Genomic DNA, 105,225 nt, shown 5'->3' on the forward strand with positions numbered 1-105,225 from the left:
ACTGGGGTTACCAGGTCATCGATGGATAATGCTCTGAAACTTGATCAGGTTTGTTTGTGTCTGTGTGTTCCGCTCTCGATCAGACTTTGGTAGTGTGTTTACTTGGTGTCAGCATGTGCTGCAAGGGCACATCCCTTGCCTGGTGTAAAATAAAGGACACAGTGTGGCGGTTTGCCAACATTGGTGCTGGTGGTGTGCTGCACAATTGGCAGGAACCTCGAGGGCCTCTGCTCTGACTGGCAGCATGGCACAAGAGGTTTAGACTGGAGGTATGACAAGACCTTTAGCTCATTTCCTTTGTGGAAAATACCTGCTCCAATGTTATTTTTATGACTGTCACATACTCCTATGGTCTACTTATATGGAACATTTATAAAACAAACATTTATTGATATAATGGACTCCATACTATATATTTGACCAGAAATGCCAATATATAGTAACTTACATGATGAAATAGAGGCACCTGTTCTCTCGGGTTCAGATACTGTATTTGACATCGAACATGAAATATGGGATTGCCTTGTAATTCTTTTTTTTTGGTAGATTTCCTTACAACCTAATTAGACTGTGGGAATCTAAACTGCTGCCCTCACAATTTTAACAGTAGTTAAACACAAGTATAAAACTCAAGTTTTAGTCAGACAATCAGTCAGCTGTTTCCTCAGACAACACGTGACATAGAATATACAAAGAAGAGTGTGAAGTCTGTTTCCTTCTTTACCACTCATACTTTTCAAACCAACAATTACATTTGAATAAATGTTACCATGAATGGTAAATCATACTAAGTCTGTTTGTAAACTCTTTGAATTGTTTATCCAGTGGCAATGATGTACAAGCCCAGTAAATCAGCGTGTGTGTACTGTTACAGTACTGTGTAATGCAATTGTCTAGACAGCTAGACAGTCCAGTGTTATTACTGGCAAAAACGTGAGTCTGCATGAATCTAAAAGGGAATATGATCAAAGGCAATGTGGATAAGACAGAGTTTACACTGAACACATTACAGGACAAGAATAAATCCAGGTTTCAGTTCTAGTTTGCACATGTTTTTGGCAAAAAAAAAAAATCTGTCAGTGGACTATGTGTTAGGGAAAAAAACGGAATCCAAAAAGAAGAAGACAAGATAATGATGCAGATTATCTACCAGGCCTTAAAGGGGGTAATGAAAACAATAGTGTGACAACTGCTGAAAGGAGCTGATGAGATAGGATCAGACAAGGGATGAATGAGGCCTCCTGCTTGACCTCAGCTGACCCCGAGACGGGTCAAAGGTGCACCAAAGAACTGAGGTCAATTCATCCAGGGGAACATATCTAGGTAGCCTGCCATGTGTCTAAATGTTGCCTGGCTGCTCCCTTCCACACTTCTAATCTGTAACTGATTGAGGTCTGCTCAAGCGAGGTTTAACTGAAGGTCCTGGAACACATCACCTAGTGGAGGGCTTAGCTCCGTGTCATTCCAGGTGGAAACCAGGCGCGCTTAGTGAATATTACAAAGATAAAAAGATCACTGACGCAGCATCTGAAAGCAACACAGCCTGAAAGAAATTTATTAGAAAGGTCTGTGTCTCTGTTATGTGTGTAAATTTTTCGCAGCCACATTTTTCAAATTGCCAAAACTTTGCTTGTATTTGGAAGAATACACAAATAAATCCTCCTCTTCTCCTTCGTTTCAGTAACCTGTCGCTAGGTTACACACATTCACACGTGCATGTAAAAAATGTATTTATGATCAATTAGACACATATTAGCATAAACACAAATTTGAATCTTGTCAACAATAAATTTCAGCCATATGTTAGAAAATCTGTGCATGTAAGTATTAATCATTTATGTGACAATTTATGTTTATGCTCAGTGTAAATGTGATCAAAACCTTTAACGGCAAAAAATATATTTGTTGATACATTTGAAATCAGTACTTTATTTGTTTACAAAGCTGCACTAACTAGTGAATATAAGACATACACATTCATGATTATTTTTTCTATGATTACACCTATGCGCTGTTGATAGCCAAGGCTGGAGGCATTATGTTTTTGTGCTGGACGTCTGTCCGTCCATCCTCTGATGTAAACGTAATATTTTAGGACTGCCTTGATGGAATTTTCTTCAACTTTGACAGAAACATTCACTTGATCCTGAGGATGAACTGGCTGGGATTTAGTCGTCAAAGGCCAAGGCTACCGAGGCCTGACAGTCACCTGTGAACGCAAGAATCCATATCGTCTCTTATCACGGCTAGAGCTTTGTGTCCCACCAGATTGAACTAATGCCGCATGTGAACACATAAGGATTTCTTTGAAGTCTTCACTACATATTTTATGAATCTGGACAGATATGGATATAAACTGCAACTTGACTGTTTAGAAAAGTCATAACAACCACAAGGCATAATTCTAGTCTCTTCTGGCTTCAGTTTTCTTTTAAGATAGAAAATGAAGAAAAAACAATGTACACGAGTCCATACAAAACTGTGTCATTCCTTATTCCTGAGAAAATATTTCCCTTTATTTCATGCAAAGCGCTTTGCATGAAATAAAGGGAAATATTTTCGCAGGACACAAAATACACAGTACACAGTACTGTAACAGTACACACAAAATATTTCCCTTTATTTCGTGCAAAGTGCTTTGCATGAAATAAAGGGAAATATTTTCTCAGGAATAAAGGAGTGAAACAGTTTTGTCTGGACTCGTGTACATTGTTTGTGTTCTTGTTCTTGTACAGCCTAGTTGTTACTGATATGTTCACCAGTAAAAAAAAAATATCCATCATAGTCACAAAGCTTTTCAATCTTGCGTAACAAAAAACAGAAACAAACGTGCACATCCCCTACTTACACAGTGGTACCAGTGGAGACTTGTACACATGCTATTTACAGGAAATAAAATGATGTGGTTTTTTTTATAAATCCCAATGGGAAATTATGTTATTACAGCAGTCAAACTTATGTAAGGCACAAAGTACAGTAAAATAAAAATTAGGCTGATAGTTAAATTGCAGGTGTGAACGGCTTGAACAACAATCCAGAAACTGGGTTGTTCTTCTGATTCGTTTAATGTTTTTATTGCTGTCAGGATTTGAAGGCAAATTTGCTTTAAAGGTGGAGCTTTAATTGCAGGTGTGAGCTCTGAGGTGTTGTCCTGTCTAAATTTAACCATTAGCTAACCTTTTTAATGTCGTGAACACGGGAAAATAGCACATCTGTTTTGTGCTGTTGCCACATTATCCAATTAGTGGTCGAGGAACGAAATTCTTTCGGCCACCACATACTTGTCAGAGTTCAAACTGGTTGTGTGAGACTGTGCTGATGAGTATACTCTGGTGTCTTAAACTATGAGGCCCAAAACAAGTGTGTTTTGTTCCAGGAAAAAAGTCTGTCAGTTGACATGAAGTGTTGATTTTATTGACTTTGAAAACCCCGGTGTTTACGTCCTCTTCTCGTCACAGGGTCAAAGCGGATCTTCGCTGGTTTTTGTGGAATTGTAAGTCCAGTAATTATGGACACATAAAGTGACAAAGTTAAATGGGGTATGAAACAGACAGCCAGGCAAACACAACTCTTACTGGCATGACACTGGCGTCAGTCTGAAACTGTAAGTTATTAATGGATTTATAGCATAGAGGAATTCGTTTTTTTATTCGTAAGACTTCCTTGATGCGTAACTTTATTGGACTACTAAAACTACACACTTTAGTTAGAAAGGTGTGTATTGGATTTTAAAGGAACAGTGTAACGTTTTTTTAAACTATACATCACAAAATCCCTGTAAAAATGTGTTATGTTCACGCTTCAGTTTTTGTACGGATGAAACAAACAACATGTAATGTGTATTGGTGAGCTTTAGGAGAAGATTTTGTTAGATGTGGACAGAGCTAAGATAGCGCTTCCCACTGTTTTCTGTATCTGTGCTAAGCTAAGATAACCAGCTGTTAGTGGCACTGTGTATTTTCTCTTCAGATCTTCCCATCTAACTCGAGAAGAAAGCCAATAAGCTTATTTCCCAGTTATATTTGTCCCAGCAGGTGAAAAAGGGATATGTTAATTCTTCTTTTACAAGGTTATAAAACTGCCGATGCCATTCTTGTGTATATGTGCATGAAGGTAAACGTGCATACGATATCAGCTTGCTTGTGTTTACAAATCTCTGGAACGTGTCTCATCCTGAGGTAAATGAGGTTATTAATCAGCATTGAGGAGAAATGTAAACTTAGTGACATCTACAAATGGATTAACAGGAGACTTTGACACAAGTCACTGATAGTGTAATTTAAAGCAGTCACAGTGATGTAGTGTAGGTGAACAGGTTAACTGATGAACAACACATCTGGAAAAAAAACACGCTAGTCCAATACTGTTCACCAAACTTTCATCTTCATACTCACATTCTTACTGATGTTTGATGATGACAAACACATACTGCTTGTCAGTGTGTGCACAATAACTGAAGCAAAGAGAAACTTGTTAGTATTTAGGGGTCGCCTAACATCTCTGCCCCTCTGATAAGCAAGGCCTGGATTAAGACAAGGACGAGGTGTTGATTTGAAGAGTGTCTGGTATTTGAAGGTGGCAAAAACGCAGGAAACAAAGTAGACAGTAATTTACTATGACAGAAATGCCATCTTAAATATACACCCACAGTATGACTCATACTCTTAATTCACAAATGTGGATGAACTGTTTTTTTCAAGCATTTGGTCTCAATTAAACTCATTTGATTTTCAGTTTCTGTCTTTCTACATCAAATAGTGGTCTGTTTTTAATATGGCTAGATGTTTACTTATCAGATTAGTTGAGCAATCAGTGCCAGGGTTTAAACATGGCAGCGGCCCTTTATTGGTCGCAGATGAGCCCTCCGTATGGGATATTAAGGAACTCTTTCTAAGCCATTTCAAAGAGGACTGTCAAATGGAAACAGATAGTAAGTGCCACATCATTTTCCTTGCAGCAGCAGCGCATGGTGGTCCTGCCCGGGAGCAGGAAGGAAGCACTGATTCAATTTATGTGCTTCTATTCATATTTTGTAAACACAGGGGTGCATCAACATATGCACAGTGTCTTGCGCACACAGACATCATGCTCTCACACATACACAAAGGGGAACTGTGCACCTACAGAGGTTTTCCTTCATCATAAACTAAAATATTGTCTGTTTTGGTGCAATGCACGACACTGTGTTGGAGCTTTGTGATTCAACCTGTGCTGCTTTTTCATGTATCCACCCTGGTGTTTAAGTTTTGGTGCTGAATGAAATGCGTCTTACATTTCTGTGTGATCATAAATTAGTAACCAGTAAGGTAGGAAAAACAGCCATAAGTATGTTGAAGGCAGATGTTTAGTCTATACTTCTCAACATTATTTATCTATCTCAATGTTGTCTGCCAACAGTAATCATAGCTAAGCGTGTTTAGGACAAATGGTCAAGGCAGTGACAAGACTGTATTACAGAAATCTTTTTAAGTGGCCTGTTTTTTCCATCTTAAACTGTTTGACATAAATACAGTCATGTCACAGTGCAAAGCATGAAAGATGACAATGCAAAGGAGGATAAATGGGTAGTTCAGTATGTGTTGTCTGACATCTTCAAACACTCGCCAACACTCACCTGTAAGCACATAAACACAGTCACACAATACACGAGCATTCACAAACATACACCCTCAACCACTAACCTGTGGATTATGTGACGTTACCATGATGATGGATGAGAATACACGAGGCTAGATGGCCACTTCCACATAGCACTCCAGAGGTGTAACCCATTCCTCCTCTTCACCATCTGTGACTGCAAAGCTCTGGCCAGGGCTGGGTTTCCCGTTACTAAACCTATAACTAAGAAATATGTCCTCAAAGCTGAATCACAGGAAGCAAGGAAAGCAAAAGCAGTGGCCACATAGCTTCTTTGATCGCTGCTCTGTGCCCAACTGAACTTGGATGACACATTGTGGTCTCTGGCATGATATTTAGCAGAGAGAGAAAGTATCCACCACGCTTTAGTGCTGTAGACACTCATGCGAGACGTGCACCTACTTATGGCCTCACCTGAGGGTGAGCAGCACTCAGTTGGAGACATGTTAGAAAATAATGGTCTGTAACCGAATGCATACAGAGCTATTCCCACTTATCTACAGACATATGTTAAAAGTGGTTACAAGCATAAATTCATATGTGTGAAGGTGTGCACTCAGCAGACAGCTAAACCAACCATAACACACCTGGATTCCTATTTAGAATAGACCGCCGCCGCCTTCTTTCTCAGCACACGACTCCCAGTGAATCCCTCTCTCGGCGCGATATCACACACATTGAAACATAAGCTCTCTGACAGAATCCCCAAACTACTGAAATATGATAAACATTTGTGTGTCTTGGTGAGTTTTTTTTTTTTTTTTTTTTTTTTTTTAACCTGCCCTTTCAAGTTATATAGTGTAATCACTGATGTATCACAGGTACTGCTACTGCCTGTCTGCAGATTCTGACTGATGTCTCTGCAGTGCGTGTGCGCACTTACTGGCCATATGATAGCCACCTGTGTAAACGGTTGGAGAATATCATGTCTCCGAAACACTGGATCCTCTGACTGCTGCTTCTGTTGCTGCGGGAGACCAGAGACATGACCTCTCTTTAGCAGAGGGGAGCCCTGCAGGCGGTCAGCAGCAGACATACACTAACATAAACACAGTTTCATGCATAAATGCACGTATGCATACTCACTCGGTTAAGTCTATCTCGCTTTTAATCTCTTCATTTCCTTTTTCCTATCACACTCTTGCAATGTACCACTTTGCAATTCAATGCACATTGCTGCAGAACACTTGCATGGACATGAAAACAGAGGGCGTGTGTGTGAGTGTGTGGAGGAGGGTGCATGTCTGTCTGTGCAGGCCAAGCAGGAGGTGAGAGAGGCTTCTGTTGAACAGGGTGAATATTGACAGAGCATTACCATGAATGAAAATATTTTCTGTGTTCACTGAGCATGAAAGGAACACCGCCAGACATTTGGACATGGCTTATTCAAACAAACGCCAGACATCAGCACTCAATCAAACACACATTCACTCACTCACGCTTCCTGAAACAGCAAATACAGGAAGAAATCATTTAGTGATGTGACAAGATGCCGGTGAAGATTTTGTGAATGTTACCGTCTTCGATGCTTTCAAAGAGGGCAGTATTGCAAAGCAAATATCTCTGCAGTGCACTACACACTGAATAAAAATCCCAGGTATTGGTGGAATCCCAGGGACGCGTGTAAGAGCACAGAATTTCAGTGGAGGCGGGAAGAAAGTGGGTGTGTAGCGGCTGTGGTTACTATGTGTAGGAGTGCTGCCTGGGAGTGCACTTGGTACAAGCTACTAGTACAAGCGGATTCCTACTAATGGAAACATCAAGGGTGGAAATTACATGCACAAATCAAGAAAAGGGGAAGGAAGCAGAGACATATTAAAGGTGGATTGTAAAAAAGGAGGGGAGAGATGGGCAATTGAGCTGTTATTGTTTCTGGACTAAGGCATATTTCTGACTGATTACTGCTGTTAGACAGGGTGAAGGAGTCGGAGACCCATTCAGTCACTGAGGGGCCAATGTGAACAGGAGAATGCAGTGCTCACTGGTCTGTGCATTAGCCTGTTTAAATGGCTATTCATCAGAGACAGTGGCTTAAGACATCGGAAATGAAAGTCTTCCGCAGGAGCTTTTATCAGGTTGCACAGCTAAAATATGTCCGGACATTAACGCCCGGGTTAAAACTGATGAAATTGTGTCACAGTCAGTCTGAGAGTGCCAGCTCCAGGGAGGATGAAGTTGAACAGTTGTCTCACTCGCAACAACAGATGAGAGTCTATAATTGCACCAGGCAATGGAATAACAGAGATAGTGTATGTTACGAGACCTCCACACACACAAAGTCCTTCTGTTCTGGCAGGGAACAGGTGCAACGTGGGAGTTGCAGCCATCAAATCCCAGGGTGGTGGAGGGGTGTTGGGGTGCGGGTACAGCTGCTACAGCCTATTGCAATCATTTCCAATTCCGTCTTACAGTACGTGTCTTAATTTAAATGCCTGCTATTTATTGACATGAACACATTCATACTATGTGTGTATCTCTCTTTTGTTCACTCTTACTATCGCCCCTTTAACTATTCATTCTGTTTATTCAGATACATTTGCTGGCTTTGTCTTTGGTGCAGTCTTTATTTGTGCTGTTAATGCAGAGATGTCAATTATGAATGAAGATTTCCACTGGGAAATGTAGTCATTAAATCCTTGTTTTGCAAATTAAAACACTAATTATCCCGCAATGTGAACCACACGCAGATTTTGGAAAAACAAAATATGACTTTTTTTCTCTTTTCAGGCTGATTGAATGCTTCCATGTTCAACATGAATCAGGATGAGTCAGTGTTGGTGACAACACACTGCCATGAAAAGGACACACAGACAGAGAAAAACAGATGTTCAGAGAGCTTTACGGGAGAAAGATGTCGCTCGGCTCCAGTAAATGGACATCTGTGGGGCTTTCTTGTGGAGTACGCACAAATTCCATTATAACTTGTCAATCTTGTTAATCTTTTTTTGTGTTTGAGTGAGTGTGTGTGTGTGTGTGTGTGTGTGTGTGTGTGTGTGTGTGTGTGTGTGTGTGTGTGTGTGTGTGTGTGTGTGCGTTTGCTAATCAGATTCAGAAAACTGGGGACCTTGAGACCAAACAAAAGACTGCAAGGGCACAATACAGAACTGCATGTCAATGAGTTTAACATTAATATTTTATGCAATGCTGACAATACTTGAATACTTGTACTTAGACACCAGTACATACAAAGATACTAACTCATTTAGACAGAATGTAACAGCAGACAAACTGAGAGGAAAAAAAGGAAAAGGGAAATGGCATGGTGTGATAAATCAAAGGAGAACACGTAAAACACACTGACAAACTAATAACTAGGTTTTCGAGAACTGATGTGTGTGAGAGATGGCTAGAAAAATAAACAGAAGGAGAGATTAAATGGGCGGTGAGAAGGCAAAATATCAATGAAAGAAACCTTGTACATGAAATTCCATGGTAACGGTAACAATGACTATCCACATGGAAACAAGCACAGAGAAGGAAATGATTGAAAATGAAAGAAATGCCAGTTAACCTTGGCTGAGGTCTATTTAATGCAGCAGGGGCAGGAGCAAAAAAGAAGGTATAGTGAAGGAGGAGAGTAAGGGTACAGGAGAAGCAGGGGGTGATCTGTAGAGTGACAAGAGAGGCAGTATTTCTAAGAGAGGAGGGGAAAGTCTTGCAGCGTGTGCCTGGGAGACGCAGCACACTTAATCCAGCTGCCTGGGAGGAGGGACGAGATCTCAAGACAGTCTAGAGGAAGAAGCAGGCAATTTTCAGCCCTCCAATAACTGACACACACTCCACACATTTTCAACTACACACACACACACACACACACACACACACACACACACACACACACACACACACACACACACACACAGAGCCTTTTCACGCTCTCATAACACACCATGGCAGGTGGCCCATGCCCAGATCAGTAGCTGTGGTAGGAACCATCTAAACTGGCTGACAGAGGTTTGAGCTGAGTTTTAGATCCTCCCTGACTGGTCAAGCGTGAGCAGAGTTAGTGCTTCACTTTCTTCCCCAGTGCAGAGAGACTGCACGCCAGACACGAGGCTCCCTACTCCTCCCCTCTTCCACACTGCCTTTTCCTGGGCTCTTGTCCAGAGAATGACTGGCTCCAGTGGACCCAAGAGGAGGAACACACACTGAAGCTGAAGATACAGTACAGCAGCTCCAGATCTGCCTGCCTGCCTGCCTGCCTGCCTGCTGGGACAGACTAATGCATTCAGGTTTTACAAATTAGCAGCAACACCACCTTTGTGGGATTCCTAGATCGGATTTTTTTTCATTTTTTTTTTCACTTTTTGCTTTCAACAGATCAGAAAGAGTGGATCTAAGCTGTGCATACAGACAGACAAACAAACAGACGGACTGACATATGGACACAGAGCAGTGAGCACTGCGGCGTGAATGTAGCAACTGGACTTCTCTTCTCCCTGGTTACTAAGACCAAACAAGGATAATAGCCAAAGCACTATCCTGTCCACCAAGGTGGTGGGTGGATGCAGCTTTCAGCAGACTGCTATAGGAGAAAGCAAGGACTGTATAGAGGCTGCAGAGATACATTTAGTTGATACACATTGTGGTGATCATTGGAAAATGGACTGTTACCTCCAAGTTGACTCTTGTTGGATATCAAAGACTTTCTCTGATTGAACACTGTTTGCAGGAAGTTACCGAGCAAAGACCTGCAGACTTTTTGTTTTTCATAGACTTTGCTGCTAACGCTGAGTGGACTTAAACACAGAATGGTGATGGCAGAGAGCGTAAGGACTGTGTTTCTGTCACTGATGGTGCTGTGTCTTGCTCTTCTGGGCATGGCTCACACAGCCCACAGCATTTACCCAAGGATACGGCTCTCCCACAAAGGTGAGAAAATACCTGTTATCTTTTTCTTTTAATGTACTTTGGCAGCAAATATTGACGTCGCACAAATTCAAATATACTGTTGTGCTGAATGAATAGAGTAGAACGCAGCCTTGTGATTAAATTGTCAAAAACAGTAAGTGCAGCTCCAATTGAAACTAGCTTCCTCTGCTCAGAGCATTTATTGCAGATTGAGAATGAGACAGGTGTAACAGACAATCATTTTCCACATTTGAATGGACCTCTCTTCTCAGTTAATATCAGTAGTCATTGCAGCATTGTTGTTGGCACCCCTAAAATGATCTCATTGAATAGTTAAAAATAGTTACTGTCACCAAACAACAATGATATGAGATTTTCTAGTTTATGACATATTACTCTTCAATAGATATGGAAGTGTGCAAATGAATACATCCCGCTTTAAAATGAAGTCAAATAGGCGGTATCATTACCATGTAATGAGTTGGTCATTGAAGATTCATGTTTTAGCCTGGGAGAAAAAGTCAAGGTTGGATCTAATAGGGATGACTTCTGCTCCGACTTTGTCAAGTGCACACTTTTTTCACCCACTGTTGACACTCAAGGGGCCTCCTTGGAGTTTGTTTTGGTCCCTCGGCCATGGTGGTTGAGATTCCACAATGTGGCTTTCTCTCATGCCATACTGATGGAATATTGTTTTTGTTTTTTTCTTTAGCATGGGAATGTGCCTAACAGAGAGCGAGAAACATGTTTGTATGTGTGTGCCTGTTTACGTGTGCGTGGGAGTGTGTGATATGGATGCGCATGCACTGGTATGTGGAGCGATTGTTGTGTATCTTTAGGACAATAATGAGGGTTTTATCTTTGTAGATAAAAGTCTTGAGTAAACATTGCCTTTTTCTCACAGTTTCTTTGATCTCTATAGCAACAGAAGGTGATGATTCCACATAAGCGTGTTAGTCATGGTTGAAAATAGGTGTGGAATTTGGATGGTCAATAACTCATGAATATGTGCTTGGAGTCTGTTATGAGGGTTGTTACATCTATTTCATAGGAGGGTTTGCGTTTTTTTATTATTTGTACTGTATGCCTTATTTCTCCCCTTTTTTGCATAGGGGAACTTGTCAATAACGCAATAATTAAATAAATACAGTAAAGCACAATTTTTCCCCAAAAAAGGGAGAAAACTTTTGAAAAACAAGAAATTGTGACTTTTGGCTACAGCGTACAAAATTCATACAGTACATTAACAAAAGTGAGCAGATCCCTGCTGATATGATTAGTCATAAGCATCAGTTTTGATTGTAACTTTCGTGTATCACCCAAATTCATTAACCGCCTGAGGTGAGAGCTGCTTCAGTGATTGACACCCCACCTCTCTCTCCCTCTCTCTCTGGCTCCTGATACATGTTCTGGCTAGCACAGAGCAGTGTGGGCTGAAGTTGGATCCTATCATTATGGAATGAAAAACATATAAGCCCTAATATATGCCTCATGGGCTTTGCCACGCACAACCTTAAGTTCACACAAACTCATACATACGGACACATGCACAGGCAGAATAGTGTGAATTCTTCACACGCCGATGACTTGGATGCAGTTCAGGGAGATGGAGGTGGTTTTAACTTATCACCCTCAGGACTCTGAACATATTACCATAACATCTGGAATCAAAACAGGGTGGAAAAACTTTATTCTTCTCTTTGAGAGAAGGTTGACAGTGGGAAGCAAAAGTTTATCATAACAATACTGCAATATTTTTAATCTACTTCTGGTCAAATGGGCAAATATAGAGTGAGATCAATAAGAAGCTCAATAATATATCAGATCAGCTTTCTCGTGGTTTCTGGCAGTGAATTCCTTTGGGTACATTATCATGTGTTCCAAGGGTGGCTCTCCTATACTGCACAATAAGGATGTATGCATGCTTTGATGTTAGCCAGACTTCTCCACATCGTGAAATTCTAATTCACTTTTTCTTTTTAATTTATTCCTCATGTTCTTGTCTACTCTTCTGGGCCAGTGAAGGTTTATTCACATGCATTTAACTTGCTTTCATTGCAGTCATCCTTTCAGTTGCTTACACACCCAGTTAACTCAGGGCTGTTACCTAAATCGCATGGAGTATTGAGTTACAAACACTGACTCTGTGCTGTCTTTAGAAAGAATTTACCCTAATCTTTGACTGTATAACATCTAAAGACTTTAAATATAGGCTAAATATGTTAATAAATGTCAATTGCTTGGACTTTTGGCCAATAAAACTCCCTAAATATGGGGTTATTACACATAGCAATGCCCCTGGAGGAAGATATGCTTCCTATAGAACAGGAATAAAAACGTACCATTTGCTTTGTAATATTTTTGTGCTTTTGGACACAGATCCATACAATTAGGATTTACATCATTCAAGGCTCTTGGTAGCAGCCTATTTCAGATCTCTCGGCCTGTGGAGTAAAATAAGCGATTCCTTTAGGACAACCATCAATTTTGCTGCTAATGAAGCTGTTGCACAGCGAGTATGCCGGCAGGTTGCAGGTAGGTGGCTAGGCTTAGATTTATTTTGCTGCCTCCACAAAACTGTCATCATGCTTGGCTGAAGCAGCAGACAGTGTGATACAGCAGTTTTCGTAACAGTGATGACCCAATCAGAACAAAGTCACTTACAAAAACTCCTTACTTCTACATAGTTTACTATGATTTAGTTAGCAGAAGTACTTTGTGTTTGAAGGTGAATTTATGCCTCACATTCATTTCCTGTTGATTTGGTCATGGCAGGTTTTTTTGGACAAATCGAGATCAGGCCTTCCTGGTTAAGTGAAGCATAAAAAAAAAAAAAAAAAAAAAAAAAAAAAAAAAAAAAAATCCCATCAGCCACATTATGGAAACCTGTCCAGAACTGCCTCATCAGTATGTACTGTCAGAAAGCATTATCTACAAAGACAAAAAGGATCAAACTAAACCAAAACTAAATTCCTTACATATCTGAAAATCTGGATGCTGGTGCAGTGAAAAAAAGACCACAAAATAAAATTAAAATAAAAATCTCGAAATTGAGATTTTTGTATTATTAAAACTGTTTGAGTTGAGTGAAAGTGTTCATGAGAACAGCTATGAAAAACACGTCTAAACACGACTAAAAACTCTAAAATAATTAAACTGACCAGGCATTCCCTCAGTAGTCTGCCAAGGAAATTTTTCCCCAAAAGCTGTCATCATTTAGTAACATAAATATTTATCTTCAGCAGGTCTGTGAAGGTGAATAAAGTCATCCGGTGATGTGAAGCTGTTCTGGCAGGGTTAACATCATACTGTATATGTTCTCTTATATAAATAAACACATGCTTTCACTATTTTAGCCCAGCATTTACCTCATGGAAAATTTAAACAAAAGTGTGTTGAAGCATTTGAGGGCTAAATTTACTCATGCTAAGAGTTTATATGTGTGAGGGAGTCATATATGCCTCTAAAACTGGATAAAAAAAAAAAAAAAAAAGAGTATGGGTACAGACTAGAAAATACGTTTATCGAGAAATGTTTAAACTTCATTTCTTGTCTTCAGCACTTAAAACTGTGGGATTTAAGCAGAAAGAGCTGATGTGCATGCATGTGTGAACACAGGGATTACTCAGGTAGCAATTACTGTATGAAACCCCCCCTTTGAACTGCAATTTTAGAACTTCCTCTCCAGACAAGAAAAAGCTCCCTCTATGTATTTTACAACCTCGAAATGAGGAGGCTGTAGGTGACTTTCTTCTGAGGGTAAGATGGGAAATACCAGTATACCAGTAAAAGTATATTACCTCGAGTTGTGTCTGACTGAAAAAAAAAATGAAGGGGGCAATTTTTATTTCTAATTTTTCATACTTAAAGCTAATATGTTAAGTGAGGAGTCCAATTCATTTTCTTCCGCCTACATGTGAAGAGACCGATAATTAAGATTTTACCTGTGTGTCCATAGGGCAGTCAGACCTTAAATCAAGCCATTGGCAAATGGAGGGCATGGCGGCACTTAGATAAATCACACCTTTTAGGTCAGCAAAGGAAAAATGGATCATTTTTCAACCTCCTGGCCTCCACACGCACCTTTCTCGCGTTCTCGTTTTGCCTGTGTACATCTCAGTGTCATATTCTCTCCCATTGTGTTATGTGTGTGCTCTCCAGTTCATTAATGAGATGTCCAGAGGGGAAGACAGCTGGTGAAACTCTAATATCTTTTCTGACCTTTTCCCAGAGACGGAACCAGGGAGTGGAGATGAGTTAAGTTTTTAACATGGGAAAAGAGAGGGGACAAAGATTGTTTGAGTCTTCAGAGACTAAGCTGCAATGATATTACAGGAGAAAAAAAAGAGGATGAAGGATGACAAGAGTGAGCATTTCAAGACAAAGAAGTGGATTTTTGTTCTTATTGTAGTTTGGTGTATAAAAGAGAGCCAATAAAGGAGGGAGTCTTCCTTCATATGTCTGCATATTATTGGGGACAGAGAAGAACCAGTGAGAAGAACTATTCTGTGTAATATGGCTGCACAAGTTGTTAGTTCAAGTTTGTTCAAGTTTGTTTACTTAAGCATGCATTTCCTATGCTGAAAAATTATGAAATATTTAATGCAAATAAAATTTCATAGGAAACCATACTTTGTGGGACTTTTACATAGCATAAGTGATTTTGGCTCCAAGGCCATATACATATATAGCTGAGGCAGTATCGTTTGCAACAGATGGGGATAGACTTTAATTAAATGTCAGTCAAATACAGTGGACTCATATATTCAGAAAGTATATTAGCAGATGTCACATGAACTGTATGTGAATAGCTGCATTGTTGGATAAATAACTGTCACTTTTCAGGTATTATCTTGATTTAATAAAGGTACACACTTACACCCCCGTCGTTATTACAGTGAAGAACAGTTTTTCTCTCTCATCCTCCTCGGACACTCCATGTGGCTTTCATTTTGCTGTGTGACATCACCCCCCCCTCCCCTCACACACACACACACACACACACACACACACACACACACACGCACACACACACACACACGCACACACACACAAGGGGATACGGTAACACAAGGCCATATACCGATAATGGCATGACACCACAGATCTCCAGCTCCTGACCCCACCCCCAGGAGCCCCACAGTCTCACTCAGACATCAGGGGAAAAGGAGAACAGACTCCCCTCTTATTTTTGTACCTTTTAAATCCAGCTCACCCTAATAATTCTCTCTTTTGTAATGTCTCTGTTTCTGCATGAGTCCCATTACTCAATGAGAAGCTTATTTCGCTGGAAATATGAGACTGCCTGCCACAAATTAAATTTCTCACATAAAAAGTGTGCTTAGTGCTGGCAATAGATCAAATGGTGATAGCAAAGTAAATTTGTGTTTTTAAGTTTCCTGTGTGTGTTTTATGATATTATGTGTGCATTTACTTTTTTATTTGACTAAACATCAAAGGCTTCCAAAGGACCTATAAAACCAAAATAGGCTGCTACTGTAGACACAAAGACACACACACACCACACACATTTTACTCCCTCGCGTAGCAAAACAGTGTGTCCATACATGGATAAAGAGGAGATCGCCAAGTTTATTTTGATTTCAATTCACCAAATCTTCTCAGGCATCTCTCAGCACTCCCCAGACAGCTGATGAAAGTGTCTGTCTTGAGGGAGTCCTTTTTCTCTGTGTTTTCCATTTGAAGTGGGATCACAGTCTGGCCATGTGTCTCCCTGGCTCAGTTGCTGAAGGAGAAACACCATCCTCCTCTTTCTAGCTCTGTAGCTGTTGGCTAAGGAGCCCTCACTGGATGCAGATGGTGAGAGAGAAAGAAAGGTATGGGGAAATGTGGAAATCCCCTCTTTGTCTTATTCAGCCTGGGCAGAGGTTGGCATATTTAATGACAGAGGATAAAACCTTTAAAATACTGCTCTGAAGCGTCTCTCGGTGTGTCAGTGTAATCAGGAGATCGACTGTAGTGCTTTCGTACCTTTAATTACCTATGATCATTATAATCAACTCTTCTTTCTTTTTTTTTTTTACATAAATGTGACTGGAGTTTATCACTTGTATGTGGGGGGCCTACATTTTTCTTTCCTTCTTTTTTTGACAGCGTTTCCTCCGTTTGTCTAACCCTCGTGTTGTCCTCGGGTCAAAATGACCCGCAGCTGTGTTCAACCAAGTTCTATTTTATTTCTATATTTTTTTTATATTTTTTGGGATCATTGGTCATCATTCTTTAAAGAAACCCTCACAGCCTTCTTGTCACCAATGATCCCAAAAAAATATGAAAATAAAATAGAACTTGGTTGAACACAGCTGCGGGTCATTTTGACCCGAGGACAACACGAGGGTTAATCCAATGAGCATTACATGGAAATATCCCAATTCAGAGTTGACCGCCACATTTAAAATATTATATTTACAAATCTACTTTTGTAAATAAAATGTATCTGTATTTGTGTTTGTCTGTGAGAGTGAGAAAGCTCCTGGAGGTCTATGTGTCTTGTTATGTGCATGTGTCCATATGAATCAGCTGCCACTCATCTTTATTGACAAAGACAAGTGAAAAGTAGAAGGAAAAATGGGTTTGACTTACGCAGTGTTTACTCCATCACTTTAAATAGCAATCTAAGTCTGTCATCTCAGTAAGGGGTTGCAAATTTGACTTCACATGAAGAAGGAGCTGATTGTTTGAGAGCCAGTGTTAAAGGACTGTCCTTGAAGGTCAGCTCGACTCAGAAAGAACTAGAATATAGAGAAATCTGTGTGTGAGAGACACAGAACTCAAAAGCGCTAAAAGTATGTGCGTGTGCGTGTGTGCTGGTGCCTGTGCGTGTGTGGATTAGATAATTACAGGAAGCATGTCTGAGCCCTGACAGAACACCACTGCCACATCCCCTCCGTCTCTGCCACCTCACCAGCCGAGATATAATGCTACTCAAACAAATAGTCGCTTGTCTCCAATGCAGACATCTTAATAGCAACAAAATATATACACTGATACCCACTCCTCTGTGGATACCTAATCCCATTTTAAACAAATAAAACTTTGCACAGAGTGGAGTGCGGTTGCTATGAGTGATCTACAAAAACAGGATAAATACTCTCTCCTTCTTGATCTTGGAGATCAAGTAACACTGAAAATACACAGATGCTAGAAAAACAAATTGTGCTATTACCCCCTGCAGCCCTAACATGTAGAGACACCTCAGCGTTATTTGGGGTAGTTGAAAGGTCGGGATAGTAAAATAGACGTGTGTGTAGTTAATGGCTCAAAAGAAGTATGTCCTACTATGCTTATGAAAGTAAGACAAATTTAAGCTGTGCAATACTATGCTATGGATTTGATCAGAAACACTCGCTTGTCTGCCTGAATCTGCCCGAGCTTGGTCTCAAAATCACTTCTAACACACACCAGACCCCCCTTCCTTCCATGACAAGGACACCCAGTCCAACCCGATCATGTGTTAATGAAAGGATTTTCAGGCCAGTGCAACCCAGAGGAAGTGCACTCCTCTGGAGGTTTGGGACTTTGCTCAAATCCTTCACCCTCAACCTCTAAAGAGGCTTACAGAGAGCAGGTACTGAGGAATGGCCTGTCAAGTTCTATCAGGCACATAAAACTATGTGCGTGTGCATGGGTGGTACAGTATGTGTCCATGCAAACTGTCTGTGTGTCTACTTGATCTGTGGTTATTCTGATGAGTTTGTGTTTACACTTAATGACATATCTGTCATGGCCCGCTGCTTCCTTTTTAAAGAGAGATTTCAAATCACATAAAGCAAGACTGACGGGGAGTGGCAGCTGATAAAGAGGCTGGTTCCGTTTCCTGTCTGATAAAACTGCTTCCTCTTGGTAAGAGAGACCACAAGCTGAAGACTGTGCACATCTAATGCTCCTCCCGTTAATCACAACATCTTTCCCAGAACCATCTCTGGTTTTGTGGGGTGTCCTTTCATGGTCGAGCTGTGACAAGGGTTTGTAGTCAGCCTTTCAGCAGTTTATTAATGCCTGTGTGGTTTGCCTTGAGCTCACTGTGTCCCTATTTATTTCATGTGGACTTTTACAATGATAAGCATAGTTGAATTGAGGCTTAGGTGCATGGAAGAGAGAGATGAGGTGGATAGATAACCCTGGTGTTGCTCTGACATTCTCTTGGGGAAGTTATGGATCAGAAACACATGTTGTGTTGTGCCCTTGGCCACTGGAGCAGTTGGAACTCATAGGTTACCAGAGCTGGTAGAAATCTCTTGAGGGAGGCGTTTTTTCAAATTAGATTTTTAGTACAGACAAGAAGCAAGATTGAATCCACATGTAAAATAGATTTATCTATCTACAGGTTTCTATAATTCTCTTTGTCTTATTCTGTCTGTATGTTGTCATCAATGCAGAGCTCTGGCAGCTGAACAGGACCTGGGTGTTCCAGGGACATGGAGCATCTCTTCAACCCCAGACCATGCTACTGGATGAAGGCCACGCAAGACTTTATGTTGGAGCCAAGAATAGCCTGTTCTCCCTTAGCCTGGACCAGGTTAACACACACCACAGAGAGGTAGGCCTGGTTTCATTGCTGCCTGCCTGTCAGGAAGCGAGACATTTGAACTCTGAGACCCATGGGACTCAGGGTTAGCCAAACTAAATGTGCATATGCGTGTCTTTATAGGTCGGCGTTTGTATAAAACAAAAGTTACTTAAAGAGGAATATTAGAGCAATGTAGCCAGTTCCATCAGATTTCAGACAATGATACCGCAGCGATACGTTTTTGGCCAAATGTTCTACTATGTTCAAATTATTTTACAATTTCTTTTCTATATGCAATAACGTTTTGTGAATAAAATGGCAACTGTGCTGTCTTTCAGATCCAGTGGGCCAGTACAGAATCTCAGCTAGAGGAGTGTATGATGAAGGGGAGGGAAAAGGTAAGCCCTCTGCTGTAAAATATTATTGAACATGTGGTTGTATACATTCTTACCTGGGATTTGGTAGCATGACTGAGGTTGAATATTAATGGTGAGGACAAATGCGGCTGATAACGTGTATTAACCTAAAATCTATATATAGTGTAATTAATTTATTCCATAGGTAGATGAATCTGTTAAAGTGCTATACACTGTCAGCATGTATGAATGGATTTACATATCTAACTGTGTTCCTTAACCTTTGTTTAACCTGAAGTATTGATGTTATTAACAATGTAATAAAAACCCTGGCATTTTTCCATTACACCGTTTTCACTGTGTGGCCTCAATCTAACCGTCTGAACCCTATGACGCTCCCACCCCACTTCACCCACTTTATCCCCGTATCTCTTCCAACAGCCGGAGTGTGCAAACTACATTAAGGTCTTGCAGCAGTACAACGAGACCCATTTGCTGGTCTGTGGAACCGGAGCCTTTAACCCCGTCTGTGTCCTGGTCGGAGTGGGACACACAGGGCAGGTGAGTCTCGAGGACGGAAATAGAGTTTGGTTTAACAATTCAAAGGGTTCATTTCAAAAGTGTGAGCTTTTGGTCCATTAAGCTGTTCTGGATTTTTCTAATTATGCCATTTTTGCTGGACTTAAGACAAAGGACTGACAGAAAATCAGACAGTGAGTCTGTTGAAAGTGTTGCAGGTCGGCCAAATTTCACATGGTATTCTACTCTTCTCTGCCCTTCTCTCTTAAGATGGACATAGCCAGAACCTTCCTCACTCTGTTTTGACAATGTTTAAGTGAGGAGTACTGTTAGTACAGCTTGGACCAACAGCTGTTAAACTCTGCACATGCGGCTTGTAGATGGATTTATTCGCCTAACAACAATGAGTGATGTGAAGTGGATATGGAAAAGGCATTGAGTAAGAGAAGGCGGAGTTTGGTTTTGTTCTGACAGAGAGTACTATTTGACACAAGGTTCTAATTTACATCATAAAGAAATTGGCACCACGAGTGTCCAGGTAAACATGGAGTTGCTGCTTTTTGTAAGAGGAAGGAGGCTTGAGGCCAAGAAAAACTAATGTGCTGTCTCACTGAGGGGTCAATTCAAACCAGTGTGTGTGAGAGTGTACGTGCTTGTTTGGGTGTGTGTGTGTGTGTGTGTCTGTGTGTGTGTGTGTGTGTGTGTGTGTGTATCAGCTGTGGGATTTGGGTGCACAGGAGTATCTTCCATGTAAAACGGTACGCAAGCAAAATTGCCTGCATATATCAGTGAGCATGTTTGGATACAGTATGACGCATATCTCCCATATGTCAAACATAGGGCAGTAGGTGTGTGTGTGTGTGTGTGTGTGTGTGTGTGTGTGTCTGTCTCTGAAGTGTATTTAGAGAGAGAGGAGGGTAGAAAGGTTTCCACCATGCATTCCAACACCGGCCGAGCAGGTCAACCAGGCCAGTCACAGCTTCCAAACAGGAGCAACCCGCAGCCATCCCTCATGAGGTGTTCATAGCAGAGCAATACTGGATCAGATATGGTTCATGTATGGAAGAGTAGGCAGCCTCTCTACCAAATTGCCTCACACAAATCATAAACGTGATCTATGAGATTACACTTAGCCAACAGTTACCAGTAAGTCTGAGCTGAATAGTATTTACATTAAGATAAATTATGATACAAGATACTATTGACATTCATCAGACCAGCCACTGACTAATGAATCAAGTATTAATGCACGAGTGGCCCAGATGTTGCAATAAAAAACATCCCATATTTCAGAGTACTGCTAGTAAACTAATATTGATTCTGGCTGTTTTACCTCTTTTCCATTTGGTTTTGATTGATCTTTGTACATGATAAATGAGTTTAACCCAGAAACTGACTTCTATTACAGTCATACGTAGAGCGGTAGTCACAGAGCAGCAGGGTTCTGTGGCTCCTCATAAATCAATACAGTGCCTGACATCCTTTCTGAACTGCCAGGGACTATCTTGAGTGCTGCGGTGGCACACAACATGTGAGCTCTTATGGGAGGTCAGGTCTGTGTATTTAAGTGTGCGTGGGTCTGTGTGTTTGTGTATGGGTGCGTGTGTTTCAGCCTCCTGCTCTGCAGGGCAGCAACATCTGAGGAGTGGAAGTGGTGATCTTACTACGATATAAGAGCAGAACAAAGCTGGTTATACACATCCAGACAGGAGTCCTTCATTTGGTCATCCATCACTTCTTGTCTCATGTATCTTCTCTCTCACTGTCTCATCCATCACTTTCTGATTCTTCCTCTCTCTAATTCATCTCCATCCCTTTCTCTACACATCACCTCCTGGGGTTTGTCTGGATGTTGTTAAAGGCCTTTGCACGTGCTGTGTTTGTGGCATTTATGTTCATGTGTATCTGGGTGTGAATAACTATGCCCGTACCTGTGTGTTTCAGGACAGACTGTTTCATCTTGAAGGAGACAGCGTTATGAGTGGCAGAGGACGTTGTCCATACGACCCCAACAGTCCCTGCACGTCTACACTGTCTAGTAAGGCACTGCTCAGTCTACCACTCATCACCTCACCATCAGCTGGTTAAAAGCACAGTTGTCAGACTGCTACGTATGTTTTCATTTTAGTAAGATGACATACTATGCAATTATACACTTTACATTTGGAGGTTTGCTCATTCTGAAGACCTCTAAGCAGTCAATACTGCCATCTTGTGGCCTTTTTCTTATGCCATTTGTTTTCACAGTAAAAGAGGGTGCTGTTTTGATAATATTGTGTTTCTATTAATCTGTTTGTGTGTTCATGTGTATATTAGGAGGAGAGCTCTATATTGGCCTCTACACTGACTACTGGGAAAACGATGGCGCTTTGTGTCGGCTCAACAACCAGACCTACACACGCACTGAAAGGAACGACAGGCAGCAGCTCAATGGTTGGTGTACATGACATCAAAATTATAACATCTCCATATAAAAACAAGGAAGTGCTTACGGATACATGTCCAAATAGTGACAGTTCAGAAAATGTGATGCTACTCACATGAGACGTAATGATGTATTGGGTAAAATTTGATCAAATGTAGAACGTGACCAAATATGTTTATTAGACGTTAAATTAAATGTGACACTGGCTGAGATTTAAATAACGTAGGCCCTCCACATGATATCAATATACCTGTTTTCATCAGAAATGGCTTTATTTAAAGATTAATAAGCTTGTTGTTCTTCGCTAAACAATATCTTTACATGGGTATTTTACTCTGAAACGGTTTGACAAATATTTGAAGGACAGACATTTAAAGGAGCAGTGTGTAGGATTTAGTTGCATCCAGCAGAGATTGAAGATTAAAACCAACGTAATACCCTTCGCTTCACCCTCCCCGTCAGAGAATTTATGGCAGCTAAACTTATAGCATGCAACACAGCACACATAAACATAGCATTGCAACATGGCACGCTCTGTGGAAGAGGACCCGCTTCCTATGTAAATATGAAGGGCTCATTCTAAGGTGATAAAAACAACAATTCTGCAGGTGATTGCACACAATTAAAAACATAATTATGAATTTTCTGCTCAGATCTTCCTAAATCCTACAAAGTAGGCCTTTACGAGATTCCTCCCATAAAGCACATGAAATAAGTATAAGTACATCCTACCACGATCTAACTTTTTGCTTTGTATTTCAAAGCAAAAAGTTTAACATGAGGCAGGGAGCCTCATGTTAAAAAAAAAATCTTCTTCCTACAGAGCCGAAATTTGTGGGGTCAGCAGTTATTCCTGACAACGATGACAAAGATGATGATAAAGTTTACTTCTTCTTCACCGAGCGAGAGATGGATGCTGAGGGAGTGAACAAGGCGGTCTACACCCGCGTTGGCCGAGTTTGTGCGGTGAGAATACTCGTGCTACAGAAACTTTTCTGGGCATATTCCAGCCAGAATGAAAGTATGGACAGGGTAGTCACAATCAATATCTGCCTTCATCTCTCAGAATGACCAAGGAGGACAGAGAATGCTGGTGAATAGATGGAGCTCCTTCCTGAAAACCCGTCTCATCTGCTCTGTGGCTGGACCAAATGGCATTGATACACATTTTGATGACCTCGGTAGGACGGCAGCGACACTCATCGCATACTATCTTAATGATTGTTAACTTTCAGTATGCCTGTCAATAATTCACACATCTGCATCTGCATTACTTAAGATTTGCAAAGCTATGATGGTGTTTGGATGTTTGTTATATTGTATCAGACCTGCAGTAATAGATGTTTACCGACAAAAACGTGTGTCTCTCATGTATTACCATTACATTTGAGTCACAAAGCAATCAAATTCCCCAAAAATTAAGTAAGTGTGATCTTTGAAAAAAACATGAAAGTTGTAGCAACTCATACTACTGTTCTGACAAATCCTCAGAGATCCTTCTGAGATTTTTTTACATTTACAAAAATGTTAAAAAGTGTTTAATGTGAATGTTAACGTCAGCGTGCTAACATGCTGATTCTTAGCAGATGATATATACCATTGTTACAATGTCTAAGTTGAGAAAAAAACTAAAATTACAATCTCGGTTGTGGTTAAAAACTGATTTCTGCATTTTGTGTTTCAGAGGACGTGTTTGTGCTCAACAACAAGGGTGAGAAAAACCCTGAAATCTTTGGCCTCTTTAGCACAACAAGGTGAGTGAAGAACAACGTTAGTATTTCATTACAGAACTTTGACATCCACCAAATCACTAATGAAGCCTTGTCTTGCAGCGCGGTGTTTAAAGGCTATGCAGTGTGTGTTTATCACATGGATGACATCAGAGCGGCCTTTAACGGTCCGTTTGCCTACCGGGAGAGACCTGAGCATCACTGGACACCTTATGAGGACAGAGTCCCCTACCCTCGACCTGGATCTGTAAGTCTTAAATTCTGAATAAATCACGTTTATGGGATTTTATTACCAGACTGCCCGACATTATTCATTCACAGCACTCTCCATTCCATCCCGTCTGTGTACACGACAGATGCCCTTTGAAAGGGACAGTGTTGAGAGAATGTAGGGCAGCTAGGTGAATGTCAGCACTGTTGTAACTACCTCGGCAGGTCATACAGAGGCAGTCGAAGCCTGACTAATGCATGTCAGCTTTTTTTCTACACTGCGCACAGAGCTGACGCAATTAATAGTCCTCCTTTGTCTTTGTCCCACACTCTCCTTTTACTCTCTTTATGTCTGTCACACTACAGTGCTCCAGTAAAGTGAACGGCGGTGGCTTCTCCAGCTCCAAGGATTTTCCTGATGAGGTTCTACGGTTTGTGCGTTCTCATCCTGTGATGTATCGCCCGGTCCTCCCACAGCGACATAGACCTGTCCTGCTGCAGACGGAGCCAGGCAGAAGAAAGCTGACTCAAATCGCAGTAGACAGAGTCCAAGCCCAGGATGGACACTACCATGTTCTCTACATCGGCACTGGTATACACACTGTATTGTTGCACAATTGTTGCCTACACAGTTTTAAACCTAAAATTTTGGTTGTAAATTTTTTTTAAAAAGTGATGCCGTTAGCCTGTTATATTAACATTAACATTTAAAATCTGTTCTCATTAGATGACTCAGTGGTGTTGAAAGTTATCACCATCTACAACAAAGACACAGACACTATGGAGGAGGTGCTGCTGGAAGAGCTGCAAGTATTCAAGGTACTCTATTTTTAGCTAAAAAATGTGAGGAAAGAAGACTTTGTGTTCAAGTGAATTTGGCTTTTTTTATTGCAAACATATCAGACGATAGATATCAGACTTCATTATTGCTTCAGTCACACCATAAGAAGGATTCTTTCAGAAACACAAACTGCTGATTTGCTTCCTCTCCATCATCAGAGGGCCACAAGAATGAATGTGCAGCCAGCCCGCTGAGAGATCTTCACAATGATTTGATATATCGGTTTCACTTAGATTGGCTGCATTTGAAAATTAGACTGCAAGCAGTGGTTGCTGTCATTTTAATTAAGACCTGATTTGGAATGGGTGAAAGCATGGCAGGAGGCCTGAAGTGACAAAGAAATCAATGTCACATCTTTTTTTTTTTTTGAAAAGCATGTGATGAGCCACTGACTCAGCTTCATTTTTGAATAACAGAAACGTTTCCCATTTGCAGGTGCCAGCACCAGTGAGAGAGATGATAATATCACCTAAAAGGGTAAGAGAACAGTGAATCATTAAACTGCTTTTTCATTCCTGCAGTTCTGTTGTTTAGCCACAAGATGATAACATTGTGACACTTTGCATTACACTGCACCAACATGATTTAGATGCACTGTAGCCTACTTGTGGTTAAGTAGCCCAGCTGGACGAGGAAAAGACAGACTGCATATGAAAAATCTGATTCCAATTAAACTGTCCTGATACCCATGTTCCACATTTTTGGGGTCCACAGCAACAGCTGTATGTGGGGTCAGAAGTGGGAGTGGCCCAAGTCAGACTGCATCAGTGTGACCTATACGGTTCAGAATGTGCTGATTGTTGTCTGGCTAGAGACCCCTACTGCGCCTGGGATGGTCTCACCTGCTCCAGATTCTACCCTGCTGGAGTCTACACCAAGAGGTAACAGCACACACACACACACCTCAGGAGACCCTGCAGATGTTTGTGTGTGATATCAGCTGTTCACACCTTTATCAGTCCTTGCCCTGAAAGTCACAACGCTCTGAGGCTGGCTTGCCAAGTCATTATCACGGGCAGTGAGAGACATGACAGCCAGGTGTTATGTAATGTCTATCAGTGTGCACTTGATCAACCCCCGTTCCTCCATCTATCTTTCTCCCACTTTCTTTTTCTCTTTCCTTTTACCCATCTCTCACACTTTCATCACATGTTGAAAATGACTCCTCTTTGCTTCCCTGTCACCCTTCTTAGCAGGCGATTCAGGCGGCAGGATGTTCGCCATGGCAACGCCGTCCAGCTGTGCAATGGGCTGCAAATTGATGGTTAGTGAATGCAATGAATGTGCGATGTGCGTGTGGATGGGTGCTTGTATGTATTTACTGGTATCTGAAAATGTTGTCAGACAAAAAATGTTTAGCTACGAGAAATACAGTATCGTGAACAAAAATATGAACTCTGAATGTCTCATTGCAGTTGGTGGTTAGAGGGATTATTGTGCTGGTATACTGTGACAAAACAACAATCCAAACTGTGCATTTGTCAAATAATGAAAGGTCACTGCAGTTCATTGCCATCTATCTTGCCTCACTATGTTTTATGATGTGTGTGTGTGTGTTTGTGTGTGTGTATAGATGAACAATGGCAGAGAGCTGAGGAGAGGCTGGTGTACGGTGTGGAGAGCAACAGCACTTTACTGGAATGTGTCCCTCGATCACTTCAAGCTAAGGTCCTCTGGTTCTTACAGAAAGGAGGAGAGAAACACGAGGTGAGTTTGATGCATCTAACATAATATAAATGGTAATATACTTAACATTTACAGTATTACACAACATGAAAAGATACAGAATGGTGAAGTACTGAAACTTTAAGGTTCAGTTTTTATATTGTCCCACTTGCTCCCATCTCCAACAACACATTTTTCCTCTGACTCCGATAGATCTGTCCAGCCATGCAGATAAATGTAATTTGATTTACAGCTTAGATTTCCGCTGCCACCTCAGTGCTGTCGTAACATTTCATCTCAAGCAACAAGTATTTATATTTACACAAACAGAAAGGTTTGTAGATTGTCCTGAGGAACTGAGGCATTCTTTTTGGAAATGTGTTGGGTATTTAAATGTATTGTTCAATGCACTGAGACCGACAAACAAAATGATAGCCTGGCTAACCAATTCAAATATATCAAAACCGATTTAAATGTTTATATCTTAAACATTATTCAAACATGCACTAGAGCAAAGAGAAACTTATATACCTCACATAACCGTGTATTGAGAAAACTATTGAGATGCTACTCTTCCTCAACCTTTACTTCTGCTGTAAGTTTTTTAATTAAAATTGCTCCAGGGAGAAAAGCAAATTCGGCAGCAGTGCCACGGATGCCTGAATTTCTAGACTTCAATAATGACTACATCAATGGCTTGATAAAAAAATAATAATTTTGCCTTTTCAGGTTCGAGGTGATGAGCGGGTTATCATGACCTCCCACGGGCTGCTGTTTCTACATGTGAGAAGCTCAGATGCTGGCGTGTATGTGTGCCAGACTGTGGAACACGGATACGTGCACACGTTATTACGTATCAGTCTACACGTGCTCAGAGGAGAGAGGGTGGAATCAGCGATCACCCTGGCAAATAACAGGGAGGGAGAAAGAGCTGCAGCTCCATGCCACTCCTCCATGGGCCCCCCACCGGGCCCCAGCATCAGCCCCAGATCTCTGGTGCCATCCTTGGTGTTAGGCCCCGACTCCAGGCTGTGGTACAAGGAGTTCCTCCAGCTGATTGGCTATGGGGATGCTCAGAGGGTTGAAGAGTATTGCGAGCGAGTCTGGTGCTCTGATAAGAAACGTAAAAAGGCCAAAAGGAGGTATGTTCCTCTGGGTGGCGAGAAGAGAGGAAAAGGGAGGGGAGAGGAGAACTCCCACAGAGCTCCCAGGCACACCTTAGACACCTGAAGAGAACAGAGACTGGCCACACACACATACACGCGCACACACACACACACACACACACACACACACACACACTGTCTAAAGGTCACACTCACTCAGTGTTTGCACCAGGTAAAAGGTTTTCACTTTGCTTTCAACAAGCGCAGTAACAGAAAAACAACAGGACCAGGCTTCCTCGCTGTTGTAGCTACATTTATCACTCAGTAGTTTCGTCTGACTGTGTTGTTTCTACTAATTTTACAGACCACATTTTTGCCTTTTTGTGTGTGGTGTAAACCTATTATTTGGTGCAGACCCTGTATAAACACGACAAACGCCTGTGTCAGTACAGAGCAGAGACCCTGCAGGCAGACGGACAAGAGATTAAGCAAAGTTGCCCCTGATCTGAAGAGACAGACCAAAATATATCAGCTCCCGTGGACTGCCCGAGCCCAAACCAGCTGTCAATCAAAACGCACACAGAGACTTCTTCACTAAGCTCCACCTCTCATTCCGTGACAAAATACAACAAACTCTAAACTGCATCTATTATGAGAGAAAACAACAAAGCTATTTACCTTCCAATCTTTTTTTTTTTTTTTTTTTAGTACTATGGTAACTTATTTTCTTGGTTTCTGCTTTAAGTTCTCTAACTGTTTAGATGTCATAAACTGGAAAATATTGTGTTGTTGTTTATGTGCAGTGAAAAATGCTTTGAGCATTCTGATACTCCTAATATGATTAGACTGCATTCACGGCTCCGGGGTTGTGTGGTTACAATGGCCACAATGCAAGATGTTGCAATGCCACTATTATGGATATTTGAGGCATTTTTCAATTACAATTATGCCCTAGATGAAAATAACTACTATTTAAGCACTTGTAAAACCTATTACAGTAGATGAAAAGTGGATATTATTGTTACTATAAGTGTCTACATTTACATCTACAGTTGTGATCAAATGTACCAACAGTATTGTGTGTATTGTATATTGTATTTATCTAAAATTCAGGATGGTCTTTGTGTGCACATCGGGTAATTATAACTGTGTATTCAAAAAGTCATCACTCTGCTGGTTGTCCTCCCTCTTTCGCTCATTATTTCCTCATCACCCCCCCCCTTTTTTTTTTTACTTGTCTGCAATGATGTTGCAAATGGGATTTCTAATCACAACCACAAAAAGCAGTGTACAACACCAGATTTCCTTCAGAAGAAAAAATGTCAGGGTGACCATCCAAGCATGTCACCAGCAAAACAGATGAGTCGGTCAGAAACAAAAAATCTGATGTTACAGTGAAATGCACTGTAGTGGTTGGGTTTGTTTCTCTGGAGGATCACGTCTTTTTTTTTTCCATGTTTTGAATTATTTATTTCATAAATTTGCCACTTTATTGTTTTGATCCTGTTGTTTATTCATAATGTTGTAAAAACAGCCACTTAGTCGCTGTCAAGGCCTCAGCCTGTCACTCACGATTGCTCTTGAATATTCATCAGCTACGGCATATATTGAAAATGTTGTGTCTGCTATACCCCTTATAAATACCTGCCATTAAAAAAAGATGGACCATCCTTCCCTGGTGTCACCTCTATGGTTTGGCCATCAATAATGATATATACAGTACACTGAGCACGCACACGCACGCACATGCACACACACACACACACACACACACACACACACACACACACACACACACACACACATGTGGCTTATGGTAAATGTGCAATATGTCGGTAGAATTCATTTTTAGACTACATTTACCTCCCCCTTCCAAATTTGTAAGCACTATATGTAATCATATAATACTATAACATACATGTTACAAAGTAATGACATAATAGACTTAAGTATTTATTAATCCACAGTATTTGTCAACAATCATAACATCTTTTTTGAAAGCATTTTTGATCATGTTTCAACAGCATTTTATTATATCATATTATTATATACAATACATTAGATAACTCGTCATGCACCAGCTTCCACTCATGTACACCTGCAGAAGGCGCTATAGCTGTTGGCAAATGTATTAATAAACACTGAAAACCTCTTCTACTACTATAAAGCATGTTATAATTAATGTAAAAAAATAATATAATAAGAAAATAATGCTAATTACAATTTGCTCACTCGTAATACATGTAAAGCAAAGCATTGCATAGAGGCATAGTACAATAAAGTATAGTATAGTATTTATACTGATATGCTATTATGAAGACTTAATATGGGACTTCAGTAAAATGTTACTGAAATAAAATAAAAATTCTAAAACAACCAGAACCACCTGGTTAGGATTTTTTTTTTCTCACTGGGTCACCAGACTCATTCAAATTCTGTGTAGGTCTACCTGAATCAGTGGGGAGCTGAAGGCATTTCAGAATGGAATTCATGCTGCTGATTTATTCCACATGGCTACCATAGCAACAGGCTCTGAACCAGTTCAGCTCCCCTCCTCATCAAAGCTCCCTCTTCCCTCTCTGACAAGTTTAACACTGTGACTCTGGTTCCTGGGCCCCTCGAGCCAACGGTCCATGTAGTCATTGATACTCTAATGTATGGCACTGGATCTCCTAGTTAAGCATAAGGGTGGCTTTTATTCATCTGGGATTGAAGCTGGCATTTGCCTCCTGCATGGAGCCTCTGACCGCACACATACATTGGAGAAGCTTAGGGAACACATGCAAAAGAAGAGCTTGAATCTGAAACTGCACATATCGTACATACATTTCAAGGTTCAAGAGACCACTTTAATATAATGAAATGCTATAAATCGTTCATTGATCTACAAGGAGATCAACAGGCCAAAGGCCACTGCTATAAACAGGCTTTTGAACAGTTTCTGTTACATTGTGTCAATGGTAGAGCTTATTCTCTTCCTCTGTGTTCACCCTGTCCCTTTTTTACTGCCGTCTTTGTTGTTCCCGCACGACACTATTTCCATCAGGAAGCAGTGCACCAGAACACTTTATTACAAGTGAAAATGTCACAGAGGGAAGAAGGAGTGATGAAGCCGTGGAAAATGAACAAACAGAAAATGATCCTCTACAGCTAGTAACACTCTACATGTTGTCAGTGTGCAGTATACTGTATGTGTCTATGTGCACGTATTTTTGTAACTTTTGATTGGATTTGCTTTTATGGCTATTCCTGTGCAAATAAGGATGAAAGCCCATAAGAAATGAACAGATAGATCTCTCTTTCTCTCTCTGTCTCTCACACACACTGTTTAGATTAGTGTTATAAGTAAAATGCAAGGCTAAATGCACCCCAAAAATGTCTTCATAAACCATATCTTTATAAATTGTTGTTTATATTCTGGATCCAGCTCCTCAGCTTCATTACAAATACTCTGCTGCACTGCTGTGCTTTTAACATTGACATAAAATTCACCTTTTTTGGTTTGCTCAAATATATGAGCATTTTATAATAATGTTTAGCATTTTGTTTACGTGCTCAGACAGAGTAAGGCTTCATTTTTGTCTCTCGATGTTCTCTGCACATATGTGTGACAACTGACGGTTAATCATCAAACACCACTCGCCACATCTATAAGTGACATGTAGAGAAAAGAGAAAGTGCTATCAGCCAAGGCACAGACAGTGGCTCATTCTGGGTATCTAGACAGAACAAAGGGGACGTCCTACACAAAGAGACAGAAATAGTATTTACATTAAAACACTGTACACACACACAGTAGCGTGTCAACATGTATTGCGTGTTATCTCACCGACCCAGCTGTCACAAAGGTATAGTATTTTCCCTTAGCAGTCAGTACAATAAATAACCAGCACCAGGAGAGGTTGGACTGACCCCTGCAAAATATTATGCACTTGTCTGTTTACTCATCTGTTCTCTGTGATCTTTGTTTCTGTCCCACATGGGGCTTACAAAAGCAAATGCGACACCCATACAAGATAATAAAAGTTCAATCCTTTCATTCAACATGATTCACTGGGAGGCACGTGCGAGTGCCTCTCCAGGACTTTGTGCATCCGGCTATGTTTCCCAAAGCTCCCATAGCTCACAGGAAAACAGGGGTGAGAAAGATGGGAGGCGTGGATCATCTGGCTTTTTCCTAATACTGCTGGCCAAGGGAAAGCAGAGAAGGCAGAATGAGTCAGTGAGAGAGAGAAAGTGTGAAGTGAATGAAGCTCTGAAAAAGAAAAGGAGAGAGGGAGAACAGAAGAGCGTCACACACCAGGGAGGCGTGTGATGAGAAGCTCTGTGCTCTCCTTACCTTGGGGGTTTGCCTCTTCTGGGAATCACAAACTTTGAATTATATTTTTGTCTAAACTTTCAACCTGAACTCAAAGTCTGCCAAGAGAAGTACCTGATTGAAAACAGCGATGCATTTTCAGCCACATATAAATCAGCAATGTTGTTTAGCACAGCTGAAGAATAATTCGTTGTCATGTGTTTTTATCTTTGGAGCATATCCGTAGCAGAATGTCTAAATACAAATGCATTACAGTACATTATGCTCACAGAGAGAAAAGCACATGTCATGAATGTGTGTGGATGTCTGTGACGCAGTCAGTGCTGTGTCATTAATCTGGATATAATCACTACATTTGTGTCCCTGTGGGGGTTGCTCTCTCTCCCCTAATCCCTCTCTTTATCCCTGCATCTTTCTCATTACAGCACTCTAACCTTTGCACCCTGGCAGCCCCAGCAGCTGGCCAAGCCTGTTAAACAACAAACAGCACACACTGTCAAGCAACACATACCGCATTGGTTCTACATGCAGGGGAAATCAGAGAATCAGGGGGTCTAGAATTATACACAAAAGCACACTTAATACTGAGGTTTCAACCGAGGATCACTTACAAAAGCTTGAGTATATACTGTAGCTCTACTCTCAAGCATGCAGTCAGCAAGAATTCTTCTCTGCTTACAGCTGGAGATCCCCAAAGATTTTTATAGTTGAAAAAACGAATGTATTCGAGACGTTGTATTTGAGTCAGTAAGAATATAGTGCAGGCAACCAGCTTATCTGTCTGTTCCACTGGAGTGAGTTGTGTGTTAACTGAGCTGCTCTATTCATCTAATCAATATGACCACATCAGATAGTTTCTCACACTCTCTTTGTCTGTCTTTATGTATGTGCAAGAATAAGCTAGACTGTTCCTAATGTTTTCATACGTTTATACTAGCACTTTATCAAATTAAATTAACATAAATGTAAAAGCAGTAATAAGAAAACTGAAGATGTTTGGACTTGCTTATATACTGTGTATTACTGTCTGTCTTCAGTAAAGCAAATTCTTTATAAAAATAAACTGAGAATATCCAAACTCAAACTAGAATACACAGTAAGAAGTGCATTAAAACATATTTATCTGCTTTAATAATATAAACTCTGAGTTCTATTTTCAAATGACAAATAGCTTAGTCATAGGAAATCACACCACCTCTTATGTTTTAATGAAGATGAAACATATAGTCGTCTCCCACAGCAGAGAGGTGGCAAGAGATAAGGTAGACAAAGCAGAAGAAAATATTCAACCTAATGCTGACTCAGCCATAAGCGCCAGACTAAAAACTGAGACACTGATTTAGGCTGTGCGGCACAGACAGATGCTGCAACTGCAGACAAAATTCCATCCACAGAAAAGTAAGGATTTATATGAGTGAACTAATTAAAAGTCTTAAGCAGATTGTTCACCCTTTATGACATTTTCGGAGACATTCTTCAAAGCGTCGTGTAGCACGCTAAGACTTTGTAAGTGAATGAATTAGATTTGTCTCAAATGTAATACATCACTGATTAACTCTCAGCTTTATTTTTGCCAGCTTGCACTTGCTGCCATATAGACCCAAAGTAAAGACAAATGCAAATTTGCCCCAACAGTTTATAAAAATACTTAATCAACTATACACATTTATATATAATGTCCTCGCGAGCTGGTTATTCTTTTATGTATTAAAGTGTATTGGAAATGTGCTTGAGTCAATTTCTCCAACTGTCCTTCAACCAAAGCAGTAGCACCAGTCTGGTCTGACATACAGTATGTCAGTTATGAAAGTCATTCCACCACACTACCTTTGCAGTGGTAAGGTTACGCAGCTACTTTATTCTCACCCAAGTAGAGATACTGCAATCAGCACTGACATGGCAAACTGGTAAATGGTAATGCTGTCAGTAAACAAGACAGAAGCATGGTAAATGCATACATTGCATTAACACTGACTTTATGAGAATAACAAGTATTATAATAGTATACACCTGTACTCTTTGAGAGACTTATTGATTAATCTTCAAGCTTGAAGTTTTCCAATCACATTTGTGAGCATTGGGTATAAATTATTGTAGCTGTTGGCATTAAATATGCATGAAATGTCTTTAAAGCATACATGAATAGTGCTTTAAAACGGCATGAGCACTGCACATGTTGTACAAGCTGCTGACTGTGAATTTTTTGTAATTTTGTTTTACTTAATTTACACTTACACTTGAAGGAGGGCTTTGTAAAACTGAAAAATGATTCTGAAAATGGACTGTTCAAACATTTTATGGGGCACTTTTTTTTTGTCAGTGAATACCTCAGGCAACGATAACACACCAATGTGTGTGCATTATAGCAGCAGGCAGCTGGGAGCCTGTGGTTGCTGGTGAATATTTGATGAGAGAATGGATCCTCTCCCTGGGCAGGTTGAGTACAGTGTGCATACTCAATCGCACACACAAACACTCACAGACACACACTCATGTGCACACACATACACCAGGTGGTACAGTTTCTCTGCTGTTCAACAGTCTGACGCCCAAGCAGGTGCTAGTGAAGGTGATATTAGAGTGTACTGCAGAACTCCCTGATGAAAAGCACACCAGAAAGTGATGCCTTTTAATCTCCATGGTCTCCATCTTTGAAATCATCGGGGCACACACTCATGCACACATGCAAGGTCATCTTCTCTTTTTCACTGGTAGCTTTCAAGTGGCAGGAGAGGAATACTAAGAGAGCCAACAACAAAGACACCTGCAAACTTAGCAATTACAAGTACACTTTAAGTTCATTCATATTCAACTTTTCCACAATTGGTAGCGTTTCACACTAAAAGGACAATACCAGTCATTTCTGTTTTATACCTTTTATTAAAATCCCTTTGAGAGGCTCGTTTGGATTTATTTTCTAAGTGGAACTGCAGTGCAGACTTTTTAAATTATTGTACACTCATAACTGCATCATTATAGTTTAGCATAGAAAAACATCTTCAACACGAAAACAATCAGACATGATGTTCATTTTGAAACATGCTGTTTTTATATCGTGCTGAAATGAATTTAAATCAGTCTCAAGGTGATTCCACAATTCGAAAATCAAAAATAGAATAGTGTACATAAGTAAAGAATACATTGAAAATGGTTAAAAGTAAAGTACATGTGATTTGTAAATGCTAATATTTGAAAGGTTCTCTCCTGTAAGCCTTTAGTAACAATACTATTGGATTTAGTTTGGATGTCTTTTAAAGGAAAATATACATTATGGTTATAGTGCCTGCATTTAAATTAAACAAAGGTTAACTCGGCACACTGGGAAGGCAGGAGTCATCAGTCTAAAACCCCATCTTCGTTTACACCTCTTCAATTATATACAGCCTGCTGTCTAGACCTTATCACAGAACCTCTACAAACATTCTGATGTTCATGAACCAGCAGCGTTTGGTCTGTTCTCTGGTGATGTGAACGCATTTTACATGTCTCACTTTTATTGTCAAATGGTCAACATTTTTATTTCAGAGGCTCGTCTACTTTGCAGTTATAAAGGAGGGGGTTTGCAAAAACCACAATGCAGATATGTAGACTTTCCTTTGCCTTTTAATTTTAGAGATACTAATGACAACACAATGTCTGAAGCAAGGACAGCAAGAACTTCTTATTAAAGGCATTTGCCAGTTCTAATAAGGGCTAACATTAGCATTAAAGCAGATGCAGTTCTGTTGTGTCTAACTTTAGTTCCTAGAACAAGCATAACTGAGACAGCTCCTCTGTTCTGGTCCTGTCTTCACATCTGTCAGTGACTTATTTCTCTTATCTTAATGATATTTATCAATTCAATATCCATATTTCCAATCAGATTAGATGGATTTTTACCCCACACACACTCTCATTTTGATGCTCTCTCATCCGTTTCACCTTTGCCAGTCTGACTGATCAGCAATGATTTCCTGTTCACTGATTTGGAGGATTTGGAGGCGTGAACTGTGTTATCTTCAGAATTCTCCCGTAACATTGCAGCAAAGGGAGGGGCTGGTGGGAAAAGGGAGATAAGAACAGAGGGAGCGGTGATAAGGCTGCACTGATGTCTTGTCGACGCTGTTTCTTTAAGAGTATTTTTAGTATGGGAGATAGCAGTGGTCACTCATCAGGAAAAAGAACTGGGTGGCTTTAGAGACATGTGCAGCAGTCTAACATGCTGAGTGAGGAAGGAAGAAAGCACAAACCACTCTCCCAAGTGAGACAGAGCACACTGCCAATGCTTGGTAACTCTACCTGCGTATCATGCACATTTGAACACAGTCGAGTTATCAGTCGGTCAGGTACATTGTTGGAACGTTTGTAATGTGTGACACGGTACTGGCTTGAATCCATCTGCGAATAATCAAGTGTTCAAGAGAAAAAAGAACCCATGACAAATGATGTGTAATGTCATTTTTCTTGCCCACATTCTGAGCCAGGCAATATATCCTGCCGATTAATATGATACTAATGATAATGGGTCACATGAGATCCCATTACTCAAATTATACAGCATCTTAAATGCCACACCGCAAAACTAATTACTCTACGGTTGGTTTTCTGTAAGTCATTTTTATGCATTCCTCTTCTGTTTTGGTAACATCAAGAGAGGTCCATATTTTCCCCTCCTCGGGGCAGATATGTAAATTTAATGACGCTGGCAAAGTGTGTGTGATCAAGTTACTGTATAGATTACATTGTGACCCTGCCAAATACTCAGGCACAGAGACCTAGAGACCTAGAGAGGACAGCAATACACCTCCATGCAGGTTACCACTCCACATTGTTCCGGCACCGCTCCAGAGAAAAACATGCCGGGGAAAAACTGCTTTGGCTTCCTCAAGGGTCAACGTCAGAGGTGTGTCTTTTTGCAAACTAGCTCCTGAACCACAATATTTGACAAGACAGGCAACTGTGAGTGACTGTTTGGCTGTTGTTGTTGTTGTTGTTGTTGTTGTTGTTGTGTAAATTGCAGTCTCATCCACGAGAATTACAGCTGAGGGAGCCAGAAACTGCTAGGCAGCATTATACAGTGTGTCAGCTTAATTAAAATGAGAGAGAGATAAGTACTGCTTCTCAGCTCTGTTTGTTTGAGTTTGTTTGTGAATGAGAGTGCCACATAGAGAAACAGGGAGAGAAAGAGAGAGAGATGGGTGTGTGGGTGCTGGGATCAAGCTCAACTGTGGAGAGAATATAAATTTCGAATAAATGTGATGTCTTTCTAGTTTTGTATACGAGTGAGCAGAAAGAAATGTTTTAAAAAAAAATGGAAATTGGGTGTAAGAAAAATAATAGTTTGCTTTATTTAACTTTTGCTTTGTTCCAGGGCAGCAGGTGGTTTGATGTTTTGCAACTGCTGTCTCCTTAGCAAGCTGTTTGTTTTGGTTCAAACCGGTTTGGGTTACCTCATGGCCAAAAGACTTTCAGGTTAGCTGCACTGCAGACTCAACTACTGAAAGGCCTGTCGGTGTGAATGTATGTATGTTCCCTGCTAGGATAGCGACCAGTCTAACCTCCATCTCTCTCTATGGGAATCAAGCCCCAAAAGCTTGATCGGGATAGCTTTCGCTGCAGATCAACTTTCAGTGCGAGCTGCATGGTATGAACTCATTTAAACGTAAACCAGAGCCACTCAAGTAAATTTATAGACAATCCTTAAGGCCTGTCATTTAACTATATTTGCATTAATCATTAAATTAATTAATTATATCAAATGTTAGTCCTACTTTTGCTTGATATTGATACTCAATGCACGACTTCATACAACTAAAAAAAAAATCATGCGACTTGAAGGGCTGAATGTGGAACTACAAGCTCCCAATAAAATAATTTAGTATTTGTGCCTCCATCAGGACAGAGAAAGAAGCTGAATGACTGATCTAATTCATCTTTTGAAATTCCTGTCATTTTTTTTTCTGTCTGTGTTTTGCTTGAATGGAATCAAAAAAAGGTCTTTGGAAGGAATTTCAACTCAGTCCCTCATGTGAATTTAATCTACACACGTGTTGAAGCCCAACAAAAGAACCCAGAGGCAAAACATGTTTTAAGATGCAAACTTTTCACACTGTTTCCCATGAGCAGTTTGAAATCGTTTCATTCTTCAATTCACACGAGAGCTTTTGGGTCTGGTTTTATACCAACGACTGATGTATTTTAAGTCTGTGATGCTTCAGCTGAGTGATTGCAGAATTTAAGTCTAGTCTGCTATTATCAGCAAGTATGTGGGAACAAAAAAGGATGGTGATAGTGGAGATTGTAGTTATTATATTTAAACTGACAAGCAGAGAGATCAAAATGGTACCACATCTGGTGATTGCCCACTGTCTTTAAGTCTTACATAATGTTGTTGACTGACAAACACAACTCGCTTGTGGAGTTTAACAACAGAAAAATATTGATGATAAACTCACAGATTTTTAGAGACTTTGTTTGCTGTCATGTGCTTTACAAAATCAAGCCAAACAATCACAGTAATGCAGTCCTTGGACTGGACAACACATATTGTTTCCAATACCTCCCATCAGAACTTAGTGAGGCAGTAAGGAGAGCAGTCTGCACTGACACAAGTTCCTTTCTGATCGTCAACAAAAACAGGAAGAGGATCACCACTTATTACGCACACCAAAAAGATATTTTGTGTACCAGATGGTGAGGATGAAGTAGATATAAGCAGTCAGAGATTACTTAATGGATTTCCGGCCCATGTACGGGCTCACAGCAAAGTTATAGCCTATATCCACAGATGGATATTGTGCTGATGAATGTTTCCTGTGTGTGTGTGTGTGTGCGTGTGCGTGTGTGTCTGCACTGAAGCCAAATCTGGCGCTTTCCAAAGAGAGATCATGTCGATTCTGCTGCTCACACATCATCACATGACGTAACTCTTCCACACGCCCACACAACACTTGCTCTCCATCCTTCCCACACATCTCACTCATGCTTACTGAATAGGAACATATCTACTGTATGGTGTGTGTAAATTTTCATGTGAATGCAGGGACATGTTGCTATTCAAAAATTACCGAGAAATCCTCTCCTCTGGTGACAAGTCTGGTGAATTTCCTTTTTTGGTTTTTTATTCTGGGATGAGGATGAGAATTTTTTTTTTTCCCAAGTTGTGGTGCATCCTCCTCTTGCTAAAGTTTGCGAAGCCAACTGTAAGAAAATTATATGTTTTAATACCCCAAATACATACATAGATAGATACATGCCATGATGTTTTGAATATATTTTTTTAATTCTACAGAGCTGTCTAAGGATGCTAGTACCTTTCATGAATCATGGTATACTTCTCACCCGAAGTGTAAGGACGAAAAAACAAAACAAGCTATCACTCTGACAGCAGCACAGGATAAGATTCCCCACATTGTCTCTTCACATCACATCTGCTCTGTAAAGTAAACTCTTGCGGGAGAAATGTCAGAAAAAGAAGTAAGTGGAGTGAGGTTACAAAGAGTGAAGAGATGCTCTGTGCCTGTGGGTGTTCACTTCCTATCTCCGAGTATTCTATAAAATGAAATGCAACTGATTTAATTCAGGTCCATAAGGAAACTGCTAGTTGTATAGGTGTATACATGGTGGAAGAACTGTTGAAGGCATCTGGTCCAAAACAAACAAACTGATAAAGTATCTCACCTGCAGACAGTGTATGGGGCCCACACATCTTGCTTATAAATTAATATGAATTGACTTTAATATATATTGACGGATGTTCCAACTGGAGGCCATGTCGGTTATATCTTGCATATTAATGAGAAGCAGGTCTGGAAGAAATTCTATACAGATGGAGCAATTATGTTTGCTAAATTGACAAAGAGAGAGAAATATGAACAGGCAATTTTGAGATCATTTTGAGATGTATTGATTTCTGCTTAAATTTTTTTTTTTTTTTTTTTTTTTTTCCATGTGCTAGTACTCAGACAGGGCTGTACGCTGGATGATGTTAAAGATATGTAAGATGGAGAAAGATGATCTATCAGTGTGCCGATGTGATTTCTAGTTTCAGATAGACAAATGTCTTTATAAAGACAAGGGGGATACATCGCCAGCGATCTTTCTCTGTGGTGTCCTGGCATACCACTGTACACACACACACACATGTGAATACATATGAATATCTAAACAGAAAACGACATTAAAACACAGGACATTCGTGTCTGCAATCAATACTCAGATGAAATATGCGTCTGGAGCTCTACAATATGTTAATTATATCTACTCTACATTATAAAACACAGAAGAAGCAAGTGAACATTATAATAGACTATTATTTGCATATATAAATAATCACGCAGGATCCAAAGTGGCTTGAGTATCCGCTACCTGATGTTGTTCTCATGGCTCAGCACACTCCGGAGCTAAAATCATATTATGCCTCCATATTTCTCATGATCACCACAGTGACATTTCAAATATGTCAATGGCCACTGAGAAAATATACAGCATATCACGCATGAGGGCAAGTCGACTAGTCTTCGCCGCTGATCACACGTGACTCCGGGGGAAATAAATCGCTTGTCCCCTTTAATTTCAATTTCCGTGCGTGATATATATTGTGATCACCTGTCAGATGCGGCGCCTGCGCACCAGGGTGGGAGGCGGAGTGGATGCTGATCGCTCTCTATCTGCTGCCCTGTGCCCTCCATCCCTCGGCGATCAGACAGACACGGACGGGGGATATCCGAGGAGGTTTGGGGAGGATGGGGAGACAGATCAGCTGTTGATGAAGGTACAGTTTCCGTCGGTTTCACCGGAATATCGCGCTTCAGTGTTTGACATTGTGACCGTGGAGGGTGAAGGATGCTCGGCTGCAGGATGGGAGGAGATGAGCGGGGGGACACGGAGCGGATAATAGATGGTATTTCGGGAAATGACAACGATGACGGGGCTTTTGCTGGGTTTCTTCACTGTTGTAGGCTGGTTTAAAATAATTTAGAATAGTACAAAATATATATTCCAAAAATCTGAACAGGCGCCAGGTCAAGGGCACTCAAATAGGTGATAATGTGTGTTTGTATTTCCTCGCGCAACAGTGGGCTCGGAGCTGTCATCACCTCGTACCCTCTGCGGACTAACATGTTGACCGGTTTGGAGTGGTCGGCCGTTATGCATGCTGCTTTTTTCGTCACGATGAAACGCATCAGATCCACCGCCTACATATGAGTGAAGCAATGCTGCTCGTGGGCAGTGCGTAGTGAACGTGAGGTCCAGCTGTAATCGCCCGTTTAGACAGATAATTACTCATCACAGACGTGGGTTCCCCTTGATGTGGCTTTTTTTAAATTTAATTTTTTTTTTTTTTTTTTTTTTTTTTTTTTAAAGAAAGTATAAGTATTTACTTCTCATGCATTATTTGACGGGCCCCTACCCGGATGTGCCTGCAGCTTCTCCAGAGAGAGCGCTAGATTTCCTGTGTTTACTCGTCCTGCTGCTGTAAAACATGTCCGGCATTAGATTCCTGACTCCTCGACAAGAGGTGCCATTTGAGTGATGAAAAGTCAAATTCTTTCATGGGGAAGAAAAATAGTGCTCTGGACCTGTGAGTCCACCTTGAATGGTTATTTGAGTCGGGTTTGTAGTAACCCCTATTTGGAGTGGTACCCACCTCCTGTGTTGCACATTGTTCTACGTTGTTATTGTATTGCTGGCTGAAAGGGATCTCTGAGATTTGTATATCCTGTGATCAACAGAGCTGACCCTGTCCATGGTCCTGAAAGCAACAGCGCATGGTGGAGTAAATCAAAGTGAAGTTGCTACATTAATGGCTTCCTCTGAATAGAGGCAACGATTGGTATGCAAATGATAATCGTTTCAGTCTGGATGGAAGTACATTTTATTTACCAAGTACTGGTGTGTCAAATAGCGACGCAGCTTCTTCACATTTACAGTGTATTCAAATGTAAATGTGTCTATTGTAAAATGTGCCGTTCATGGATTAAGATAAAGATGCACCTCTCTAAACGGGAGAGTTAACCACATATTATGTAACACACTGATGGTATTCTCAGATGAGTTATTAGAGACAACTTCAATATGATAGAGGTTTAAAATCCCACCTTAGATAATCAATGGATGTGTGATATAGAATTTTCCCCCTACATCCCTCTTTCCTGTATGCTTTTTAATTCAGTAAGCAGTTTTCTGTTGTTGTTTATCAAGCAGTATATTAGCTCAGACAGCTTGTATGTGGATGTGATTTACAAATGTTCACGCTCTCTTTCATCATCCCTCTCTCTCGTCTTGTTCCCTGTCATCTCACACTTTCTCTCTCTCTGTTTGTCATCTATTTAGGAAGTCTGATGTAGATGCTGAGCCAGACGAGAGCCCAGGGAGCAGCAGCACCAGCAGCAGCAGTAGCAACAGCAGTGGGGCTGTAGATGCCCTCGCCACAGGTCCAGCCCCAGCCCCTCCTCAGGCCTCTGCGGGAGAGCCTGGACAAAGAGGAGACAGCTCCTGCTCTGACTCTGACAGTCCGGTAGATTACATCTCCAGCGAGGAGGAGGGCGAGGAGGAGGAGGACGAGGAAGAGGAGGAAGAAGACCCAACCATGTTCTCCTCCAAATTCCTTAGTGGGGCCAACCCCCTGAATGCTGTGTCCTCTGCTGTAAATAAGTTTGGTTTATTTGGAGATGATGGGGAAGGGGGTAAAAAACCACCTCCCCAGCAGGGGGTGAAGCCATCTGGAGAACAGCAGCCAGGAACAGGCCCGGGTAAAGCCCCTCAACAGCAGCAGGGCCCCCCAAAATCAGGCCAGGGCCCCCCTATGCAAAAGACCCAGCCTCCACCTAAGCAAGGATCACCGCAACTGCAGGGGAATGGACAGACTGGACTGTCAAACAAGCCTGCTGGGCAACAACCTACTCCGAAGACAGGGACACAGCCTGAAGTTCAGTCTAAAGGGGAGCCCACAAAAAAACAACCTAAGGGCCCATCGCAGCAAAGTTCACCCAAGCCTGGAGCTCAACAACCAATTCTGACAAAGAGTGGAGCACAGCCAGAATCTCCAAAGGCATCATCACAACAACAGGTTACACCTAAGACAAGGATGCAACAACAAGGCCCTGCTAAGACTGTGGTACAAGGGTCAATAAAGGTTGGGCCTCAGTCGGGCCAGCAACAGCAGGGGTCACCAAAAGTTGGACAGCAACAACAAGACACATCTAAATTGGGACAACAGCAGAAAGGCATCAGGACTCCACCCCAGCAGCAGCCCTCTGATAAGCAAAGGCCTCAACAACAAGCCGTGAAGGGACCTGGTGTATCTGGCCAGATGCCGCCAGGGTCTTCATCACTGGGAGCTACGAAAGCTAGATCTCAGTCAAAGTCTCTTTGCCCAGTGTGTAACACAACAGAACTTAATGTGCATACCAAGGAACCACCGAACCATAAAACCTGTACACAGTGTAAAACTGAAGTGTGCAGCTTGTGTGGCTTCAGCCCTCCAGACTCTGATGTAAGTAGTGGCTCAGTATTTTCTTTTGTATTATATCTTTCATATTTTCTCACGATTTTGGTGTGTTAAAACTAAATGTGCACTTATTTTATGTTTTTCACACTCTTACACATACCTATTGATCCTAATTGTACAAAGTTCTCTTTGATTTAACCTTTTTTGCTGTTCATTGCAGACAATACAGTACAGTACATATATATACTAATGAAGTCTTAAGTGATGAAAGCTTTTTCAACATGACACTTTACTGGGTATATGATTTGAGATTAATGCACCACAAACTGCAATTATTTTGTAAAATGTTGATAACTTTTGCAGGTGGTCTTTATTAACATAAAATTAACAAATAATTCAACTACATTTGTATGGCTAAATTAGTGTGATGCCCTCGGTGGACTAGTTGCATTCAAAATATTCGTCTCTTGACTATTTAGGAACACTATACATGTATATATATATATATATTAAATATTGGTGTATTATGTGAACATTTAACCTATGTGCATCATCTTTGCCAAATGTGTGTGTCTTTATTTTTTGTCCAGGGGCGTGAGTGGCTTTGTCTTACCTGCCAAATACAGAGAGCTCAAGGAACTTCTGAACCACCAGGACCTCCCAAGAAAACACCCAGCAAAATTTCTGCTTCTCAAAACCAGACGCCATCTCCCGCTGAACCTGTCAAAAAAGAAATGTCAGCATCAGGTTCACCTAAAAAAATGCAGTCCACATCAACAAAAGTGCCAGCCAGGGGTGAAGCTGCTAAAGGACCAGAGAGTCAAAAACAAGCCAGTCCAGCATCTGTTCAGAAAATGACACCTGAGAGCCAGAGAACATCTTTGTCACAAAAACCAACCCAGACTAGTCAAACTGGACGCAAGCAAAGCAGTGCCACCCCAGCTCCCCAGCAGGAGTCTGGAGGTTTATTTGGCTTTGGTGGTGGTAAAACTGAAGCTGCAAAGCCAGAAGAGTCAGTGACTGGGAAGATGTTTGGTTTTGGTTCCTCCATTTTCAGTTCTGCATCTACTTTGATAGCTTCAGCTGTTCAGGATGAGCCTAAAACCACACCTCCGGCCTCTCCTAAAATGCAGTCAACAAAGGAGACCAAACCACCTTCAGTCCCGAAGTCGGAGCAAGACAAGAAACAAGATCAACCTCAGCAGGCAGAGGCTCATCCAGCAGGGCAGGCCAAAGTGGAAAAAGCCCCATCAGAGAATTCAAAGGCAGCAACGACCATCCCCAATGCATCTAAAGCAGGCCAATCCACTTGTCCAATCTGTAAGGTCGGGCTCAACGTGGGCTCAAAGGATCCTCCCAACTACAACACCTGCACTGACTGCAAAGGCATAGTCTGTAATCAATGTGGATTTAACCCCATGCCAAATGTTAAAGAGGTAAGACGTCTGTATTTACAGAATGAATTTAGGAACGATTGAATTAAGATTCAAAGAAAGGGAGGACATTTTTTTATTTGTTGTCAAGCGAATTAGGACATTTGTTAATTTGTTGTCAAGTGTTTAAATACATGCATGTATAATAGTGGAAGCAAACTGCTTTTGTTTCCTGCATGATTTTAAAGAGACTGTTCAGTCTGAGTTGTTACCTTATTGCCTCAGTGTTTCAAAAGTGTTCATTACTTAGATACAGCCCTGCAGCATGCTCGTGATACTTGTGAATTATGTTCTTTGAAGGTGTTAAGTTCCTTTTTGATGTTCAGAGTGGTTGCTTAAGTAGTTTTAAATTCATTGTTTGCAGAACTATTCCCAAATGGTACAACTCATTACATGAATAGATGGAAACATGTTCAAGTTAGGGTTTATGCCAGTCCAGCTTATGACCGAGGCATGTTTAAAGAATATTTTTGCACAAAATTGCATGAACAGGAAATTAAACAGATATGAATTGCATTCAAATTAGAGTGACATTTGTTTTTGTTTCCATGTGAAATTCTGTCATAATCTCCAATTCTTTGACTGCAAGTCACAGCGAGAAGGCAATGTTTCAGACCCAGTCGTCTGGGTTTACTTTCATACAAAGAAATGCCTGTGGAGTTACTCGCTTTTTTAAAAGGAGTGCTATATCTATTTATTTATTTTTTACAAAATTGTTACCACTGCTGCATAGTAACAGAGAGAATTTGAAAATAATTGCTCCACAATGCTTGAAAAACTGTTTATTAGCTTATTTGTTTAGACTGTTCACACTGTCCTTAACACTATTGCTGTGTATTCAAAGACATTTACTCTAAAGGCTCTATGCAAAAACACATACACATCACATACACCTCATGGGTATTGTCTTGTCGGGAATACCACATGGACAGAGGATCTTCCAGGCTAACTGAAGCACAAAGGACTTGACACTTGACTCTGTAATTCAATGCACAATTAGTATCTGCCATGTCAAGGACAGTCCAATGCTACTTGATCTCTTGATGGTGCTTAAACTCATGGCTAAAGCTGCGCTGAACCAAAATCTGAAACGGAAGTATCCTTCTGTGCATTTTGTAAGCACATCGGGAAGTGGGTGTTATAAAATGTCTAAACCACTGAAATATTGTCATTACTCTCAATTGGCTTCATAATTCAAAACATTTTCTCTTTTGCAAGATATAATTAGTTGGTTTAAAAAACAACAACATTTGAAACAAATGTAATTAAATACAAACGTGATAGGATTTTTTTTCATAAATAAATGGTATAGGGGGTGTTATCAAGAGCACAAACAATAACTATGTTTGGCGGTGTGTTTCTCACATCAAGATTGCATATGCCTCATCAGTCTCAATATTTGGAGCAACCCAATCCTGTCTTCCTCTAATTCACCGTAGCCCTCTACAGTCTGATCATTGCACTCCATTTGTCTGTGTATGTGTGTGTGTGTGTTTTGCTGTTCAGAATAGGACACCTCTACTCCTGGCTTCACTATTTTGGCATCTTTTCTTTAAGGCTTTCATCATTATTTGTCATGTAGATAAATAATACATGTATATTTTTTTGTGTGTTTTGTTCTTTTAAGGGAAAGGAGTGGCTTTGTCTAAACTGCCAGGTGAAACGAGCTGCTGCAGGAGCTGAACCTCAGAAAGACACATCTTTAGTCAATTCTGTTAAAAAGATGACTCCAGCACAGCCTGCGCCACAACAGACTTCTGCACCAGGCTTTCCTCAAAGAAAAGTATCAGCATCAGCAGCACAACCAGCCAAGACTGAAGGGCCAGACAGTCAGAAACAGGTCAGACCAGCTCCGGGTCAGACAACACCCCAGGAGAGCCAGAAGACTGGTCCTCGGAAACCAACAGACCAGACAGTTAAAACTGCACAAAAGCAGGGTAATGCCACTGTACCTACACAGCAAGACTCAGGGGGCTTCTTTGGTTTTGGTGGGACTAAAAGTCAACCGGATGCTGCAAAGCCTGCAGAGTCAGTGACTGGTAAAATGTTTGGTTTTGGTTCCTCCATGTTCAGCTCTGCATCCACTTTGATTACCTCAGCTGTTCAAGATGAGCCCAAAATCACACCACCAGTTTCTCCCAAGATGCCTCCAGCAAAGGAGCCCAAATCTCCCACTGTCAAGAAACTAGAACAGGAGAAGAAACCAGAGCAACCACAGCAAGCCAAGGTCCCACCATCAGAACAGCCAAAAGCAGACAAACCTCCATCAGAGCCGCCAAAGAAAGCATCAGCTTTGCCAGGTGTTTCCAAGGCAGGCCAGTCCACCTGTCCACTCTGTAAAATGGAACTCAATGTGGGCTCTAAAGATCCTCCCAACTACAACACCTGTACGGAGTGCAAAAACACTGTCTGTAACCAATGTGGATTTAATCCCATGCCAAATGTTAAGGAGGTAGGTAATAAGAGATTCCAGAGAAAAGTTACTTGAACAATGATTGTGACATTTTGTCTTATTTTTAATAGATTTAAAAAAAAATTAAAAGCAAAATACATTCCATTGTACTACAACCACACTGTTTTAATTTGTATTTATATACTGTTTGTTCTAATGTAGGTGAAGGAGTGGTTATGTCTCAACTGTCAGATGCAGAGAGCACTAGGAGCATCTGAGCCTCCAGGAACTCCCATGATGAAACTACAGGCTTCACCAAATAAAGTCACTTCACCTGCCAGTGTCCTAAAGAAGGAAACTCCCCCACTGCAAAAACCTGAAAAGAAAGACATTCCAACATCTGCTGAATCTAAAATAAAGGACGCCTCGCCATCAGGCTCCCCTCAGAGGAAACCACACAAATCAGCAGAGCAGGCAGCAAAGACTGAAGTCATGAGAGGACCTGAAAGTCAAAAACCGGTCAGCCAAGCTCCTGATCAGAAAGTTCCACCGCAAGGCCAGAAGACAGGTCCTCAGAAACCACCAGACCAGAATAATCAAACAGAACTTAATAAAACCAATGTTACGTCGACTAAACAAGAGGAAACTGGAGGCTTCTTTGGATTTGGTGGTCCCAAACCTCAATCTGATGCAGCAAAGCCTGCTGACTCACTGGGTGGAAAAATGTTTGGCTTTGGTTCCTCCATCTTCAGCTCTGCATCCACTTTGATTACACCACCAGTTTCCCCCAAGATACCTGCTGCGAAGGCAACCAAATCACCTATTATTCAGAAACGGGAGCAGGAGAAGAAACTAGAGCAGGTTCAACAGCCCAAGACTTCTCCACTGCCACAAGTCAAAACAGAAAAAACAGCAGCAGAGGCTCCAGCAGCTTCCCCTGCTGTTCGCAAGGCTGGCCAATCTACCTGTCCACTCTGCAAAGTGGAACTCAACTTTGGCTCCAAGGAACCTCCGAACTACAACAGATGCACTGAATGCAAGAACACTGTCTGCAACCAATGTGGATTTAACCCAATGCCAAATGTGTCAGAGGTAATAATAGCAAAGATGACACAGTCTCCCTGTTTACTTTGAAAATACAATAAAATACAAATTTATGAATAGAAAGTTACGTGACAGTTATTAACTGAACAGGAGTACACTATGAAATGGTTGTGTATATTTTGATGAAAACAAGCTATTCCAGTTATTAATGCTTCATATTTTCTTTTTTTCAGATAAAAGAATGGTTATGCCTGAACTGTCAGATGCAGAGAGCTCTTAGTGCATCTGAGCACACTGGACCTCTGATAAAACCGCTCACTGGAGCTAACACAATTTCTCCATCTGCTGTACATGTGAAAACAACAGCTCCTAATCAAGTGGAAACTCTAAAGAAGGAGTCATTAAAATCTGATGCACCTCCGAAGATGGAGACTCCACTGCCTGACGTACTTCAAAAGAAGGGGAGTTCCACACCAGGCTCTCCTCAGAAGACAAAACCTGCAGCAGCAACACCTGCAACTAAGGCTGATAAAGGACAAGAAAGTGAAACAAAGGCGAGCCCAACTCCTGGTCAGAAAACTTGTCCAGATACCACGGGGGCATCCGGTTCGCAGAAACCAGCTGATCAGACAAGTCAACCTGGACTAAAACAGAGTAAGGCCACCCCAGATACACAGCAGGAGTCAGGAAACCTATTTGGCTTGAGTGGTCCTAAAACTTCTCATTCAAAAACAACCGAATCCATGAGTGGAAAGATGTTTGGCTTTGGTTCCTCCATTTTCAGCTCAGCGTCCACTTTGATATCATCTGCTGTTCAGGATGAATCACGGACGACACCACCAGGCTCCCGTAAGATGTCTGCACCAGTACAAGTCTCTCCCAAGATGTCTGATGGGCCCAGGATTTCTCCGAAAAGTACCCCGACAGTTTCTCCCAAAATGTCGCCCGCAAGACAGCCCAAAACTGTTGCTCAGAAACCAGAGCAGGAGAGGAAACTAGATGAATCCCAAAAGAGCAAAGAGGACAAAGCTCCACCACAGCCACGAAAAGAAGCAACAATCTCTCATCCGGCTCCTAATGCAGGCCAGACCACATGTCCACTTTGCAAGGTCGAGCTTAACATCGGCACCAAGGACCCTCCCAACTGCAACACCTGTACTGAGTGCAAGACCACTGTTTGCAACCAATGTGGATTTAACCCCATGCCTATGGGAGATGTAAGTGTAGAAATACATATTTGTCTGTGACAAAAGAAATTACTGTAATTGTATTCTACTCTACATTTAGTGTCAGCATATTTAAAATATGTCTCATTGATCTGTGATGTTTTTAAACTAACCATATTGACTTTTCTTTCCTTTCTTTTTTTTTGGTGGATTTCTGTAATTCCTAATTCTAAATCAACACCTAACCACATGTCTCCTGATATTTTAGGTAAAGGAATGGCTGTGTCTTAACTGTCAGATGAAAAGAGCAGTTGGAGCTTCTCAGCCACCGGGCCCTCCCGCACTGAAATCCCAAGCATCACCCAACAAAGTTCCTTCAACTGCTGGAGTTCAGTTAAAAGATTCCTCCAAACCAACGACTCTTCTAAAGACGGACAGTCCAGACGCTGCTGTTCTAAAGAAGGAGACCTCAGAACCAGTCTCTCAACCGAGAAAACAATCGACGGCATCAATGCAGTCAAGCAAACCTGAAGCTGCTTCTGCACCATTAAAACAAGCCAGCCCAGCACCTGATCGTAAAACACCTCAAGAAAAACAGAAAACAGCTCCAGAGAAACAGCGAGAACAGGCAAGCCAACCTGGACGTAAGCAAAGTAATGCCACTGCTGCAACACAGAAAGAGTCAGGAGGCCTCTTTGGCTTTGGTGGTCAGAAAGCTCAACCTGATGCAGCAAAGCCTGCAGAGTCAGTGACAGGTAAAATGTTTGGTTTTGGTTCCTCCATCTTCAGCTCCGCATCTACTTTGATTACCTCAGCTGTTCAAGATGAACCCAAAATCACACCACCAGCTTCTCCCAAGATGCCTCTAGCAAAGGATCCCAAACCTCCCACTGTCAATAAACTAGAACAGGAGAAGAAACCAGAGCAACCACAGCAAGCCAAGGGCCCACCATTAGCACAGCCAAAAGCTGACGAGATCAAACCTCCTGCTCCCCAGAAGCCAGAGCAGCAGAAGAAAACAGAGCCATCCCAGCAGACCAAGACACTTCCACCGGGAGCAGACAGAGTGGACAAAGCCCCATCAGAGACTCCAAAGCCTGCAGCAGGTTCCCAAGCAGCTGTCAAACCAGACCAGTCTAATTGTCCACTCTGTAAGGTCAAACTCAACATGGACTCCAAGGATCCACCCAACTACAATACCTGCACTGAATGCAAGAACACAGTCTGCAACCAGTGTGGATTTAACCCGATGCCAAATGAAACAGTGGTGAGACTAAATAAAACATGAATTATTTATTATATTTTTATTTTACTGCAACACACTGTACAGATTGACACCACATTTACTTATTTTTAAAGTGTCTCTCTTTGGCTGTTCATTGAGTTTAAATTGTATTGTATATTATTTTCTAGGAGTAATACATAATGAAAACCCTATTTAATCTATGTTACTAGCTGTTATACAACAGCTTTGGAATAAAAAAAAAAAAGAAAAAGAAGAAAAAAAATCCTACAAAGTAGTTAAATAAAGACAAAATAATGGGTAAGTTTTCACATATTATCTAACAGTAGACTATAATGGAACCTGTTTTTCTTTTTTAGGTGAAGGAGTGGTTGTGTCTCACATGCCAGATGCAGCGGGCTCTAGGAGTAACCCAGCCCCTAGGAGTTGCTTCTGTCAACTCTAAAACACCCGAAAAACTCCAAAAGGAAGACCTCACCGACCCAGAAAAACCTGAAAAGAAACAGTCATCAGCACCACACTCACCTCAGAGAAAACCATCTGTAACAGCACAACCAGCTGTATCTGAGAGTGCCACCAAGCCAGTGGTTCAGAAACAGGCCAGCCCAGGTCCTTCTCCAAAAATACCACAAGAGCCCCAGAAAACATCAGGTCCGAGCAAATCACCAGACCCAACAAGAAAAACTGAACGTAAGCAAAGTAATGCCACTGTAGCAGCACAGAAAGAGACGGGAGGGTTCTTTGGTTTTGGCAGTGGTAAAACTCAGCCTGATGCTGACAAACCAGCTGAGTCGGCGACTGGGAAAATGTTTGGCTTTAGTTCCTCCATTTTCAGTTCCGCGTCCACTTTGATTACCTCAGCGGTTCAAGACCAGCCAAAAATCATTCCACCAGTTTCTCCCAAGATGTCTCCCGCGAAAGAGATGAAATCCCCTGCTGCTCAGGAGAAGAACAAGCCAGAGCAACCCCAGCAGACCAAGACAACTCCACCGGTACAGACCAAAGGGGACAAAGCTCCGTCAGAGCCTCCAAAGACTGTAGGGGCCTCCCAAGCAGCTGTCAAACCAGACCAATCCACTTGTCTACTCTGTAAGGCTGAACTCAACATGGGGTCCAAGGATCCACCCAACTACAATACCTGCACTGAATGCAAGAACAAAGTCTGTAACCAGTGTGGATTTAACCCGATGCCAAATGAATCAGGGGTAAGTGAGATTCACTCAACATGTATACATACATGTATTAATCATATATATTTCATACTATGCAATATTTACCCTTCTCTATAGTTTTAAACTACACTAAAATGATATTGTGTCACTTTAAAAACTGATGGTGTGGTGTACTCTTAACCTGCTCACTTAATTTACAAATACACATACTTGCCTTTTGTTGTGCTGTGCTGTACTTTAATTTTATCTGACAAATGCCTCAATGTTTTACAGGCTCACTTACTCAAAATGATGTTTTTCTTTACAGATCAAAGAGTGGTTGTGCCTGACTTGTCAGATGCAAAGAGCACTCAAAGCAGCTGACTCAGTGCAGCCTCCATTGATGAAACCTCAGGCATCACCCAAGAAAGTGTCTGTAACCACCCCAAAAGATGTCACTGTCGATCAAAAGAAAGATATTATTCCTACAGAAAAAGCTGAAGTTCCAGACAAAAATCTGACTGACGGTCCAACACCAGGAGCAACACAAAAGAAATTGGATATTACTCAAACATCAGCCACTGCCCCACCAGCTGCGAAAGAAACCCCAGCTACTGTTTCAGTCCCAACAAAAGACGAAAAAGATATTACACCACCTGCCAAGGATGTTCCAACTGCAGCTGCACCTGCAAGCAAAGAGACTGTAGTTTCAGACCTCAATACAGCACTACCTACCCAAGCTCCTCCTGTCGCCACCGATACTCAACCCTCAATTCAGAAGAAAAAGGGCCTTACTCCACCAAGTTCTCCTAAAACTAAAGTGGTGTCAGAAAAGAAAGAAGAAAAAGCTGAACCAGTTCAGAAATCAGCTGATCAACCAGTCAAATCCTCTGATGAAGTACAGCCCCAACAAGCTCCAAACAAAGAATCACAAGTTGAAACATCACCTGCTAAAACTGCGCCAACAGCAGCACAGCCAGCAAATGAAGAATCAGGAGGTTCCTTTGGCTTTGGTAGTCCTAAATCTCAGCGAGCTGCCTCAAAAACAACTGAGGTGGCGACTGGGAAGATGTTGGGATTTGGTTCGTCCCTTTTTAGTTCAGCATCCAATCTAATATCATCGGCAGTTCAAGAGGCCTCTGGTACAACACCAAGTACTCGCAAAATGTCTGCTCCGCAATTCTCTACCAAGGTATCGCCAAAGTCCAGCCCCCCAATTTCTCCACGGAGGACCTCAGCACCTGCTGCCGAGAAACCAAATCTGGAAAAGATCCCAGACCAGCCTCAGCAGACCAAGGCTCCTCTATCAGGACAAACCAAAGTGGATAAAGGTCCATCAACGCCTGTAAAGCCAGAAGCCTCCCAAGTTGCCCCCAAAGTGGATCAGTCTACTTGTCCACTCTGTAAGGCGGAAATTAACCTGGACTCCAAAAATCCTCCCAACTACAACACCTGCACTGAATGCAAAACCACTGTCTGCAGCAAGTGTGGATTTAGTCCGATGCTAAATGTAACAGAGGTAATTAAATGACAAAAAAAACTCATGTAGGATTGATTTCGTCATCATTCATTCAGCTTTTTGGTCAGCACACAATTGATTACATTGATCTTCTTAACATTTGCGTTTAGTCAAAGGTTTTATTTTTGGTAAGAATTTTATAACTTGCAATAACTATAAAAAAAATTGTTATTGTAAATTGTTTTTCCCAGTTCCTGTCTCCTTTTAAAGGATCAGAAATGTGAAACACATTACTTGTTTTAGACCATAGATTGTCCAAAAATAAAAAATAAAATTTAGTTAATTATTAATAACTAACTCCTGACTTACTTGTGTTTTGTATTTGCATTTCAGGTGAAAGAATGGCTGTGTCTCAACTGCCAGATGCAGAGAGCACTTGGAGCTTCTGAACCTCCAGGCCTCCCCATGATAATTCCACAACCTTCACCAAGCAAAGAGGTCCCTGCCCCCCCACAGACAAAAGAAATCCCAGTGTCAGCTACTCAAGAAGACATTCCTAAGCCAGGCGCACCCAAAACTGAGCTTGTTAACATTGCTACAGCCAACAAAACAGATTCCCCAGCCATTAGTGTACCAACAAAAAAAGTTTCCCCTACAGCTGCTTCATTGCCTGACAAAACTGATTTACCCACTATCTCAAAGACTGATGTGTCACCGGCTTCACAAAAGCCTTCTGCAGAGACACCCAAAGGACAGCCTGGTGCACCTCAGCAACAGACTTCACAAGTTCAGCCTCCTTCTAAGTTTGCTCCACCACCAGGTCCAGAGGCAAGACAGCCACCCCTTCAACAGCCTCCAAAGGCTGGGACCACTCCGGCCAAATCTGCACCACCAGCAGCTCAGCCTGCTAAACAGGAGTCAGGAAGCTTCTTTGGCTTTGGCGGACCTAAAACACAGCCTACTGCAGCAAAACCTTCTGAGTCAGTGACAGGAAAGATGTTTGGCTTTGGGTCGTCTTTCTTAAGCTCTGCATCGACTTTGATAACCTCAGCTGTCCAGGATGAACCTAAAACTACACCACCTACTCCACGAAAGATGTCCACCACAGCCATCTCTCCTAAAACGACACCTCCAGTTTCTCCTAAGATGCCCCCTGCAAAGGATACCAAACTACCTGCTGCACAGAAATCAGGGCCCACACCACCAGCTTCTCCTAAACCATTACCTGCAAAGGATACCAAACCACCTGCTGCACAAAATTCTGAGCCCACACCGCCAGCTTCTCCTAAACAATTACCTGCAAAGGATACCAAACCACCTGCTGCACAAAAATCAGAGCCTGCACCGCCAGCTTCTCCTAAACCATTACCTGCAAAGGATACCAAACCACCTGCAGTCCAGAAAACTGAGGAGAAGAAACCAGAAAAAGCACAGCAGGATAAGACTCCATCAGCAGTACAAGCCAAAGTGGACAATGCTGTATCAGAGCTCCCCAAGGTATCAACAGACACCCAAGGTGCTTCAAAAGCAGAGCCGTCCATCTGTCCACTCTGTAAGGTCAAACTCAGCGTGGGGTCCGCAGATCCTTCAAACTACAACACTTGCACAGAATGCAAGACCACTGTCTGCAACCAGTGTGGATTTAGTCCAATGTCAAATGTGTCCGAGGTAAGTCACTGTGCCCACAATTGTTGCATTGCTTTAATTTGAGAGCTTTGATTTGACATTCTCTATTTATTCAGTGATTGATTTAAATTTAACTTAAATTTGGACAAAACCCCATGAAATGTGATTTAAATCCAAATTTAAATAAAATGTTTTGTTTTATGATTTATCATCCCTGCAGCAACAATTCATTATTTGCTGTAGCAAGTAATAGTGTTTAATGATCTGTAGGTTGACAATTTTGTAGTAATTTTAATGTTCTTGTAATTCTCAAGCCCATTGTAACTACTGCCAAATTAAGCTATAATTGAATACCACAACAATCCTTTGCTATTGACTAAGAATCAACAAGTATTATTTCACAATCAACATGATTATATATTGTATGAACTAATTGCCTTTGAATCAATACATATGACAATAAGATGCTTGAAGTAGTTGAATACCCTCTCCACTCTGCATTGTTTGTGATGAAATCATTTTAAACTTGTCCAGTAAAATCATCTCTATGTCACTTTTCTGTCAAAACAGTGTTGTGTCTTGTTTTTTCAACATTAATTTATGCATTCCCTTGCACTTGTTGCAGGTGAAGGAATGGCTTTGTCTAAACTGCCAGATGAAGAGAGCCCTTGCAGAATCTGAACCCCGTGCGCCTGCTGTAGTGAAACCACAACCCTTGCTAAGCAAGGGTCCTATACCTCCTCCCTCTGAACAGAAGGCCATGCCTCCATTTGTCCAGAAGAAGCCTGCAGAAAATACAGATGCCCAGAAAGAAGTCACTCAAACAACTCTACTCAAAAAAGAAACCATCAAAGCTGAGGCCCCAGTGCCAACTGCTGTCCAAAAGAAGGACGCACCACGACGGGATTCTGTCCAAAAGACACCGGTGTTGTCAGGTACTGAACAAGGACAAGCTCAGGATGGGACTGGCCAGCAGCAACCTGTTGGAAAACCTCCACAAATGCAGGTCCCCAAAACTACAAAGCCAGAAGTAAAGCCAGGTGCTGTAAAGCAAGAAGCTGGCAAACTACCACAACAGCCCTCAAAATCTGTGACCCCTCCTGCTAAATCTGCACCACCAGCAGCTCAGCCTGCTAAACAGGAGTCAGGAGGCTTTTTTGGCTTTGGTGCCCCGAAAACACAGCCGACCGCTACAAAACCTGCTGAGTCAGTGACAGGAAAGATGTTTGGGTTTGGGTCATCTTTCTTAAGCTCTGCATCGACTTTAATTACCTCAGCTGTCCAGGATGAACCTAAAACTACACCACCAACTCCACGAAAGATGTCCACCACAGCCGTCTCTCCTAAAACAACACCTCCAGTTTCTCCTAAGATGCCCCCTGCAAAGGATACCAAACTACCTGCTGCACAGAAATCAGGGCCCACACCACCAGCTTCTCCTAAACCATTACCAGCAAAGGATACCAAACCACTTGCTGCACAGAAATCTGAGCCCACACCGCCAGCTTCTCCTAAACCATTACCTGCAAAGGATACTAAACCAGCTGCTGCCCAGAAATCAGAGCCACCACAACAGGCCAAGCCTACTCCATCTGCTCAGGCCAAAGTGGAGAAAGCTGCACCAGAGCTTCCAAAATCCACAGAAGTGTCCACCTGTCCACTCTGCAAGGTCGAGCTCAACGTGGGCTCCAAGGATCCTCCCAATTACAACACTTGTACTGAATGCAAGAACACTGTCTGCAATCTTTGTGGATTTAACCCCATGCCTCATACAGCAGTGGTAAGTACAATACATTTAATTCTTAAACTCTCAGTTGTTTTAAAATTTGGCCTTGAAAATGTTTTCATTATGATTTCCAGCTTAAAACCTGCCATTTTGCCCATCGAGTCGCTGTGTGTTCAATTGACAGGAATGATTATTATGACTTGGTGTTATTTGTATTACTTTGACATGAGTACCACTTTTTAGTATTCAGTTCTGCTACCGAGCAGCCAACCATGAATGAGGGCGCTCCAGAGAGACAGAGAAGGGGCAGAGTTAACTCATATGCACATGTCTCAACAACAGTCAGACATTTACATTGTTATGCATCAGTCACATGAAACAAGCACATTCAACTGACACTGTAGTTAAATACAAAGGACAGAAAGCACACAGTACATCTTATTTCAATTAAAAAAAAAGAAGTCTGGAGATATTGTTGGTTGGGGATATGGTGACTATTGAATGAAGGCCAATGTACCTGAAGAAAACTAATCATGAAGATACTTTCATTGTGTTCAATGTGTAATATGCTCCTCACTGGAATAGGGTTAGTTGTTGTTTTTTTTGGCCTGATGTCATTGCCACTTGGAGAAATATGAACATGTTCAGTCAGTGCTGTTGGGACATGGTTTCTTTCATGTCAGAAGTCCTATGTTCTGTAATATGTAATATAGGAGCTTTCTCTGTTTGTTCTTGCCACATGGGCATCTGAGTATATAAATAACATCAGTATTTTTACAGATTATGAATGTTGTATTGATAGTTCTTACCCAAGCAATATTTGTTAATGTCATAACTTAGTATACTTTTTATTAAACCTGCTGTTTCTTGTTGATTCTTATGCAGTCAAGCACACTTTTTGAATTGGAGTGTGCAAGCTGCACACAGCATCTTTTTTGTCTCTATACTATGTGGAATATTCCTCTGTGACGGGAAGGGTGGACAAACTATACAAATGACTGTTATGCAGTCTTTTTATTGCTATTGAAAGTACAGCACACAAGAGGCTGAGTTCTGCTCTACTGTTTGATTTTCTTGACAAAGAACTTGAATTACAAGTGTGGTGATATATTAGATGAAGGTGACACAGCAGTTAAAATTTAAGACAGACTTTTAACAGTGGTATGTGTGCATTTAATGTAACATGTCTTAATCTTTGAGATAATGACCTACTTTGAGAGATCTCAGACAAAACATACCAAAACATAGGCTGCATGGTAGCTTACTGTTGAGGCTATCTCTCCACTGGAGAGGCCAGAGTTATTACATAACTGCTCATGAGAAGAGTGCTCCAGCAGACTGGCTGCACTGAGCATGTATTAAAGTGATTGAGGGTTGTGCAACAGCATTAGCGAGATGGGATCTGTTGCCATCGGAGACCAGGGACCAGGGAATCTCCAACCCCCGTGAGAGATTTGAGATGGCAAAGCCCTGTGATATGCCAATAAGTAGAGGTGAAACGGATTAAGTCCGACACAACACAATGAAGTACGTTAGAACAGCAGACATTTTTTTTTCAGGCCATCTGCTCTGTCACGGATCAGTGGCTCCATGTAATTCAAAAATTTTCCCTTAATTTAATGTGGGTGGCAATAAAACACATGTAACTATGACTTCACCACACATGCAGGTTGTGGTTGAATGCAACGCTGTGTCCCCTTGCCTTGTAATATCCTATATGTGAGGTGAATTAATACTTTTCTCTCCACATCAGTTTTTTTTATTTGTCTGAACAGCTCAAATTTCCCTGTGAGATTAATTTTTTGCAGTCAAAATTTTTTGTTTTGTCAGATCCCAACAATGTAACATGCATTTATTGAAATAATGTGACCTGCTTTCTATCATTCCTGCTTTCTATGAAAGATAAAATGTTTCTGGCTGACAGTTGCTTCCATGAGAATAAGAATAATGTTCCCCCAGACTTCTTTCTTTATTTCTGCCTTTAGTTTGTTTTCAGATTACCACGCGCTCAGCCCAAATGGCAGGTTATTATGGAAAAATAGCACTGGAAAAGATGTGCCTCTTATGTAATTGACACATCTCATATTTGTTGTTGACACCAGAGAGGAGGGAGAGCCTAAGGGTTGTGGAGGGATGGGGGAAGGGATAAGCATAAATGACGGATGCTGTGTTTACAACATAGATTCATTCCTTTTAATAGCTGAGGAGCACAGGAATAGCGTGGCCCCCAAACAACTGGACAGGATGAGCAGCCACTGCTGTCCCATGACCTGCTGTATCCAAAGTGGCCGTGCATGTCAGCTCTCTATCATGCATGTGTGTGGCTTTTTTTAGTTGGAGGCCAGAAGTGTCTCTTTTTAAAATATAAAAAAGAGACCTTGTAAGGTCTGAAAGAAGAGGAGGCTGCTTTAGGCAAAGTGAGTGCTAGCAGCAAGTCAATCCATTGTTCCTGTTGCCTGTTCTGCTTCAGCTGATGCCATTAAAGCCTAGGAGTGACTGCTTTCTGATAGGTAGGGCACACGTGTGTCATGCTTTGCCAGCTAAAGCTTTGTGTAACAGACGAGTCAGTATGAATGATAATTCCTCAGTCTTTTTTTTTTAACATGCCACCATGTGGCTATATCTCTGGCTTAAAATAAATGTTATTGCTCAGTTTTTCTAGTACAAAACCCTGACAATTTTTTGTCTTAGCATTTAATCAGAAGCATTGGAAGAATTCTGACTTCCATTCAAGGCAAGGCAGCTTTGGGGAGTTTGTTGAGATTACTACATTCAAATTCCAACTCTCAGCTTTAATTTGAGTTTGAGCTGTGTGTGTGAGATATACTCCTTTTAAACACATGGTGCCCAAATTGCAAGGGTTCAAAAGTAATTGTATACTTGGCCAATAATTGTTTCTAAATATTTCTCAGGTTTTCAACATTACTTTAAGCACAAAAGAGCTGGGGGATGTACATTTTCTTTGTCAACAATCATGACATGTCCTGACCATTACCTCAGAGTATTCACCATTAGAGCAGAGAGGCCAGGTTGCACTTTGCAGAAATACACTAAAAGAAAAAGGAAGAGTTGTGACTTTAGCCAAAAACATCAAAACCCATTGGACGATTGTTTTTTTTAACATCATGGTTATCTGTCCAATTATATTTGAAACTTTGGCCATTGTATGTTAAAAGGTACGTAAAGGTAAAGGTATGCAAATAATAAATGTATTGTCTCTATGTAAATTCAATTTTTTTTCCTCACTTTTCATTCATTTATAGAAATGATGAGTTTAATTGACTTTTCATCCAGGTATTTTTTCAAACATATTACGTTTAATGAAGCTGAGTTTGGAAGACCTAATGACAATAGAAAAAAAATTATGTAGACCTCAACATTCTTTTCTTCTCAACAGCACATTGTTTGTTCTGTGTTTTACCACTTTCAGAATTTTCTAAGCCCTGGGAATATATGAAATGGGTATGGGCAGGCAGAAAGTGTCCCTTTTGCCCAGTAGTTAAGGTGCATACTGTATACAGTAACTGTAGTGTTTATGGCTCCCAGCATTTTGGACTTGTGTTATTTGTAAAGCCAGAAATAATAAAAAAAAAAATATATTAAAAGAAAAAGGCACTGAGATTCATTGAAAAATACTACAAAGTTGAAAAAAGTTGCTTTATCTCTGATATACAGGCCTAGCAGAGAGTGCCCTTGAACCTTAAATGTGACACTTTTTTAGTCTTTTAATTAGCCCCAACGTTTGTATATTCTTTAAACACACCAGGGGCCCTTTGGACAATATTGATAATGATCAGTGTTAGACGTTAAGAGTATTTTCTACAAACATTTTCATGATCAAATTGAATTTGTGTAGGAACTGTCCCTGGTGTTGAAGAAAAAGATGGATACATTTTAAAGGAATGACACATTTAACCCTTTGAAATATATACTTCGTGTGTTGTAAACAACACAGATATAGTTTGCTCCCCTTGGTGATTAATATTGGAAGTCGGTTTATGACAGCAAACTTTGATTGTTTTAGCTGCTGCATGAAGCTGATGCTACTTTGAACAGTGGAGTGCCTGGCTGTTTTGGGTGGACAAGGCATATTTACATTCAATTTCAAACTGGAGAGAACAGAAAAAAATAACCTCCCAGATGGGAGCTTAATTTACAGTAAAATCTTAATTTTCTAACACATTTTGATGGAGCTAAGGACTCTGTATCGATCATGCGGTTGTTTATTGGCTGCAGAGATTTATTTACCACACATTTAGTCAGTAACAACTTTATAACTGTAAAACTAAAATGAACAATCTTGAGCTTGATGGATAAGGGAGAAAATTCAACCTGTCTCCATCTCCCCATCATCAAGCCAGATTAAGATTGGAAACTCCAGAAAAAATTCATATTTTTACTTCTGCCTAATCAAAACTGTAAATTAATAAGTAAACAACAGCCTTATAACAACCAGTCAGTGAACACTCCAATTGAACCTGATTTAAAACAAAAATCTTCAGATTCACATTTATTGCAATTTTTCACATATTATTGCAGAAATGAAGCACAGCAATGCTAACTCTATTTTAATCAAAGCAGTACTTTGCAGCCTTGTCAAAATGAATGAGTAAACAACTCACAACATTCCAAAAATCTGTCAAACTAAAACGTCAGGGGGGCAGTTGGGTGTTTCTGGTTTACGTTCAGTAGGAAGAGAAAACTTCATTGGTGAGTCTTTTGAATCTATAGAGTTGAGTATGATTAATGTCATATGTATCCTTTGGCTAGTTGACTGACATGCAAATTATATTTGCATAACGGAGGCATGTCTGTAGATGAGAAGAGCAAGAAGATGACAGAAACTGGTAGATTAATTTCACTAAGCAGTTTTTCTGTTCATTTGTATGTATTTATGTCAGTGTAGTTTTGTTTTTTAATTTAAACATTTCTGATTTTATATCACTTAGTTTATGAAGTCAATTTGAGCTCAGGATAAAAAGTATTACATTTAAAAGACATGAATAAAAGCTGTGGTTAATGGTTACTGCTGAAGGTTCCACTGCATCTCTAGGTGCTATTAGTCGCCCTATACGTGGTTTGGAGGTACTCGTTAATCTGCAATCTTTTTTAAGAGCTTCTTCAGTTCTAATGCTTTGATGCATTTTTCTTAAATTTAGGAAGGCTAAAAATGAATTCAGAGGAATTTACAGCCATATTAATTCTTAAGATTGTTTTGGGGAAAAGGGCCCTGATCTGTGCAAGATGTGTTCAGTTGTAAACCAGGCAACCAAAGATTTTTGGCTCCACAATAAGGAGACACCCCCGGGTGCACCTAGTGACAGCGTTAAAAATAGTCAGACTGAGGAGAGACCAAGCACAGCCTACCTGCTGCATACCTTATCTTTTATCAGAGACTCTTTTAGAGGGTACACTCAGGCTAGTCGTACTAAAATTGAAGTTCATGCTTGATGACAATGAAACAGTCTTGAATTGTCTTATATTATTGTGAATAATGACATCAATGTTGTATTTATTCATTGCCACTACTCTGTTTTTTTATTGGAAATTACTGTGTCACTCTATTTGCTTTTGAGAGAATAAATTGTATTCAATGTTTCATGATATTCATAAGGCTGTGACACTTATCCCTCTTGCGGCAGTGATTTTCCTGAAAAGGATCCATGTTGCTATTTTAATACACTGTATGTCGCGGCTCTTTGTCAGTAAAGAAGGAGCGGAACCTCCCTGAAGAGGTTCAGCTCTGTTAATGTATCTCAGACTCTCTCGCATTTTTATAGTGTCTTTGCCCTCTATTCATGCCACACCCTCGCACTGACTCCTCTGCCAATCTTCGTCCCATTGCATCCTTCAATCAAAGGGAAGTTTGCTGATGCAGACTGGAAAAAAGAAACATTGGTGCATTTCCTTGCCTTTAGAAAGAAGCAATCTGCTTATTACAGATTAGTAGGTCAACATTCTCTTTTATCAGAGGGCTTGATTTATGTGGAGCCCTGCTCTGTGGGGGCTGCTGAAAGCCAAGTATATTAGCAGGCTACGGCTTGTGCCAAAGGCATCTGCCAGAAAATCAATATGAACCTTACCAGCTCCAATAGCAAAGGCAGTAAAGCTCTGAAAGTGAGGTTGAGAAATAGTGATGTAGTCCATAGCCAAAAGACCACCCTTTCTATCCAGCTAGCATTAAATGTGAACGGATACCTGGCGACAGGTGTACAAATAATATCTATTTTACTAAAATTATTCATTTGTGTGGAAATACATGAGTGACATATCTATCCTGTTTGGATCAGTTTGATATCTGTTTGACCATTTGCATTCAATTTTGATTTGTTTGATTTACAATGTCTTTGTTGCCTCACACATCTGTCATACCTCCACTCATAGTTAACAATATGTATCCCCTTTGTCAGTTACCATGCATGGAGGAATGTGCCAAATGTGTACGTAAAATATAAAGACCAATAAACACATTTCAGTATTTAAATTGTATATTAAGGTATCTCAAAGGTTGAATGTAATCTCTGGTTGATGCAGGTTGTTTTCTTAAAATGTTGCATAAAAAGCATACTGTCTTTTGCTTTGAGTAAAGTGAACCGGGCATTTCTTTATAATGCTCACCAGATCTACCTTAATGCAGCGAACCTGAGTGTCAAGAGCATAATTGCCTGACTGCTGTCATTGTGAGGGTCCGGTAATCCAGCTCATAGGCTAATCGTGTGGAGCAGCCTGTCCCACAGCTCTTTGCTCATAGCTGCTGATCTTTACTCATAAAACAGATTTAATTAGACAAAAGGATGATGGCGACTTTCCAACCCCCGTGGCACTGATGCATAGCTCTGACTGTGTGGCTGTGAGGCAGTGACTGGCACTGGAGGGGGATGTGATGGGATTACGTATTTTTTGTTGACTGAGATGGGGTTTTTTGTTTGTTTTTCTGGCTGTGATTTAGAAGTAGCAGGTTAAATGATTTAACAGATGCGAGGTTAGTGCAGCGGTGGTGTTTTTATGTTTATCTTTGCCGATTTGTTTGGCACAATACACAATGCAGAAGTGCAACTTTTCATTTGCATATTGCAGCTTCTCTCCGTCAGTTCTTCACTTTGGTTGAAAAAGGTCAGTTAACATGCTGAGACTTGGAACTGTTCTATATTATGACCTTGAAAGGGTCCCGGCTATATTTAGATTCCAGGTGAGGAAGAATACAGTAAATAATCATGCAGCTTCTGAGCAACCTATGCATTGTTAATATGTGTTGATTTTAATGTGCAATCACCTTCAGTGGGTGAAAATAATTTAAGGTTAAGTAATGGGAGGAATGTCCAATGATAGACATGTTAAGAGTATAAATACGTACTGCTAATATTTACATAGCAGTCTCCCTAGAGGAATTATGAAATTGATCTATTTTACATCCAAATGCACAACTAAATCTGAATTACTTATTAGATTTGTGCTTTTTCCAAATGTCTCAGACTGTGGTGACGACATCCTACGCTTTCATCTACAAAGAAAGAATAGATTTTTTTTTTCTTAAATAGCGTTTTCTTTCAAATGAAAATTTGATGCAGGTATAACTTAAGTCATTCTCATAGCTATAAGGATAGCATCAATGCATATGAGATAAGGCCAGGGCAACAGGTCTACAAGATGATCAGACAAGCAGGAAGAGCTGGGGTTTGTGATTGTTAATTTGTCATCTCACTGGCTTTGGTGGTGACATGATTTTACTGATTAGCATACGTAGGCAACAGGGGCATGTTCCTTGTTAGCTGTGATTACATCCTGCAAGCCACACAGAGAAGGAGAAGGAGAAGTAGAGGGATGTGTGGGGATTGTATTGCTGAAAGATGTTTAAGGCAGAATGCAGGGAGTTAAAGGTTTGTCATGTAACAAAAAAGGATTAGCCATAGGAATCAACTGTATTATCCATCCATCCATCCATTATCTATACCTGCTATATCCTGAACAGGGCCGAGGTTTGAACCTGGAACCTTCTTGCCGGCACTGTGCTGCCCTCAACTGTATCATATTTATCTGTATTCCAGATGAACTATATGCAATGTACAGCAGTGTCTTAAATTGCTAAATAGAAGTATAAATCATCCTCTGTAAAATGCATCTTTTTATGTGGACTTATATAAGTTAGTGTTCAAAGGTAAACAACACTGAGGTTGAGCCTGCATAGGATCACATGAAATTGAGGGTTAAATCACTTACTGGTTTACACAATTATCAGCATCATGCACTGTGCTGATGAGGTATTGTTTGTTACTGCTGGGAACAAATAGGATTATCGTCCTGCTAACTGAACCACAACTTACTGAGCAAAAGCATCTCAGTATCACAGAAACTGGACGCATCAGTATCAGTTTTCCCCTAAGTTAAGCACTGTGTTGCATTAGTTATGACTTTATTAATCAAGCCTGTAAATATAACAGTTCTCATTAGTTGTACTTCTGTTTGACTTGAATATTTCTCAGTCAGTGAAAACATTTTACAGCAATGCAGCTAATACTTTTGATTTTTTGCAGTGTTACTACTGCCCACAGTTACGATTATGAGCAGTTATACTTCCAGTCGTCCTCTGTTTGCAGTAGATTCACGCTGATATTTTTTAATAGCAAATATCAAGTCTTTGTCAAATAATTTAGCAATTTGGAGGTATAAACAACAAAAATAACCTTTAGTTGAACAAAGTGTGCACATGACTTCAAATGATATGTTCATATTTAAAAGGTGCTTCCAGCATTGTCCTTTTAATTAAGAGTATAATGTCAAGAAGTCTTAGCAGTGTGATACTGTGGGCTTATTAATGGGAACAAAGATGAAATGTCCAGCACAGCTTGGCAGTAAGAGCAGGCCTAAGCCTTGGTATGACAGAGGATAGATTACATCAATTCCACTCCACACGAGCCCCTGAGCTATGTTATTTATTTTTGTCACTGCATCCTGCACTAGTGCTAATCTCCAAAACAAAATACGTGTTTAGACGCACATCCAGAGACTTCTTCTGTGTATAAAGTGCATGAACATCTGTGTGCACATGTAGCCATTGTTGTACTCGGTGTGTATAGTTTCTAATACGTTATCTCATGCACAAAGCAACTAAAACTTTATGGTGTTTCGCAGTGTGTGTGTGTGTGTGTGTGTGTGTGTGTGTGTGTGTGTGTGTGTGTGTGTGTGTTGTGTTTATAATCTCTCCCTCTATCCTGTAACAGAACGGCTCTCCCTGGCTCTGCAGAGGCAGGCGCATTGCTGTGATTTGGTCTGCTAGGCTCCTAGTACAGACACACTGCATTATCTATTGACAGCCTATGCCTTCCTTTCCTCTTTAACTGTCCATTAATGGATCTTAGATGTGATAGGAAATGTCTTCAGAGGATTACCTTTTTAAAGTAATAGCATTCCATATAAAATGTGATTAGCTCTTTTGCAAGGTAAGCATTTTTATTGCTGTCTAACAAGTGATGCAAGATCTATTATAATATGAGTAAGCATGTTAATATTGGGGATCGCAAGCCTTTATTAACAATTGTATTGAGGATAAATATTTATGTCTAAATGCTTTAGATTTTCAGCTGCATGAGCTGACGACTGAATTATATTACGTCAAGTGCTCTAGTATTACTCAGCATAAGAAACTGTGCTGTATTTGACCATATTTTGGTCTATAACAAGTCATACGCGTGTTGAGCAGTTGGAAATGTGAAAACTGAGTTATTATCCATTACCTCATTGCCATGTTGGCACATATGGCAATATGCAGTTAGAGTTGTTTTAACTAATATTTCATCCATACATCTTTTTTTATCTTTTAAGTTGTGAGACCTAAATGAGCTTAAAAAACACAATTGAAACTTGTCAAAAAAAATATATTTTGATGTAAAGACTCAGACAACAAAGTTTTAAAAAAAAAATTTGTTGCATGTTTGTTTTTGTCCGTGGTCCAAAAATGTTAAATACTTCAGTAAAGACCTAATGTTGTAAAGTTTCCTCCTCCAAAGCAGTTGTGGGTATGTTGTTATAATGAAAACGGTTTCTATCCATCTCCTGGTTAGGCTACTTTTGAGGGTTTGCTTTAACTGTAGCTTTACCATTGAAACAAGCTCTGAATACAGCCAAGAGTGCCGATAAGAGAGGTCCAAGCCCATTGTTTTAACATATATGGATTAAACATTTTAAGCACAACAGTCAGTGGGTTCACAGGAGAGAAAAGAGAAACAGTAAGACACACACACTGAGGCCATCAGGACAAGTTATGGGTATTTTTCACAACAATGTACACTAAACATTGATTGGGTTCTCTGTACTGTTGGATTGTTCACTCTGATTGATTTCATTGCAGTACTTTGCTAAATACTTGTGAAACAAAATCATTATCAATTACTGTGCTGATTATCAGTATGTCACAGTGAGTTTGAAATACAGTATGTGAATTATTATTTATTTTATGCTTGTTTTACCGAGTCTCCAGTAGAAGACTGACAGAAAGTCATGTACAGAAATATATTGAAAACAGTGTTCTCTTTACATAAAGAAGTTGAAAAATGTCAGAGCTATCAGTTCCTCTTGCATCGATAACATACATTAGTCCTGGTAGAATGCCTTTTCTTTTTTTTAAATACTGGAATAGAGTGGCTCTCTTCTCTTACAATTAGACAATATTTATAGTTTTAACATGAAATATATACCTGGACAGCATCTCTGTGTGATGTGTTGTTTGGCTAGACAATATAATCTCAATACTCATGATTCCCATTGTTTCATTGGTTTGATTTTAGGGTACTTTTTCTGTGCCCTTTGTACACTAATGTATTTGTATTAAATGGAGGTGGGACCAGGATAAAAATGTGTTGTGTTCAGTAGCTTAGGTGGCAACCATTGAGCAATCTATTTCAATATGTGTAATTTCATTCTAATTAATACAAATGTGATTAAAAATTGAAAAACAAATTTATTTACTCAGATATTTATTAACAATTTATTAAGTTTGTAATCCTGAATTAAGCCTGGTGGGACAGTGCACATGTGCCCACTTTTGACTGACTGTCACAGGCATAAACGCTGTTTTTTGGAGTAGCAACAAAAATACTGTAGAGAGAACTAATCTTGGTATCCTCACATACCAAAACTTAGCGATAGCAAAAAGTATCAGGCTTCAAAAGCCATGGCTATGCTGGCCAGCCGTATAAGTATTATTGTATGTTACTAATTAGAGTAGCTGGTAGGCAAGCAGCTGATGAAACAACCACAGATGTGAAGCATGAATGAAGTGCTTAATGTTAATGTATCATTTACTTTTTTAAATCAGCAGCAATGTAAAAAAACACCCAAAAAAATATTCATTGGGCCTAAAAGTTTTCTAATTTTATGTTGTGTTTGTTTGTTTGATTACAGAAGGAATGGCTGTGTTTGAACTGTCAGACTCAAAGGGCTTTGTCAGGACAGCTGGGAGACTCAGGAAAAATTCCTCAACCTTCACCTGTACCTGCCAAGCCAGACACCCAGGCCACACCTGCAACCAAAAAGGCAGAGTCCAAAACTGCCCCCACAAAGGGAGAGCCCATACCTGGAGCTGCAAAATTACAGCCTGTACCTGCCACTGTCGAGGCAGTACCAACAGTTCCGACCCCAAAAGCAAAGGTAGAAGCTACATCTGTCAAGATGGAAGCCATGGCTACAGCAGCTTCTTCACAAGTTGAGCTCGAGACGACACTCATACCCACAACAGCAAAGGTTTCACATGTTAGCGCAGAAAAACAGTCTTTGGAAGCATCCACAGCAGAACCCTTTATACCTGCTATGGCCCCTGTGCAACAGACAGAGGTAACACCAAAAGTTGAAGTGCCAAAGACAGATGTTCCCAAGACTATAGCCATGGAAAAGAAAGAAGAAGCAATGAAAATGGAAATCAGTGTGACAGAATTGCCTGAAGCTCCAGAGTCTAAACCTGATCTTATAGAAGTCAAAGCTGAGGCAGGAGTAGCTACAGCTTCCTCTCTTCCAGTGACTGAGGCTACAGTTGCACCCACATCCCCCATTGCTGCAGAGGTTGTAGCGCCAGGAGCTGTTCCAGAAACTGGAACAAAGCCAGAGCTGTCTGTCCCAAAGAAGATTATTAAGGAGGTACAGCCTGATGATCACATCAAACTGACAAAGCCAACAAAATTTTTGCAGCAAGTTGAGGCACAACCAAAGTCACAAGAAGAACAGCTGGGATTGGAAGCAGAACCAGTCGTAGCAGCTGACAGCAAAGAATTGGCTCATAAGTCAGTTGCAAAAATTACAGACATCACCTCAGTTTCGGAGACGCAACCAGTATCTACAAAAAGCATTGTAATAAAAGTAAGAAATAATTATATTTATTTAAATAATTATTGTATTGACAAATGATCAATTAAACATGATAATATTTAAATTGTTAAAAAAAAAAAGATTAGATACTATGCAGAGCCATTCTGTAATTATTGCAAGCACAGATATAGATATAGATTCCCTATATTCATTCAAATTTACTTAATGATTACCAATGTTGAAAGCATGTAAGCCTGCTTTTGGAAAAAAAAAAATGTTGTTCACACAAGTTATAGAATTTTTGTGTTGTAGAAAGATGCATCCTTTAGCTACACTTTGAGGTTTCATTTACAGTCATTAACTCACAAGGGGCCTGCACTCCATTTAGCTTGTTTAGGAGTCTTCTGTAATATGTTAGCCAACACTGCTCATATTGACAAGACTTGGGTGGAGGATGCATCTTCCCACAGCATTAGAAAGCCTGGTTCCTTCATTGATACTAACTGATCTTTTTTTTTTTTTTTTAAATATAATTTTAGGATCAAGATGAAAACAAGGAAGAGTTAAAGAAAAAAAGAAAGGTCTCTCTACCTACTGGGCAGGTTCAATTGGAAAACATAGATGTCATTGTAACAGCAGAGCCTAAATCCAAAGCAGAGGAACAGTATGAGGATCAACCCCAGATCTTCCCCACATTACAGGAATTGAATGATGAGCAGGCGAGTGATGCAAGCAAAAATATCGAAAATACAAATCCAACAATGTCTTTAATGGAGGAGGTTAAAGCTGAGAGAAGGCGCCTAAGTTTTCAAGCTATGGATGAAAGCAGTGGAAGTGAGCTCACACCCTCCCCATCACCTAAAGTACAGAAGAGGAGGCTAAAGGCGAGCAATGTTTCCTCCAGTAGTGAAGACATCAAAACTGAAAGCGCTGACTCCTCTATTGAAGATGAAGAGTTTATCCGCAAGCAGATAATGGGTATGGTTGGTGAAGAAGAAATGTCTGTATCAGAAGATGAGAAAGAACAAAATTTGGCAAATGTAGAAGCTGTCAAGGAGGTTGCAGTTGATAATACGTCAGTGACAGCCAAATCACTCTCTAAAAAAGGTAGCACAGATAATGAAGATAGTCCAGCTAGGAAAAAAGCTCCCCTGGAAACTGACACTACAACTGCTCAAAATGTTCCTGAAACAATGCCGAGGACTACTTTAAAGAAAGCTATTCCAGTCATGAGACAGAGACAAAGCACTGATGAAGAAGTGGAGAGCATCACAGAATCCTTATCAAAGGGTTCATCTAGTGTTCAAGCATCTAGCTTTACTCCAGGATCTTCACCTACATCTGCCTCATCCCTGGAGGAGGACAGTGATAGCAGCCCCAGTCACAGGAAAGTCAGTGGGGAAAAAAAACATCGCAAAGGAAAGCACAGGCAGCCAACCCAGCCTCTGCCCACCATTGAAGATTCTTCTGAAGACGAGAAGATAAAGACCCATGGCAAACCACTGTCTCTACCTAAAGATGTCTCCCCCACAGAGGATCTGAGACAGGTCACCATAATAGATGAAACCAATAGAACATCTGGCTCTGAGTACTCTGCCAGTATAGAATCAGAACCTGAAGTTCGGCGAGCTGTACAAAGAGGACGTAAACCTTCACCAACAGTCATACCATACACCCCTTCTGATCCATTTCAAGAGAATGAGGCTGTGACAAAATCGTTGAAGAGTGCGGAAGAAGCATACGACGAAATTATTCAGATGACAAAAGCTATTCCAGGAGATAATCCTCCTGATATTGAGCCACTCTATGGGGGGATGGCAATTGAGGACTATCTTTACGAATCCTTAGTTGAGGACCCTGAAATTAAGATAAGTGAATCCCAAGAAGAAGAAAACAAAATGGATACTGGCTCAGAATCTCTCAAAAAACTCAGATCTCCAGAGGAGGTTTATGAGGAGATGATGCAGAAAAAGAGAGAACTGATTATGATAGAGTATGAATTTCAACAGGCCCAGACTGCCATGGAATCATCCTCATCAGGGAGTTCAGTCACTGGTCCCTTAGCTGCTGAGACCTGTGTGGTGACCATACCTATGGAAGAGACATACCTCACTGGATTAACTGATATGCCCCCAACAGGCACTGAAGCTTCCAGTGAGGTCCCAGCGAAGAAAAAGAAACGGCCGGCCCCTCCACGTCCTTCCGAACCCCCTAAGCGCCCTGAGGTAACAGTTGTTGCCAGTACTCCCAGTGGATCTATAAGTTTCATTAGGCCTATGGGTCCTCAAGATCCTTCACTCAGAAAGGCACTTTTCCCCATACCAGACCTCAAGATTACCCAGTGTTCATCTGGGGAGGAAGAGGATGATAGTCTTGCAGATGAGTATGGCATTGGTATTTCCTCTGACATAACCCCTAGTGATGACTCTGACACTAAAGAAGATCCATCCATAAGTCCACCATTGTCTGAAACCACTGAGATGGAACCCATCTGTGTAGTCTGTGAAATTCCAGAGCCAAAACCAATTCCAACTCCGATATCAGCCCCAGAACTAACCGCTACACCTTCCCCTGTATCACCAGGGTCACCACCAACTTCACCAGCCACTCCAGATTCCAGTTTGGTTTCTAATGCTACATCTTCACCCTCATTCCAGGCTCAAACACCTATTTCATCTGATTCAACTCCATTGTCTACACCAACACCTCCAATTCCATTTAAAGGCCAATCCCCTCCAGAGATATCACAGCCATTGCCTGCCACAGTTGCAGCAGTATCGTCTAGTGGAACCTCAGTTTCTCCTACTGCAGCGACAATTATAGTCACAATACCAGATGTGGTGTCTGATCCATCCAAGGCTGAAACAACTGCAGAAGTTCAAATTAAGGCTGATACAGCTGAAGCCCCAACTCCACCCCAAGTGATGTCTACTGCTGTACCTGTTGTAGTCCAAATGCCAGACTTGGTTTCCTCTCCATCTCAGGTACCTATCAAGGTTCCAGCTGTTTTACAGGTATCAGCACCATGTCCAGCACCTGTTGTTGTCTCAGCTCATCCTACAGCCCTAGTTACAGCTCCACCTGTTGCAGTCTCCACTTCGACTTCAGCCAATGTCGTTACTGCTTCTGTTTCTCGGGCATCATGGCCTGGGCCAGTCATAGTTCAGATGCCTGATCTTGTCTCAACTACAGCTCCAATCTCTGCTCAAACCCCACTACCAGTCTCAGCACTCATAACTGCCCCAACTCAAGCCCAAGCCAAGGTGGTACACTCAGTTCCTTTACAATCACCCATCCCATCAGTGAGTCCAATGGCAGTCCCAGCTTTGGCCCAGGTGCCTACACCAGCTCCAGCATCAACTATTATTGTCAAAAAGAAAGTCCCACCTCCTCCTCCCCCTCGGTCTACTTCAGTATCATTACCTGAGGCAAACACAGAGCTACCTTTTGTAAAGACTGGTCAGCATGTCATCCCAACTACATTAGCAATGGAAAACACAGTGGCTGGCCAGCAAATGCAGTCTATAGTTGTGGATATACAGCCAAGAATGGAAGGTATTCATTCAGATAATGTACCTCAAGTTGTGACCCCAACCAGACAGGGGCATGTAGTCATCATAGTTCCCACACAAGATATAGCTAGCGCACGGCCAATAGCTTACACTGATTCCCCTCCACATAGTACTCAAGTATCCACACACCCGGCTTCAGATATACCCAGCAGATATATATCTTCACTACCCACTAACATGTCAGTAGTGCAAGTAGCCTCAGCTCCACCACTTCCAGCTAAACCTTTAGTGGGGGCAAATATTGTGCACACAGTTGAAGTAACTGTTGCAGATTCAACCCCACCACCTCCTTCTACTTCACCCAAACCAGCAGTTTATCCAAAGCCATCAGTTCCTGCTGCAGTGACAATAGCTACGGCAACAGTAGCACCACTTTATGTTACAACAACTGGTCCTAGTCAAACCACAAAGCCTCCTCCACCCATACCACCTAAACCAATATCAATTCCAGCTGGACTGGTTTTCAGTCACAAACCAGGAGAGAGTGTCAGACCACCGCCTCCTCCTGTGGGTCCCAAAGCGGCAACACTACCCAGGACAAAAGAACCTCCAAATGCTTTGTCACTTAGCCTGACACGACCTGTTGAATCTAAGTTTGGTACAACATCTCCCAAGTCGCCTTTGTCTCCTAGACATTCCAAATGTTTACAGACCTATGTGGTGATAACGCTTCCATCTGAGCCTGGCTCACCAACAGAGACCATAACAGTCCAGGCACCTGTAAGACGAGGGTCAATCCCATCTACAAAAGTGTCAGGGGTACGGACCACACCATCAGAGCAAAAAACACTCACTGAGGCATTCTCAGCACAGGCTACAGTTAGGAGAGCCTCCGTCCCCACTGTAAGGCATCCACCTCCAATATCCGTAGCTCCAACTGTGGCAGTTGAGCAAGTGACAACCATTGAGGTAGTGGCTACTAAAGTGCAAGCCAGGAGAGAGTCTGTGCCTTCTGTAGGACAACCACCAATCCTTGTGACTGATGTCATTGAAATGCCATCTGATCAAGACTCTTCCATTCAGGCACATACTGTACCTCTCCCAATTAAGAAGCCATATGTGCAACAACAACAATCAATGACGCAGCCTCGGCCACCACCTCAAACAATGTCTGCGGTCATAACAATGCCCCCTGAATTTCTTATTCAACCACAAATTGTCCAAGCTACTGCAAGAGCACCATCGAAACCATCTGTTCCTCAGCATCCAAGCATAGCCACAGATGTCATAACAGTTCCTCCAGCGAGTTCAGCTGAAGCAGTGGTTCATCAGGCCCCCAAACCAACTGTACCTGTGCAGCCAGAGCCTCTGACTGAGGTTGTTGCAATACCACTGCAGCCTGAAGTATCTTTAGATGCACTAATCCCCCAATACAGAGCACCTGCTGTCCACTCAACTGCCTTTTATTCACAAGTTGCAACCCAAAGAGAAATGGTACAGCCGGATCAGGACATACCTACTGATGTCATTGTCACAGAAGCAATTTCAATAACATCGCTTGCACCAGAACTGAGTCAGCAAATTGCTCTTCAACAGCCAGTCCCACTATTTGAAGTGGTGACTCAACCTAAGCAGCAGGAATTGCCTACAGGATTTGACAATACTCTCATCATTTCTGAGCCGACTTCATTGCCTCAAACTGTTCAGCCTTTAGAAATTCAACCTATAGTAAGAGAGCAGCTATCTACACAGTACCCAGTCCTTGTAGCTGAAGTACCCCTCCCAACAAGGTTTGAATTACCCACAGAGGTTATTGCAACTGACACCCTTGTTAGAATACCAGAGGTAGCAATGGTATATCCAGTCCCTCATCTTCCATCTATAGTAGCTGAAGTTACCCGAACACGTGAAGTAGTGGAGATGCCACTAACTACAGCCGCTCAGATGATAACTCCTACAGCTGTTGAAGTGACACCAACACCTTTTGTAATGGAAGTTCAACAAATGGCAACATACCCACATGTATCTCCAGTTACTTATATTCCACAAGTTCATGGCGCAATTACATCCTCAGTGATGTCACATTCACTGCCATTACTGGAGGCCGTGGCAATGCAGCCTGGATGTGAGACACCCACAGAGATTGTAACACAGGATGCTAATGAAAGAAGAGCTACAATACCATCATCAGTGGTACAACCTAATGCAATGCCTGGGATGCCATTTCTTACAACTGAGGAAACCACCCACAGGAGGAGGACATCCATATCATCCATAATACAGCCACCATACACCACAAGTGAGATATTTACCTATCCCGCAGAGTATGAAACACCCACACAAGTTGTTACAACTGAGGCCTTTGCTGCCACCAGGAGACAATCCATAACCATGCAGCAACCATTACCATTTGCACAGGTAGTAAACATGCCAGCTGAAAAAGATGTTTCTATTGATGGTTATGCTGTTCAGGCCCCCTACAGAAGAGGATCTATTCCTTCAACAGAACAGCGACCACAGGTATTGACTTATTCAGCGGAATATGACCGTCCTCTGGAGATAATAACAACTGAGGCGTACACCAGGAGAACCTCAATGCCAACTGTGCAGGACATACCACAAGGTGTACCTGTGGGTCCAGTCACTATCACTAAAATTCAGCAAGAGTCTATTGAGAGCCAAGAGATAAGAGGACCAGAAAAGGTTGTCTCTAGTATGAGTCACATGTATTCTTCTTCAATTTCCACCTCAGGCCAGCCTCCTGAAAGTATGCCTAGCCTGGTCACTCAGGTAGTCACCACTGAGGTCCAGAGGACCACTGTTTCTGTTGTCCATGAAATACTTCCACAGGTGCTCCCACCAAGTGTAGCAATCACTATACAACCAGACATGGCAAAAGTCCGACCTGTGCCCAAACAGAATGGTAAAATAATTTATCCTGGTGATGTTATCGATTTACGTACTATGAAGGTTGGCATAAAGATGACTGATCAAGGCATGGACCTGACTCCACCCGAGTCATGTCGACAGTCTTTTTCAAGTGACTCCAGTGGACGTCAAATCACAGCAGTGCAGCCTGAGATAGTAAATCTCAGTTCAGAGATCACCCCTGCAACCACACTGTCTGTTGTCTCCGACAGCATCACAATAGTTACATGCACGGCCACCATTGCTTCATATAACAACACTCCAGCAGAGAAACCACTTGATTTACAGGGCCCTGATACATCATTACCTCTGTCTCTCACCACATACAAACCATTCGAACCGCTAGCACAGATTGTATACAGACCTGTGAACTCCAAACCTGTTGTCAGTTCTGTAGCATATACAGCTCAAGACATACCCATTAATCTTTCCTTTGAAGCTCTTGTCACCTCTGGAGGAAAACAGCCAGCCCCAGCAGTTATCAGCAATGGAGGTTCTGTCCTTTCTCTGGAAGCCACAGGGGCCATGGATCTGTCAAACTACAGACCAGTGAGAGCTATGGTAGCTTTGTCTGGCACAAGCCCAGGAGTAGTGACAACTGTTGTAGAGGATGATGAGACTCCAGTGGACCTTACAGCCGGTAGGAGGAGTGTGTGCTGTGACGTCATTTACAAGCTACCATTTACAGGAAGTTGCAGAACACAGCCTCCAGTGATGACCCAGCCTGACAACCGCTTTGGCTATAGAGATGAACACTATCAGTATGATAATGCGGGAGTGTATGGTATCAAAGGTACTAATGGTATAAAAGCATCAATGTCTGAGACCAACCTGACAGAGGCAGGACTGTTCTCCTTTGATCCCAAGAATGACTACAACTACCTCAGTGGATCTTCAGATGGCGCTATAGACCTCACTGCTGCTAAACTGTCTGCTGGTGAGTTTGAGGGTAGTTTTGCATGTTTTCACTTTTTTATTAAATTGTTTTGCATTTCCTTTATGAGCTTGCATTTGATGTTTATTTTCAAAAGATTTAAACCTTTTATTTACAAATTCCTTTGCTTATTAAGATCAACTGTTATCATTCAATGCTTACTGAAGATATGTGTCGTTGTTTTCCCTTTACTGTTTAATATGCATGATTTCCTCACGTTAACACCTGCTTTTTTTTCTTCTTTTTTTCCCTTCATACAGATGCATGTGTCTGCCTGCGTGTACTCCCTCAATATTTTGGTTTTGCGTCTTGCTAGCCAAAATGCATGTGCTGTGGAATTCTTTTAAAATCCAAATTGCATGACCTTCAACTCAAATACTGTACAGTTGGTTTGTTTCCAAAATTATGATCTATTTGATGAAGTAAAATATATATCTTTGGGCTTATTGTGGCAGGTAATGCTCTAGACTACACTAGCAAAGCGACTGGAGTCCACCCTGCGATGACTACTGCACCATACTCCCAGGTCCATGCAGCTGGTTTTGGTGTAAATAGTGTTCTAAGAACCTCGGATGGAATAGTCTACTCCTCAGTTGCTGCCCCAGTTCCATCCACATATGCAATTACAACTCAACCGGGCTCCATCTTCAGCACTACCTTAACACCTACATCAACAGACCAGAACCAGTTACTGCCGCATCCATATGGTTTCATTCCCACTACAGACCCAGGACAGATAATTCCTTTTGACACTGGGCTACCTAAGGAGCTTCTACCCGCAGCTTTGGCTGACATCATAACAGGCTATCCAGACATGTACTCAGACACCACCCTGGAAGCGATCGCTGCATCTCTGGATGCCTTAGCTTCTTCCCCAATATTCCCTGGCTTAGACAACACCAAGATGGCCCAGTATCAGATGGAGAGGGAGTTTCTAGAGCTAGAGAAGCTTAAGCAGCTATGTCTTGCCGAGGAGCTGGAGTGGGAAAGGCAGGAAATACAACGTTACCGAGAACAGGAGCAACTTATGGTCCAAAGGGAGCTTGAGGAACTTCAGGCTCTGAAACAGCAACTTCTTCTGCAGCAAGAGGAGGAGCATCATGCCCATATGGTGGCCCAGCAGGAGACCTATGAACAGCAGAAAGAGCAGTTGCAGCAAATTCAACAACTCCAGCTGCAACTCCAGCGACAGCTAGATGAGCACTACAGTGGCACTGGTACCACAGGAAACCTCCTAGATGCTAAATATGCAGGAGTAGGGGACAGTGGCCAGTACTGGCCAGTCAAAGATGAGTCTACAACTCCATCAATCGGGCGACATTTAGACGAAAGTCAGGACCAGCTTCATTTAGTAAAGCTTCAAGCTGATCAGGATATGGGGAAAAAAATAATTGATAGCGGAGTGCAGACAGATGACGAAGACTCAGCAGAGAAGCAGCATGTTGGAAGGAGAAAGAAAAATAAAAGAAATGTCGATAGCTCAGCTCAGACTGATGATGAGGACCAAGATGAATGGGATGCTCCCACAAAAGCTCGACGACGCTCCCGAAAGCATAGCAGTGATGGGAAACATGGATCCAAGGTCTCTAGCATTGCTATCCAGACAGTGGCAGAGATATCTGTCCAGACTGATCACTCTGGAAGTATCAAGCGACCCAAAGTCCAAATGGAAACAAAGGTAGAAATCATCAAACATATATCAGCTCCCGAGAACTCTCAGAGAGGGGGCAGTCTGAGCTGTCAGACAGACTCAGACAGAAGGCATGCACCTATTGAGGTGGGCTACAGCGCACACCTAACAGCAGATGTCCCCTCTAAGTCTAAAGTCTTCTACACCCAAGTCTCCCCACTGTCCCCAGAAAAGTCACTTGGAGGGCAGAGAATGCTGACTGCAGACCCAAATAGATTTTCTTCTGGCCCTCGGATATTAAAGGCTGGTCAGAAGTCTCTATGTGATCCTAAATCCCTCAGTCCTTCCACAGAAGACCGGATGGGTGGATACTATGCAGACAGCTATTCTGTAAGTCATAGCAAATATAAATGGAAAAAAGTATGAACTGTCACATTGTTATTATTGATGACAAATACCGTACTGATTGCTTCACAATAATGTACAGTTGTAAATGCTTTCGATAAAAACATGATATTGAAGTATACAGTCTTTAGAATTTGTAATCAACATTCAACGACTGACCGATATATGATTTATATTTATGTTGAAGGGCCGAGGCTCTTCTTCTAGTACAGGTAAGAAGGTAAAGCGGACATTACCAGACCCCCCTCCGGAGGATGACTCTCTGACAGGACGGTCAGGCTACAGCACCAACTCTGCACGTCGCCGTCTTGCCCGCAGTACAACAATGGCCCGGGCAAAGATTTTGCAGGATATTGACAAAGAGCTTGATCTGGTGGAGAGAGAATCTTCTAAACTTCGCAAGAAACAGGCTGAGCTAGATGAAGAGGAAAAGGAGATAGATGCCAAGCTACGGTGAGATGTTTCACATTTATTGTCAACACAATTTAGGATATAGGCTTACCCTTATGTTCAGATCCAGCGGCATTATTTAATTAACAAATAATGTCAAGAACCAATTCATGTCATGAACTGATCAAAACTAATATCATTGCATTTGTCCATCTCATGCAATCATTATACCTAATTTATCTGCATGATTCCCTTCTTACCTTGATAGCGTATGGGCTAAAAGGCTGCCTTGACAACACTCAATGAGACCTCTCTACACTCACACATAGTAACAGGTACTAATGTGTGAGAAACCAGAACATTATTTGCGTCTTTGGTTGTAGAGTTAACAGAGGTTAGTACCTAAATTGTAAAACAGTATGGACTTTTTCTATTACTCTAGGTACCTGGAGATGGGTATAAACCGCCGTAAGGAGGCCTTGCTGAAGGAGAGAGAGAAGAGAGAGAGGGCCTATCTCCAGGGGGTGGCGGAGGAGAGAGACTACATGTCAGACAGTGAGGTTAGCAACATCAGAGAGGCCAGGGGTGATGGCCTTGAGAGACCACGGACGGCTCCCCAGTCAGAATTTGACCAATTCATCCCCCCACAGACAGAAGCCGATTCCCAGTACAACACACTTACTAGTCCCTACTCTCACTATGCTCAGTATGTTCCCCAGACCCAAACCACCAGCCACTACACCCAACAGAACCTGTATCAGCAGCAGTCCTTATACCACCAACAGGTGTCTCCTTACCCAACACTATCCCTCTCCCATGCCCAGGCTCAGCCCAGCAGCTACCAACATGCTCTGCTCTTGCAGCAGGGAAAGCAGCGACAAACCGCCCTCTCCGATTTAGAGCCTAAAATCACCACCAACTATGAAGTGATACGCAACCAGCCTCTGATCATTGTTCCAACCTCCACAGAAAGTGGCTATGGGGTGGCTCACCTGGGGGGCAAGTATGGCAACTTGGACTTGAGACTAGGACTTGAGGAGAGGAGCATGGCCTCTAGTCCCATGTCCAGCATTTCTGCTGAATCTTTCTATGCTGATATTGACCACCATAATGCCAGGAACTACGTGCTCATAGAGGACATAGGGGAGCTCACCAAGGGCTCAACAGGGCTGAGCAATACTGGCTTGAGTTCTGGATTCAACCTGCCTGATAAGGAGTTGTCCAAGGCAGACAGACTACTCAGGGCAGCAGATGTCAGGCGCACAGCAGAGGTAAATACTGAACTGTTACATTACCATCTAGTTTTTCCTCATCCCCACATGTATATACAGTCCAGGCTGTAAGTATTTGGACAGTCACATATTTTATTTATCTCTTCAGGCTTTATGCTCCAGTACAGTGGACTGGATCTAAAATAATGGATGTAACATTTTAATTTTCCAAGTCTCTGCTGTAACGTTTGTAGGTATACGTCAATATAGAAAACTGTGTGGAAGACACGGCCCTTATAACACGTTGTACCCAAAGTTTAGGGATTCAAAAGTAAATGGACAGTCAAAGTCAAATCTAACCATCATATTTAATATTTTGAGAATAAAATGTCTCTGACCCAAAGACATCACTAGATGCTCTAAATCTTCAATGGTGATACTTTAGCGGTCACTTGTAGTGGGGTATCTCTGCCTTTAGTCGGGTTTACAGCAAGTGGAATGGAGCTCAATCAGATTGAGATTGCGAGATTGACTGGGACAGTCCAGGATTTTCCACCTCTTCACCCTATAAAGCTCTTCCACTGGCCATGTATGGGATCAAAGTCCTACTGACTGATTATGTTGCCCAATGAACTGTGATGTATTTGGTTGAAAGTGAGCACACTGAACAAAATGGCTTGTATAAAATTGGTATTGAAAGAAGGTATCAAAGTCAATATATTGGTATCGGTATTAAAACTTTTTTTTAATGATGCTCACCCATAAAAATTAGTAAGTTACTTACATACATGTACATAATGTTATCTACCTCATGTAAGTTACTTTACTTAAAATACATCCACAAATACTTTTTCTTTCACACGAACTTGAACACCTCTCTCCTGGGTGAAAGTCTTGTGTTTGGGTCCTATGTGTTAAAAAAGAGATATCTCACACACAGTTGTTTCTATAGCAATGTAAACCCACTCAAATTAAAGCTGAGACATGGCATTTGGCACATACAAATTAAAAAATTTGACAGCACTGCTTTAATGCTTTTTTTTCTTTTTTCCTTTACTGCAATTTGTAATCTGTTAAGAATGCAGCAAAGCTTCAGCTGTTGGGATGATACTATAATGTTTTGGCCCAACATATGTCACTGTTTAAAAAAAAAAAAAAAAAAAAAAAAAAGTATCCATCTGCTTCTAAAGTGTTTCATCCTTTCAACACTTTGCACGTCAAAAAGATTTTTTGGAAAAGACAAACAGATCAGATGCTGTGACCAAATTCTTATTTAAACACTACTGAACCCTCTGAAAAACAATTCAAAACATGCAGATTTTTCAGTCTACGTAGGTCATTGATCACTTATTTTTTAGGTATATGTAACACAAATAAAACATTTTTGTCTTTGAGAGAGTATAGTCCACTTTGCATTAATATAACACTAAAAGTGCGGCATATTATTTCTCCCTTTTAGGTTGCAGAATTTTTAGGCTCATCTCGGCTTCAGGGCTATGGTAAAGGAGAAGATGACAATATGGAGGAGCCTTATGAGCTGAAGCTACTGAAGCAGCAGATCAAGCAGGAGTTCAGGCGAGGAACTGAGGGACTAGAGCACTTAACAGGCTTGGGCCTGCCTCAATATCTCCCCAGTGATAGCAGCTTTCGCCACTTTCCTAAAGGAGAGAAATATAGCATTGGCAGGCTCACCCTTGAAAAACAAGCTGCAAAGCAACTCCCAGCGGCTATGCTTTATCAGAAACAGATGAAGAACAAAAAGGCTTTGATAGACCCTAAAGCCATCACAAAATGTTCCCCAATACAGGAGAGTAGGGACCTTGAGCCAGAATATGGCAACTATATGGGATCTGGGACCTCCTCTGTGTCCAGTCTGGCTGCGAGGGCAAGGTTGCTTCAAGATGAGATTACATTTGGACTAAGGAAGAACTTGTCTGAGCAACAAAAATATCTGGGCTCCTCACTTGGGGCCAACCTATCTGGCTCTCTCAACCTTGGCCAGTCTCTTGCACTAGGATCCACTCTCAGGACTCAAGATGATGGCACCTACCCAAGTGGCACCCGTTCCCGCCCCTCCTCTCGCCCCTCCTCCCGCCCCTCTTCCGTCTATGGATTGGATCTGTCCATCAAACGGGACTTATCCAGTTCCTCACTCAGACTTAAAACTGAGGGAGAAGTCCTGGATGCAGCCTTTGCCCCTGGAGTGGCCAGAGCAAAGCCCACCAGTTTACCTATCAGCCAAAGCCGGGGACGTATCCCCATTGTGGCTCAGAACTCAGAGGAGGAAAGCCCTCTGAGCCCAGTGGGGCAGCCTATGGGAATGGCTAGAGCTTCAGCTGGTCCTCTCCCTCCCATTTCTGCTGACTCCAGGGACCAATTCGGGTCTAGCCATTCCTTGCCAGAGGTACAGCAACATATGAGGGAGGAATCTCGGACGCGTGGCTATGATCGAGACATCGCATTCATCATGGATGACTTGCAAGGCGCAATGTCTGACAGCGAAGGTAAATGGAGCCTGAGACTGTTGCAACAATTCAACTGTGTGGACCTGCTTGTCATGCATGCAATTCCTGAGTGGTCTTATTGACTTTGTGCATTAGCTGGTTCTTTCTCAAGTATCAGTGCTCCAGATAATTATTGCTGGTTGTTTGTTAATATATTTCCCTCTGTCATGGTAAATGTCTCATTAGATGTTTGCATGCTCTTTCCTTTCTTTTTAATATCTTACTCAACGATACATAATACTCTTGGCCTGAGTTTATGTATGTCACTAATCAGTTCTATCCATGTTTGTTCTGTGATTTCATTAGCATGCTTTTTTTTCTTTTTCTTTTTTTTTTATTTTACATTGGCTTTACTTCTTCATGGTTAAATGATCATTCTACTCTTAAATCTCAATGGTAACAGATTTACAAGCATACATGTCCACATTACGGCTGCCTTATTTTTTTGCGAGAGCCCAAATTTTATCGAAAGTTTGAGCTTGGTCAATATGACAGCTATTGAGAATTCACTCCCACATAAAGTATCACATAATGGATTACTTTTTAATCCTTAAAAGTGAGATAACAAAGAAAACTTTTAGATGAATTTACATTCAAGAGTAGGCATTGTGTGAAAAAAATGTGTCATAAAAGTCTTAAAATATGTCATCTATTGTTGTGTCCTTAAACAACAAAAATTAAAAATAAATAAATAAATAAATTAAATAACAATGTAAGATGTAATCATTGTCTAATATGTGATGTGCCTCATAAACATAAATCATGAAAACCTATACATGACTTGTACATATATAGAAAATACATGCTGTTATTGGCATATAGACTCTTTGAGATCTGGAATCTGGAAGCTGTCTTAGTTGCAGGACAAAGAATGTTTCATGAAGGTATGAGAGATGTGTCTAGGGACACCCCTACACACACACACACACACACACACACACACACACACACACACACACACACACACACACACACACACACACACACAATCAGCTGAGCAAAACAGTGTCTTTGTGAGAAGTAGGTCATCACCACTGAAAGACATATTTCCTTTTTTTAAGACATCTTTTCAGCTGTTTTGGAGAATATCTAGCAGCAGTAAGTGTAAAGGAATACTGCTGAATCATGGTGATATACTCAAGTGTTCTGCAGGTTGTAGTTACTTCTCTCTAACCCCTAGCAAGTCAGTGACACACCAATGTAAGAGTACTCCAATTAGCAGGCTGGCTTGTACAGGTCAACAGGCCATTCTGTAATGCAGTGACTTTCTCTCAAGGACTAACATACTATTACATGTACTTTTGCATCATATTACTCTGTCTCATTTGTGTTGTGTTAATTGTATGTCCTTGTTTCTATAATCTTTAATTTTCTATTTGTATCTGATTTTGCATCCTTGCATGTTGTGTAATACATATGTTTTCCATTTCCATCTTAATAAAATTAATGTTTTCTGCTTGTTGGTTTGTTGCTGTGGATATCTCATTGATATGTGAGATGTCCGTGTCCCCTGGCGATTGACAGCAAATATTGACATGCACTATCTCCAGCTCCATAAGTGTGGGATTGGTAGTGTTCCATTAGCTTAGGATCAACATGGAAAATTAATGTAAAATTATTTATATGTAATTAGATCAGTAAGTCATGTACAGTACTTAGTAGAAACAAGTAACTTTCCAAAAAAGTCCAATATGAAAGACCAGCAGCTTTGGCAAAACGCTTGATTAGGACTACATTTTAGAGGATTTAATGTCATCTACTTTGATTGTCAGACAGGTATCACAATGCATAACAGCAGCAGTTGTGTTTAGCATTATAAACTTTTCTTCTGGGCCAGTTTCAAAGCTTCAGTATAATTGAATTATTGTTTAGAAGGTACTATTTGTCCTGACCCCTCGTAAAAGTGTCCATCTGCCTTGATTACAGCACTAAGTGAGTCCATGCTGGCTTTGAACAGAGATGATGCCAGAATCTTTCATGAAAGTATCAGACACGGTAGAGTATCTTACAGTACTAGTTAAACTTACTGTATAGTTACCTCCTCTCATGGTACCATGGCTCATTCTTACATTAATTGATATGGCTTTTTCCCTTCAAATGTTTTTTATAATTTTTTTTTATATGCTTAATGCTTCTGCTTAAATTTGTAAACTATCTGTCAGGCTAGTAATGTCAGACTTGTAGTAGTTCCAAGCATGCATCTTACGTATTGACTACTGCTTTCAGTGCATGTGCTGAAGTGTACCCACAATACAAATCTAGTCTTCTAGTCAGTTCCTTGTAGTTTGATAGAAAAATGAACATATGTTGAACACATTTCTGAAAAGAAACATATAACTTTGTATCCCAGCTGGAGGCCCAAACTGGAATATAGAAGGTGAGACGGCATCCCAATTCCCATGTAGTTACATAGAGACTGTTTGCCTCCATGCCGCACATCATGGTTCTGAATGGTCCACTTCTCTGGTTGATTTTCGTAAACATGCCAGACTCATGAATGACCCATATCTCAATAGTACACAACACATGCCATTTAGTGGATCTCTGGTAGTTGACATGTCAGTTCCATTCTGGAATGAACCCCATCTTACTGGATCTAGATCTATTTTATGTGTCATACATTATTGTATTGACTTCAGTTATACATCATTCAGGAATGTTTGCACTGTGGTTCTGTAAACATATCAGACCCATTTCCAGTATCCATGTTCATGCGCTAAAACATCATGTGTATATTGTGCATAAGTGTTACCACAAAATATGTTCGGATTGCTATTCACTTTGAATTATTTCGAAATTTTATTGATTTTTTTTTTTTTAAGAATCCTTAAAGTCATGGTTGCCACTGTTTACTGATTCTAGATCAGAAAACTATAATAATGATAAGACCTGAGACTAATCCAAGACATGTAAATAACAGTCCAGTTCCATTTATGAGTATTGGTGCACCCTCATTTGGCAGACCTGATTCTTTCCTTGGTGACAACCTATTGCACTTAACACTAAAGGGAGGACATTTCTAATGTAGGACATTCCCCACTGACATGACTTGTTACTATAGCTTAAGATATTTCTTTTCCTTTGAGATATTGAAATTTTTCTGAGCTTTACAATAGTGATGCTAAAATGTGGCACAAGACATCCAATATGTTTCAGTTGATAGGCTTAAAAGGTATTAGATGTCTGTATGATGAGCCTTTGAGGGATTACAGCACACCGCCCTTACAATACCTCAGGATTACATTAACATGGCAAAGTACCACTTCACAGATATACGGTTTAGCATCCTATACCATAATCTAGTCTGAAAGGTAAGCACTTTGATACTGTTTAATTACTATATCTCTTTTCACTCCTCTAATTATTTTCTAAAAAACTATAGTATTTACAATTGTTTGGAAAATTATTGTAATTATCACCGGGATAAAACCACACAAATAGTTTTGGGACAACTCCAACCCACAGTATTTTGACTGATATGATTGATGACCATAATAAATAATTTCCAATGACGTCTGTTTTAAATTCAGCGGCTATGAAAATGTGGACGAGAAAAAAAGCCCTTGTGTTCTGATGGGAAGCACTGCATGGTGTCAAAAGCATGCCAAACTTTAAAGTCTTTAAATGCTGCAAACCTGAAATGTATTCATCCTTCATTTAGTGTTTGCAGTGATCATCTGATCTCACAGATGTCTTGGATAGGATGGAACAGAGTTGATATTTCTTTGCTTTCACCTATCCTGTCAGGATAGATCGAAGATCTTCCTACATTTTAACAAATAAGGGTGGATGTATGACAAACTTTTTAATGAATACTAGAAATAGTTTTCAAAGCTTGATTGCTAGATTGAGCTCAAGCAGAGATTTATCAAGCTATCAGGTACTCCAGAGCTACTGTAAATGTGTGTTTGTGTGTGCATTGGTTTTAACGACTGCCTCTCCTTGTCCAGCCTACCACCTGAGGAGAGAGGACACAGATTGGTTTGATAAACCAAGAGAAGGGCATCCTCAGAGCGGAGACATGTCAGACATGAGACAGGTGTGATCCATGCTCATAACATTCAGCTTCACCCCGTGATTCCTTTCTGATATCTTTAATATGTAATCCTGAAATGTTTTGTGGGATGAATTCTTTGAAATTGATCTCAGATGAAACTGGTCCCCTACGCCTTCCCTCATACTCGCATCAAGCTTAAGAGAGACATGAAGGACAACAGCGTGTCAGGTACAAGCCACAGACACAGAACACACAGATATATCGTACAAGGATTAGGCACACCGAGATGTTTTTTTATCTTTGTTTTTCTAATTAGGATTTGTTTGTTTATCTTTACTGCAGGGAATGGCCTTGGGATCCGTGTGGTCGGTGGGAAGGAGATTCCGGGGAGCCGTGGAGAGATAGGAGCCTACATTGCCAAGGTTGTACCTGGTGGTGTGGCAGAACAAACAGGGAAAGTTATAGAGGGTAAGAAGAGAATTAAAACACAAGGTCAAAGAGATAAATGGTGTTGCAAAAACAACAATTGTAATCATTTAAGGGTAGTGTATTCTGTTAGAAAGATTGCTGTCTAAATCAGTGAATTCCAGATGGAGATGTGAGAGGCTGGTCTGTCACATCTCATTCCCTGACGCATCACGTACCAACAAAGAAAACTCACCCTCTACAACAGTGGGCTGTGTTAGTCATTAGACTATATTTAGCATCATTATAGACACACTTACACAAAAAGGCCAACAAAGACAAACACACACACACACACACACACACACACAATGACAAGCTTCGTGAACCTTCAAACATCCCTACTTAATTCTTACTTCGGGTTAATAGAATTTTCTAATGATTGATATTCTGATGTTTAGACAGAGAAGAGCCTGAATATTCATGGTAATTCCCAGTTTAACAATATTTCTATGACAAAACAGGTTTTAGTTTCTCTCCTCAGTGGCAATTCCACCATAATGACTGCATACTACATTTATTTTAAGTCTGATATTTTTCTATGTTTTTTGTATTAAATCATTAAGATAGAAAAAGGTTAAACTGTGCTTTCTTTTATTGTGTGTTTACTGTGTTTTCTTTTATTAGTCATAATAACGAATTGAATAGTGGTCAAGCTGGCTGCCTGACTTTCGAGTGTGTGCTGAATTGTAACTATGCAAATATGTGTTTATGTTTTGCTGAGAAAGAATGGCAGTGGAACATGCCCTCAGGTGCAGTGTGAAATAAAGTGGGGGAGGATACGTATCATATATAAAGAACAGAGGGAATAATCTAAATAAGCACTGGCTTATGCAAAAAGGATATGCACTTATTAATTCAAGGCTGTACTGTCACAGCAGCCGGTGAGTTGCTTCCTAAACAGAAGTCCAAACTGAAGACCAGCTTTCAGCTGTGTAAGTGAGGCCTCTTATGGTTCTGGCCTTGGGTCGGAAGTGCCAGCTTGCTGTGAATTGATTTTTGTATATAATATCATTAATATACAAATTTTCATATTACCAATGAGACATTTTTTGATCTGTCGCAGTGCTTTTACCTTTCACATTTTTCAGTCTCTGTGTGAACCAAAACAAATAAGATTGTCTGCAATACTCTTTTTTTCATGCTGCTGTGCTGTGTGTGTAATTCTGTAATGATGCAAAGTCAAAGTCAACACATAAACCAATTTGAAAATATTACTCCTGCTATGTGGGCATGCACTATCCATACTGAATGTCTTGATATATAGAGATGAGGTCAAATGCATTTGCCCACAGGGTGAAACATATTGTCTGGGAACTGATAACATCATGCTGTCTCTGAATCTGCTCGCTTGCCTTTATCACACCACAGGAATGCAGGTGTTGGAGTGGAACGGAGTCCCTCTAATGGGAAAGACGTATGAAGAAGTGCAGTGCATCATGGGCCAGCCATGTGCAGAGGCGGAGCTCTGTGTGAGACTGTGAGTAACATCTGGCATCATTTATCCCTCTATTCCACTGAAACTCCTCCATGTTTAGTCTCAATATGGTGTCTGTGCACCCATGGACACCTTCTCTCCTCCCTCTTTTCCCTTCTACTCATTCCACACCCCTTCATCTGCCAAATATCACTCTGTGACTGATTACTGCTAAGATACACTGGTTCTTATTCCATTATAAATTTCCTGTATGGATCCAAACAGCGACCTTAATATGCTGTCTGACCCTGAGCACCCACAAGCCCTGGAGCACCATGTCCAGCTTAAGGCTGGTATGTACAAGGATTTGTTGATACGTCTGCATGCTTGCATGTGTCTGTGCACCTATTTCTCATAAATGCAACGTGCATTAGTGCTCACGTTTGTCTCAGTAGGTGGGCAGCGTTCCCCTGGTGTGGATCCTAAGCAGTTAGCTGCAGAGCTGCAGAAGGTGTCCCAGCAGCAGACTCCCGGTATGGCTGGGACAGGAGTTGGACCTGGAGGTTTGGGAGTCCTCTCTGCATTGGAGCGCTCTGCCCTCCTCCACTCGGGTCCTGGATCAGCTGCCTCAAGTGGGGTGCCGAGCCCCGGCCAGCCTGCGTCACCTGCCATTAACAAGAAACAGCGACACAAGGTACACTTGTTAGCATGCTTCCTGATGGCTCATCTCAGATACACTTAAAAAAATAAAAAATACTCAAGAGTGTGTCAGAGGAAAGATAAATGATGTACAACTGGTTCAAATGTCAGAGGTTGATGCATTGTCTGGCATAAATCTAGGGGATATAGTCTGAGTGAATAACATTATGAATCGGTTTTAAACTGCAGCCTGAGGAACTGGGATTCATCAAGCACCTTGGCTGCTGTGATTTGATTAGTTCTACATCACAAGTGGAAGTTGCACGAGAAGGTCAAATGGTGTGACTGTGTTCATCATCAGGGAGTGAAGGGACAATTATACAGGAACAAGAAAGCAGCGTGGTACGGTGCATAACCTTGAGAATAGGTTCCTTTGCAAATGAAATTGGTGATACATTAGGGCTGGTCAGTAAATCAAATTTTTAAAGGTGTGTCAATATATTTTCAAACGAGATATAGGACTGAGCTCCTGGGGACAGGCTAACCGAGGCAGCTAATGAATGGTGTAGAGCCACGTGTAAGTTTACACTTTAGAGCAAGTAATTGGCGAAGTAATGAAGAACAGAGCAAATTGACTGGGTTGAGATAGAGACGCACCGGCAACCGGAATTGAAACAAGGCACTAACCGCAGCACGTCAGCCTGTGTTGTTGAAAACAACTGAAGGAGCTTTCTGGAGATGAGCCTACTTTTATTTGATACAAGTCATTTATTTTATGTAATTTACATGTTTGGCAGGTGTACATCTTTAAACCGGGAAGGAAACCCTGGATTTTGCAGTTCATTTTAATCACAGTCTGTTTTAATAAAATTGCATGTGACATCTAACGTGGCTTTGACTAACCTAAAAATACTGAGATATGATTTTTAGTCCATGTGGCCCAGCCCTACAATATATGCATATTTCCCTAATTATATCCAAACATATGCATATCGAGTACAAATGATGAAATACAAGAAATAGATTTGTCCTTAGGAAAGGCTTTTTTTTTTTTTTTTTAAACTGATGTCTAAGTACAAAATGGATTAACCTTCTCAAACTTCACTGGAGGACTTTTCCAGTAAATTACACCCCTCAGATAGTCAAATCTCTCCTGAGGCTCATAGAGCCAGAGAGAAATCTTGGCATCTTCTCTTCAAGGACAATCCATTCATCTACTGTATATACTGACAAAATATACTTCAGCATAATCCCACAGTAATAGCTGAAGTCTGTGATGAACTTTTCTTTGTGACCTGGTCAAGTTTGTCATTATTTTCTGTGTTTGTTTAACTAAACATTTAGCAAACAATTTGTAACCATTGCATCCCTCCTTCCTTCTTTTGTGTTTCCTTTTTTAGCCAACAGAGTCAATGAAGACACCTCATCCCATCACAGGAGAAATTCAGGTAGAAGAATATATTCAAAATTTAACACCGAATTATTTTTTTAGCTGCAACCAAACAAGGACTCAGCCAAACATAGAGCCTCCTATCCATTCTTCCTCCCCCCCCCCCCCACAGCTCCAGATCAATTATGACAGAAACCTCGGAAACCTGATCGTCCACGTCCTGCAGGCTAGAAACCTGGCCCCGAGGGACAACGATGGCTACTCCGACCCTTTTGTGAAGGTCTACCTCTTGCCTGGGAGAGGGTGAGCTCTGAGTGTGTTTGAGTGTTCGATAATGTCTGGTCTGTGTCTGTCTTTATGCTTTCGTGTCTGTCTTGTTTTCTCTCCCCCTGTTTTTTTTCTGACTTGTTATTGACTGTGCTGTATGGAACTGACTAACTACTTTAGTTTGTTTGAGAGAATGACACAGGACATGATGATATGAGGCAGTCATTTGTGCTGTAATTTGATTCAATTTGGTTCAGTCTGTAGGAATAAATGGATGGGTGTTTTAGACTTTTCACAAAGCTGCAAGAGGAGACTCTTTGCCATATTGACAGATAATAATAGGTTGAAATAGGATGGTTATTGAGAGTCTATGTAACTGTCTTTCTTACGCTGTCCTTTTTTGACTGAATGAGTATTTTGGTATTGCCCTCGACTTCCTCGTATCCCTGTCTGCTCCACTATCTTCCCAAGAGAAGGTGAATAGCAAGAGAAAGGATCGATATGGCCTTTATCTGCTCTGTAACAATATCTGTTCTAAGATAATGACCTGTTTATGAGATTATACGACCTCTCTACCTACATGCTGTATAGGTTGGAGCTGAAAGCTCATCGAGGGCACTTTAGTTCCTCTGCTGCTTCATTTGAAGAGTATTTTGAAATGCATTTGTCTGACATTAGTGGTAGAGTGCACCGTCACCGTATCTCAACAGCAGTTCAGAACAGTGAATAATTCATTCACCTATGAGCCAGTAATCACTGGGAGGTTTTATTGGTCTTGCGTCGCATCTATTGTTTGGGCACAAAAACAGTAATACACCCTGCAGAGAATATTGATTGCCTCAGCTCTCTATCCTTTACTGCCTTTTCTTTGAGGTCTCTGGGCTTCTCTGACTGTTTTTTGTGTTTTTGCTTTTCTTGTTTGTGATATCTGCCCTCCTCTTCCTCTTCTGGACTCCCTCAGCCAAGTCATGGTTGTCCAGAATGCAAGGTAGTGTGGTGCTGATCTTTGCTTTTAGTTGGTGTTATGTTTTTTTTTTCTGTAAATTATGTCTCCAAAGTGGTTTTCCATCCCTTTGTTGTGACCTTTGTTGTTCGTCCAATTATCTGCTCTATTTCACAGTGTTTAAGAACTCTTCTATCATTGCATTTTCTCGCCATGCCTCTCACATTTAACTCTCCTTGGTGTCTATCTCTGAGGCTATTTTTTAATTTGTAAAAGCATCTCAGTCAAAACAAACAATAAAAAAAACCAACAACGTTTCAATTTGTTTTTGATGTCTTCGCAACGGGAGATTTACCATTTTACAAGCATCTATTCAGTCCATTTGCTGATTATATCACAGTTTGGTGAATGTTTGCCATAGGATAAAGCAGGGAAGACATTGTTTTTACCTCTTACTGACAACCGATCATTCTTAATGTCATGAATTATCAGTGCTGAAAACAAGAGACGGACCAAGTATGCCCAGAAGACCATGAACCCTGAATGGAACCAGACTGTCATCTACAAGAACATTCATTTGGAGCAGGTACTGAGCACACACACAAATCCTCACACAATCTTTGCTTGTTCAGTCCCTGTATGTGCTTTTGGGCAACGTAGATGTCTCATACTCCTTTAATACAAGGATTCTGTCGTCATGCCATGTCCCCAGGGCTGTTCTCAGTATCCCTATACAACCTCTTATCAGCTCTCATGTTAACTCATGTTAACAACCCGCGTTTGTGTTCTCACACGCAGTCTCAGCACAGACAGCCTAACAGTATGTTATTGTAGAGTGATGGGTAATCATGTGTGTGTGCTTGTCTGTCACTGTGCAAGTGTTACTGGGTGTGTGGGTGCACGTGTTCATTCTTGAGCATCTGTGTTTGTTAGGAGCATGTTTGTTACAAAGACACCACCACAGCCTTAAAAATACTGCTGTATTTGTATGTTTCCACCTCCACCCACATGTTTCTACATGTTTCTATATGCACACAGGTACAGTATATGCAAAAACACATGCACATTTTCCTGCAACAAATCAAATGTAAACCTTTTCCCTAACTCATTAAATGATCCTCCTAATTTGTTGTCTTTAATTTACACACAACACATTCAGTGTTTCTTTTACACTTCCTCCAGCCACGTGCACTTAAACACAGGCTCGCACACACACATTCCTTTCCCTCACGCATATATATGCAAACAAGAAGCCTCATCATCATATGTGACCCTCTCTCCTCTTCCTCCCTCTTTCTTTTCAGTTGAAGAAGAAGACGTTGGAGGTGACAGTGTGGGATTATGAAAGATCCTCCTCCAATGATTTTCTTGGAGAAGTGAGTGCATTTGGAAATCCGAATCTCATGTCTAAAAATGTCAAATTCATTTAGCATTTATCTCACACAAAAGGTTTCTGCTGCTTTATTTCTTTGATGAACCAGCTTTTCTCAAAGCAACCTAATAATGTTAGCCTTATCTCTTCCCACTCACAAACTCTGATGTCAAGCTTGGCTTCATGTCTGTTAGTCTTTATAGGCAGCAGTCCTATTTCCTTACAATTGTTTTGAAAATACACACTTTGTGAGACTTCATGTGTACTTTCAGACAAATTCCGCTCCTTGTTTCTTGTATCGATTTTTTTCTACCTGTTGTACTTGAATGTTTGGTTTCATTTTAGTGTTTAGTGTCTTTTTTTTTTTTTATGTCTCTCATTTTTACTCTATATTTATTCTGTCTCAGGTGCTGATTGACTTGTCGAACACAGCTCAGTTGGACAACACTCCTCGCTGGCTGCCTCTGAATGAACAGAGTGAAAGCATTGAACACAGCAGAGCCCACCATGCCGCCCAAGGACCACCAGGGTCAGGTCCGGGTCATTGTCAGGGACATAGCCAAAGCCTGAGCCATATGTCGGGATCTGGACAAGGTCATGGAATGGGACAGGGTCAAGGAACAGGGCTGGGAAATGGGAGTCATGATTCACCTAAAAACTCGGTAATCAAGAGCAGAAGTCATGGAATCTTCCCCGATCCGGCCAAAGGTAAAAGACAAATCTCATCTGTGTCTTTATAACAGATCCTCAGTTTCCACCAGTTTATTCTATGTGACAAGTTTGATGATCATGACACTGATATTATTACTATTGGTAGGTATCCATAATCATATCTTGACAACTGTAATTACACTACATGTGCTTATCAACTGCTGCATGGCACAATCAGGGCCGCTATGGAGCAGAAAATATGAAATAGACTTTAACAGAGTGTAGATCATTTTAAGCTACAGTTTTCTCTCCAGCAGTCACAACCCTTCATTTCATCATCCCGTAGATATACAAATGATCCCTCTGGAAAAGTCACACAGCAGCCCAGGCAGCTCCAAGTCTTCCTCCGACGGCCAACTGCGCTCCCATGGCCCCTCCCGCAGCCAAAGCAAGAGCAGCGTCACTCAGGCCCACCTTGAGGATGCTGGGATAGCCATTGCTGCTGCCGAGGCTGCCGTGCAACAGTCCCGCCTGCAACCAAGTAAATCCTGCCCCTACCCGTGAAACACTTCCTGCGACATGCTTCCTTTTTCCCGTGCATGCAAGCTTTGTTGAGATTGTTTAATGAAAACCTGAATTGCTGTGCATTCACCTCCTTAACATTCTGCCTTTGCCTTCTGCTCGCCTCATCTTACTTTTTCTCTTCTGGTCAATAATCTTAGTGGTATTGCAGCTTCCTTCAAGTTAAATTAATCCTCCTACCAATACAGTCACTAATCAAAATGCAAGGCATATGAAAAAAGGAAATAACTGTGATATATTAAAACCGAAACTTGCTGTAAAATTATTATTTTGTAACTCTAAAATGTAATATATATATATATATATATATAATTCTGGCACATTCGGTGCACTAAATAGTTCAAATATAGTATTTGAAATTTTCCATCAGTTTAATATTTTTGCTGCCTATTTTTTTTTTTTTTAAAGTAGTACATAAAGTTGATATATCACTGTGAGTTATTAACACAGCAGAGTCTAACAACTTAAAGCAAAACTGAAAAATAGATGCATTTAATCAGCTCCAAAATGAAAGACCCAGACCCCTCTGTTTCCACTCAGTGTGCATGTGCCAGTCTCACGCATATGGTTTCTACAGAACCCCAGTGTGGACATCTCCAACCCCAGTATAGAAACCAAGCTGGGATGGCAGTCCCTCACATTCTGTCTTCCTATATTAACACGATTTTAACAACATCCATTGATGTTTATGTATAATCCTCAGTTAAAGAGTAATGTTGTAATTCCTCTCTCAGATAAATCAGCCCAGTGTCTGAGCTATTTAAGCATGCAGTTGCAGATACCCTTGCTACTGTTTCCTGGCCGCTGAGTACTTTGTGGTACTGCAGTATCGCTACGTAGTGCATGTGTGTGTCATATGAATGAACCCCTCAGAAATGTCGCACACGCACACACACACACACACACACAAACAAACACACAGCGGCACACACTGGTATGGCCCACAGTCTTCCCACCCTGCCCAGTCCTTTCCCATTCCTGCTGCCTAAAACAAATGTGAGAGTGACCCAGTCAAACCAGGAAACAGAGAAACACCAAGAGGTTTCAAAAGCCAACTGGAGGCTCACTCTGCACTCACCGGCCAATGAGAGTAAAGCGGTCAGCTAACCATGAGAGGAGCAGAAGTGTCAAGGGAAGGTGAGGCAACGTAGGAAAATTGTTCAATATGAATATATGAATAAATACTATTCACCTTAAAAAAAAAAAAAAAAAACATTATTCCATAAAAGTAAAAACTAAAACATAGATAAACAAAATTAAGTCTGCCAAACAACCAAATGTGTAAATAATGAAGTGATAAATTAATTAAGATATTTCTTATTGAATGATACTTATGTGTCTGTGAATGTCGAAGAGTGTGGGTTTGTTTTTATTTACAAATTTTTGTGTTGCTTTTGTTGTTGATTTCATTTCATTTTCCTGGTTAGAATTCTCAGCTATCGCTTTTCAGTAACAGATTGTGTTTCAAACCTAATTTTCACATTCCCTCATGCGCTTTCATTCTGTTTGGGCATAATTCAATAGCAGCCAAGAACAAATAATTAAGTCTGTTTTCATGTGTGAATTAAACTTAGTGACCTTCACTTTATTCTGGTGAGCAGATTTGCTGTGGATTAACTGAGGTTACACACTGTACTGCTAAATGCAAGGACATACTGTCATCTGCACTGATATGCTGTTATGGGATGCGTTGTCAAAGTGACAGACAGTGAGTGATGGCTGTGAGTGTTGAGTGGTTCAGCACATGTCTTGGACTTGCATGCATGTGTGGCAAAAGCTGTATCAGTGAGTATTTTCCTGTAACGGACGGACGGACGGACGGACGGACGGACAGACAGACAGACAGACAGACAGACAGACATTCCCTCAGCATCATTCTCAGTCTTGCCGCCCACAGGACCAGGACACCGGTTGGGTGACGTCTCTGGGTCAGTGGTGCTGTCTGCCCCGAGTCTGGTTGGAGATACATATGGAGGTCTGGATGGTGAAGAAGGGGCGGGCACTGGAGTGGACAGTGCCATTTTCCAAGTGCCACGCATGTAAGACCTTTTGTGACTCACTTTCAGCACAGTATGCATCCAGTAATACTTAAGGCTGACTGTCATGCATGGTGATGATGTCACATTTTTGTCAATAAAGAAGTTCTCACATATTTTTTTTCTCAGTGGTAAGACTATTCCTAACGGCACAGACAAAAACCAACTGGGGACCGCAGAAAACGAAGGCAAGTTCCAGAAATGTCTTTGTTTTCAGACGTTTTCTTTCTTAGCTGTATGTCTCCCCCTGTTGGCAATTGTTTATAATGTCATTTCCCCCCCCCCCCCCCCCCCCCCATTTTTATCCAGTCACTTATTTAACCACCTTTAAACTGTATTTTTATGAGGTTATTGAATTGTGTAGTCAAATGTTCAGTAAATTGCATATTGTCAGTGAGCAACATTAACCCAGTTATAACTTAATGCATGGCTTGGGATAAGTGAAGAGAAATGGATGTCACACTTTCCTACCTGCTGTCATAACTATATCTACATTTCATGTAGCTCAGGTGTCATGATGCCTCTCTTCCATCTCTAGTTTCAATTTGTAACAAAGAGCCCAAGGTCATTTTAGGCTGTAGCCTGGCAGCTGTTACATAGATGAGGGTCAGTAGGTCATTTCCATGGTGCCTGACAACTCATTTACCACATTCACCTCAACTTGTCTGATAAAACTCTTCAACCTAATTATCTCTAAAGACAACTAACAGTCGATAAGACCCATGTGAAACTGCAGAGATGTTCCCTGACCTGGTATCACTCTGCTGAGAGCTCAGGTTTAGTGATGCATAATTGTTAAATAATTCAGATAAGCTTTAGTGACACTAGGAGTACATGCTTTTCTGTACAGCTGTAACAATCTGCCTGCAGGTACCAAGTGAAGGGTTCAGTGAGTGAAATAAAGAAATATAGAAATCTAAACTTTAATTTAAAATCACTGGTTATTTCACTCTTGTTTTTAGGTGGTAAAACACAAGTCATGGGGGAGATCAAGGTTGCTCTCAAAAAGGAGGTGAAGACAGAAGGGGACCAACTGGTCTTGGAGATCCTTCAGTGCAGAAACATCACGTACAAGTTCAAAAGCCCGGACCACCTACCAGGTCTGGAAGAAATGTGTATTTGTGTGCATGCATAAGTGTCTACTGTACGCATGTGTTGCATTGTTATTATCTTTAAATAGTTTTCATTTCCCCGAATTCATATTGAAAATGTATTTAATTTGCTTCCAGACCTGTATGTGAAGCTGTATGTTGTGAATGTTGCGACTCAGAAGAGGATCATCAAGAAGAAGACCAGAGTTTGTCGACATGACCGGGAGCCCTCTTTCAACGAGACCTTTAGATTCCCCCTCAACCCAACCGGACACTCCATACAGGTACACGCAAATGAGTTGAACAGTGAGAGATTTGTCTGTGTCAACTTGTCAAACATGAACGTGATGTCTCCTACAGTACTGCTCTACTGGATATTGTAACTCATTTGATAGCAACCCAGTATCACTCCAAAACATTTAATACATCCTTCAGTCCACTCGATGGTACCCCCGTCAGTGTCACAGTATGCCTTGCTGAGGCATGAGACGTATGTGGTTCAGGCACCAAAACCCACGTGGTTAGGTTTTGGAAAAGATCATGTTTTAGTTAAATGTGACACGGTCACATTTTGGTTAGGCTTAGGCACCAAAATTACTTGGTTAAGGTTAGGAAAAGATCAGTGTTTCGATTAAAATAAGTAATTTTCCGTAAGTACATTTATGTTACATTAATCTTGTACTATATATATAAATGTACAGCATCTCAGATTGTAGATATCCCACATGCAGATTACAGACCATATCAGAGAATCGCATTGTACAGTGTGATGTTTATATAATATACAAAGATATCAGATGCAGAATATATCTAAATACAATATACAGTATAAAATATATATATAGTACAAGATTACAAGGTAATATACAGGCAGATCTGTAGCACTGTCTCCGAGGCCAGTAGTGACTTTCCCCAGCCATAAATTCCATACACAAAAGCAGTGGTTTTTTTCACAAGTGTTTGTACAGAATAGAAATCTAGACTCAGTCTTTACATGATTGTATATGAACCACAAAAGACCTGTTTTCTGGCGTTTTTTGTACGAAGAGTAAATTATGATCAGATTTGAGAAAAAAAAAGATTGTATTGTAAACTATGGCTAAATTTTTATCCAGTTAATGTTAAGATGAATTGATATTACCAGCTTGTACAAAAGACGTAAGAAGAGGTTGTTCAAGGCGTTCGCTTTCACTACTTTGCACTCCCTAGAAATTAACTGTAATTAGTGTATCAGTAAATGTTTTTTTTTATGTTAAAAATATGTTAAATATGTTACATTGTATACACTGTGTATATTACTAAAAATAAATCCACATAGACTTTTGTTTTCCCAGACAAATCTAAATCTAAATGACGTATCTGCAAACAGCTGGGCAGGCCATGTTAATGGTTTACAAAGCATTCGATAGAAATATTTTAAGGGTTATTTGGGTTTCGATTACTTGAGTACATGTGCACCATTCCGTACAAGAAAGTCCAGAAGAGGACGTGAGTGAAAAGGCCTCCGATGAGGCCTCCGGCGAAGAGCTTAAATCATCTCCTCATATTTTGAGCAACCGGTTGTAAAGTGGGATTGCCACGATATTCATAGTGAATTTCTGTGGTTGATCTTGCATGTTCATTATAAAGTGGACTGTACATACGGATTTAAAGTACCAGGCAACTGTGACCTTACATTTAATATTTAAATTTTAGACTTAAATGTAATATTTAAGGTCACCAGTTTTTTTGGGTGAAAGCTCTGTGTTTGTTCCATCCAGCCACCGCTGACCTCCTTAAAGCTTAGCTCTCCTTTTACTTCATCACATGGTTTCCTTCATTGACCCTTGTGTACTTTTCGTGCGGAGGCGGACAAAACGTGACACCGTACCCTCTGGTGAGCCGACGGGTGTATTACACGCTTTGGCCTGATTAATACAGTTTTCCATTATTTTTTAATCGTAAAACACGCTGATTGGCTTAATACTGATAGAAATGGAGCGACACTTGCAAGCTAGTTCAGGCAGGTGAGCTGCTCCCCTCTGCACCATGTGACATGCCTCATTCTCCATAATCATCTAACAATTTGGCAGTCCATTTAAGTTGCAAAGATTTTCCCATCTGACCTCTTTGCTTGTCAATAACGCTGCTGCCGTGTTTGTTTGTTTCAGTTAAACATTTAGAGTGAAATAATCTTACATCTCCAAAACATCTGGAGAAATGTACAGTAAACAAATCTTAAGTCTGAAAGTGGGCAGTTTTATGAACTGCTCTGTTGGGAGATTTAACCACCTCCTAGTGGGCTCACTATATGAACATCTAAAAGTAACATTAGTGTTTTCAAAAGAGTAATTCTGCACAGACTGCTCTCATATTTATCAACTCCTTTTCTAACTGATACCAAAGGAGAAATGGATGGAAAATTACAATAAAACTATTGAAGTAAAACTATAAATATGTTTATTAATAGCCTTATTCGTAACAACTAGCCACTGGCCTTTGCCTTAGTTATACTCAATAAAATGCGTTTTACTAGGCCACTTTTTAAGGTGGAAAGGTGCAAGAGTTAGCAAAGCACAAACCCTAACAATCAGATGACAACAGTGTGACAAATCATTTTCCTCCTTTCCACTGTACTTGCAGCTTTTCTTGGTGTCTAACGGAGGGAAGTTCATGAAGAAGACCTTGATCGGGGAAGCCTACATCTGGCTTGACAAAGTGGACATGAGGAAGCGAGTGGTCAGCTGGCACAAGCTGTTCGTCAGCTCCACTCTGACCAACCCCTGAGCACCACACCAAAAACATGCAGTGGAAGGTGAATACACAGTGTAGAGTTCAGAGATATGAGCTGACAAAAAGATGAGTAAGAGCAAAATAAGATTCATTTAATTTACCTCCTCAGTTTCTAAGTCATAAGAGGAAGGGAAATTTGTGCTAATGACATAGCAACTGTATCAGTCCAACACTGCCAGCACACATATCCACCTCCTCCCATGTCGAGTCTCTGCGGACTAACGGACTTTGCTTGTAGGATGCAAACATGGAAACACCAAGGAAGACACTGACTGACACTGAACAGCAATATGGCTTTGAGGGCAGTGATGTCTTTCTAACCATGGTACCTATTCTACAATCTACACAAGACATTTTTGTTTTGCTGCTGCGCGACTGAGCTAAACATATCTAAAAGAGGGAGAGATGAACAAAACAGAATCATGATTTGTATTTTCTTCACATGAGAGTCATTGTTGTGATGACTGTGACGTGTGTGGACATCAGTAGTCTGGAAATGTTAAATGAAGAAGGAATGCATGATGATTTTTTTGTATGATAGTCTTTCAGTTTTATGTAAAAAGACAAAAAAAAAATATCACAGCCTATGTAGAACTGAGTCAGACAGTTGACCTTTGCAATGGGATGAAGATTAAATGTACAGCATCTCAGATTGTAGATATCCCACATGCAGATTACAGACCATATCAGAGAATCGCATTGTACAGTGTGATGTTTATATAATATACAAAGATATCAGATGCAGAATATATCTAAATACAATATACAGTATAAGAGTTGTTCTCTTGTCACTAGAATATATATGAGAAGATATAGACAAATGGACTTTGCTAGATTGAGGCTGTGGGTGGCGCACTGACAATCCAGAAATCTATGGTGTAGGCAGTCTTAATAACTATTATGTGAATGTGGACCTATGTGAGCTCAAGGATGTTCATGATCATGTTCAATAGCTCCTTTGGTCCTCTGGGAAAGGAAAAAAAAAAAAAACCCTCAAGGTCAACATCCAGTGACTATATCACTAGGATGGTGTTGTAGGGCAGGTTAGACTTACAAGAAAGACGAACAGCATCTGAGGCCTACAGCACATTCTGTGCTGGATGTTGCAAGACAACTGTAGAGGACGACAAGAGTTCATCACGTCTGTGTCACGTGTGCAGCATTTTACTTTCAGGCAGTTGTAGTGGCTCAGAGTGAGCTGATATGTCTCTCCGTGTAGCCCTTCATGTCATAACACTGTCGGTATGGACGTGTAGTTCAAACAAGTTGTGTCAAAACCATACGTAGATCTGCAACTGTCATTACCTCAGTGTGGCAGCTCTACTGTCTGCGTGTTAGTGAAAGCCCTCCGGTCTGAGTTTTACCTGAAAATAGTTTCAAAATGAAGATAAAAAAAAATACTCCTGCTTGTCCAATGTCGAGGTTCCTCTGTGTGTCCGGCTGTGCTGTAAAACACTACATTGTTTTGTGTCAGTGACTCCCGTTACAACACAGTGAACCAGCCTCTTTCACTGCCTGTGACCGAAACACTCACTCAGGCCTGCTGGGGTTCAGTCATGCTTAGAGTCAGAGGAACACATGGGGCCGAGTCTCAGTACAAACAGCGTGAGCAGGTGACCCATGTATTCATGTGGATTCATCCTCATGTTTTGCCACCATATCTACAGAATGAAAAAAAAAAGTGACCCTCAGAACTACTGTCAATGTATTTAGGCATATCACAGGGCTGATGCAACTGTTCAGTATAAAACACTGGAGGTAACAAACACTGAGAACAAGATGTCACTTATCACTAATATGAATCTTATTGCAGAGGGAAACAAAAAGAGAGTACAACAAGGAACATGGTTGATTTGTCAATATTGATAGTTATTTTGCTGTGCCAACCTTGATTATTTTTAAATTCTTGATTTATTTATATTTTATTTCAGACACATTGGTTCTTTTGAAGTAATTCTATGCAACATATGTGTTTGGAACCATTTGTGTTTTTGGAATTTAAATGTTTTATCTGTGAATATATGTTCTTAAAATATGTCTTATAAGAAAATATCTTTTAATTTGTACATCGCTGAAAGAAAATAATAAATATATTGATTTTTTTACTGATTTTAATATATATGTCGATGTTAACAGCTGTTAGCATCTACATGGAGCTTGTGCACTTTATTATTACAGTGTTTATTTTGTCGTCTCATTTTGACCGTCATGACATGCAAGATTACGTGTTCTGTGTTTCTGCACTGAAAAGAGCTGAGTCATGATGTATGTGGTGGCAGAAAATATCGTGGTGTGCATTTTGTATCTATGTGGTAAAAGAAAAACATGCAGACTCGATGGGGTTCCTGAACACAATGCACAATCTGGGGGTCGAAACACCCGTAACTACATCATGCTCATAGTGTACTTAAGAGTTTGTGTACACAGTACAGTAAATAAGACATAGTATCTCAACGCTCAGTCATGACTGTTTAACCCCTCGTGTTTCATTAGACTTCCTTCAAGCTAAATACTGTTTGTTTAGATCAGCTGTTGCCTGTAATTGTGAAACCATTCATTTGTCGTTGTTCTGAGGGGTGTGAATGTGACCCAAGTTGTTTGACGTGTGTACATAAAGTGTTTATTTTCTACAAAGATTGAATGTTTATATTGTCTGAAGTTTGAGCATGTGAGTGTTGAAAAAAAAAAAAAAAAAAAAAAAAAAATCACAAAAGACTTATAACTGTACAGCAATGCGTGTCTATAGTTGTATAAGGGGAGTTGACTGTGTAATCAAAACATGTGCTGTCAACCAATGACTATCTGTGCAACTATGTCCCGTAAACTGCTGAAACAACACAAAGGGAAAAAAAAAAAAAAAAAATCTATCCAACTTCAATAGTTGTCTGAAACTTTATGTTTTGGATGTTGCATGTTTTGTTGATGGTTTGTCAGTATATTTTGCCTAAATATTCTGTTTAAAAAGAGAGAGAATATGTATAGATTTATCTGTATGCTGAGTGTAAAGAAATATGCTAGTAAAATTGTCTTGTTTTTCACTCAGTGTAAAAACAAAGCATATAATGTTATGGTTTTGTGGTTGTACACAGGATGTGTTGAGATATGCAAATTGTGCTGTAAAAAAAAATCAGCGTTTCCCCTGAGTCTAAAGAATAAATATTAAGAAGAGCTATATTGCACAGCCAGAGTTGAGTTTGGTTTATGTTTTCAATTATGAAACTGAGCCCTGAAGAATGTAAACTGAAAAATGTTATTCTCGCATGAGAACTAAATAACTGTTTTGATCATAATAGACCTTGCTCGGTCAGCCTGTAGCCTTGTGTTTCACTTTCTTCCTTCTTTTTGGAGCCGTTTAATCGTCATTTTTTAATGAGGCCTGCTCAAGGGCAAGTGCTTTTCATTGTTTACCCTCTGCTTTCTGTGGACCTTGCATTCTTGCTCTGCAATTAGCCACTCACAGTTATGCACAAGTTGACAATTTAGTAGCCTGGTAATACCGGACCTAAATTCACTCCATGAATATCTGGATCTGGCCAAACTCCATTGAGGATTGTTTCCAGTCGTTACGTTGTAATGGACGTTGACCTCTGGTTCATTTTAAAACTACAGCCTTTCGTCAATCTGCATTGACCACCACATGACATATGTTGTGCACCGAAACTCACCGAGCTGTAAATGACGATGACCCTTCCCCAATATGAGCAGAGTGCAAAGCCACGTCAGTGAATGACCACTGCAAACTTTGCGGACTGCGGCCATGAGTTCCTCAACATTTGCTGGCGTTACTACAGCTGTTTGTATCGCTACCTGTAGCTCTACCGCCGCTGCCATTTTTGTAACAACGTTACAAAACAATAGCTTTACCTCAACATCAACATGCACTTAGCCACCCCCACAGGTCACCGATTGCTCGGCTCCTTCGCAAACCTTTATGCAAACATCGTTCCCAGACCATAATCTCAGCAAAGACTGAAGCTGTGAGTAACAGGTGGGCACAGCCAGGGTAACAATTTAGTACCAACAACTACAACAATGCACTGTAGTGCTAGAACACATGTATATATTAACAGAAGTAGAGACCTGGCCTTGCTGGCAGTTTGTGATGCTGCAGTGTCACTGTGTTAAATATTGACCTATTTTTTTTAACATTTAATTGTGATTGGTTCTTGGTAATGTCATTATTTTTTTTTTTCCCATTTTCTTTTTTTAGGGTTTGCAACTAAACATTCAGGTCATAATTTGCTGTCTTTTGATTGAGTTTAAAGTCAGAGCACCTTAGAACTAAAACGGTATAGACTTTGTTTGGTCTGCAGGCTGCAGCTGGACCTTACTGGGACGCCTTTGATGCTGCAGTTTCAGGACATGGCCACTCTGAGGCAGAGTTGACTCACGTTAACATCTGAGGCTGAGCTGCTTGGCAGTTGTAGTTTTCTGGTTCTAGACGAAGTGGATGGTATGAAAGCACCACCTTTGACAATATCACTTTGAGTAATATTGAAGTTGTTTTAGAAAATGAAAATGAATGAAACTGCATTGAATTTGATTTTTTAAATTCGTTGCTTTGGCAACATACTTTATTGAGGCGAGAGTTGGGATTACATAATTGCAGAGGAATAAACAAGCAGGTGATTGTCCTGACTTTACAAATATTTTTTCTAAATTTTAAATGTATTCATTAGTTCACTTGTCTACAGCTAATAAGTCTGACATATTCCCTTATATATAATTAATTAAAAAAAATAAATTCAATCTAAACAACCAAAACACAATTTAAAGTAATCTCACGTGAGTTGGGTTTTGGAGACTGAAAGGAGTATTCTAGCTGCTGCATACATACAGAAAAACGTAGAGTAGAGTAAACGGATGTGTTCCAGTTTATTGTAATAGTGTAACTGGTTCAATCCACCACTCTTTAACTGTGGTTTTAACATCTGGCCTC

General features: G+C 40.9%; 2 protein-coding genes across 9 annotated transcripts; both read left to right on the top strand.

Moving 5' to 3' along the window:
• The first annotated feature begins 9,627 nt into the window (after nucleotides 1-9,627).
• Nucleotides 9,628-29,537, top strand: sema3e (sema domain, immunoglobulin domain (Ig), short basic domain, secreted, (semaphorin) 3E). 2 transcript variants are annotated; one of them, XM_069161917.1, is made up of 17 exons: nucleotides 9,628-10,509; nucleotides 18,885-19,045; nucleotides 19,354-19,413; nucleotides 19,813-19,932; nucleotides 21,835-21,928; nucleotides 22,207-22,323; nucleotides 23,139-23,281; nucleotides 23,382-23,496; nucleotides 24,000-24,069; nucleotides 24,148-24,292; nucleotides 24,622-24,847; nucleotides 24,983-25,074; nucleotides 25,532-25,573; nucleotides 25,811-25,977; nucleotides 26,293-26,360; nucleotides 26,670-26,803; nucleotides 27,491-29,537. In XM_069161917.1, the coding sequence occupies exons 1-17, from the start codon at nucleotides 10,389-10,391 to the stop codon at nucleotides 27,989-27,991; spliced, it is 2,376 nt and encodes a 791-aa protein (XP_069018018.1). In that variant the 5' UTR covers nucleotides 9,628-10,388; the 3' UTR covers nucleotides 27,992-29,537. The 2 variants fall into 2 exon arrangements, with proteins under 2 accessions (XP_069018018.1, XP_069018017.1); XM_069161916.1 differs by having other exon boundaries at nucleotides 9,629-10,509; nucleotides 26,290-26,360.
• Nucleotides 29,538-40,840: 11,303 nt separating this feature from the next.
• On the top strand, nucleotides 40,841-103,465 carry pclob (piccolo presynaptic cytomatrix protein b). Of its 7 annotated transcripts, none has more exons than XM_069162162.1 (37): nucleotides 40,841-40,937; nucleotides 42,500-43,661; nucleotides 44,207-45,052; nucleotides 46,677-47,501; nucleotides 47,664-48,533; nucleotides 48,719-49,702; nucleotides 49,920-50,918; nucleotides 51,254-52,099; nucleotides 52,374-53,564; nucleotides 53,898-55,172; nucleotides 55,756-56,910; nucleotides 68,254-69,201; nucleotides 69,690-76,527; nucleotides 76,980-78,544; nucleotides 78,747-79,012; nucleotides 79,392-80,220; nucleotides 81,620-82,664; nucleotides 84,591-84,659; nucleotides 85,015-85,041; nucleotides 86,615-86,703; nucleotides 86,814-86,889; nucleotides 87,004-87,129; nucleotides 88,498-88,606; nucleotides 88,829-88,896; nucleotides 88,996-89,237; nucleotides 90,583-90,630; nucleotides 90,745-90,875; nucleotides 91,801-91,827; nucleotides 92,275-92,368; nucleotides 93,087-93,158; nucleotides 93,562-93,862; nucleotides 94,152-94,346; nucleotides 96,285-96,426; nucleotides 96,553-96,611; nucleotides 97,386-97,523; nucleotides 97,653-97,798; nucleotides 100,137-103,465. In XM_069162162.1, exons 2-37 carry the CDS (start codon nucleotides 42,756-42,758, stop codon nucleotides 100,278-100,280), a joined length of 23,691 nt encoding a protein of 7,896 aa, XP_069018263.1. In that variant the 5' UTR covers nucleotides 40,841-40,937; nucleotides 42,500-42,755; the 3' UTR covers nucleotides 100,281-103,465. The 7 variants fall into 7 exon arrangements, with proteins under 7 accessions (XP_069018263.1, XP_069018265.1, XP_069018269.1 ...); XM_069162164.1 differs by having other exon boundaries at nucleotides 88,999-89,237; XM_069162168.1 differs by having other exon boundaries at nucleotides 79,392-79,509.
• Nucleotides 103,466-105,225: the final 1,760 nt, after the last annotated feature.

The sequence above is a fragment of the Embiotoca jacksoni genome, unplaced genomic scaffold, assembly GCF_022577435.1.
Source record: "Embiotoca jacksoni isolate LCO1_2020_lvr unplaced genomic scaffold, fEmbJac1.0.p SCAF_3, whole genome shotgun sequence".
Lineage (NCBI taxonomy): Eukaryota > Metazoa > Chordata > Actinopteri > Embiotocidae > Embiotoca > Embiotoca jacksoni.

What these genes read in the sequence shown, in the direction of transcription:
- sema3e (XM_069161916.1), top strand. Translation starts at nt 10,389, where the DNA reads ATGGTGATGGCAGAGAGCGTAAGGACTGTGTTTCTGTCACTGATGGTG. An exon ending in AAGAGCTGCAAGTATTCAAG is followed by an intron (nt 25,075 to 25,531) that starts GTACTCTATTTT and finishes TCCCATTTGCAG; the next exon opens with GTGCCAGCACCAGTGAGAGA. An exon ending in GCTGGAGTCTACACCAAGAG is followed by an intron (nt 25,978 to 26,289) that starts GTAACAGCACAC and finishes CACCCTTCTTAG; the next exon opens with CAGGCGATTCAGGCGGCAGG.
- pclob (XM_069162162.1), top strand. Translation starts at nt 42,756, where the DNA reads ATGTTCTCCTCCAAATTCCTTAGTGGGGCCAACCCCCTGAATGCTGTG. An exon ending in TCAGCCCTCCAGACTCTGAT is followed by an intron (nt 43,662 to 44,206) that starts GTAAGTAGTGGC and finishes TTTTTTGTCCAG; the next exon opens with GGGCGTGAGTGGCTTTGTCT. An exon ending in TACCTCTTGCCTGGGAGAGG is followed by an intron (nt 90,876 to 91,800) that starts GTGAGCTCTGAG and finishes GGACTCCCTCAG; the next exon opens with CCAAGTCATGGTTGTCCAGA.